Source organism: Rhinopithecus roxellana, chromosome 12 (assembly GCF_007565055.1).
Source record: "Rhinopithecus roxellana isolate Shanxi Qingling chromosome 12, ASM756505v1, whole genome shotgun sequence".
In the NCBI taxonomy this organism is placed as follows: Eukaryota; Metazoa; Chordata; class Mammalia; order Primates; family Cercopithecidae; genus Rhinopithecus; species Rhinopithecus roxellana.
The window spans coordinates 12426451-12568957 of NC_044560.1; the positions used below are offsets into that span (position 1 = coordinate 12426451).

Consider the following 142507-nt stretch of genomic DNA (forward strand, 5'->3'; position numbering starts at 1 on the left):
GCAACACAGACTGTCTCAAAATAAATTTTTAAAAAACTGCTAAGATGGTTTATGTTCTGTGTAGTTTACTACAATTTTTTAAAAAGAGTAAAATAATAGTAACCTAGTTCATGAGGTCAGAGCGCTCACTGAGGCAATCAATGTAAAGTGCTACCCTGCACTCATAGTAACAACCATAGCTAATATTAGTAACACCTAATCAGTCACTATGTGTCAGGCCTGATTCTGCTGCTCTGTTTGTATTAACTAAATGAATCCTCACAACAATCCTCTGAGCTAGGAGCTATTATTACCACTGTTTTACCAATGAAACCAGAAGTATGCAGAAACTGTATAATGTGCCCAAGACATTCAGCTAGTAAATGCTCAGTGATTAACAGATACTACTCACACTGTCATACAAAAATTTTAAAGGAATCATCATCATCATCATCATGGTTGAATGCAATGTGTGCTATGAGAATTTCTCAATGCTGTGGGAGTTCTGAGGAACCATCTCATGTTGCTAGGGGATTAGAGACCTCATAAGATGTGCATCTGAGGTGAGCCTTGAAGAATGGATAAGATTTGGATCAGCCTGGGGAAAAGGAAGCAATATAGGCAGTCACAAATGAGAAGGCCCATTGGGTATTCAAACACAGGGCAAATATCTCCTTTAGCCTGGAGCATAAGGGACAACAGAGGTGGACGATGAACCACCAAAGCCAAGCAGAGGGCAAGGGCCCATTGGCACAGTCAGACATAAAAGCCTCTAGGCCCCCCCTTCCCCCAAAAAAGGCAGAGGGCAGACAGAGCTTTGAAAATCAAACCAAATAGTTGAATTTTGATAGCTGGTGGAACCTGCTGAGGACAGGGAATGATGCTCAGAGCCAGGCAGATGCAGGGAAGATAGTGCTCTGAGTTGGGGGATCAGTAGAAGACCTTTGCACCGGTCCTAGAAAAAAGAAAACCTCCATCTTGACTAACACGGTGAAACCCCGTCTCTACTAAAAAAAAAAAAAAATTAGCCAAGCGTGATGGCGGGCACCTGTAGTCCCAGCTACTCGGGAGGGTGAGGCAGGAGAATGGCGTGAACCCGGGAGGCGGAGCTTGCAGTGAGCCGAGATCGCGCCACTGCACTCCAGCCTGGGCGAAACTCGATCTCATAAAAAAAAAGAAAAAAAAAGAAAAAAAAGAAAACCTGGGCAGGGCGCGGTGGCTCACGCCTGTAATCCCAGCACTTTAGAAGGCCGAGGCGGGCGGATCACGAGGTCAGGAGATCGAGACCATCCTGGCTGACACGGTGAAACCCCGTCTCTACTAAAAAAATTAGCCAGGCGTGGTGGCGGGCGCCTGTAGTCCCAGCTACTCGGCAGGCTGAGACAGGAGAATGGCGTGAACCCAGGAGGCGGAGCTTGCAGCGAGCCGAGATCACACCACTGCACTCCAGCCTGGGCGAGAGCGAGACTCCATCTCAAAAAAAAAAAAGAAAAGAAAAGAAAACCTGAAAGGCCATGATGACAGTGATGGGAATGGAGATAAGGGCTGGTCAAGGGAGAGACTCTAGAATTGGGAAATAAGTGAAGAGGACAAGGGGAAAGGGTCACAGATGGTTTTAAGGAATGAATTAGCTGACAAATAGAAAAGACAGAAGAGGGGACCAAAGAAAGAAAAGATGCATGGGATGCAGTGGCTCGGTGGCTCAGTGGCTCAGTGGCTCAGTGGCTCAGCGGCTCACACCTGTGATCTCAACACTTTGGGAGGCCCAGGCGGGAGGATCGCTTGAGGTCAGGAGTTGGAGACCAGGCTTGGTAACATAGGGAGACCCCCCCCTCTCCGAGTGCCCATCTCTACAGATTTTTTTTTTTTTTTGAGACAGTATCTCACTCTGTCGCCCAGGCTGGAGTGCAGTGGCACTTCACTGCAACCTCCACCTCCCGGGTTCAAGCGATTCTCGTGCCTCGGCCTTCTGAGTAGCTGGGATTACAGGCATGCGCCACTGTGTCTGGGTAATTTTTGTATTTTTAGTAGATGTTTAGTACACGTTGGCCAGGCTGGTCTCGAACTCCTGACATCAGGTGATCTGCCCGCCTTGGCCTCCCAAAGTGCTGGGATTACAGGCATGAGCCACCGTGCCCGACAAAAGAAAAAAAAAATTAACCAGATGTGGTAGCATGTGCCTGTAGTCCCAGTTACTCAGGAAGCTGAGGTGGAAGGATCACTTAAGCCTAGGAGTTCAAGACTGCAGTGAGCTATGATCACACCACTGCACTCTAGCCCAGGCAACAGAGTGAGACCCTGTCTCTCAAAAAACAAACAAACAAACAAAATGGCGGAGTATGGTGGCTCACACCTGTAATCCCAGCACTTTGGGAGGCTGAGGTGGGAGGATCACTCAAGCACAGGAGTTTGAGACCAGCCTGGAAAACACAGTGAGATCTCATCTCTACAAATAAAAAAAATTAGCTGGGGTGGTGGTGTACACCTGTGGTTCTAGCTACTTGGGAGGCAAAGGTGGTAGGATCACTTGATCCTAAAACATCAAGGCTTCAGTGAGCTGTGATTGCACCACTGCATTCCAGCCTGGGTGACGGGATGACACCCTTCTCAAAAAAATTATTTTTAAATTAAAAAACAGAGATGTGAGTTCAGTTTCAGATTAACTGTATTATAGTATTGAGAGGGTCAGTGGGGTGCTTGCAAAGAGGTATCCAAATAGGCATTTGGCAATGTAAGTCTTGAACTAAAGAAAAACCGGGACTAATGAGAGATTTGGTAGTCTGGATGAAAATACTTAGAAAGACTTCTTATCCTGTATGTATTTTAGGTTCCTGGAACCTTTTGAAGACACCCAAATTGGCCATAGGATCTTGAACGATCTTCCATTCTTCCATTTTCAAGTTCTTTTTTTTTTTTTTTTTTTTTTTTTTTGAGGTGGAGTCTCACTCTTGTCACCCAGGTTGGAGTGCAGTGGCAATCTCGGCTCACTGCAACCTCTGCCTCCTGGGTTCAAGTGATTCTCCTGCCTCAGCCTCCAGAGTAGCTGGGATTATGAGCGTGTGCCACTATGCCCAGCTTTTTTTTTTTTTTTTTTTTTTTTTTTTTTGTATTTTTAATAGGGATGGGGTTTCACCATGTTGCCCAGGCTGGTCTCGAACTCCTGACCTCAAGTGATCTGCCCACCTTGGCCTCCTAAAGTGCTGGGATTACAGGCATGAGCCACTGCACCCAGCCTATTTTCAAGTTCTTTTGGCCATAACATTCTGGTGAGCTCTTTCATTCCAAGCATGTTGCCTGTTTCGCCTCACTTGACCTTGTCTTTTTCCTCCCATATGGTAACCACCTCCCCTCCCCTCGGAAGCCCTCCTGGGTGGCAGAAGTGAATGCTAACTCGCTTGTAGTTCGCACCTTCTTCATCTTTGGTTATGAAGGAGATGGGGTTAAACCACTGTGTTCCAGCCAACAGCGTGTGGAAAGACTCTGTGACAAGGAGGAGCACAGCATGTGGTGAAGAACTGAGAGAAGGCCAGTGTGATTGCAGCACAAAGTGCGGGGGCGAGGCACAGGCCCGCCCTGCAGGGCCTTGTAGACCTTGCCAAGAGCAGTGGTGGGGTGAGGGGGGGAGGAACGTTTTAAATGGGAGTGTAGAGTGGGAGACTCTAAGGATCAGTTCTACAATGTGGAAAAGCCAGTTCCGGTCAGTTGTCATGGAGAGCATGAATTGGAGTGGATCCAGAGTGGACACGGGAAGGCCCGCAGGGAGGGTTTTGCCGCCTGCTGATGACAGTCTGTAGCCTATTCATACTCTTATGTGTCCTTTTGTGAATGTGAATGTATACTGTATAGATGTGTGGACTTGAGCTGACTTGTTCTTTTGCTGTTTAATCTGACTCATCTCCTTTGTAAACAGTAAGGTTATTGAGGGTGAAGATCAGTTTTCTTTTTTTTTTTTTCTATGCTCTAAATCCCTATGCTATGACACAGAAAACACAATGGATATTTAGATTGTGACTACTGAAAATCGCCCCAAGGTGCCGTGTTTAAAAAACTCACCCAAGGTTGGCTGGGCACGGTGGCTCTCACCTGTAATCCCAGCACTTTGGGAGGCCAAGGCGGGCGGATCATGAGGTCAGGAGTTTGAGACCAGCCTGACCAACATGGTGAAACCTCATCTCTACTAGAAATACAAAAAAAAAAAAAAAAAAATTAGCCGGGCGTGGTGGCAGGCACCTGTAATCTCAGCTGCCTGGGAGGCTGAGGCAGGAAAATTGCTTGAACCCGGGAGGTGGAGGTTGCAGTGAGCCGGGATAGCGCCCCTGCACTCCAGCCTGGGCGAGAGTGCAAGACTCTGTCTCAAAAAAAAAAAAAAAACCTCACTCAAGGCCAGGCGTGGTGGTTCATGCCTGTAATCCCAGCACTTTGGGAGGCCGAGGTGGGCGGATCCCCTGAGGTCAGGAGTTTGAGACCAGCCTGGCCAACATGGTGAAACCCCATCTCTATTAAAAGTACAAAAATTAGCCGGGTGTGGTGGTTCCAGTACTGGGGTTCCAGTACTTGGGAGGCTGAGGCAGGAGAATCTCTTGAACCCGGGAGATGGAGGTTGCAGTGAGCCGAGATCGCGCCAGCCTGGGTGACAGAGCACTCCAGCCCAGGCAACAGAGCAAGACTCTGTCTCGAAACAAAACGAAACAAAACTCACCCAAAAGTAACCTTTATTGGACTTATTAAATTGACAGTGGCTGCTTTTTGTTCTGCTTTTGGTTTCTAGACATTTGGATGGAGGATTAGATAATACAGAGAAAAATCTGGGCATCTAAGGCCTTCCTACTCAAAGTGTGGTCTGTGGACCAGCTGCATTGGGTTAGAAACGAAAAATCAGCCAGGTGCGGTGGCTCATGCCTGTAATCCATCCCTTTGAGAGGCTGAGGCAGAAGGATTGCTTGAGCCCAGGAGTTTGAGATCAGCCTCGACTACATAGGGAGACCCCATCTCTATAAAAAATAAAAAATTAGCCAGGTGTGGTGGTGCACGCCTGTAGCCCCAGATACTCCAGAGGCTGAGGTGGAAGGATCGCCTGAGCCTAGGAGGTCAAGTCCTCAGTGAGCCATGATGGTGTTACTGCACTCCAGTCTGGAGTCTGGGCAACAGAGTGAGACCCTGTCTTAAAAAAAAAAAAAAAGAGAAAGGAAAGAAAGAAACGAACAATCTCAAGGCCCACCCCAGACCCATTGAATTGGAATCTGCATTTCAGTACAATCCCCAGTGAATTCTCACCTGTATTAAAGTTTAAGAAACATCTGGGTTTCTAAGCAACATCCCCCTGCATGTCTGTGGATAATATTGGTCCCTCAGATGTATGTGGCATTTATTGCATCCCATCTGGTGTGGAAATCTGTGCCTATGGTTTCTTTCCCTGCCAGGCTGTGACTTCCTGGAAGGTAGGGGCTGAGCGCTGTGTATACCTCTGGATCTCTTTTTTTTTTTTTTTTTTTTGAGACAGAGTCTCGCTGTGTCGCCCAGTGACGCGATCTCGGCTCACTGCAAGCTCCGCCTCCTGGGTTTACGCCATTCTCCTGCCTCAGCCTCCCAAGTAGCTGGGACTACAGGCACCCGCCACCACACCCAGCTAGTTTTTTGCTATATTTTTTTAGTAGAGACGGGGTTTCACCGTGTTAGCCAGGATGGTCTCGATCTCCTGAACTCGTGATCCACCCGTCTCGGCCTCCCAGAGTGCTGGGATTACAGGTTTGAGCCACCGCGCCCGGCCAGCTCTGGATGTCTTATAGCACAATGACAGCAAGCAGAAGACCTGGGTCTCTGTCCTGGCTCTGCCATTTATGAGCTCTTTGTGTTGTATCATCTGTGAGAGGATTTTCGATCTTTCCAAGGAAGGGATTCATCCCAAATCTAACTGTTTAAAACTCAGAGACAGACCAGGTACAGTGGCTCACGCCTGTAATCCCATCACTTTGGGAGGCCAAGGTGGGTGGATCACCTGAGGTCAGGAGTTCGAGACCAGCCTGGCCAACATGGTGAAACCCCGTCTCTACTAAAAATACAAAAAAAAAAAATTAGCCAGGTGTGGTGGCAGGGGCCTGTAATCCCAGCTACTCAGGAGGCTGAGGCAGGAGAATCGCTTGAACCCAGGAGGTGGAGAGTGCAGTGAGCCAAGATCGTGCCATTTCACTCCAACCTGGGCAACAAGAGTGAAACTCCGTCTCAAACAGAAACAAAAATGTCAAAGAAGGCCGGGCGCGGTGGCTCAAGCCTGTAATCCCAGCACTTTGGGAGGCCGAGACGGGCGGATCACGAGGTCAGGAGATCCAGACCATCCTGGCTAACCGGGTGAAACCCCGTCTCTACTAAAAAAAATACAAAACAACTAGCCGGGTGAGGTGGCGGCGCCTGTAGTCCCAGCTACTCGGGAGGCTGAGGCAGGAGAATGGTGGGAACCCGGGAGGCAAAGCTTGCAGTGAGCTGAGATCCGGCCACTGCACTCCAGCGTGGGCAACAGAGCGAGACTCTGTCTCAAAAAAAAAAAAAAAAAAAAAAAAAAGAATGTCAAAGATGAGGCCGGGCACAGTGGCTAAATCCCAGAACTTTGGGAGGCCAAAGTGGGTGGATCATTTGAGGTCAGGAATTCAAGACTAGCCTGGCCAACATGGTGAAACCCTGTCTGTAATAAAAATACAAAAACTAACTGGTGGTAACGGTGGGCGCCTGTAATCCCAACTACTCAGGAGACTGAGGCAGGAGAATCGCTTGAACCTGGGAGGCGGGGGTTGCGGTGAGCCAAGATTGTGCCACTGCACTCCAGTCTGGGTGACAGAGAGAGACCCTATCTCAAAAATAAATAAATAAATAAATAAATAAATAAATAAATAAATAAATAGAAATAAATAAATAAAAGTCAAAGACAGTGGAAGACTCCTGTACCTAGTTTATTTCCTGGCTTCAACTACAGGAGAAGGCACTTATGGATGGAAGGAAGAAGACAGTAACCAATTCCAAAGTAAATGATGTCCAGGGTATATGAGGAACTTGGGTTGTAGTTGCTCCAACAGCTTCCCCAAGGCTTTTCTAGAAGTTTCTAGCTTTGCCAAAAGTTCCCGTCAGCATCAAAAGCAAGCCAAGGCCAGGCATGGTGGCTCACACCTGTAATCCCACCACTTTGGGAGGCCGAGGAGGGTGGATCACTTGAGCCCAGGAATTCAAGACTAGCCTGGCCATCAGGGCAAAAAACCCATCTCTACTAAAAATATAAAAAATTAGCCAGGGTTGATGGTTCATGCCTATAGTCCCAGCTACTCAGGAGGCTGAGACAGGAGAATTCCTTGAACCTAGGAGGTGGAAATTGCAGTGAGCCAAGATCACACCACTGCATTCCAGCCTCTAAAAAAGAAAAACAAAAACAAAGCAAGCCAATAATTATCATGGGGGAAGCATGGCAACGTCTCTGTGCTCTGCAGATGTCTTCTGAAGCTCAGGTCACAGATGGAGCTGTGAGGGACACATTGCTAGGGCCTGGGTGGGTTCTGAGGCTCAGGACTTTCAAGGGGCCATGGAAGTCAGAGTGCTGCTGTAATCTTCACTCAGAAAGCCCAGCTCAAGAGGATTTGTTCCCTGCCTAGAGGGATATGATCTGGAGTCCTCAAAAGCCCCCACAGCCAGCTGTGAACAGGGAATAGCAAAGAGTTTGGGAAGAGATGAGGAAAGAGTAGGGAAGAAATATTTCTACTAGGCTACTGCAAAAGTAATTGCAAAAACCGCAATTACTTTTGCTGCAACCTAGTACATAGTATGGAAGTAATATCTGCTGAAGCCAAACGGTGTATCAGCTGTTCTGCACGTGTGACTCTGAAGTCGGGGGGCGGGTAAGCTTTGTGTTGATCTGGCATTTTTCAATTCAGAAAAGGCTGGGAGATCCAGATGGGAGAGAAGGAACTCAAAGCAAAGGTCTGCCAGCCTACCGTCAAAGACACGACACCTCAGGTCTAACGCGCTGCAGTGTCTTTATTTTTTCTTTTTCTTTTATTCTTGTAGAGATGGGGTCTTGCTATGTTGCCCGGGCTGGACTCAAACTTCTGGGGTCAAGCGATTCTCCCACCTCAGTCTCCAAGAGTTTGCATATTACAGCCGTGAGCCACTGTGCCTGGTCCTCTGCAGTTTCTACAAGAGGTTCATCAATAAGATTCTCAGCGTCATACTTCAATTAGGCTCCCCACTTAACCAATTGTTTCTAATGACCGATTATTAATTTGCAAGAGAATTCTTCCTCCAACTCATACCACCCCAGTCAGAGTTCAGTATTTTCCTTCACTTTAATTTTTATTGCTTCTCCAGTTCAGACAGTTCAGCGCTTCCTCTTTGTTCTTCCTCACCTTGTTCATGGCGGTCCTGGCTGTTCCATCAGCAGAACTACAAAACCAAAAAGGCAACAAAATTTGAAAGGTTTCTCAGCATCCTCCAAGGAGGCTGTGGGGGAATATGAAAAAGAGGTGGTGTCTGGAGCCACACAGACCAGAGTCCAAAGCCCAGCTCTGCCATTATTAGCTGTGTGATCTTGAACATATCACTCACCTGTAAAATGAGCTCATAATGCTGGTGAATGTGAGAATGGTATCAGGTAATAAATGAATGGCGAATCGGTGCCAGGAATCTGCTGAGCTCTCAATTTATGATCAAGAACATCACTGGGATAACTACTAACAGGTTAGACTGTTAGTAGTCTAACAGTCTACTACTAACTTGGTTAGACTTCCAGTCTCCCACGTGGCAACACAGACCATCTGGAAGTGTGTTCAGAAGACTGTAGTTGTTACCTCTAGTGGATCCTGTCCCTCCAACTACAAGGAATCAAGGAGGAGGAGCTGGATTTAGAGCATTCGGAATGTCTTTTCTCTAACAGTAACAAAATCACAAGAGCTACATTTATTGAGCATTACTCTGTGCTAGGCAGTATTAACATGTATTAACTCATTTCCCCCTTACAATCACTCTGTGAGGTAGGCACTAATATCACTCCCAATTTTTTTTTTTTTTTTTTTCTGAGACAGAGTTTCACTTGTCACCCAGGTTGGAGTGCAATGACAAGATCTTGGCTCACCACAACCTCTGCCTCCCGAGGTCAAGCGATTCTCCTGCCTCAGTCTCCTGAGTAGTTGGGATTACAGGCATGTGTCACCACGCTTGGCTAATTTTGTATTTTTAGTAGAGACAGAGTTTCTCCATGTTGGTCAGGCTGGTCTCGAACTCCCGACCTCAGGTGATCCACCGGCCTCCCAAAGTGCTGGGATTACAGGCATGAGCCACTGCGCCCGGCCTATCACTCCCATTTTACAGGTAAGGAAGCAGATCAGAGAGGTTAAGCAACTTGCTCAAACTCCCATAATACTAGTAGATGACATACCCAAGATAGTAAGAATAGTGGTTTTATGTACCAGACATGTCTGTGCTCAGGGCTTTTTTTTTTTTTTTTTTTTTGTATGGTTGTATAATTTGTTGACTGCACAAAAGAGTCTGGCCAAAGGGGCAAGCTGAGGCTGAAACTTAGCCCCTGCTCTATTTGCTCTGTACCCTGGCATGAGGCTGTGTCGTCTGGAGGAAGGGACACCTTTTCCTAATTTGACAAAGATGCCATATGAGCTCTCAAGGCCCTGTTAATGCTTTACGTGTGTTACCTTCTCTAATCCTCAAACAGCTCTGTGGGCTAGATAAGAATACCCTCATTTTATAGATGAGGAAATCCAGGCTTAGTGAGTTCAAGTCACCGAGCTAAGTCACTTTGTAAGGGGTAAAGCTATGATTCGAGCCTGATGCCAAATCCCATGCTCTAAACCAGTAGGCCACTATACTGACCCCATCCCTAAGTGAAAAAAGAAAAAATACATAATCATCTGGTTTTTACCTTTAAAAATATGGCAGTTCTAATGAGGCCCCAGTAAGGACTACTGAGGTCCTTAGTAAGAAAAATAATTGATCAGGAAGTCGGAGCATCGGCTTTCAGTGCTCCAAACTGTGGCTTTATGCTTATTAACTATTTCTGTATTTCAATTTCCTTGTCTGAAAGTAAGAATAACATTATAAAGGAACAATTCTTGTAGTTGTTTGCAAAGTGTTTATGCATACGTAATAATCCTCATGTCAAAATGATCCTCACATCATCAACCCTGGGAGAAAGGCATTATTATTCCTCTTTCACTCAAGGAGGTGAGTAACACGCTCAGGGTGAGTAGCGCAGAATGGCACCTGAAGCCAGGGATCCTGACTTGTCTTGTACTCCTTGCTAAGTACCTTAGAACTTCTGGAGCACCTGTAGCCTGCCTGGTGGCCCAGACATCACATGGTGCACATACAAGTCAGATAGCAGTTGGAAACTGACATTAGTCACGTGACCACACTCTGTTCCTTCAGGAGACTTGGCAGGAAGGAGCACTCTGGGAGGAGTCTTTGCTTGGCTCCCATGCCTGAAAACAAAACTTCTGCCTTTGCAGGAGCTGGGACGGTCTGAGTTACAGACTTGGGTAATGTAAGACTTCCAGAGCTTCCTTAGGAGGGAAGGATGACCTGGTGGCATTTAGGGTCAACTCCTTTCTGACAGGGCTCAGCCTTCCTGTTTCCCATCCCCGGCTGTGGCCACGTTCAAAGGAAATACCATCTGTGGAAGCACTTTCCAAAGAAGCGTGGTCCAAGTGCAGAATGTTTTTCCTCTCCTCTGTGGATCTCAGGAAGCCGATTCCATCTGTGCTCCAATGACAGACTTGCTCATCCTGTGATAAAATGTGGGCTGCTGCCCCCACCCCAGCTTGGTGCCCTTCTAAAATGAAAACATGCATGTGTATTCTCTTCCCACCTCCCCAACAGCAGTCCGCCACTATCTCTGGCTCTGCAGGCCTACTCTGCGCAGGCTGGCAAGTGCTGCCATGCACAAGGCCCCTTCTGGGTTGTGGGTATACTACGCCTTATGCGGGCAAGGTATGTGGATGACAGGGAAGGGGGAAATATATAAACAAACAGACCTTCCAGCGATTGCCACATTCATTGCATAAGACAAAGGTAGTCATGGGCTCATCAGCACTGCGTGTCTGCACCTGAGAGAGAGAAGAACCACTCATGAAGTCACTTCCCTGTTCTAGGACCTGCCATGGCTCCCACTGTCTTTGGGAGTAGGTCCAAATCCCAGAGGTTGGCACTGATATTCCCACCCCATGTTGGCAATTTCCTTATCACTGACAACTCCGTAATATTAGTGTCATGCTTTCCTCTCCTCTGGCAGTCCATCAGCTCACTCCCAGTATCTTACTGGCTTAACCTGGCCTTTTGTACTTTCACTCTTTGTTGTTGTTGTTGTTTGTTTGTTTGTTTGTTTTTTGTTTTGTTTTGTTTTTGACACTGCAGTCTCGCTCTGTTGCCCAGGCTGGAGTGCAGTGGTGCCATCTCGGCTCACTGCAACCTCTGCCTCCTGGGTTCAAGTGATTCTCCTGCCTCAGCCTCCTGAATAGCTGGGATTACAGGTGCCCACCACCATGCCCGGCTAATTTGGACTTTCACTCTTGTTGATCACTCTTGTTGGTCTTTCATAACAGATCTCTCTTCTCTTGCCTCAAGACTTATCTCCTACAGGAAGTATTCCCTGACTCACCTCTGAACACACCCTACTGGACATACTCACTAGAGTGAGCTGCAAGCAGGCTTAGTGGTCTAGTTCATCTTCCTTCTTTTACTGGTGGAAGACCTGAGGCCCAGAGAGGAAAGGGGACCTAAATATCTTTGGAACTATTTAATATTATGTTTTCTCATCCTCTTAGCCTCATCATTCAGGTGCAGGAACCGGGTATCCCACAGCAAAGCCCTGGCATTTCCAGATTTAACAGCTCCTGTTCTGGTTTTTTAAGGCCGACCTTGGCTGGCCATGACATGTAGCAAGTCATTACTTTGCTGACAATCAGCTATGAATGATGTCAGCTGGGAATCTGTGGTGTGGGACGAGTTATGCCCGCCACCCTCCTTGAGTGAGCCCCAGCAGCCCAGCAGTCTGCCAGGCGTACACAGCTTAGCGCAGCCTGGTCTGGATAGCAGTGACAAACAGAAAGAAAACTTTGCTAGTGGGCAGTTTACTTCTAGAAAGAAGTGAGGCACAGGAAGTGCATCACTCCACATGGAAAGGTGCTTGGGAGACAGCAGAAGCTTGCACAAACATCTCTGAATTCCAGACCTGGAATTCTCCAAGGGACTCCTCCAGAATGGCAAGGCTGACTGCATTTCTGCCCTGGCCACAGAATGCTGCAGGCAAGGTGCCCTTGATAAATGGTGTGTGCCAAACAGACGGAGAACTCTGAATAGAGTTCTAGAATAACTAAACACCAGTGAGAATCCAAGGATATTTGTGCTGTATGGGCGTACCATGTGCAACCCAGAAAGAGGAGGCCATTCTCTGGTTTTAAGAGAAGGGGCCTCCACAGCCTTCCCAAGTTCCCCATGCCAGGGCAATTGTCTTCAACTGGAGGAATCAGAGCTAAGCCCTTAGGCTTTATTGACCAAGTTAGCTGGATTGCAGGCAGAAAGGTCTGGATCTGCTTTATTACTATCTCTGACACTGGCCTGCTCTGCCACCTTGGGCAAGGCTAAAAAGCCCATCTGTGGCTTGTGTGGGCCTCAGTTTCCCTGGGTGTGTAATGAGGGAGCTGGGTTTCACATTGCCAAGTTCCCTTTCAACCATCTGGGACTCTTCAGCTGCTGTGAGTCTGATTCTTCTGATTGTCACTTCAGGGCAGACGAGAACAAGCCTCATAGACACATAGTGGGATGATTCTAAACTCAGAACATTGTCCAGAAGCCACAGATGCATCACGTTAGTGTACCAAGGCTCGCCCTTCTCTATGCAGCCTGGAGAGTTTTTAAGGTTTTCTTTGTTTTGTTGAGACAGTCTTGTTCTATCACCCAGGCAGGAGTACAGTGGTGCAGTCATGGCTCACTGCAGCCTCAATTCACTGGAGCCTCAACCTCCCGGGCTCCAGTGATTCTCATGCCTCATCACCACCCATTCCCCCTCGCATCCAGTAGCTGGGACTACAGGCCCGCACCACCAAGCCTGGCTAATTTTTGTATTTTTAGTAGAGATGTCGTTTCACCACGTTGCCCAGGCTGCACTCAAACTCCCAGGTTCAAGCTGTCTGCCTGCCTCAGCCTCTCAAGAGTGCTGAGATTATAGGTGTGAACCACTGAGCCGGCCCAGCCTAGAGAGGTTTTGTTGTTGTTGTTGTTGTTTGTTTTGAGACAGAGTCTCACTCTGTCGCCCAGGCTGGAGTACAGTGGTGCAATCTTGGCTCAATGTAGCCTCTGCCTCCCAGGTTCCAGTGATTCTCCTGCCTCAGCCTCCAGCGTAACTGGGATTACAGGCATGTGCCACTACGCCTGGCTAATTTTTGTATTTTTAGTACAGATGGGGCTTCACCATGTTGGCCAGGCTGGTCTTGAACTCCTGACCTCAGGTGATCCACTCACCTTGGCCTCCCAAAGTGCTGGGATTACAGACATGAGCCACTGCACCCGGCCAAGCTTAGAGAGTTTTAACCCTTTCTCCCCTCTGGCTCTTCCCTAAGCTTCTCTCTGATTTTCCATCTGTCTGCCCCTGCAGCCTCCTGCACCTCCAGCCCATCCCCTCACTGTCCATACCTGGTTATAGGTGCAGTTCTTCTTCTTGCATTTGCTGCACTGGAAGAGGTCAGTGGTGGTGCCGCCGGTCTTGGCCATCTGGTGCTCACGGATGGCCTCCTGGGTCATGGCATTCCTCAACTCCCTCAGTTCATCACTGGCCATTTCCTGGAGAAAAAAAGAGCTTGCCCTTCAGGGCTGAGGGGTCACAGGGGCCCTGCCCCACACCCGGTTTCTAGAGAGCCTGAACAGAAGAGGAGCTAACATGCTTTACTGACTGCAAGGAGCTGGAGGGAGGCCTGGATTCCACGTCCTGCCCCAGCTGGGAGAAAGCTGTCCCCGCAGAGTCCCCTGCCACCCACAACTGGAAGGTCATAAGGCACATTTAGGAGAGCAGCAGGCAAACAGCCCCTGCCCGAGGACGAGCACTCCTGTGTACATTTCTTCAGATCTGGGGCTCATCCTGCCTGCCAGGACCTTGGCCTTGGCCTGAAGCCTCCTGCTTGAGCTGCTTGATCACTGCCACCTGGTCTATGATGTTCCCCTTAGCCTTCCTCTCTGGACTTGACCCAGAGCTCTTTTACACTGTGATCACTGCCCTGCTGTTCTGCTTCGTGGGAACCCTGGCACAACTACCCATGACTTGCTGCTGCTACCCCCACCCTGAAGCTCCTGGGCTCACACAACTAACTGCTCATCTGTGAGCATGCGTCACCCACACCTTTGCCTTCTCTGTCCATCTCCCTGGCCACTTGTCTCCCCTTAAGCCTCTGCCAGAGGAGAGCAGAGAGGGTGACAGTCAAACTGCAGAGAGCTCCAGTTAAGGGTTGGTAGAAGGGGAAGGAGGGTGGCTGACGCAAATGTCAAAATGAGGATTTTAAACCTTCTTTTTTGAGATGGAGTCTCACTCTGTCACCAGGCTGGAGTGCAGTGGTGCGATCTCGGCTCACTGCGACCTCCACCTCCCAGGTTCAAGCGATTGTGCCTCAGCCTCCTGAGTAGCTGGGACTACAGGCACCTGCCACCACCTCCAGCTAATTTTTGTATTTTTAGTAGAGATGGAGTTTCATCATGTTGGTCAGGATGGTCTCAATCTGACCTTGTGATCCACCTGCCTCGGCCTCCCAAAGTGCTGGGATTACAGGTGTGAACCACCACGACTGGCCTAAACGTTTTCATTGTTGCTATCTGTCCTGACTCCTTAAACCATGGAGAAGGGCGCTGGCATAAAGGTCAAAGCATTTTAGTGTGCGCACCTTTCATGATAACCACTTAGGCTTCTTGATAAAATGCAGATTCCTATGAATCTGAATTGCTAAGGGCAGGCCCAGGAATATGCATTTTTTAAAGATATTTATTTATTTATTTATTTATTTATTTTGGGGACAGGGTCTTGCTGTCACCTAGACTGGAGTGCAGTGGTGCGATGACTCACAGCAGCCTCAACCTCCCCCGGCTCAAGTGATTCTCCCACCTCAGTCTCCCAAGTAGCTGGGACTACAGGCATGCACCACCAAACCTGGTTAATTTTTTTTTTTTTTTTTTTGTATTTTTTGGTGGAGATGGGGTTTTACCACGTTGCCCAGGCTCGTCTCCTGAGCTCAAGCTATCTGCCTACTTTGGACTCCTGAAGTGCTGGGATTACAGGCGTGAGCCACTGCGCCTGGCCAGAATATGCATTTTCACTAGCGTCCTCAAGTTATTCTGGTACATATTAATTTTTAAAGTCCTAGTGTGTTAAATTCAAAGGCTAGGCCTTAACCAATGGCAGGAGAATATGGAAAAACAAGTCAATGAAAGTCATTTACCCATATGAGTAAAAAGTAGCTGACTTTAATTTGGGGGGATTTTCCAGAGCACAAAGCATTTGCCCATTCAAAATTTACTGGATGTGGCTGGGTGCAGTGGCTTACGCCTGTAATCCCAGCACTTTGGGAGGCTGAGACGGGTGGATCACCTGAGGTCAGGAGTTCAGGACCAGCCAGGCCAACATGGTGAAACCCCATCTGTACTAAAAATACAAAAAAATTAGCTGGGCATGGTGGCAGGCACCTGTAATCCCAGCTACTCGGGAGGCTGAGACAGGACAATTGATTGAACCTGGGAAGTGTAGGTTGCAGTGAGCTGAGACCGCACCATTGCACTCCAGCCTGGGCAACAAGAGCAAAAGTCCATCTAAAAAAAAAAAAAAAAAAAAGCCAGGCGTGGTGGTGCACGCCTGTAATCTCAGCTATTCAGGAGGCTGAGGCAGGAGAATTGCTTGAACCTGGGAGGTGGAGGGTGCAGTGAGCCCAGATCGCGTCACTGCACTCCAGCCTGGGCGACGGAGTGAGACTCCTCTCAAAAAACAAAAACAAAATCTACTGGATGCCAATTTATTGAATGCCTTTAACTGTATCAGTTAAATCAGTAAATCAGCTTTGGTTGTGGGGATGCCTTGATTTGTAGCGTTTGTCAGCTTCCATGGGACAAAATGCTATGGTCAATGGGACAAAATTCCATGGCCAATTTCGAGCTGCTAATGTGATATAACTGAACGCAGAGTTGGGAAGACCTACAATCACCAGCTCCCTTGAGCCGGTAGGAGCTAGGCTCAAGCATGCTACTGCCTCTGAGTCCAACGGATTCAAAAAGGAACATCTGGTTCCTCCTCCCAAGTAGTGCTAATCTGGTAGGGTAGCCAAGCATTTACATAGGATTGCAAGAGAGGGAAGGAAGTACTAAAGTGAAGGTAGATAAGGTGCAGGGGAAAGCAGCAGGGTATGGTGGTTAACTGTTTGGGGTCTGGTGGGTCATGAAGAAGCTAGTACTTTAACCAGTCTTGAAAGATAGGAGTTCCCGGGGTGGGTGGTGGCACATTCCAGACAAATAAAACAGCAGGGCCAGGCGCAGTGGCTCACACATGTAATCCCGGCACTCTGGGAAGCCGAGGCGGGCGGATCACCTGAGGTCAGGAATTTGAGACCAACCTGACCAACATGGCGAAACTTCGTCTCTACTAAAAATAGAAAAATTAGCCAGGCATGGTTACATGGTTACATGGTTACATGGTTACATGGTTACATGGTTACAGGTGCATGCCTGTAGTCCCAACTACTTGGGAGGCTGAGGCAGGAGAATCCCTTGAACCTGGGAGGTGGAGGTTGCAGTGAGCTGAGATCGTGCCATTGCACTCCAGCCTAGGTGACAGCCAGTCTCCATCTCAAAAGAAAAACAAAACAAAACAAAACAAACAAACAACAAAACCCCAAAAAACAGCAGGCACAAAAGATCAGAGGACAAGAATAGCACGTTTGGGTAAAAGTATTTGGGGTAGGTTCAAGTCGAGGGCGGGAGATGTGACTGGAGGTCAGATTGTGAAAGGAAGGTCTTGTGTGCCAGCTGAGAAATAGAGAACAGAAAAATCTATCCAGCCACACGCCAATCCATTTACTTCTCTGCCCTGCCTCATTAGAATGAGGCAACATCAGAGACACAGATAATAGGTACAATACTGTAGAAAATAAGGTAGAAAACGAGGGAAATGAGAGTCAGAGACCACAATTCGATCCCTATTTGTTGAGCCCCGTGATGTACCAGACACTGTTGTCAGTGCTGGGTGGACTGTGAATGCTGGTTCTCGGGGCACTGACAGGATGGTATGTCCACTCAGCAGTGCTCATGGGTGTCTCAGAGCCTACTCCACTCTTTGCTATGTCTGGGTAGGGAAGAAAAGAGAAGAAGGAAGAATGAGGGAGTCAGAGGAACAAGGAAAGAGGCATAAAAAGGGAGTCAGGGAAGGGAATGCTGAGAGAGACACCGTCCGCATGGGTCCTGATGGGAGCTTCCCAGCACAGCAGGCAGCCCAAGCCCAAGCTAAGATTTTTCCTTCTTTTTTTCTTTCTTTTCTTTTTTTTTGAGACAGAGTCTCACTCTGTCGCCCAGGCTGGGAGTGCAGTGGCAGGATCTCAGCTTACTGCAACCTCTGCCTCCTGGGTTCAAGCGATTCTCCTGCCTCAGCCTCCCGAGTAGCTGAGACTACAGGTGTGTGCCACCACACCTGGTTAATTTTTGTATTTTTAGTAGAGACAGGGTTTTGCCATCTTCATCTCCTGAGCTTAGGAGTTCTGCCCAACTCGGCCTACCAAAGTGCTGGGATTACAAGCATGAGCCACCTCACCCGGCCTGTTGAAATCCTAACCCCCAGGTAAGGGTTATTAGGGGGGTCTTTGGGAGATGATTAGCTCTCAAGGGCAGAGCCCTGGTGCAGGGGATTAGTGCCCCTCTAATAGGAACCTGAGAAGGACCCCTCCACCATGTGAGGTTACAGTGAGAAGATGGCTGTCTATGAGGAAGCAGGCCCTCACTAGACACTGAATCTGCTGGTGCCCTGATCTTGGACTGTCCAATCTCTAGAGATGTGAGAACTAGGCCAGGCACGGTGGCTCACGCCTATAATCCCAGCACTTTGGGAAGCTGAGGCGGGTGGATCACCTGAGGTCAGGAGTTCGAGACCAGCCTGGCCAACATGGTGAAACCCCATTTCTACTAAAAATACAAAAATTAGCCGGGTGTGGTGGCTAATCCCAGCTAACTTTTGTATTTAAAGTAGTAGTAATCCCAGCTACTCGGGAGGCTGAGGCGGGAGAATTGCTTGAACCTGGGTGGCGGAGCCTGCAGTGAGCCCAGATTGTGCCACTACACTCCAGCCTGGGCAAAAGAGTGAGACTCCATCTCAAAAAAAAAAAAAAAAAAAACCACACACACACACACACACAAAAACAAGCAAACAAACAAACAAAAGAAATGTGAGGAATAAATGCCTGTTGTTTATAAACCAACCAGGCGATGGTATTTCGTTATAGAAGTCTGAACTGACGAAAGCACACTGTAAAGCCAAGTTGCAATTTATAACTCCAGGCATATGCTGCTATTTACCCAAGAAGATCAGATCTTTAAATTAGGCAGAAAGATAACCCTGGTCTACCTGTGCCAAGTTCCCCATCTTATCCTAATGCCAAGGCTCTTTGCCGTTTGTCTTGGGTATTTGAGGAAAGCAGTGAACCCTCTCCTCAGAAGAATGTACATACACACACTACATAACACAGACACACACTTCCACATGCCACACATACACACACCACACATGCCACACATGCTAATCACACACCACACACATACTTCACATGACACATCATACATACACTCCACACATCATACACAATACACACGCCACACGTCATGTACACACACTCCACACATCATACACAAAACACACACACTTCACACATCATACACAATACACACATACTCCACATATCATACACACCACACACACTCCACACATCATACACACACACTCCACACATCATACACAAAACACACACACTCCACACATACACAGCCCCCACACTCCACATGTCATATACACCAGTGGGCCCCAACCTTTTTGGCACCAGGGACTGGTTTCTTGGAAGACAGTTTTTCCATAGACGGGGTGGGGGATGGTTTCAGGATGATTCAAGTGCATTACATTTATTGTGCACTTTATTTCTATTATTATTACATTGTGATATAGATAATGAAATAACTATCCAACTCACCATAATGCAGAATCAGTGGGAGCCCTGAGGTCCCTTGTTTTCCTGCAACTAGATGATCCCCACTTGGGGTGCTGGGAGACAGTGACAGATCATCAGGCATTAGATTCTCATGAGGAGCGTGCAACCTAGATCCCTCGCATGCACAGTTCACAATAGGGTTCATGCTCCTATGAGAATCTAATGCCGCCTGATCTGACAGGAGGCGGAGCTCAGGTGAAAATGCGAGTGATGCGGAGAGGCTGTAAATACAGATGAAGCTTCGCTCACTTGTCCACTGCTCACCTCCTGTTGTGTGGCCTGGTTCCCAACAGGTACCAGCTGGTGGCCCGAGGGTTGGGGATCCCTAATATATACCATACGCAGATGCTCCATACATACATACACATACATACCACACACACTCCACATATACACACCACACATGCACTCCACATATACACACCACACACGTACCCCACATATACACACCACACACACACCCCACATATACACACCACACACGTGCCCCACATATACCCCTACACACCTCACACATCATATGTACCACACGGACATGCACTCCACACGTACAGCCCCGACACACTCCACACAATCTAGCTCTGGGGCCAGACAGCTTGCCTCCTGGCCTCAGTTGTTTCTAGCTGTGTGCATGGGCAAATCCGTTCACTCCTCTGAGCCTCAGGATCCTCATCTGTAGAATGGGGATAATACACCTTGCTATCTCAGTTGGTGTGAACATAAACTTGGCCAATTCGCTGAACATGCTTAGCACAGCACTTAGAACCTATTAGCTGTGTTCAGGATTCTGCTAGTCCAGAGCCCGGTGGGGAGGCTGAGATGAGGCTGGTTAGAAAAGCTCCCTGGCTCATTGCTGCTGAGTCATGAGCCACTGACCCTCTGCACTAGGCAGGGCTGGGGGGACCTGGCTTCCTGCCCCACCATGCAGACGCTCTGCTCTCACCTCTGCTGTCATCTTGGCTATGAGCCCTGCAGAGATGGCCCCACTGAGCACATTCCGCCGCAGGCCGGGGTTCCTGGGGTCCTTGAGGTTGCTAATACGACTGCGCACGCGGTTCCGGTACTTCATGTCTGTGCTCTTGAGCTCTTGGTAGATATGTGACACAGTCAAGGGCCGGCCAGCCACTCGTGGAGGGGCACGGAAGGGTGCAGGCCTGGCCCTGATGCCTGAGGAGCTCCAGGACCCTCTCTTCCTCTCCCTGGATTTCTACAGGGGTTGGGCCCCTCTTTTGTGACCTCTGACTCCCCAAGTGGGGATCTGTCTTGGGCATTTGTGGTCAGCCAAGTATCAGAGACAGAAAACAGTCTCTGGGGTAAGATCAGATCATAGCAAGCACTATAGTGTCAGGGACACCAGGACCCTGGGTTTGTCTGAGCCTCTTGTGTGACCTCAGGTGAGTCACACAACCTCTACATGCCTGAGTTTCCTTATTTATAAAATACAAGGATTCTGTGAACTAAGTCACACAATGCAGTAGTGTGGTGTCTGGGATATATCAAATGCTCAACATATATGGGCTGCTAAGATGATGACAAGGATGCAGAGAACTTCTAGTTTAGAAGGGCCCCTGGAGGTTGTGAGTCCTGCTGTCAGAGGAAAAGATTAAGAGCCACATGTTTAAGGTTCTAAGAAGCCTTATTGCAAAAAAGAAACCACTGAGCTTTGTTTAATCTGGTGTTCCCAATACATTTGATTATAGAGTCCCCTTCCCCTCCATCCTTTCCGCTACAAGACCTGTTACCATCCCATGGAACCCACGCTGGGAATTGCTGGTCAGAGTTACTTCTCCCATTAATAGATGAGGCAGCTGAGGCTTAGAAAGGGTGCAGGCCCTTGCTCAAGGCCATGGGGCAAATTCCTGGCAGAGACAGGGCTGGAAGCCAGACCCCTCCTGACGGTAACACTCTCTCCACTCACCCGGCAGGAAGTCACCCCTGGCCACCAACCACAGTGAGTTTCTGTCCAAACACTGCATCCTAGGCAGGCTTCCGAGCCTCCCACTCCCTCCACCCTCTGGAGGAGCTCGGGGAACACAGCCTCATTTTCTTGGTCTCCTGAGCCAAGGAAGATCAGGAAGACAAAGCTGTTGCTGGGAATAACCGTATACAAGAAAGCGACTGCAGGGAATGTGGAAAAATGAAAACAGATGACTTGCTAGAAGTGGTGGGAGGGGAGGTGGTATTCTTTCTTTATTCTGTTATTGTTTTAATGTTGTTTGTACAATAAAAGTGTGAAAAGCAAAGAATATGCCACAATGCATGTGAAAGCCAAAAAATGTGTTTTAAAATGTGCCACTTGGGATTCCTCGGGTGTACTGCTATGTGGAGCCCCTGCTGGCGATATTTCACCAGTCTCTGACTCCATCTCCATGCCCCAAGGTCAAGGTCACAGGAGGGGATGAGGTGGAGAGCAGACCAGGGGGTACCGGCCCCTCAGAGGAACTTTTGGCTGCATTGTTAGCACAGGGCCACTCCAAAGAGCACAGATCTATTTTAGGACACAGAGCCGTCAAGCCCCCAAATGTACCCTCCCCCTGACCTCCAGCTAGCTAAGAACAAAGAGCTAAAGGGTTTGATGCAGCTTTGATTTCCTCTCCTTTAGAACAGGGACATTCAGGCCGGGCGCGGTGGCTCACATCTATAATCCCAGCACTTTGTGAGGCTGAGGAGGGCGGATCACCTGAGGTCAGAAGTTCGAGACCAGCCTGGGCAACATGGTGAAACCCCATCTCTACTAAAAATGCAACAAAATTAGCCAAGTGTGGTGGTGGGCACCTGTAATCCCAGCTACTTGGGAGGCTGAGGCAGAAGAACCACTTGAACCCAGAAGGCAGAGGTTGCAGTGAGCAGAGATCATGCCACTACACTCCAGTCTGGGCAACAGAGCTTGACTCCACCTCAAAAAAAAAAAAAAAAAAAAAAAAAAAAAAGGAACAAAAAAAGTGGATGGAAGAAAGGCTGGGAGTGGAACTTTGTACTGGACCATCTGCTGTTGTTTCAATCTGGGCTTAAAGGTGGAAAGGACTGGGCTTAAAGGTGGAAAGGACCTGCTTGGAGGGATGACTGACTGTTCAGGAGAAAATAAAGATGAAACTTGTGATAGTTCTGATACCTTGTGTTCTGCCTTCCTGAATTAATGGGAAATGATGAAAATGTACTTTTTGAGGTGCTGAATGGCTCCAGACTTGTTGAGGTATTGCTGATTAATCATTAAATGAGGGTAGAGAGAAACCACCAGAAAATGAGTTAGAGGGAATTAGGGTAGGAGATGGAAATGCAAATTTGTCGTCTGCAGATCGGCCCGACCCTCCCCAACAGACCCTGCTGAACTCCGCAGGTAGAACCCAGGAGCCCCCAAAAGGGTCGCTCACACCTTGGTGTGACACTTAGACTTCCTGTCCCCTGATTGCCTCCCCGCTCCAACACCACGCAAACCTTTGTCTCTAGTAAAAGAAGCTCCATGTTTTCATTCAATGGGGGCCAAGTGAGGAGGGATTTCTTTTTTTCTCCCAAGCCAAACATCTTTTGGTGCAAGAGATCTATTAATATATTCCAGTGGTGGTCACCTCTCCTGTCTACACAAGGCCCCTTTCAGGTGATAAGTTGGGGAGCAGGGGGCACATCGAAAGGGTTCAGTAGATGGAATCCAAAGACAAAGTCTCCAGTCCCGCTTTGACACTGAGCAGTTCTGAGCCTCAGACTCCTCTTCCGTAAAATGGGAACCGTCCCTACCTCACAGAGAATGCTGTGAGAGCTAACAGAGGTAGGAACTGTCAATTGGCCATGGCAGTGCTTGATATATATTTGGGAGTAAAAAAATGGGGCAGGGGGTGCTGGGCGTGGTGGCTCACGCCAGTAATCCCAGCACTTTGGGAGGCAAAGCACGGGTGCATCACCTGAGGTCAGGAGTCCGAGACCAGCCTGACCAACATCGTGAAACCCCATCTCTACTAAAAATACAAAATTAGCCAGGCATGATGGTGCATGCCTGTAATTCCAGCTACTTGAGAGGCTGAGGCAGGAGAATTGCTTGAACCCAGAAGTTGTAGGTTGCAGTGAGGCGAGATTGCGCCATTGCACTCCAGCCTGGGCAACAAGAGCGAAACACCATCTCAACAACAATAAAAAAAGGGGAGCTGTTAACATCAGAGGATGGGAGAAGGGAAAAGGCTGAGCATGAGAAATGCTGACCTCTTGGGCTAGTCTGTTCCTGGAGGTAACGACTTGACCAACTGAGGCACGCGATTACATAGCCTAGCTGGCACAGCCGCTGAGCCTCCAGGTTCCAGGGTCACACTTTCTGGGTTCAGATCCCATCTCTGCTACTACTGTTAGCTGGGAAATGATTTGACCTCTCTGAGTCTCAGTGACTTCACCCATGAAACTGGATAAATCAGGGAACCTACCCTGTGGGGTTGTTATCGACACTAAATGAAGTACTGCTCATTTTCAAGTTTTGCTGGCAGGTATAAAATAATAATGAATGTTAGATAGAATTAAGAGCTCTGGTTCAGGGGCAGAGCAGGGGCTGTTCCCGGAGCCCTTCCTCTCCTTCCTCACTCTCCCAGTTCACTTGCACCTCAGAGGGGTGCTGCTAGACGGTCCAGACACCCACAGCCATGGCACAGTTCAAGGATATGATCTTCGATTTCTGATGCCATCTTGTCACAGTTGACTCCATAGTCCTTGTAATCATCTAAAAGAGATTCGAGAAATACAGGTATCAGCCAGACACAACATAGGCAGTGAAGCCTGCTTGTACGAGGAACTACAGTGTTCCTGTACCATCCCCAGGGGTGCTGAGAAAGACTGAATCTCATCTGCCCATGGCGAGATTGGGAAAAGGAACCCCTTCCCTCCCTCATCCCTAGCCCAGGCTCTCTCACCGTCCGCCTTCAGGGCTGCTGACAGCATCTCCACACACTTGTCCCGGACAGAGTCCCCTGTGAGATAGCAGGGGGCCAGGAGACAGATGGAGGAGGCAAACGTGGGGGTCAAGGGGCTGCTAGGTGTTCTGGGGCTCTCCGCTTTTGATTTGCTGCTGTTTGATCTGAGGATGACAATCAGTAACAGACATTTGACATTAAGAGAGTAAAGCATTTATTGAGCAGCATTCTAGATGTCTTGATGGATGATCTCCTATAATCCTCATAACCCGATGAGGTAGGTACTATTTTAGGCATTTGACATGGATCATCTCATTTAATCCTCGTGACAACCCCATGAGGTTGATACTATTCTTATCCCCATTTGAGAGACGCATTTTAAAGTGCATGGTAGAGAAAGATGTATCTAAAGGTGCACTTGGCTCAGGTCACACATTGACGAACCAGTAGAAACAGAATTCAAACCCAGGCAGTTGGCTCTTAACCAGCCACTGTGCTTTCCTCATTGTAGAACAGTGTAACGCCACCAATAATTATATGCAATTGATTATGCACTCTGCTAGCTGCTATCTATGCTCTCCTAAATGTATGAACTGTTTATTCACTCATTCACTAAATATTTATTAGACATTTATTCTCCAGCCACTTGCCAAGAACAAGGGATAATGCAGATAAGTCAGCAAAGCTCCTTCCCTCAAGGGGCTTGCAGTCTAGTGAATAGCGACTATCTACCACCATTTAAAAGGGCTGGCTTTACTGGATGCCAGAACTGTGCCAGGCACTTTACAAGAATTTTCCAATTTAATCTTCATACCCGTCCCAGGAGGTAGATACTCTCATCATCCCCATTTAAAGATGAGGAAATAAACCCAGAGAGCTACACCACTGAGATTTGCCTAAGGCTATACACCACCATGATTTGAACCCACATCTGTCTAATTCCAACACCTATGCTCTTTTTATTAATTTATTTTATTTTTTGAGATAGGATCTCTCTCTGTCACCTAGGCTGGAGTGCAGGGGTGCAATCATGGCTCACTATAACCTTGACCTCCTGGACTCAGACAATCCTCCCACCTCAACCTCCAAGGAGCTGGGACCACAGAAGCACACCATCATACCTGGCTAATTTTTACATTTTTTTGCGGAGATGGGATCTCATCATGTTACTCAGGCTGATCTAAAACTCCTGGGCTCAAGCAATCCACCTGCCTTGGCCTTCCAAAGTGCTGGGATTACAGATGTGAGCCACCACACCCAGTCAACACCTATGCTATAATCTATGATGTACTATCCAAGAATGATCTCATTCTGGTTTTGTTTAAAGTGTATATATATATGTGTGTGCCTGTGTGTGTGTGTGTATATATGCATATATGCACAGACATTTAGAAGGCTAACTATGTGGCTCAAGCTGTCATAACAAAATATCAGACTGGGTGGCTTCGCTAACAGAATTTATTTCTCATGGTTCTGAAGGCTGGGAAGCCCAAGATCAAGTTGCTGGCCAATTTGCTTTCTGGTGAGGGCTGTCTCTTTGCTTGCGAATGGCAATCTTCTCATTGTATTCACATGGTGGCTCTTCTCATAGGGACAGTAATCCTATTGGATCAGGGCTCCACCCTCGCAACCTCATTTAACCTTAATGAAGGCCCTATCCCCAAATACAGTCACAATGGGGTTTGGGATTTCAACATATGAATTTTAGGGGGTCACAAACATTCAGCCCGTAACACCATGTTAATAGCAATTATCTCTCTGAGGTGGAATGATAGATTTTCTTCGTTTGCTTATACCTATTTGCTAAATCTTCTATAAAGAACATATCTACTTTTGTGATGTGAGAAACACTTTTTTTTTTTTTTTTTTTGAGAGGGAGTCTCACTCTGTCATCCAGGCTGGAGTAGAGTGACACAATCTTGGCTCACTGTAACCTCCACTTCCTGGATTTGAGCGAATCTCCTGCCTCAGCCTCCCTAGTAGCTGGGATTACAGGCATGCTCCACCACGCCCAGCTAATTTTTGTATTTTTAGTAGAGATGGGGTTTCGCCATGTTGGCCAGGCTGGTCTTGAACCCCTGACCTCAGGTGATCTACCCTCCTTGGCCTCCCAAAGTGCTGGGGTTACAGGCATGAGCTACGGTGCCCAGCCAAAAAATGCATTTGTGCCAGAAATGCATGGAAGTGTGGAAGACCAAGGTTTGCATGGGCAATGTCAAAGGGCTCATTGTAGCTGGAGTGTGAGGGCGAGGGAGCTTATAAGAAGAAGAGGGAGTTGGAGAGAAAAGATCTAACCAGACTCTTGGGTTTGTTAAGGATGGTAAAACAAAAGCCACCATTTACCACAGGTCTGCTCTTTATTCTTCTTGATAACCCTAAAAGTCACAAACTACTGGGCCCATTTTACAGATGATGGAACGGAGCCTTGAAGAAGTGAGGTGTGTCAATCATAGCTCACTGCAATCTCGAACTCCTGGGCTCAAATGATCCTCTCGCCTCAGCCTCCCAAGTAACTAGGACTGACTCCGGGCAGATGCTGCCACACCAGGCCAATTTTTTTTTTTTTTCTGTAGAAATGGGGTTCTCAATATGTTGCTCAGGCTGGACTCAAACTCCTGGCCTCAAATTATCCACTCGCCTTGGCCTCCCAATGTGCTGGGATTACAGGCATGAGCCACTGTGCCTGGCATGACTTTGTGATAGTTGCACAACTCCCTCCCTCCAGAGATGTTTTTGTACTATTCTTAGGGTAGGAGCCAGGAAGTCAGGAAGTCTTTGTCTTCATTCCTCTGCTCTTCTCACCTCCTTTTTCAATAACCCATCAGAATCTGCCAGCCAGCCCCTATATTTCTGCTCAGAAAAAAGTGGATTCATCAGAGTTGAAAAAATTAAGGTCCCCTCCTGGAGTGAAATTAAGACCCACTCGAGGGTCTTACCAAACTGAGCCCTTGTGGAAGTGCCCAGAGAGCTGCTGCATTTCCTCACTCCAGGAGGCACCATTCACATTATTAGCTTGATACCTCCTGTAATTGCACAATGCACAGCCTGGGCAGCTGCACCAGGCAGCCTTGGGACCTGGATCCACAGCTGCTTCTCATGTTCACTTTCAGGCTGTAGACATGCTACTTCCTTTCAGGAAGAAGAGGATTCTGGACTTCTGACAAAGTCTTTCAGGCCCAGGGAGTTGTGTCTGAGAGTGAGGCTGACTGAGTAGCCCAGGCTTCTCAGGATCAACAACCTGGAGTTACCAGAGAATCCCATCTAACATCTAGCTGGGCACAGCTCAGTGTGGACTCTGCTGATGACCTCCCTGTCCCCCACCTCTTGCTGTTTGGCCTGACCTTGGATCCCCTCTTTCACTCCAGACCCCTGGACCTTTGGGATTTTTGCTTTCTCTAGAGACTTGAGGTTCCTCAAAGGTGTCTCCGTGCATACCGGTGAGGTGGGCCGGGGATGCAAAGCTCTGTTCTTATAAGGTTTACATTCTGAATTTCTAAAAATTTTGTCCAAAGGGATTCATTTCCTAGCTTTTATTTATTTATTTATTTTTAATGCAGTTTTGAAACTTACTGTCCTAGATTAATCTAGCCTTGAATCTACCCGACCCTGCCTGACAACTGGGTTGCCTGGCAGCACGGTGGAGGGACGAGGAAGCTGAGATCCAAGCAGATTTTTCCTGGAGTCAGACTGCAGCAGGAGGTTTGGGTGAGGAAAGGCTGGACAGGGTGTGAACTAGTGGGGCTGTCGGCAACCAAAAATGGATGTTCCTGCCCCCAAGCCTGGTCCTGGTCACTGGGTTCCCGCCTGAACAGTCACAACAGCCCCCAAACTGGTTTCCCTGTGTCCTCTTCCCCCACTACAATCCATTTGCCAAAGGGCAGCCAGAGGGACTTTTCAAAAATCCACAACTGATCAAGTCACTCCCCTGCTTCTAACCCTCCAACACAGGGTTCTCACCCCCTGGGGCCACGGACCAGTACCGGTCTGTGGCCTGTTAGGAATCGGGCCACACAGCAGGAAGTGGGCCTGTTGTGAACTGTGCACATGAGGGATTTAGGTTACATACTCCTTATGAGAATCTAATGCCTGATGATCAGAGGTGGAACAGTTTCATCTTGAAACCATCCCCCACAAGCCCTGGTCCCTGGAAAAACTGTCTTCTATGAAACCAGTCCCTGGTGCCAAAAAGGTTGGGGACTGGTGGTGTAACAGCTTCCAATTATTTTTAGCATAAAGTAAAACTCCTGGCCGGGTGCAGTGGCTCATGCTTAAAGTCCCAGCACTTTGGGACATCGAGGTGGGAGAATCATTTGTGGTCAGGAGTTCGAGACCAGCCTGGCCAACAAGGCCAAACCCTGTCTGTACTAAACATAGAAAAAATAGCTGGGTATGGTGGCACACGCCTGTAATCCCAGTTACTCAAAAGGCTGAGGCACAAGAATCGCTTGAAGCCGGGAGGCTGAGGCTGTAGTGAGCTGAGATCACGCCATTGCGCATCAGTCTGAGCGACACAGCGAGACTGTGTCTCCAAAAAAACAAACAAAAGGCCGGGCGCGGTGGCTCAAGCCTGTAATCCCAGCACTTTGGGAGGCCGAGACGGGCGGATCACAAGGTCAGGAGATCGAGACCATCCTGGCTAACAGGGTGAAACCCCGTCTCTATAAAAAATACAAAAAAAAAAAAAAAAAAAACTAGCCAGGTGAGACCGTGGGCGCCTGTAGTCCCAGCTACTTGGGAGGCTGAGGCAGGAGAATGGCGTAAACCCGGGAGGCAGAGCTTGCAGTGAACTGAGATCTGGCCACTGCACTCCAGCCTGGGCAACAGAGCGAGACTCCGTCTCAAAAAAAAAAACAAACAAAAAGAAAACACAAAAACTCACCACAGCCTCCCAGCCACTGCACTTCCTGCCCCTACCCGCTTTTTGATGTAATCTCATGCCATACTCTTCTCACGGTTTACGGAAGGCCCCCACAGCACTGCTTCTTTCTGTTCCTTAAACATACCCATCCTCCCACTGCCGGGCCTTTGCACAGGCTGGTCTTCCTTCCTGGAATGCTCTTCCTTCTCCAGGTCTCAGCTGGCATGAGGGAGGCCTTCCCTCACCACCTCAGCCAAGGCTGACAGTCCCCATCCTGTAACTCCCTAGCACATCACCTGATTTCTATCTTTTACAGCACTTATCCAAGTGTATGATTGACTTGTTCATATGTTTATAAACATCGTCTGCCTCCATCTCCAGATTACAGGCTCCAGAGTATTGGGACCCCGTCACAGGTTCACCGCTGCATTCCAGCTCCTGTAACAGTGCTCTAGGTGGACACTTGATCCATCGTTGCTAAACGAATGGATGAATGAATAAATGGATGAATACATGATGAATTGAGGAACTGACCACAGAGAGACAAAAGGCACATCCAGAGGGTCCCCCAGGGCTGAAATGTGGAAAGAAGAAGGTCCTCTTTGGAAGGACAGTGGCTCCACTCTCTGGGCCTAAGAGAGGGATTGGGAGTACGAGAGGGATCTCTCTCGGAGCCAGCCTCCGTCAACTCCCAGCACCCAGATAACGCCATCTCCTGCAGCTGGGATGGTGCCCCACCGACCTGTGTGCGCCCTTGCACACTGTCAACAGCTATGACTCACCACAGGAAAACTGTCAGGGGAGCCTGTAGCATGCTGCTTTGAGGGAGCCCCGACGAGTGACAGTAATAATGGTGGTCATTTTTGAAATGACTGCACTGAGTTAGTTTACTTATTAAGAACCTAGGCTCTGGAGTCAAACTCCCAGGTTCACAGCCTGATACCAACACTTTGTAGCTATGTGACCTTGGTTGGGTTCCTTAACCCCTAGATGCCTCAGTTTTTTCACACGTAAAAATAGGTTAAACAATAGTACCCATCTTAAGGGGCAGATGAAAGTAACTAAGTGACAAAGTGTTACGCAGTTTACATAGATAACCAGGTTTCATGTGAGTATTATTACAAAGTACTATGTGTTCATTGAGCACTTACATGGTTTGGGAACAGTGCTGGGTATTTCATTACCTCATTTAATCCTCACAATGACCTTGAGAGGGGTTCATAATTGTCTCCATTTTACAGATCAATAGATTGAAGCTCAGAGAGCTGAACTGAATTATCCATCCAAGTCACTGTCCCAAGTTACCCATCCAATTAGCAAAGGGTATAGTCAGACCACGAACCTGTCTGTCGCCCTTCCAAATTATTTTCAACACATCAACTATGTCTCTAAAAGAAAGGTTTCCAGAGTCCTCTGACCTGAGCAAGACTAGGCTGTTTGGAGCACTTCTTCCCACCTTCCTGGCAGGGCACACCCAGCCCTGGTCCCGCCTCCCCGGTTAGGAGCAAGCTGGCTGGCTGGCTGGAATTCGTGTCTGGGCAGCATTTCAGGCAGCCACACTCATTTTACTTTCAGTGCACACGCCTGGGAACTGAGCCAAACTGCAGAGAGGGCATCACCGGCCGGGGTGGGATTGGGGGTTGGATTTATCAACAGCTTCCTTCTGCTCCCTGGATGTGCCTGCACCGCACTAGCCCTTAAAATACCCTCCTACCACAGGTCTGAGTCGAGGCATCTGGAGGCCGGGCTCGCTGCTTCTGTGCGCCACCTCGAGGACATTTCTGTTACTGCATCAGCGAGCATGCTCTACAAGTGGCAAACCATTCTGACAGCCAGGTAAAAGGACAACTGAGAATAGTCAACTTTCTCCCCTGTCACCATGGTATCCTTCGTGATCTTCTTCCTGGTACTCCAGCTACAGTTCCCAGAGCATCGTGCTCACTCCCGCTTCCACACCTTTGCGTGTGCCATTTCTTTCTGCTTGCAATGACTCTCCTGACTTGCCTCCAAAACTCCTCCTATTAGACTTTCCATTCCCAGCTCAAATACTTTCTCTTCCACGAAGCCTCCTTTGACTTTTATAGTCATATTGAGACACGCTTCCTATGCTCCCACGGTGTTTTATACCTACCCCTTTCTAAAAACATGCATTTTGGTGTCTGCCTCTGCACTCATGGTTAGCCCTAAGAAGGGAGAAGTGATGAGTTTTAACCTTTGCCTGGCCTTAGAGGTCGAAAACAGGTGGGCTACAAATATGTCTTGTCTCGCTACCGTGTCACAGAAAAATGTGAATATGTTGCTGATATTGATAATTGGGAGTTTTGGTCGGGCATGGTGGCTCACACCTGTAATCCCAGCACTTTGGGTAGTTGAGGCAGGAGGACTGCTTGAGCCCAGGAGTTCGAGACAAGCCTGGGCAACAAAGTGAGACTCTGTCTCTACAAAAAAATATTTTTTAAGTTAGCAGGGTGTGGTGGCGTGCACCTGTGGTCCTAGCTACACGGGAGGCTGGGGCAGGAGGATCACTTGAACCCAGGGGGCTGAGGCTGCAGTAAGCCCTGTTTATACCACTGAACTCCAGCCTGGGTGAGATCCTGTCTCATAAAAGGTGGTTGGGGGGAGTCTCATATGAAAATCTAGGTGTCTGGTTTTTCTTTAAGTAATTGGAAGACATGGCACACTGGACCTGCATTTCCCCAAAGCAACAATCAGCTGGGGTGGGGTAGTGGCTGCCCCCTTCAGACAAGCGCGTACTTTCTAGTTTGCCATGATCTCCACTAGTCACCCAGTATATGCATGTGCCCTTGATCCCTGGAGAATGTTGAATTTGCAAGGAAGTGTTCAATAGATGTGCTTGCCAAATCAATGAATGGATGAATGAATGAAAGAGAAAAATGAAATAGAGAAATAAATCATGCAGGAAACAGTCTGGGTAGGAGATAAATTAATGAGATTTGCAGCCGGGCATTGTGGCTCATGCCTGTAATCCCAGCACTTTGCGGGGGCCGAAGAAGGTGGATCACGAGGTCGAGAGATTGAGACCATACTGGCCAATATGGTGAAACCCCGTCTCTACTAAAAATACAAAAAATTAGCTGGGCATGGTGGGCCGCACCTGTAGTCGCAGCTACTTGGGTGGCTGAGGCAGGAGAATCACTTGAACCCAGGAGGTGGAGGTTGCATTGCACTCCTTCCAAAGAGGACCTTCTTCTTTCCACATTTCAGCCCTGGGGGACCCTCTGGATGTGCCTTTCATCTCTCTGTGGTCAGTTCCTCAATTCATCATGTATTCATTCATTTATTCATTCATCCACTCCACTGCACTCCAACCTGGCGACAGAGTGAGACTCCATCTCAAAAAAATAATGATAATGAGACTTGCTTGTGTCCCTTTTGGTTTCCTACCCTCAATACTGAACCAGCAGGAAATGGCACAGCTTCTGGAAGGACAAACAGATTCTGTCTGACTGATCTTCAGAAAAAGAATGCATTATGGGAGGGAGCTAGGAGATTTCAAGACCATGAAGGCAAAGTCAGGAGGAGTCTGGAGGCTCAAATCCTTACACGAATGTCGAGTGTTTTTATTTTTATTTTTTTATTTTTTGAGATGGAGTCTTGCTCTGTCGCCCAGGCTGGAGTGCCGTGGCGCGATCTCAGCTCACTGTAAGCTCTGCCTCCCAGGTTCACGCCACTCTCCTGCCTCAGCCTTCCGAGTAGCTGGGACTACAGGAGCTTGCCACTATGCCCGGCTAATTTTTTATATTTTTAGTAGAGACGGGGTTTCACCGTGTTAGCCAGGAATGGTCTCAATCTCCTGACCTCGTGATCCACCCGCCTTGGCCTCCCAAAGTGCTGGGATTACAGGCATGAGCCACCGCGCCCCGCCTGAGTGTTTTTATTACAGTATCAAATCCAGAATGTCACAAGTGGCCAGTGTTTCATCTGGAGATAAGATGACCCTTCATTATCCAGGAAAGCCTTCACACTTGGCATCTCTGGTTCCTGCCACGAAATGTCAGGAGTATCCCCATCCTTCTCGCCCCACCCCTACTTTGGCCCAAGTCATAGTGACAACCAAAAATGCCTCCACACATTTCTAAATGACCCCTGCTGAGATCCACTGGTCTAGAACCTGGATGACACTGGAGCCACCATTTCTAGGCCTGACCCACATCAGACATTGCTAATTGACTGCAGAACTTTTTCTACAGCCTCAGATTTCCTCTCCAATCAGCACTCCAGATAGCTTCCACTCATCAGCTGGAGCGGCTGCCATGCTGGATGGAGGTATGCAATACAGCCTAGGCCTGTTTAATCTTCATAAAACCTTAAACAACCTAATTTTTGTGTCTCTACTTTTCTTTCCAATGGCAATCTTACTGATACATTAGGCTTAAAATAATTCTGCAACTTCCCACCAGGGTGCCCCAAAACCCAATATGGCCCCATGGACCCTAATCGTTCTCCTTGATCTGCCGTTTGGCCACTTCCTGGCCTGGCCTGTTCTCCTTGGTCCTGTTTCTCCTGCTCTGACCTCTGAAGACTCTCTTGGACCACACTTCACACCCATTCCTTTATCCACAATCTCTCCTTGGTGCTCTCATCCAGGTTCTTCAAATGTCAGTTACACACTAATGACTACAATTTTTGTTTTGTTTTGTTTTGTTTTGAGATGGAGTCTCATTCTGTCCCCCAGGCTGAGTGCAGTGGCGCGATCTCAGCTCACTGCAACCTCCGCCTCCCAGGTTCAAGTGATTTTCTGGTCTCAGCCTCCTGAGTAGCTGGGATTACAGGCACCTGCCACCATGCCCACTGACTGTTGTATTTTTAGTAGAGATGGGGTTTCTCCATGTTGTCCAGGCTGGTCTTGAACTCCCGGCTTTAAGCGATCTGCCCACCTCGGCTTCCTAAAGTGCTGGGATTACAGGCATGAGTCACCGCACCTGGCCTTGACTCTGCAATTTATATTTCCAGCTGAGACTTTCTTCCTGAATTGTAGCCTCATATAATCCAACTGCATATTCGACTTCTCCAACTGAATGACTCACACACGCCTCGAATCCAACACATCGAGACCTGAACTCTGAATTTTCCACCCCAAGCCTGATTTGCATAAGCACAGTCTTCCCCATGCCAATTCATGGCAACTCCATCCTTGCAGATGCTCAAGTGAAAAATCTTGGACTCATCCCCGACTCCTCTGTTTCTCTCATTCCCCACATTCAATCTGTCAGGAAGTTCTGTCAGCTTTCCTGTCAAGATATATCCTGAAACCACCCCTTCACCCCACTTCCACCATTACCTCCCTGATCCAATCCACTGTGATCTCTTGCCTGAATTACCACAACAGCCTCCTGGCTGGTGTTGCTGCTCCTTCATTCCTGGCACAGCAGCCAGAGCCATCCTGATAAGTTTGGTGATATCGTTCCCACCCTCGGTATCCTCCAATAGCTCCAGCTTTACTCATTCCCCCAACTCTCCCCCTTGCTTAAACTGCTCCAGCCCTTGGCCACCTCACTGCTCCTTGACTCTGCCAGGGACACCCCACAACCTCAGGGTGCTTGGCTTGGAATGACCACAATATCTGCTTGGCTAAATTCCTCTTTCAAGCTGTTGCCTAACGGTCACTTCCTCGAGGCCTTTTCTGACAGCTCCATGAATATCCTTCCCCAATCCTCTTCCCTCTCCGCTTCTGTTTTCCATAGGACTTGTCACCTTCTAAACTTTACCTGTCGCCCTCTATTTAGACTAAAGGCCCCCCATCACTGCAGGGATTTTTGTCTCTTTTGTGAATTTCTGTATCCCTGGCACCTAGAATAGTTCTCACCACATAGTAAGCCCTCAATAAATATTTGATGACTAAATGACTGGATGATTTTTTGGGTAGACATCCTAACCAGTTCAGCCCAAATCCAGAGAGAGTCCACTCCAGATATAGGCTTTTTTTTTTTTTTTTTTTTTTTTTTTTTTTTTTTTTTTTGACAGAGTCTCGCTCTGCAGCCCAGGCTGGAGAGCAGTGGCGCGATCTCAGCTCACTGCAAGCTCCACCTCCCGGGTTCACGCCATTCTCCTGCCTCAGCCTCCCAAGTAGCTGGGATTACAGGTGCCCACCACCACGCCCAGCTAATTTTTTTGTATTTTTTTAGTAGAGGCAGGGTTTCACCATGTTAGCCAGGATGGTCTCAATCTCCTGACCTCGTGATCCGCCCACCTCAGCCTCCCAAAGTGCTGGGATTACAGGTGTGAGCCACTACGCCTGGCCATTGTTTTGTTTTTGTTTTTGAGATGGAGTCTCACTCTGTTGCCCAGGCTGGAGTGCAGTGGCGTGACCTCGACTCACTGCAACATCTGCCTCCTGGGTTCAAGCGATTCTCCTGCCTCAGCCTCCCGAGTAGCTGGGATTACAGGTGCCCACCACCATACCTGGCTAATTTTTGTATTTTTAGTAGAGGCGGGGTTTTGCCATGTTGGCCAGGCTGGTCTCGAATCCTGACCTCAAGTGATCTGCCTGCCTCGGCCTCCCAAAGTGCTGGGATTACAGGCATGAGCCACTGTGCCCAGCCTAGGTATCGGCTTTCAAGACCTCTGTCCTCACGGGGTTCAATCAGACCTTGAGACTGGTCCCCTGACAGTGATGGGGCAACAGCAACCAGTCAGCCGCCCCAGGGAAGGAGCCACACGCCTGATTCGGGGGCCCACTTGCTAAATGGATGGATGAGTAAATACATGAATGAATACATGATGAATTGAGCAACGGACCACAGAGAAATGAAAGGCACATCCAGAGGGTCCCCCAGGGCTGAAATGTGGGAAGACTTTGTGGGTCTTAGAATATGGGGGCAGCATAACGTAGGAGGTTTCTTCCTTCCCTCCTTTCCTCTGCCTTAGGCTTCCTCCATAAAAACAGAGAAGGGGACACAGGCTGAATAGGACATTGGGATGGAGAAGGCTGTGGCTTCCTTTACCTTTCCACTGATGGCCTTTTTGGAGAGGAGGTGGCAGAAGACTTGGAGTCCACAGAGTCTCTCCTGAAAGAAGAGAAATTGGCGATGAGACTGCTTTGTAGGCTAGCATCAGTGCTGACAGGAAGGTGGGGAGAAAGCATCCTGGGAAAAGGCCAGCTGGATTGAGGCTAAGGAAGCCCACCCGGACCACAGCTACCTGGGAGAGGGAGCTCCAGGCGGTGCTGGCTGGTCATGACCTTCACCTACCCTCCATCAAATGAACCAATACAAGGGAAGGAAGTCGATATCTGCCAAGGGCCTAACACATGTCACGCGTATGTGACATGTGTTGTGTTGCTCATTATTAACAACTATTCTCAGCAGGCCCCTGTCCTCCTGGCTGTCAGGCAGGCCTTAGCTAACTGGAGTCCACAGAGACTGGATTTCTGGAGTTGTCTGTACTCATCTGGAACCAGAGAAACAGAGAGATCAGCTTCAGCCTCCCTGGCAGGCACTTTAGGAGGAGGAGAGGAGAAACACATGGGCCTTGGGGATAGAAGAGCTGGGTTAAAATAGCAATAAAAAAAGCAAGAGACAAAATTAGATGTGGACTGTGACTAAAGTCACGCAAGAAAACCAATGCACAGGAGGAAAAGCAGATCTAAAGAAAATATACTCAAATGCTGTTTACAGCTAGGGTGATGGGTTTAAAGGTGAATTTTTCAACTGGGCGCGGTGGCTCAAGCCTGTACTCCCAGCACTTTGGGAGGCCGAGGCGGGCGGATCACGAGGTCAGGAGATCGAGACCATCCTGCCTAACACGGTGAAACCCCATCTCTACTAAAAATACAAAAAACTAGCCGGGTGAGGTGGCGGGTGCCTGTAGTCCCAGCTACTCGGGAGGCTGAGGCAGGAGAATGGCGTAAACCCAGGAGGCGGAGCTTGCAGCGAGCTGAGATCGCGCCACTGCACTCCAGCCTGGGTGACAGAGCAAGACTCCGCCTCAAAAACTAAAAAATAAAAAAAAAAAGTGAATTTTTCCCCCAATTTTTCCAAAACGCATGCAGCTACATTCTTTTTATGATACATAATGTAGTTCTTCCTTTTACTGGTTTTAAAAAATTAATCTGTTTGTTAATTGCAAACCCCACTCCCCATCTCACTTACCCTGCCCTCCTTTTAATTCCATAGCACATGTCACCTTCTAGCATATTTGACTAGCATAATTGACTTTTTTTTCTTTAAGATAGAGTCTCACTCTGTTGCCCAGACTGGAGTGCAGTGGTGCTATCTCAGCGGCTCACTGAGACCTCTGCCTCCTGGGTTCAAGTGATTCTCCTGCCTCAGCCTCCCGGGTAGCTGGGATGACAGGCACGTGACACCACGCCTAGCTAATTTTTATATTCTTAGTAGACAGGGGGTTTCACCATGTTGGCCAGGCTGGTCTCAAACTCCTGACATCAGGTGATCTGCCCACCTCGGCCTCCCAAAGTGCTGGGATTACAGGCGTGAGCCACCACGCCCGGCCAATTTACTTACTTATATTTAATTATATTTATTGTCCGACACCCCATGTAAATTCCACAAGAGCAGCATTTGGCAGGTTTTGGTCACTGTGGTGAACACTATCTGTGCTCAGCCCACTTCCCCTTGGGTGGTCACTCTCTCCGTGGCCTCTGGACCCAAGAGCTGCCTCCTGCAAGCTCCCTAGAGCCTCTGTTTGAGGGAGTTCTCTCCCTCAGCTAGGCTGGCTGGAAGTGCTGGTCACTAACTAATGACCCCAGGAGCAGCCCTCCACCAGACACACGGGAGAGGGGAAGAGAGGTCCTCATTCACATGCCCCTGCACTCCCACAACAGGCCCTGGGAGTTCTTCTGTGGGGTTTCTCCTTAGTGCCCCTTGTGGATAGACAATGCAAGCAGGAACCATAAGCTGGAATTCCTACAGTGGGAGAGGGGAGAGAAGACACGAGACTCCACCCTGGAGAACCACTTTCTGACTCTTCCTCATTGCTTTTCTTTTTAGGACAAATCAGAAATGCTCTGTAGTTATTGCAAATGACTGTTATGAAAACTATTCAGGAACATGAAAAAATGCTTAGAATACGATAGCAAGATAAATAAAAAGGTGACATATTAGTTGATACAGGTCTGGGCTAGAGCATCAGGAAAAGTCTAAAGATTAGACTGTAAGAAAATAGAAACCAGCTGGGCGCGGTGGCTCACACCTGTAATCCCAGCACTTTGGGAGGCCAAAGCAGACAGGTCACTTGAGTCAGGAGTTCGAAACCAGCCTGGTCAATATGCTGAAACCCCCGTCTCTACTAAAAATTCAAAAATTAGCCGGGCATGGTGGCGTGCTCTGTAATCCCAGCTACTCAGAGGCTGAGGCAGAAGAATCACTTGAACCTGGGAGATGGTGGTTCCAGTGAGCTGAGACCATGCCAGCCTAGGCAACAGAGAGAGACTCCATTTCAAAAATAAAAAATAAAAAAGGAAAGAAAATAGAAACCATGTTTCGAAGACCTGTATTATAGGTACTTCATCAGTTTGTAAGGCATGAGTCCAAAACAGCTAGCAGTTTGCTTCTCGAAATGTCCCTGAATTGTGTGCAGTTACTCGGGCCAGTGAGTTAGGACCCTATCATGAGACAGATGGAAGGAAATACTCCAGCACAATATTTTCTCTAGCAGCAAATGAGATGTGGTGATCAGGGGACAGGGAAGTGTGCCAAATGGGTGATGTCTGTCAAGATGACACGGCACAGAATATCAGCATTCTAGCCAGGCCTTGGAGATGTGGCACATCAGTGAAAAAGGAGTCTGGAATTTATTTTTATTTTTATTTATTTATTTTGAGATGGAGTCTCAATCTGTCACCCAGGCTGGAATTGAATGGTACCATCTCAGCTCACTGCAACCACCATGCCCTGGGTTCAAGGGATTCCCATGCCTCAGCCTCCCAAGTAGCTGGGATTACAGGTGCGTGCCACCATTTCCAGCTAATTTTTGTATTTTTAGTAGAGATGGGGTTTTGCCATGTTGGCCAGGCTGGTCTCAAACTTCTGACCCCAAGTGATCCGCCCATCTTGGCCTCCCAAAGTGCTGGGATTATAGGCATGAGCCACTGCACCCAGCCAGGGGTCTCGAATTTATGCAGAAGAAAAAGTAGACTATGGTGAATACATGGATAAAAATAATGGGAGGTGACAAGCAACAACAATCATAGTGAGGCAGAAATTTAAAAATAAATATGCATTCATTCACTCCAAGAAAAGTAACAGGCAAGGCAAGGGTTAAAAGAAAAGAACAAATTTTCCTCTGCCTAGCAAGCTCACTTCAAGGACAGTTATAAGATAACGCTGTTTGAGAAGCCAAGGCCAAAGGAATGGGCTCCAGATCCCCCTCCTCTCCAGAGCAAGGTTGAAGGAAAAAAAGAAAGAAAGACAAATTCCTTTACTATTACTCCTTTCCCTGGCTTCTTAAGCATGACTATGTTTTACAAACGTCTGCATTTAGCCAGTTCTTTTTTTTTCTTTCAATACAGCTACAAGGCCACCAGCTATGCAAGGCCACAAGTTATGCTATGCTGTAGATTATGTGACTTATCATATAATTAACTGCTTTTGCTTTGCTTCTGTAAGACTGCTTATAAAAACCCTGCTCTGTCTTTGTTAAAATGCTCAGTTTTTTAGATATGAATCCACTGGGCCGGTGCATACCTTAAATAAACAATCCTCCTGTTCTCCTATTGGTCTCTCTGGTCCTTAGTTTCCCACAACAATAGCTGATAGTAGGATATTTCTGAGTGACCAGACAAAGGAGAAGGCATAGAATGGGTGACTCTTCTTTGGCCATTGTTTGCTACAGTCTCATTTCCAAATCATGTATAATCTTTATAGTTCCTAAGGACAAAAATTCAAATACTGTTTTATATTTAAAAAAGTAATTTGCACCCACACTCCCAGCTACTCAGGAGGCTGAGGTTAGAGGATCACTTGAACCTAGGTGTTGCAGGCTGCAGTGAACTGTGACCATGCCACTGCACTCCAGCCTGGGCAACACAGTGAGACACTGTCTCAAAAAAAAAAAAGTCGGGCACAGTGGCTCACGCCTATAATCCCAGAACTTTGGGAGGCCGAGGCGGGTGGATCACGAGGTCAGGAGATCGAGACCATCCTGGCCAACATGGTGAAACCCCGCCTCTACTAAAAATACAAAAAATTAGCCAGGCGTGGTGGCGAGTGCCTGTAGTCCCAGCTACTCGGGAGGCTGAGACAGGAGAATGGCGTGAATCCGGGAGGCAGAGCTTGCAGTGAGCCAAGATCGCGCCACTGCACTCCAGCCTGGGTGACAGAGCAAGACTCTGTCTGAAAAAAATAAATTGGCCGGGCATGGTAGCTCACGTCTGTAATCTCAGCACTTTGGGAGCACTTTGGGAGGCTGAGGTGGTTGGATTACCTGGGGTCAGGAGTTCAAGACCAGCCTGGTCAAACATGGTGAAACCCTGTCTCTACTAAATATACAAAAAGGCTGGGTGCGGTGGCTCACACCTATAATTCCAGCATTTTGGGAAGCTGAGGCGGGCAGATCACCTGATGTCGGAAGTTCGAGACCAGCGCGAGCAACATGGAGAAACTCTGTCTCTACTAAAAAAAATACAAAAATTAGCCAGGCGTGGTGGCACATGCCTGTAATCCCAGTTAGGAGGCAGTAAAGAGGCTGGGCGCAGTGGTTCATGCCTGTAGAAGAATCACTTGAACCTGGGAGGCGGAGGTTGCAGTGAGCTGAGATCGCGCCATTGCACTCCAGCCTGGGCAACAAGAGCGAAACTCCACCTCAAAAAAAAAAAAAAAAAAAAAAAAAAATTAGCTGGGCATGGTGGCAGGTATCTGTAATCCCAGGTACTTGGGAGGCTGAGGCAGGAGAATCGCTTGAACCCAGGAGGCAGAGGTTGCAGTGAGCCAAGGTTGCACCAGTGCACTCCAGCCTGAGCAAAAAGAGTGAAATTCCAGCCTCAAAAAAAAAAAAAAAAAAAAACACTCTGCCTAAAGGAATAGAAAAATTACGTATGCAGTTAGACTAGGCCTGGGAGAGGAGAGGAAGAAAAATAAAAGCTGCTTAATTTGTCTGATGTGCACAAATATTTCCCATGCTTACTCTAAGTTTCACTAATGTGGTTACAGTGTTTGTATAATGAATTATCATTAAGAAAACTAAAAAGAAAGGAAATTAATTAACTGAGCTGAAATAGGACCCCTGACAACTGGCTTCTCCCAGCAGAACGAGGAGAAACCTCTCCATTTTCTGCTCAGCCACAGCGACAACTTAATTTCAGAGCTCCATGGCTGTGAAAAGTGATTGGGCATAACAATTTAGTGTCCCTGAAAATGTATAGTGCACTTCAAATTTTATTAACAAAATATAAATATCAATGTACATATGAATTTTTTTTTTTTTTTCAGACGGAGTCTCACTTCTCACCCAGGCCAGAGTATAGTGGTGTGATCTCTGCTCACTGTAACATCCGCCTCCCAGGCTCAAATGATCCTCCCACCTTAGCCTCCCAAGTAGCTGGGAACACAGGTGCATGCCACCACGTCCAGCTAATTTTTCTTACTTTTAATAGAGATGGGGTTTCACCGTTGGTCTCTAACTCCTGAGCTCAAGTGATCTACCTGCCTCCACCTCCCTAAGTGCCGGGATTACAAGCGTGAGCCACCTTGCTCGGCCCATATGTATGTTTTTTTTTTTTTTTTTTTTTTTTTTTTTTTTTTTTTTAAAGACAGAATCTCGCTCTGTTGTCCAGGCTAGAGTGCGGTGGGGTGATCTTGGCTCACTGCAACCTCAGCCTCCCAAATTCAAGCGATCCTCCTGCCTCAGCCTCCCAGGTAGCTGGGATTACAGGCACCCGCTACCATGCCCAGCTAATATTTGTATTTTCAGTAGAGACAGGGTTTCACCATATTGGCCAGGCTGGTCTCGAACTCCTGACATCAAGTGATCTGCCCGCCTTGGCCTCCCAAAGTGTTGGGATCAAGGGTGTGACCACTGAGTCTGGCCTGGCCTGTATGTTCTTAAAAAACTATAAAGATATACATCAAAATGTTAACAATGGTCATTTCTGTTATTTTCTTCTTGTGTTTGATTTTCTAAACTTTTTACACTAAACACACCTTGCTACTGAAATGAATACATTTATGTACGTGAAAAGTTTACAAAATAGTATACGAGTGTAATTCAATTTTATTAAAACAAATAGGTATTTTATACCTATTTATAGGTAGTAATGCATAGAAATAGTCTAGCAGGATGTATATACACACAATTACATGTGAGTGCTTGTTTCTAGATAATAAATGATACTTTAGTTTATTTTATTTTACTTTATTTTATTTTATATCTTGAGACAGAGTCTCATTCTGTAACCCAGGCTGGAGTGCAGTGGCGCAATCTCAGCTCACTGAAACCTCTGCCTCCCGGGTCCCGGTTCAAGCAATTATCCTGCCTCAGCCTCCCAAGTAGCTGGAATTACAGGCACGCACCACCATGCCCAGCTAATTTTTGTAGTTTTGGTAGAGACGGGGTTTCACCATGTTGGCTAGGCTGGTCTTGAACTCCTGACCTCGTGATCCACCTGCCTTAGCCTCCCAAAATGCTAGGATTACAGGGGTGAGCCACCATGCCTGGCCCTTATCTCTTTTTTTGTTTCGTTTTTCAGACGGAGTGTAGTCTTGTCACCCAGGCTGGAGTGCAGTGGCGCGATCTCGGCTCACGGCCACCTCTGCCTCCCAGGTTCAAGTAATTTCCTGCCTCAGCCTCCTGAGTAGCTGGGATTACGGGCACCCGCCACCAGGCCCAGCTAATTTTTGTATTTTTAGTAGAGACAGGGTTTCACTGTATTGGCCAGGCTGGTCTTGAACTCCTGATCTCATGATCCACCTGCCTCAGCCTCTCAAAGTGCTGGGATTACAAGCATGAGCCACTGCGCCTGGCCTATTTTCTTATTTATTTGTATTTTTAAAACTTTCTACAATGAGCAAGTAATTATCTGTATTATAAAAAACACAAAATAGCTAAACAAAAACAACTAAAATGTAATTAAAGACTATTACAAACAAAACATTTTATTTTTAAGAAGAAAGAACTGAGAAAATGATGTCTGTGTTTCAGGCCATAATACTGAGTCTCAGAGATGAAGGCCATAAGTGACCAAGTTCAGCCCAGAACTTGGCTTTCTGCTTTTCCATTGTTACCTCTCCTACACCTGTTGTCCTCATACAGGCCTTTAAAAGAAATTCCTTTATTGTTTTGTTTTGTTTTTTTTCTTTTTTTTTTAATGGAGTCTCGCTCTGTTGCCCAGGCTTAAGTGCGGTGGTGGGAGCTCAGCTCACTGCAACCCCTGCTCCCGGGTTCAAGCGATTCTCCTGCCTCAGCCTCCCGAGTGGCTGGGACTATAGGCGTGCACCACCACCCCTGGTTAATTTTTGTATTTTTAGTAGGGATGGGGTTTCGCCATCTTGGTCAGGCTGGCCTCAAACTCCTCATCTCAGGTGATCCATCCACCTCGGCCTCCCAAAGTGCCGGGATTACAGGCATGAGCCACTGCGCCCAGCCTCTTTACCGTTCATTTAGTGGGGCTTGGGGATGGAGCAAACAAAAACAAAAACTGCATATGCTCAGGCTGCCACCTTTACCTCAATGCCTACACTCCCCACGTGACAGATTAGTCCCAAATCCCATTTGGTCCCTCCCCAGTAGTTCAGCCTCTAGTCCTTCAACTTCATCTCACAAGAGCTCTCCTGCTCCTGGTCCTTTATTTGCCAAGGTTCTCATAACCACACAGGTGCTCCAGACATGGCCAGACCAGCCAGGGCATGAACGGGAGGTAATCCACAGGGTGGGCGACCATGCTGCTACAAATGGGCTGGCAATATTCAGTAAATGTTCACTCTGTGCTAGGCACTGTGGAGATGGTCAGGGGCTCCCCCCAGCCACACTTCTAACCCCTTTGGGAAAAGAAAACACATTCGTGTGAAAAGTTAGATGCCAGTTAGGGTTTTTCCAAGTAGGATACACTTGCAAAATAAGCAAAGGAAAGGAACGGAACATAGAAAATGTGACAAAACCATCTCACAGGCATTACCTTTTAAAAAGCAGGCTATTAAAATTGGGGATGACTATAGAAAACAAGTCAAAGAGAGAACAGAAAGAAAAGCCATACACCAACACATCAAGAGTGGTGATTGTCTTTGGGTGGTGGGAATGTGGGTGATTTTTTTTTTCTACTTTTCTAAATTTTCCTTTTTTTTTTTTTTTTTGATGGAGTTTCACTCTTGTTGCCCAGGCTGGAGTGCAATGGCGCAATCTCGGCTCACTGCAACCTCCAACTTCCGGATTCAAGTGATTCTCCTGCCTCAGCCTCCTGAGTAGCTGCGATTACAGGCATGTGTCACCACGCCCAGTTAATTTTGTATTTTTAGTAGAGATGGGGTTTCTTCATGTTTGTCAGGCTGGTCTCGAACTCCTGACCTCAGGTGATCCACCCACCTTGGCCTCCCAAAGTGCTGGGATTACAGGGGTGAGATACCGTGCCCGGCCTTCCATTATTTTCTACAACAGATTTTTATCACTCTTATTTGTTTAGTTTTTAAAAGCATTATTATTATTTTTTTTTGTTTCAAAAGCAGTACAGGATCATTGCGAAAAACCTCAACAATTCAAATTTAAAATTTTTATTGTATAATACAGAAAGTAGAGATCCTTTTAATTTATAATATATGTCTTGGTTTTTGTTTGTTTTTGAGATAGGGTCTTGCTCTGTTGCTCAGGCTGGAGTGCAGTGGCGCAATCTCAACTCACTGCAATCTCCATCTCCCGGGCACAAGTGATTCTCCCACCTCAGCCTCCAGAGTAGCTAGGATTACAGGTGCGCACCACCACACCTGGCTAATTTTTGTATTTTTTTGTAGAGGCGGAGTTTTGCCATGTTGCCCAGGCTTGTCTCAAACTCGTGGGCTCAAGTGATCCTCCTGCCTCAGCCTCCCAAAGTGCTGGGATTACAGGTATGAGCCACCACACCAGGTGCAGTGAATCTTATAAGTGGCTATTGCCTTTGCTAGCATCTTGGAAACTTTGTCTTTGGGACTGTTACAAGATTTGGATGTGAGGTATATACCCACTGTGGTCTTGTTTCCCTGCACCCAGTCTGTTGCCTGGGTGGGCCAGAGAAGAGCTCTAGACTGCTGTGTGGTCTCCTATGGGAACTCTCTGTAGAGGAATGCTGGAGGCCCTCCTGCAGACGCATTCCTTCCTGTCCCTGCATCCTTCTAGGCAAAGCCAGTACTACTTATGGCCTATTTGGGTCTTGTGCGTCTAACGTCTGGTTGAGCCAAAGAAGACCCCCAGAGGGGGCACTGCATGAGATAATACCAATATTTTCCTCCCCAGGATGTGAGGTTTAAATGAGATAATATACACAGAGCTGCTGGCAGAGGATGTGACAAGTGTCAGCTCCCTTGTCTCCATCCCAGAAAAGAATACCTGGTTTTGGGGTCTTCTCGTTTCTTCCTTGGTGGAGAGAGGCCTGCTTCTGGCTTCCAGTCTGAACAGTCAAGCCCTTTTTCCTTCTTCTTTGTTTTTTTTCTTTCCTCTCCTTTTTCTCCTTTTGGGGGTCCAGGGGAGTCTGAAAACAAAAGGGTGGCATTGTCCCTCAGCTAAGCTCTGTCTCAGCAGAATCCAGCCTGACTTTAGTGGGCAGGGAGCAAAGGGCAGGGACGAGGACAGCTGCACACACACTCCCAACACACACACAAACACATTTACACACAAATGCACATACAACAGAACCGTGTGTACAAATATGCATTCTCACATGGGGACATAAATACATTGGCAAACACACCTCTGCACATATTCAGATAAATGTATGTATGTCAATGTGTATTATATATACAAATGCGTGAGAGCACAAACACATAAGCGTCCCATGTACACAAAACTCACAAGTCTACAAATCTTGCACTTATGTACACAAACATTGGCAGTCCCCCACTAGCTACCTCCCAGATCCAGAGGCCATCTGTCACTGATTAAGTCACTCAACAGACATACACTGAGTGCCGGCTATGAGTCAGGCCCAGTCCTGTCCCAAGTGCTAGGAGAAAAACAGGACTCAAGTCAACCTTGTCCTGTCTCACCTAGCAGCCGCTTCCAGTTTTTGATGAGGACTTTGGCCAAGGACACCACCTCCTTGTCTGAGCAGTGCTTGCGGACCCCATTAACAGCAACTCCAATCCTGGTTGTCTGCAAAGTGACAGGGTTAAGGCATGATCGGGGAATGGATACACAAGAATGGCTGCCCTCATTGGCAGGTCCTGTCCCCAGCTCTACCACCACCTCCCCTTCCAACCTGTATCCCCAGAGTCCTAGCCCTGACTCCTGGCTGAGGTCAGAACCCCACTACTATAACTGAGGCCCTGCTCTGCACGAGGTCGAGGGTCCAGGGCTAAGCCTGACATGGAGGATACCTGTGGCTTTGGTGAAAGGCTGCACCTAGGGTTGGGGGTGGCACTTGGCTGACTGTCAGGACCCCTCCTATTCCCAACCCTCTATTGTCTATTTTTTTGAGATGGAGTCTCGCTGTGTTGCCCAGGCTGGAGTGCAGTGGTGCAATCTCAGTTCACTGCAACCTCCACCTGCCAGGTTCAAGTGCTTCTCGTGTCTCAGCCTCCCGAGTAGCTGGGATTACAGGTGTCCGTCACCATGCCCAGCTAATTTTTGTATCTTTAGTAGAAACGGGGTTTCACCATGCTGGCCAGGCTGGTCTTGAACTCCTGACCTCAGGTGATCTGCCCGCCTTGGCCTCCCAAAGTGCTGGGATTACAGGCGAGAGCCACCGTGGCCAGCTCCCTCTAGTGTCTTTGAGCTCCAGTTTCAACTGAGACAGCAGCTCCAGCTATGAGACCTTGCATCTGTCTGTGCTCATTTTTCATGGCCAGGAGCTTTTGGTAAATTGGGGGACTTTAAGGGCCACATAGGGATTTTTAAATGGGGGACTTTTCCCTCTCCCTGGATCATTGGCCTCTTGGATCCCATAGGCCCAGGGCCTTGGGAATTGGAGTATTCAAGAAAAGCAAACCAGTCTTGCTCCAAGGCCCAGAGGTTCCTGACACCTAGAAGGTACCCTCTCTGCCCCCAAGATGCCCCTGTGTCCCCCTCAGTCCCTCCCTGGGAGGTCTGCACCTCAAGATTCCCACCCCCGCGGCCTCCCCTCAGAAATTCCTCCCAGACTCCACCTTCCCCCATTGGGCGTCTTTCCCTCACCCACCAGCTCTCCTCCCAGGCACTGCCCCAAGGCTTCCCGCCCCCACCCCACCTGTAGTAGCTGGATGGACATCTGGCAGCTGTGCAGCTTCTTCAGAAGGTCCAGGGCCCCTTCCTGTGGGAGACCACAAGGTGAGGACTGGGGCCCAGGTCCTGCCCGGGCTTCTCTAACTATTGTGTGGTCTTGGTACATGGAGGAGGAGAATACAGACACGTGGCCAAAGGACAGGCAAGGGGCAGAAGGAAGGAGAGAGACGAGAAACATTCTGTCCTAGATGATGCTCTAACTTCATCCCCCGCCACCTGCTGGGTTCAAACCCTCTGAGCCAGGCTCCTGACCTCCAGCCTTTGGTTCTGCTGTGCCTCTTCCCAGGAATGCCCTCCCCTTTCCCCATCTTTCCTCCAAAATGAATTCCTTCCTGGCTTATTGTTTCTCGTGTGCCTGTAGCGTCCTTCCCTTACCTCTCCACTGTGAACTTCGCAGGGTGAGGACTGGGGGCTTTTTAAAAAACAAAACAAAACAGCTTGGCCTGCACGGTGGCTCACACCTATAATTCCAGAACTTTGGCAGGCTGAGGTTGGTGGGTCACTTGAGGCCGGGAGTTCAAGACCAGCCTGGCCAACATGGTGAAGCCCCATCTCTACTAAAATACAAAAATTAGCCAGGCGTGGTGGCGCATGCCCGTGACCCCAGTTACTCAGGAGGCTGAGACAGGAAAATCGCTTGAGCCCGGGAGATGGAGGTTACAGTGAGCCAAGACGGCACCACTGCACTCCAGCCTGGGTGACACAGCGAGACTCCAACTTGAACAAAACAAAACAAAACAAAAAAACAGCTTTATTGAGGTATAATTGACATACAATAACTGCATATTTTACAGCGTAAAATTTGATGAGTTTCAACATACCTGTACACCCATGGAATCCTCACCATAATCAAGATAAAAGCACAGCCACCAGCCCCAAAAGCTTCTTCCTGTCCTCTTTCTAATCCATCCCTCCCCGTCCCCAATCCTAAACAACCACAATTCTGCCTTCTGTTACTATGGGTGACCTTGTATCTTTAAGGATTTTATATAAAGAGTATGTAGGGCAAAACCCCTTTTTTATCTGGCTTATTTCGGCATAATTATTTTTGAGACTCATCCATGTTGTCTCGTGGATCAGTAGTTCATTTTTATTGCTGAGTGGTTTTCCACTGTATGGATTGTACCACAATTTTTTTTTTTTTTTTTTTTTTTTTTTTTTTTTTTTGAGACAAGATCTCACCTTGTTGCCCAGGCTGGAGCGCAGTGGCACAATCACTGCAGCTTTGACTTTCCAGGCTCGGGTGATCCTCCCACCTCAGCCTCCTGAATAACTGGGACCACAGGTGTGAACCACCCCATCTGGCTAATTTTTTGTATTGTTTTGTAGAGATGGGGTTTTGCCATGTCGCCCAAGCTGGTCTCAAACTTCTGGTTTCAAGTGATCCTCCTGCCTTGGCCTCCCCAAGTGCTGGGATTACAGGCTTGAGCCACCATGCTCAGTCTACCACAATGTTTTAAATTCATTCACTGGTTGATGGGACTGATGGATAGGTTCCAGTTTGGGGCTGCTAAAAATAAAGTTGCTAGGTACATTCATTTCAAGTCTTTGTGTGGACAGATACTTTGACTTCTATCAAGTAAAGAGAACCGTTCTAATCTCTGAGACCTTAGGGCTCAACAGAGAGCCCAGTGCTTCCTGAGTGGATGAACTTGTGCAGGATTAAAGCAGAAAGAAGGCGGGAGGGAGAAAAAGAAGGTTTAGGTTTGAAAATCTGTGAGCTGCCAGGCCCTGGACACCCTCTGACCCATTTCAGCCTTCTCCTTTCCCCCAACCCCTTCCTAGAAGCCATACCTGCCTGCTGTCCTGAGATCAGTTCCCTGGGGAGCACCAGCTGACTGTGTCCTGTATGTTCCTATCCTTGGCCCACACTTCATGGTTCCAGCTGCCAATCCCCACCCTGCCAGGACCTGGACCATGTCCCAAGAGCTGCCCTCTGTCAGTCCTTAGCCTCCCTGAGAACTTGGGTTCGCGTCATGTTTTCAGAGGCGTGACCTGCAGATGTATGGGCATGTGAACTTGGGGGCGCACAACTCCAAGTGTAACATTAATTAAAGGCTTGCTATGTACTGAGTACTCTTCTAAGTATTTTACCTGCATTATTATCTCATTTAAGTTTCACAATGACCCTATCGGGTGGGTCCTGCGTATTAGTCCCATTTTTACAGAATTATTATCCCATGTTCACCAAGGAGCAATCCAAGAAACAGAGAGGTTAAGTAATTTTCTCAAGGTCACATGCTTTATAAGGAGCCAAGCAGGATTCAGACTCAGGCCTTTTGGGCTCTAACCACTATACAAATTGTGTTAGCGTAGGCATAGATCTGTCTACACATACACAATCATGGAATATCAACATGGGTAAGTGCAGTGGTGTGCTGGTCAACGTTTAACAACCAGTTCTCAAGGGGGAAAAAAAAAAAAACTGACCTATAGTGTTTGCCAATTTCTGTGGTGTAAACACTCATCCCATGGCCAATTTCAAGCTACTGACATGCTGTCACTGAACTGAAGCTTTGGGAGGAGATGTACAGTACCATGCCATTCTATAGCATTTCCACCGTACAGATAACAATAGAAGTAAATTACCTCTGACCATATATGACAGTACAATGTAGTAAAATAATCAGGAAGTGATTATTTTGGAGGATTCATTACCTTTGTTTTTAATATAATTTATTTAATTGTAAGCAGATAATGTAATTTTTTTAAACAATTGCTGTGTTTAACCACCAGGTTGCAAAATTCCTGAAAATGCAACAATCAGTGTTACGCCAGTTCCAGCTCCCCACTGGGTATATACCTCGTGTGTCACGGTTGTATAACTGGGTCATATTGGAGGAGAACAGCCATGAGCCTGGATTGTAGCTGGGTTCACAAAGCCTTGTGCAAATGTTGCTGGGTGTATCTCTAAGTGTGGAGCTGTGAATATGCAGCTCCAGGCACAGCTGTGTCTATTTGTCTTTGTGGGATGATGCCTGTGTTATAACATCTGAATGTATAAATGTGGCTGTTTGCTAAGTCTGTAGCATTGCATGTCTGGGTGTAGCTGTGCTGCGTGCGCACGTGTGTGGCTGTCTTTGCGTATCATTCTGTTACTCTAATGGTCAATGTGGGTCATATGGATCAGGATGCTTGTCATGTTGGTGTCAGTAGCCGTGTCTCATATGCAGTTAGGTTCAGTTGCTTGTTTAACTGCTGTGTTGTAGCCGCACATTATAGCTATGTGTGTGTGTGTAGCTGTGACCGTAGGCACTTTGTTGTATGTTTGAAGTTGCTTCTGTCAGTGCATGCTCAGAGGATGTGACAAAGCCCTAAGTGGCTGAGACTTCAGCAATTGGCAGTAAACCCCAGGCCTGAGCTGCAACGTGGAGGATCCGTCTTATTACAGGAAGTATGGCCTCCTCTGCCTAACCACCGCTGGGCGGGTCCACTTTCACTCCCAGAGCAGGCCCCACCTTTCTCGGCCAGACGCCCAGAGCTCCGTGCCCACCCAGATGCTGCCAAGAGCCCAGGCGCAGACGTGGCTGTAAACTGGCTCCACGCTGCAGGGACCCTGCGGCCAGACTTGCATCTTTTCTGGGGACAGCTCTAGGCACTTCCACAGGAATCCATCTCCAAAAGACACCATTTCCTCTTCTCACTTCACAGAAGAGGAAACTCGAGGCCCAGAGAGGGAAGGTTGAATGGCTTTTGCCTAGGGTCATAAAAGGAGTGAGGGGGAGGCCATGGCAGGTTCCTTCATCTTCAGCCAGAGCTCTACTCCAAGCAGGCTGCCTGTCCCCGGGTCTCTAGGCATCCCCACTCTACCCCTCTTACCCAGAGGCCCAGAATTTCTTTCCCGGCCCAAGCTTGGGGGTCAGTAAGGAGCTGGGCTGGGATAACCTGTCTATTTGAACTGTAATTTGGCTCAGAATCCCTGGCTGGGCTCCGCCAACCCTAGCTGAGAAAATGCCCCTCATGACTTGAGGTTCAGTTGTACTGAGTATTGTGGAGGAGTCTGCAATGGGGAAAGCATAGAGGTTGGGATTGTCGGGTGAGAAGCTCCCAGCACTCTGCAGGTTTGTGTTGTAACTTTCTGTGTTGGACCTGGCTGCGTAGAAGCAGGTCTTGTTCGCCAGCTCTTACCAAGCACTGGTCTGAGTCCTACTAAGGGGTTTACATCTCTGTCTCATCTCTCCAATCCTCATCACTGCCAGCAGAGACAAGAATCCAGTGACATCCCTTCTCCAGAGGCAGATCTCTTTCTTACAGATGGAGAAACTGAGGCTCTGGCCTTTATATAGACACCAACTCATGACTGCCCAGTGTCCACTCTAGGGCTCCCTGCCACTCCATGGTCCCAGCGACCCTTCCCTGGGCCTTGGCTACTCTTCCTGGCTCTAAAACTTCTATTAGGGTCTCTTCCTTTCCCAGGCTCCTAGGTCCTGGAAGTGCAGGTGGCTGCAGCACATGGCTACCGATGGTGGGAGGGAGGAAGAGAACCCTGGGACAGGGCGGGGAGGTGGGATGGTCATGCTCACCAGGCTCCCTTTCTTCCCTCCCAGGGCGAGCCCAGGCCCTCCAGGACCCAAGGCCAAATTTGCTCTGGCCAGGCGACCAGTCGGCCGCCAACCCCAGGCAAAGATCACGGGGAAGATCAAACATTAACTTCCAGTTGGATCTGCGCTCTGGCCAGGACCCTCCGGTAGGGCTGTCAGCCCTGCTCCCAACCTCCCGCGGAGCCCGCTCCTCCCTCCGCCCTCGCCCTCGCTGCACAGGCCTCCAGCCCGGCCCCCTTCCCCCGCCCCGCGGGCCCCCGCACCTGTTCGGCCCCCGCCCGTCCGGGCCGCACCCCAAGGCCAAGGAAAGGGAAAGCTGCCAAAAGAACTGCTCCTGACGCCCCAAGCTGTGGAGTCACAGGATCCACGGCCTTTTACTTTTCTCCCGCAGACCCGCTCCACGGTGCAGGGATGCAGCTCAGTACCCCCGTCAGTCCAAGTTTCTCTGCCACTTCTCTGGCCACCAGGATTTGCCCCCAGCCCCGCCCCCGCCATCGCCGCCGCTCCCCGGGCTTTGCACACGCCAAGTCCTGGGACTCCCAAAGTCCTTTCCCACGTCCAGCTCTCTTCGGCCGCTTTCCTGGGCCCCGCACTAGCTGCCCAGGGTGAACCCTACACGTCCAAAGGGACGTGCACAAGTCGTGCCTCTGGGACCCGCAAGATCCCCCTGGCGTCCTGGGCCACGCACACACCCACCTCGAGGTACTCAGCAAGGGTCCCTAAGGGGCCTTGGGCCCTGCACCAGCCGCTCCTCCCTCGGGTCCTGGAGTCCCGTACGCGCCCCGCCAGTACGTCCCCACCCCGGAATCCGGGGCTCGCCTGCGCCTCCCGGGAGCGGGGGCCGTGGCCCAAACTCTGCAGCCTCACCGTGTTCTTCCTGGCCACCATCTTCTCCAGCTTTTTGGCGATCCTCAGCAGCTCCTCTTCCTGGCCCATGTTGGCCCGCGACGCCCGGCGGGGCGAGGGGCGCAGGGACAGCAGTCGGGCCTCGGGGGCAGGAGGCGCGAAGGCGGAGGGCGCGCAACCCGCGCGGGCCCCAAACACACACGACACACACGCCCGGCGGGGGCGGGGCTCTCCCCACCCCCACCCCCCACCGCCCGCCTTCCAACTGTGCGGGGGAGGGGTGGCGGGCACTAAATATAGACTTCAAGGACTTGCCAGGGCACTGATTGCCCGCGCCGGCCGGTCGGGCCTCAGGGGAGGGACGAGGCTGAGAGAGGGGACCCTCCACCTCCGGCGCTTCCAGGGGCGCCGGGGGACCGAAGGGAGATTTGGGAAGGAGGGTTCTCTGGCAAGTTGGGAGGCTGTGACCTGGCCACATGCGGCGGTCGCGGGGGCGCCCGAGGGTGTCCCAGGGGCCGCGGGAAGCGTTCCGGGCTCCCGGGTCTCTGCACCGTTGCATCTCAAAACGGGAGGACTCAGTTCCGCGCCTATGCCCAAGTGGAGACAACTAGGTGCGCTCGAATCCCGTGTGTGTGTGTGTGTGTGTGTGTGTGTGTGTGTGTGTGTGTGTAGATCACTAAATCCAGCTCTGCTTTAACCTGCACTCACTCCATCCTGCACACGGCCTGTGCATGCCACGTGTATCCAGGCTCCTGTTTGCCTGTCTACCTAAAACTTAGTTTGCTGGCTATTTTGTTAGTACGGCTTTGCATTTTTAACAAGCTCCTAGGTGCTGGGGTTGCTGCTGGTCCCAGAACTACACTCTTGAGTGGTGAGAGCTTGTCGGGGAGATTATTTTTATTTTTTTGAGACAGGGTCTCCCTCTGTTGCTGAGGCCAGAGTGCAGTGGAGCAATCACGCTCACTGCCTCGACTTCCCCAGCTCAAGTGATCCTTTCTGCCTCAGCCTCCTGAGTAGCAAGGACTACAGGCGGGAGTCATATATCATGCCCAGCTAATTTTTTAAATTTTTTTGTAAAGACTGAGTCTTGCTATGTTGCCCAGGCTGGTCTGGAACTCCTGGTCTCAAGGGATCCTCCTGCCTCGGCCTCCCAAAGTGCTGTGACTACAGACAAGATTCATTCTTAGGTGCACCAAATTTTGAGAAATACTGATCCAGGTGCAACGCTGCCAGGTCAGGCCAGTGCCCCCTCAGTGGGGTTGGGTTTAGAAGGGTCATCTTGGTGGAGTGGTGGAAACACAACTGTGTCTACCTTCCCCAGCCATGCCCAGATCTGCCTTCCCATGGAATGATCTCCAGTGATCTCCAAGTATCTCCTACAGACCCAGTTCTCTTGCTAAATGAGTTTAATGGACAGAAAATGATCTTCCTGTGACGGGAGTGGGGCTCAGGAACCTGGAAGGCAGGCATGAAAAGTGGTCCACAGGGTGTGCAGGTTGGGACAGTGGGAGCTGGGGTTGGGGTGTCGAGTGAAATCTCCCAATTTTCCTGACCGAACTCCATTTCAGCTTGGGTCGCAGAGGCAGCTTGGTGTGGACACCTATCTTCTAATTGCTTTGTGACTGGGATCAAGGTAGGACAGAGTGGGTTTTTTCATCCATTCAACAAATACATATTGAATGTCCAAGCAATGAACAAGACAGACCCGGTCCCAGAAAGCTTGCAACTCAGTCTATGGGCAAGAGAAACCTTAAACAAAAACAGACATGGTCAATTAATGTATTTATCATAGCTGGGGTGAAGGGCAGGAAGCAGTGAAGGACCTTAAGGACACATCTGAGGGGACCTGCACTATTTAGGGTGTCATCTTCTCTGAAGAAACGAAGTTTAAACTTTGGGCTGAAGCACACAGCGGCCATGGAGGGGAGGAGGAAGAGTGTTCACGGAAGAAAGGAAGAGGCATTCAACATATATTTATGGAGCACCTAATATGTGCCAGGCATTTCTTGTTCTGAATATCCGGAGAGGAACAAAACAGTCCACTTCTCTTGGAGTGAGTTCCAAATGTGCAAAGCTTAGGGATGGGAGGGTGCCTGGCCTGCGTGACAGTGTTGGAGGAACTGAAAATTTGGCATGGCTGCAGCACAGAGGTGAGGAGTGTTGGGGAGAGGCAGTGGGTGGGACCTGAGCATGCAGCGCTGCCAGTCACATTTGGGAAGTTAGACTCTAATGGTTTGGGATTTTGGGAGGACTTTTGGCCAATCCCAGCCAAGCCCTTCTGGGTTGAAGAGACTCAACCTCAGCAGCCTGAGGCTACTTAGGATTGCCTTAAAAAAAAAAAAAAAAAAAAAAAAAAAAAAAAAAACGGCCAGGACTGGTGACTCATGCCTGTAATCCTAGAACTTTGGGAGGCCAAGGCAGCAGGACTGCTTGAAGGCAGGAGGACTGCTTGAGCCAGGAGTTCAAGACTAGTCTGGGCAACAGAGAGAGACCTCGTCTCTACGAAATATTTTAAAAAGCCAGGCATGGTGGCATGGGCCTATAGTCCCAGCTACTCAGAAGGCTGAGGGAGGAGGACTGCTTGAGCCCAGGAGTTCAAGGTTACAGTGAGCTCTGATTGTGCCACTATACTCCAGCGTGGGAGACAGAGCCATAAAAATAAAAAATAAAAATAAAAAAAAAAGAAAGAAAAGAAAAAGAAAAAAAAAAAGAATTTTTCTCAAACTTCTACCCAGTCCCCACCCTAAGCTGTGTGACCTGACCATGGTGCTGCTGCTGGTCACCTAGAACATCCGGGTATGAAGGACCCTAAGAAAACATGGAGTCCAAACTCTTTATTGTATGGATGGGAAGACTGAGGCCTAAAGAGGGTGATGATCCTCTCAGGGTTGGACCCTGTTGATACCATCATATCCCCTCTGCCTACCTATCCACCCTGCAGGTCACTGGAAGATAATTCCTGGACACACCTTGGACAGCTCCCCACACTTCTCTGATTAGGAGCTTTGGGGTGATAGGAAATTGATGCCCTCAGAAAGGACACCCCCAACCAGCAGGAAACCAGAGCTGGTGGAAAACATCCAGTTTCTTTACTCTCAGTGGGACAACGTGAAGGCATGTTGCAGTCAATACTGTTTCTCACAGGTCCTCAACAAGAGTTAGAGACAGAGACTCGCTCTGTTGCTCAGGCTGGAGTGCAGTAGCGCGATCATGGCTCACTGCAGCCTTGAACTCCTGGGCTCAAGCAATTCTCCCACCCGAATAGCTGGACTATAGGGTCTCACCACCACACCCAGCTCTTTATTGCTCTTTGACTTTCTGTTTCACTTCTCTATTCCCTCATTATGCTTCCTGGGATCATTTCACAGATAAGCTACTTGCTCCCAAATCCTTCTCTCAGGGGCAGTCAACAGAGACAGTGGCAGAGGACCACGGGAGAGCTAGAATTTCAGGTCTCCAGAATCCTAGTCCAGTGTTCTTTCCAGGGTTTCTCAACCTTGGCATTATTAACATTTTGGACTGAATACTGCATTGCTATGGAGGGTTGACCTGTGCACCACAGTATGTTTAGGAGCATCCCTGACCTTTGTCCACTAAATGCCACTAGCACCCTCCAGTTGGGAATAGTCAAAACTGTTTTCTGCTTTATCAGAAGTTCCCTAGGGCAAAACACTGTGGTTACAAACCACTATTCCACATCAGGCCATCTCCCTTGCCAGGTCCAGAGAAAGAATTTCAAGCCCCAAGATTCCGTTCCCCTCCCTGTTGCTCTTTAGATCACATAAATGAAACCACTAGAAACTGACCCCCCAATCCTTTATTAGAGATGAGTGAAATAACAAATCTGAGATGAATGAAACCAGACACTGGGGGCTCAAAAGACAACCCTGTTCCTGTGGGAACCACAGACTGGTCAGGTCTCCAGGGGAAACAGCACAGCCTCCACAGCCAGGCAGCAGTGTTGGCCACTGGTGCTCTCCAGTCTCCCCTGCTTGGCTTGGCCCATTCCTGCCAGGGCGCAGCACCCAGCAACTGGCAAGTTGAGATGTTAGCAGTTGATGATGGCTGAGGTGTATCTGCTTTCTCACTGGGGCTGAGCAATGATGGAATTTCTAGTGCTGGGAAGCAGAACCCTTAAGTCTCTGCCCTCCCATTTCTATTACTCTCCCTTATTTCTTTGCCTCTCCATTCCCTCAGACTAAAAGGCTCCTGAGTTGACCAAGAGAAAGAGAAAAGAAGTGGGCATCCATCAACCCAGACCATTTCTTTCCTTCCTGCTAAATCAAGGACACAGGCAAATGTGGGTGCATTCGACTCTACTGCTTGGCAGGGGAACATAGGAGAGTGCCTAGGGGAGGCAGCGCTGTCCCTCAAAAGGGGTGACATTCAGAATATTTTTATTTAACAGCCAGTATAGCATGCATGTTGACCAGCCAGAATGGATGTGGTCTGTAGACAACTGCAATGGTCACACAGGTATAAACCCGCTGAGTCCAGAGTCATGCCCTGGAATCTGACCCTGCCTATTCCCAAGCCCAACCTTTAAGACCAGCTTTTCACCAAAGGACCACCCCTGCAGGGCCCCTGTCTTACTCGTGTGGCATCTGAAGTGACTAACACAGGTCCAGACATAGAGCTGGAATGTAGTAAAGGAATACTAGACTAATAAACGGCTGGCTGAGAAGACAGTCCCTACTTGGCAGGGTCCCTGATCTGGAAGTCAGTGATGGAGGGCTCTCCTGCCCTTGTGAAGCCCCCAGACAGATGGGGGAAATAGAGTCTCGATCTGATGAGGGACTGAGAGTTCTGCAACTGAAGCCAGCTCAGGAGCACTCAGATCCAGCCACAGGGCTCCCAGGCCCGTAGCAGGTAATGAGATAGAAAAGAACTGCCATCAGCCCTAACAGGGAAAGGACATGTGTCCTTGGTAGGGGCATGGCCTATGGCAGGAAGAAGGCCAGTCACAGAAGCACAAGTAAGAGAGAGCGAGATCCAAGAGAACAAACATCTCAGCTCCCCAGTTTTGTGAGCGCTGAACATTGGGGCCCAGAATGTGGCATGTGGGGGCCAGCAAGGAGCTAGTCTTGCAAAAGTTGCACAGAACTTGCTGGGAGACTCCCAGTCCTTGAGCCATCTCCTTCAGTGACACCAACCTGCAGAAAGAAGGATGAAACCGACACTTTCAAAGCACCTGTAACACACCAGGTGTTCATCTCACTCAGTTTCACATCTGTCCTATTGTGGATAGATTATTCTCACTTTACAGACAAAGAAACTGAGGCTTGACGAAGTGAAGCCACTTGTCCAAAGTCTCCTTACTCTAAAGCCCAAGCTCTTGCTATCATACACACCACAATCACAGGCATCAATTAAATGCCATCTGATGGATACCTGGTTTTCAGGACAATAGTGGAACCAGGATGTGGACATAGATTTGTGTCTGGTGCCTAACTCTGGTGGATTAAAGATGATGATTCCCCGGACAGAACCAGCTTCTGCCCCTGCCATCCTGACTCTCAACATAACCAATGCCATTCTGAGGAATTCCCAGAGGAACAAGGGACAGAAGAGGCTTCCTTCCCAACACAACTGGCTCTCATCTGTGCCCACTCCTAGGTTCAATTAATATATGCCATTATTGGAGACTTGGTGATTCAGCAGGGAGAAGCTGCATTAAGGATGACAGCTCTTGCCCTGTCCCTGTCACATCCCTCTATGCCTGGGATCTGAAAGTCCCTGTGGATTCCAGGAGATTCATGAACAAGGGGAGAGTTAGGCAAACAAGGGCTGGTACACGGCCACCTAATCCTGCCTCTTCTGCAGGGAAGTGATGCCTTCTCTGAGCAACTGGCCTGGCTAACACAACTTCCCTCATCCTCCCCTGGGGAGAGGCCAGAGCTTGGGCCTCATCACCACTGCCATCCGTCAAGGCCTGGGCTCTCCTCAGCTGCACCCAGCCCTGGGCTAGAGCAGGGAAAGAGGAGCACCAGGACAGGGACTGGCCAAACCGCGGCCACCTAGGCACCAGGACAGGGACTGGTCAAACTGTGGCCACCTGGGCACCAGGAGAGGGACTGGCCAAACTGTGGCCACCTGGGCACCAGGACAGGGACTGTCCAAACTGTGGCTGCCTGGGTCCATTTGTACCCCAATCATGGGAGGTCTCCCACCCCAATACACTTACTCTTGACTAACTCTGCCTCTCAGGCACCCTGCCACCGCCCCTCAAACCATGGTCCCAGAGTTCCTACCGGCATGTTCCTTCTGGGCAGAGGCTGCCTGGCTGAGGGACCATCTTCCGGGCTCCGCGCCCCCCGCCGATAGGAGCGAGTGCTCTCAGAGCTGGAAGGCAGGGAAAGGCCAATGTGACCCTTGTGTCCAGAGAGCCCCTCAGAGTGGGGAGAAAGGGCTCAGGAACAGAGTCAGTCTGGGGGCTTAGGATGGGTGGGTAGAGTCCACAAGGCCCTCAGACCAGGTCCATCACAGGCCCAAGAAGGCCGGAACTGACCTCCAGAAGACTCTATGGATATCCCCGGTCTACTTCTCCCCAAACTCCAGACTGAATAGGTTTGCAAGGAAGGGAGAAGACTGGATCCTGGGTTGGAGGTGGGGACAGAGTGAAGACCCCACTGAGAGCCTCTAGAATAAGCCACACAGAGGGCTAAGCCTCCTTTACTCCAACGTCAGCAGGCAGGATCCCTGGCTCCTCCTCAGCTCTCCATGCAGGATTTGGGAGTAAGTGTGTGAAGGGGGAAGGGGTCCCAGGGTCCAGCATTTCTGCATAAGTGATGCACCCAGAGATGGAGTGTGACCCAGGCAGGTACTATTTAGAGGTGTGGAAATCAATGGATACTTGGAGAAGTCAGGGGATTTGCCCTGGTTGCACAGCTGAGCCCTCACCAACCTGAACCTGACGGGGAGATACACCTCCAAAGGGGTGGTCCCGGATGTCAGGCTCGGTCTGGAGGTGCCTGGGGGTTCTCGGAGGCCCTCTTCAGAGTTGGGTGGGGCTTGGCTGGGACCCCCAGGTTCCACGGGGCTCATGAGGCTGGAGGAGGAGGCTGGACTGCCCAGGTTCTCAGGGGTCTCAAGGACCTCTGAACTCAGGCTGGAGACTTCAGAATGATCTGGAATCAGAAATGATAAAGCTTTTCTTTATCACTTGCTCTATGACCAACCTCAAAGCAGTCTCTGGCCTCTAGGATCTTTTTTCTTTTTCTTTTTCTTTTTTTTTTTTTTGAGACAGAGTCTTACTCTGTCACCCAGGCTGGAGTGCAGTGGCACGATCTCGGCTCACTGCAACCTCTGCCTCCTAGGTTCAAGAGATTCTCCTGCCTCAGCCTCCAGAGTAGTTCGGATTACAGGTGCATGCCACCACGCCTGGCTAATTTTTGCATTTTTAGTAGAGATGGGGTTTCACCATGTTGGCCAGACTGGTCTCAAAATCCTTACCTGAACTGATCCGCCTGCCTCAGCCTCCCAAAGTGCTGGGATTACAGGTGTGAGCCACTGCGTCCGGCCTACGATCTCTTCTGGTTCTCTGCCAATAGTCCATTCCCCATCTACCTGTCCAGTATTCTCCTTCAACTGATGAAGCCTTTGTTCACTGTGGCCAGGACCATGCTGACTCACTTTTTTGCTTGTGCTCACACCCCATCCCAGTTTGGATTCTCCTGCCCATCCCTCAGGTTCACTCAGATGATATCCCCACCAGGGCCTTCCTAAACCAACCCCCAGTCCCAGTAGGACATGCTCCCTCCCCAACCGCCCTGACCTCCCAGAACAAGTCTGTTCCTTCATTCGACTAATAGTTATTGAGAACAGCCAGGCTCTGCACTAGGCGCTGGACAAACAGTATTCAACAAAACACTCAAAGTCCTTGTCCTTTTGGGATTCACATTCTACATCACACTGTGCCTTGTATTATAATGAATTGCATTCCAGTTTTTATCTCCCCTACTAGACTGTGTCTTGGTAGCCCTCAAAGGACTCAGGATGAAGGAGATGCTCAGTAAACTCTTTTCTCTCTTGTTAAGTGGAGCATTGAGGAATTTGGTATAAGATGAGCTGATATTTGAATCCTACATCAGAGACTTATTACCTGTGGGATCTTAAGCATGTGACTTAACACCTCTGTTCTTTTATCTGTAAGGGGAAGATCAGAACCCTTATCTGGGAGGTCATCATAAGGATGCTATGGACTAACATATGCACTCAGCTCAGTGCCCCGGCATATACAGGCCCTCTGTGAATGGCATGGTGAGCATTTATCTGGGCATCCAACTGTACCTCCACTGGCACGTCTTGCACACCCTTGGACCACGGTCCGAGAAGAGTTTTTGACTGGCAAGGGTGGGGGACAGTCCTCACTCTCGCCCTGAGGGGTGGCTGCTCCCAGGCTGGTGACAGTCTCATAGGTCTTGTTGCTGATGTCCAGCCTCCCACTGGCCCAGTGGGCCTGGACCGGGAGCTTCAGCAAGCAGCGCTGCCAGGGCAAAAGAGTGAGGATGAGGACAGCCTGGTTCCTCTGGTGTAGCCCTGTCCCCCCACCTCACAGCCCCCGCCAACACACATCCGGCCCAATCTGGCTCTTTCCTTCTGCCATCCAGAGGTCTGAGGGACAGGGCTGGGACCCACCTTCTCTTCCTCATCCTCCTCACTGTCAAAGCCAGGCTCTGTGGAAATTACCCAGGAGTAGTCCACATGTAGAGGGAAGGCAAGGGTCCCCGCCTGAGCCTGCTCCAGCTGCCAAAAACAAAGGCTTGGCGGTTCAGAGGGTTGGGGGCTCAGCAGGGAGAGAGAAAGGGTCAGGGGCCCCTTGCCTCCCGGAGACCTCACCAGCTCCTCACACTCCTTGTGGTGCTTCTTCCTGGCTATGTCCAGAGCTGTCTCGCCTGCTTCGTTTACTGTGAGGGGGGAAAGTCAGGGGTCATGGTCATGGTCATGGTCATGGTCAAAGAAACATTACAGCTTAGAGATGAGGACCGGCCTCTGGAATCAGAATGTCTGGGTTTGAATCCTGGCTCTGCCATGTTCTGGCTACGTGACCACAGGCCAAGTTATATAACCTTTTGGGACAAAATTGTTTATGATGAGTACTTGGAACCACCTGATGAAGTGGTTATGAGGATTCGTTTAATTAACACATGTAAAGCACTTGCCCCATTGCCAGGCATATGTTACACAATAAATATTAGCTATTACAATCATTATCATTCAGATCCAGCTAATATTTATTTGCCTAAGTACTTCCAGAAATATTTTCTTTTCTCTTTAGCAGTCCCGCTAGGTCAGTGGTATTATTCCCATTTTACAGATGAGGAAGCTGAAATTCAAGAGATGAATGACAAACCCCTAAGATCACAGACGTGGTCAGAAGTAAGCCCAAGACCATCGGAAGTCCACACAAGGGGCAGTCAGGAATAGGAGTCTGACGGAGGAGGTATTTAAGCCCCACCTGTGCCAACCAAAGCTCTCCCCTTCAGCAGCAGCTTGAGGCAGTCGGGCTGGTTGCAGAGTGCTGCGTAGTGCAGAGCCGTGTTCCCGTCAGCAGCCTTGGCATCCAGGTGACCACTGGGGAGAGGAGGGTTCAGGGAGAAAGGAAGGGGAACAGATCAATGAGGGGATCAAAGTCAGGGGAAAAAGTGGGAGGGGAAAGGAGGGAAGACAGTGGGAGAACAGGAAGGAAAGGAGCGGGAGTGTGAGGAGCCAGAGAGACAGGCAGGGAGGCTCTCACCCATTCTGGATGATGAAATCCACCAGAGGCAGGGAGGCCTGGCTGGCAACTTTGATAGCCAAATGCAGGGCGAGCTCTTCAGGTGCCTGAAAACACATCCACACCTCTGAGTTACCCCCAGTGCACCTGCCTCCAACCCAGTATTTCCCTCTTGCACTCTTGCTACCCTCTTATCCTCCCATAGGAAGCTGCCAGAACCCCGGAGAGATGAGACTGCAAGGGCAGAGCCTCATGTTTGGCAGGAAGGTGAAGGGCCATTCTCTCATTGTTCCCTTTCATGGCTCTTCCTCCTCTGCCCCCAACAGGTGTTACCCAAACTTCTTTCTTGGCTCTGGGCTCCTCTCCCTGATTGTACTTCCCCACTAAGACCTCAGCAACCTCATGTTTTCAACTATCACACGTGTAGGCTGTTCCAAATTTTTACCTCACCTAAGTGCTGCACTGCTCATTAGATAGCCCACCAAGATATCAGACAGACAGCTCAAAGATACCCGTTTTTAGTTTTTCTGAGATAGGGTCTCGCTTTGTCACCCAAGCTGGAGGGCAGTGGCGCAGTCACAGCTCTCTGTAGCCTCAACCTCCTGGGCTCAAGTCATCCTCCCACCTCAGCCTTCTGAGTAGCTGGGAACACAGATGTGTGCCACCATACCCAGCTAATTTTAGTTGTTGTTGTTGTAGAGATGGGGGTTTCCTTATTTTGCCCAAGCTGATTCTGAACTCCTGGGCTCAAGTGATCCTTTCACTTTGGCCTCCCAAAGTGTTGGGATTACAGGCGTGAGCCATCACACCCAGCCAACATCCAATTTTCGATGTCCAATCAGTCAGCAACTCCTGTTGATTTACTTTTTCAAATGTCTCTGATATCCTTTCCCCATGCTCATGTGTTTGTTCTTGGAATAGCCAAAGCAAAGTGGTCTTCCTGGCTCTAAACTGACCTGCCCTTACATTTCAGGGCTACTTAGGTGAAAGAAAAAGGTATGAACATTTATTGCATACCCATTGTACACTAAGCCCTTTATATACATGACTTAATTCTCACTTCATCACCATGGGTGCTATTATTAACCCCTTTTATAGATGAGGAAATGAGACTCAGAGAAGTAACCTGCGCTAGATCACACAGCTAGGAAAAAACAGCGAGGATTCCCACCCAGGTCTGCTTGACTGAAGCTGTGCTCTTTCCCACTTACCACTCTGATGGGTGAGATTTGAGCAGATGTCAGAGGTGGGGCAGAGGGGAGTAACAGCTGGTCCTGCAGAAGAACTGGGGAATATGTGAGGCAGGTGGGTTATAAGTGGCCCTTGGAGGGGGTTCTCACCTGTGCATCAGGCCCTGGCAGCGGCTGTCCAAAGTCTTGCCCATTGGCAAAGGCCTCCAGTACCGACAGGAGGTCCCTGTTGCAAATGGCTGTCCAGAGTCTCCGAGGCTCAGGTGTGCACCGGCGTGCAAACCTGTGCTCCACATACTTGGCCACGATGTAGTCCCTGCGGGTGCCCCTACCAAAGACAACCACAGGATCTCAGAGCATGGACTGTGTCTGTCCAGCTGATCCCTGGGACCCTCCCACAGGAGATACAGCTCTCCTTTTCTCCAGAACCATGTCCTGAAGATGTCCAGATCTGAGGCTCCCCTTCCCCAGCTCCCCAGGCTTTTTTTTTTTTTTTTTTGAGACAGAGTCTCACTCTATCACCCAGGCTGGAATGCAGTGGTGCAATCTCGGCTCACTGCCACCTCTGCCTCCAGGGTTCAAGCAATTCTCGTGCCTCAGCCTCCTGAGTAGGTGGAACTACAGGCATGCGCCACTACGCCCAGCTAATTTTTGTATTTTGAGTACAGTTGGGGTTTTGCCATGTTAGCTGGGCTGGTCTTGAAGGCCTGACCTCAAGTGATCCGCCCGCCTTGGCCTCCCAAAGTGTTGAGATTACAGGTGTGAGTCACTGCGCCCAGCCTCCCCAGACTTCTGATCTAAGACCTTTCTGCGACCCTGGGAGCTGCGGAGGCAGAATCCCCTAGGCAGGACGCCCCTCTCTCTGAGAATCCCCTTACATGTCACTTTCAGCTGAGGGTTTAGGGCCACCATGTGAGGGTAGCTGGGCCTCCATGACCTCATTGAAGCTCGTGTTTCCCATGTTCAAGGCCAGCTGGAATCGTGGGAAAATAGGGGTGGGGCAGAGTAAGACCTCGTAGTTAGGCCTGCACAGGGTGGAGCTCCGAGCCCCCCGAGTCCCGCCCCTCGGGCGCCCTCCCGGTTCAGGCCCCGCCCCTGACCACCAGCTACCTGGCTTGTCCCAGCCCACCTTGGCCAGGACCCACCCACAACCTGCAAGTCTCGCCTGCCCCCGATGAAACTACACCCCTATCTCCGCGTCTGGCCCCTTCTGGGCCCCGCCCCGCCCTCACCAACAACTCGGAGGGGCCCAGCAGGTCCAAGGTGAGTGACTGCATGCGCGAGAAGCGCACGCCCAGTTCCCGGTGGACGCCCGAGCACTGGATGCAAGTGAGCACGCCCAGGTTGGTGCTGAGCCACGTGGGGTCTGCAGAGGAAAGCAGCTGGAGCCTGGAGGTGCAGCCCCTCCCCTCTACGTCCCCCTCCCTCCTGCCCGGCCCCGAGGCCTGACCTGCAGCCCCGCAGTCGCAGCACTGGCTATTCCCAGGCCTGCTCTTCACCTCCGCGATGAGCAGCTTTGTGAGGTCATGGGGCTCCCCGTCATGCCCGGCGGCCCCCCAGGACCCCGGGCCACCGCTGGGCTCCCCAAGGAAGGCGCTGCTCAGGGCTTCATCCTTGCTGTTCTGCAGCACTGACACCCACCTGCGGAGATTGAGCGGGGTGGGACAGGGATGTCAGGCGGGAAGAGATAGGGCCGCCAGCCCCACCCACAAGGCTGGCCGGGCACTCACGCTTCACACTCGTGCTCGTCCTCCGCCTGGAAGTGGTAGGTCCGGTTGTCTGTCGGGAGAGAAGGGGGCTTCTGGCCCACAGAAATGCTGCTGGCCTTCCCGAAGCCCAGGGAGCCCCCGCCAAAAGCCGCTGGGGCCACATGGAGATGTGTCCCTGCCAAGTTGGACTCTCAAGCTAGGAGTGGGGAGGGAGCGGAATGACAGTGGCCAACAGCAGGGGCAGTTTCTCAGAAGTGGCCTCCGAAGTAGGATCCCAACAAAGCTCTCTCTGCGTGAAGCCCTGGTTCCAGGCTCAGATGAGGTCTCCCAGGGCATAGAACCCCAGAGAACCCAGCTCAGAGGCAGCGCATCCTCTGAACCAACTGTCACCATCCCACTGGGCCCCTCCTGGTCTCCTCCGGGGCGACCAGGCTACCTGTCTGGTCTCCCTGCTTCCCATTTCCTCTTTTCTCCAGCCTGTACCAGCTCCCAACTGTTGTGCCCAAGTCTCTGCTCTAACTACACCACTGCCCTACTGCCCTGCTCCAAGATCTCCCATGGCTCCCTATTGCCAGGAAATAAGGTCCAAACTTTTAAGAGGGATTTCCAGGCCTCATCTCTCACTCTGCTACATGAACCCTCCACTCTGGCCAAACTGGCCAGACCTACTCTCCTGCTTCCATGCCTTTCATCATGCTAATCCTGTCTCCTCAAAAGCCCCCACCCCACAAACTCTTCATTCTACATGTCCTTCAAGGCTAAATTCAAATACTCTCTCCTCCAAGAGCCTTTCTTGATTCCCCACAGCAGCGTAGGCCTTCCTGCTCCCTAATCTTCTATGAGGCTATATCTGCACCCATCTTCTGGACAGCCCCCTCATCTTACAGTCCTGGGTACCCACCCCACACCCCTGCCAGAGAGCTTCCTGAGGACAAGATCTAGGTCTTTTTCAGCCTGTGTCTGCTCTCACACAAAGCCTGCACCAAAGGCTCCGAAGAACGAAAAGTGGAAAATGTAAAGAAACAATAATTTCATCTCTTTCAGCTCTGGGTATTTGGGGAAAAAAGGTACAATTTTTTTAAAAAAAGAAATGATTTAAAAACCCAGATGACCCAAATCCACTCAAATATGCTCTACATAAATAGTCCCACTTATTATGAAAAGTGGGTGCATTTTGACATTTAATGTGATGTGGGTGTCCTGGACCTAAGGATTCTTATGCCTGCAGTAGCAGCTCTTCAATACCATGTGTGGAACTGGACACAGACCCCTCACTGAAGACCCCTGGGAGCTGATAGGTGTTTTAGAGAAGCCCTGGGCAGCTGTAGGGGAGAGGCACAGAGACCACTCACGGGTCACCAGGTCGAAGCACTTTTTCTCTTCGGGGTTTGGCCTCACTTGGCACGTCAGCAGGGTCAGCTTCACTGGGGGCCGGTTTATCTGTGGGAATTTGGGGGTGGAGGATGGATGCATTACCTCTGGCCCTCCACACTCTTTAGGCCTCCATTTTCCACTCTGTTAAATGGGCATAATCATCCTGTTCCATTAGTGTTTCTCTTCACCCAGCAGCACCTCAAGGATGTGGTGTGTAGACTAAGACTAGATTGGGGCCTTCGGGTCCCATCTGTCCTCCCACAAGGGTCTCCAGCTCCCTGGACCTAGGTTTGCGGGTCAGTCTTGGAGGGAGGGCTTGACATTGTTTGCTCAGAACACCAGAAGAGGGTCCATCGTGCCCTGAGACACCCACCACCTCTAGGCCTCACCGTGCTGTGTGAGATGGTCAGGCAGCCATACTTGACTCCACACTTCCTTTTCTGCCAGACTCTTCGAATTCTAAGGCCCAGAGGGATAGAAGGACAGTGACCCAAGACTCACACCTAATTCCCTGGTGTCAGAGAACAGAGATTTGCCCCCACCTGTATGATCTCTAGCCACATCCTTTTACCTCTTTCTTCTCCTAACCCTACACCTCCCCACAACCCCCGACTCTCTGGGGCTCCCTTCTGATGGGAGACACAGTTCTGCTCTTAGGAAGATCCCAGTTTGATGGAGAAACACAGCCTCACTCTCCGGGAATCCTTATTCTAAGGAGATGATGTGACTTTGGCTTTCTGAGAGCTTCTAGTCTGATGGGGGAGACACAGCTTGTATCATTAGGGAGCTCCTAGTCTGAGAAGCACAGGCTCTTGACAACAACAAACAAATTATGGTTCAACTAAGCAAGATCAATATTAATACCCCCAAAATAAAATTAGCAAGTCCATGATCCAAAACTAAACACTTCTCCTGTAACAGGTAAATATTCATTGGTTTCTTCTTCAAGGTTATTTTTCTCTGATTAAACTGATTGGTAGGTAGAAACATGAATATATCCCACAGGAACCTTTGCATTTCACAGCAGTTTGTTTTTGTTTTGTTTGTTTTTTTTTTTGTTTGTTTGTTTTTGCGACAGAGTCTTGCTCTGTTGCCCAGGCTGGAGTGCAGTGGCATGATCTCAGCTCATTGCAACCTCCATCTCCTGGGTTCAAGCAATTCTCCTGCCTCAGCCTCCCAAGCAGCTGGGACTACAGGCTCATGCCACCACACCCGGCTAATTTTTTGTATTTTTAGTAGAGATGGGGTTTCACTATGTTGGCCAGGCTGGTCTTGAACTCCTGACCTCAGGTGATACACCTGCCTTGGCCTCCCAAAGTGCTGGGATTACAGGTGTGAGCCACTGTGCCTGGCCCACGGACTGATTTTTTTTTTTTTTTTTTTTTTTTTTTTTTACACTAGGGAGCAAGGCACAGCCAATAGTTTCATTTCTAGGCATATTCAATATATTGTAGAGGTTAAGAATGAGGTCATAGGCTGGGCGCAATGGCTCATGCCAGTAATCCCCACACTTTGGGAGGCTGAGGCGGGCAGATCAAGAGGTCAGCAGATCGAGACGATCCTGGCTAACATGGTGAAACCCCGTCTCTACTAAAAATATAAAAAATTAGCTGGGCGTGGTGGTGTGCCCCTGTAGTCCCAGCTATTCGGGAGGCTGAGGCAGGAGAATCGTTTGAACCCAGGAGGCAGAGGTTGCAGTGAGCCGAGATCGTGCCACTGCACTCCAGCCTGGGTGACAGAGGGAGACTCTGTCTCAAAAAAAAAGAATGAGGGCATAGTAAGTGTTCAATAAGTGTTAGCTACTGCTATTCTTCTTTAACTTAAAACAACCAATCACCTTTAGCAGAAGTTCACATGCCCAGGTGTACTGGACAACCCAGGATTTGAGGAGTTTGCATTGCAACCCTCAGTGTCTACATAAATGATCAGAACAGTTCCTCTGGGCAGCTTCCCCAACCCTGTCATTTACTTGCAGCGTGACGTTGGGCAAATTATGTAAGCTCTGAATCACTTACCCATCGCTTTTCTTGTATAGAAAGCCCACTTTCTCCGTCCCAAACTGTTTGTTGCCTTGGTGCTGGTGGATGCTGTAGCCACATCCTGAATTCTTCCGGCTCAGGTGTTCCTGTCCCTCGGACATGCAAAGGAGACGTCAGGGCATCTCAGTGGAAAGAGCCCCATTCTGCAGGGGCTCACTCAGGGAGACTCTTCCAGGGGACCCTGTGGGTCTTCCTTCTCTCCCTCCCTCCATGGTGGGCCTTGGGGGAAGGCATTCCTTTTGGGATGGTTCAGGGGCTGACCTCTCTGCTCTCAAGCTGCAGTGTCCCTCGGAGGGAGTCCCGGAGCTGGGTCAGCTTCTGTAGCTCCTCCTCCTGGGCTTGATGGAGCTGTGGGACAGAGGAAGGGACCCCCATCACCAGCCAACAAATGTGTCAGGTACACAGCCCAGACCCAGAAGAGCAGAGCAGCAGCCTCACTCTGTGGGCAGGAGCCAGCTCTTCCACACCCACAGACTTTCCTGGAAGGACAGGGGGCTTGATCACGTGCCCAAGGGTGAGACCCAACTTACTGCATGTACTGAGACCGCCAGCTTCTCGATGAAGGGGAACAGGCTCTGGGCAGCCTTCCAGCCATCTTGGAAAAAGCTAAGAGGTGTCAGAGGCCAAACAAGGGTCCAGATAAAGATGGAAATGAGAGATGAAGCCAGAAGTGTGGGAGAAGCTGCTGTAAGGATCACAGGGCACCTCAGGGCATTGTAGTCTGACGGTCAAGAACAGACACTCCATAGACAAGTCTCTCTTGACTAGATTCAAATCCCACTTACTAGCAGTGTTATCTTGGAAAATGAGCCTCAGTTTTCTCATCTATAAAATGGGGATAATATAGTACCTGCTCCCAGAAGTGTTGGGGGATTGAGTGAATTGAGATTTGTAAAGTACTCGTGCCTGGCATTCAGTGAGCACTCAATGAGGAGGAGCTGTGAAAGTTCCACCAACAAGATGCAGGCCTCCAAAGAGACTCGCCGGTCTTCCACACCCTGAGAGGGGCCTTGTTCTGTGACACTGGAAGGGTTAGTGGCAGGGACGTGGGGAGATACCTACTTGTGCTGGGCGTGGAAGAACTTGATGAGGCTCTGAAGGAAGTCGGGACCTTGCTTCATCTGGCTCTCCCCAGCTTTGAGCAGATACTAGGAGGAGGGCAGGGCAAGATGTGTCATGTGAGCTGAAGCAGAATCCTGGGAACGAGAGGCTGCAGTCCCCATCCCAGGCTAATCCACCTGGCTGCGACTGGGCCTTGGTGACATCCCACAGGGCCATGTGGCCAGGACCTGAGCTGAGCCTGTGACTGGTCCCCTGGAGAGGCAGACAGGAAGACACATCCCACGCCCCCCTCCCTCATCCAGAGCACCCCTTACCTCACACATGTGCAGCTGGAAGATGCGCCGCTCTCTCTGCGTGTCCTGGGCCACCTCCCCAGGGATCCCTCCTGTCACCCTAGCCCGATCGCGTTCCTTCTCCAGCTTGGCCCTAGACCCCAAGGAAAGAGAAGCCTGAACAACTCTCACCAGCCCCTACATCCTCTTCTGCCAGGGATGCATGAGCAAAGGGGCCACATGGTACAGGAGGCCCTCCTGTGCCAGCTGTGTGGTGGGGCTGGGTACAATGAACAAGACAGTTTAGGGAATCCACAGAGTGGTGGGGGAGAAAGACATGAATCAAATCACAGCCATGCAGAGAACTATGGGAGAGAAAATGGGGATCCAACTTCGTTGGGGCTGCTTCATTGATGTCTGAGGTGGGATCTGAAGCCTAAGAAGCTTGGAGGAAGCTACTGCTGGGCAAGAGAGCTGGACCATATGACGGTCCCAAGGCAGGAGCAACAGTGCCAAGATGGAGAGGGTTGGTGCCCACTGAGGTGAAGAGGTGCCAGACCATGCAGGGTCTAATTCACACCATGTTCTTGGTCTTTATCCCAAGAGTAATGGGAAGGATTTGAAGGTTTTTATGCAGGGGGATGAAGGGCTCAAAGAAGGGCCAAGTGAGATTTGGGGCAAACAGTTCTGATTTTCCTGGAAGGGATTTAACAGCATAGGTGCCTTCAATCTTTTTTATTTGTATTAAATTTAGGGGGTACAAGTGCAGTTTTGTTTCGTGGATATATTGTGCAGTGGTGAAGCCTGGGCTTTTAGAGTACCCATCACCCAAATAGTGTACATGGTACCCAATAGGTAATTTTTCATCCCTCACCTACCCTGCCACCTTTTGAAGCCTCCAATGTCTACTGTTCTGCTCTGTCTGTCCACATGTACCCGTTGCTTACCCCCTACTTATAAAGGAGAACATGCAGTGTTTGACTTTCTGTTTCTGAGTTATTTCAAAGTGCTTTCATTCTTCTGAGCCCAGGCTGGACAGCAGTGGCGCAATCTCAGCTTACTGCAACCTCCACCTCCCAGGTTCAAGCAATTCTCGTGCCTCAGCCTCCTGAATAGCTGGGATTACAGGTGCCCACCACCATGCCCACCAATCTTTTTTTTTTTTTTAGACAGAGTCTCACTCTGTTGCCCACGCTGGAGTGCAGTGGTGCGATCTTAGGTCACTGCAACCTCCGCCTCCCGGGTTCAAGCAATTCTCCTGTCTCAGCCTCCCGAGTAGCTGGGACTATACGTGGGTGTCACCATGCCTGGCTAGTTGTTTGCATTTTTAGTAGAGATGGGGTTTCACCGTGTTAGCCAGGATGATCTCGATCTCCTGACCTCAGGTGATCCACCCACCTCAGTCTCCCAAAGTGCTGGGATTACAGGCATGAGCCACCGTGCCCGGCCGATGCCCAGCTAACTTTTGTATTTTTAGTAGAGACAGGGTTTCACCATGTTGGCCAGGCTAGTCTTTGAACTTGGGCCTCAAGTGATCCATCCACCTCAGCCTCCCAAAGTGCTGAAATTACAGGAAGGAGCCACCACGCCCCACCGTGCTCTTTTTTTAAGTGGAGACAGAAAGCGCTTCCCATCCTTGTAGCTAAGAGTAACGGGGGCCTTCCCTCTCAGAGGTTGGCTGTTTTCCGTCTTTGGAGATGTGTGGATCTGTGTGTAAATGGTTTCCTGGAAATCCCATGCCCAGCAGACTAACCACTCGCAGCCAGGAGAGTATTTCCACATCTCAGGCTGGGTGCATTTGACTCTGAACCCCATGTAAAGAAGAGGGCTTGCTTAATAGTTCTGCTGTCAAGCGGGGGCCAGCCCTGAGCAGAGAAGACAAAGACAGAGTGGGATTAATACAAGTTCTGCTGCTACTAGCTGTCTTCCCCCTTCTGAGCCTCAGACTCCTTATCTGGAAAGTGGAGATTCTTATCCGTAACCACTGCACCCCAGCCTGGGCAACAGAGTAGACCCTGTCTCAAGAGAGTACATGCAGTCAGCCCTCCGTATCTGTGGGTGTAAAGCCTGAGGATATAGGCGGCTGACTAAGGGGCTTTAGCATCCTCAGATTTTGGTATCTGCGGGGGTCCTGGAACCCCCCATGGATACTGAGGGATGACTATACTGACATGGAAAGATATCTGCTCCAGAGTAAATGGACAAAAAGCAAACCACAATATAGTACAGTGGTTAGAAATGTAGATTCTGGATTTGAATGGCAGCTCCTTCACTTACTTAACCTTTATAAAACTTTCTGAAATTGTTTTCCCATTTGGAAAATGAGAATAATACTGTAGTGCCCCCTTCTCTGTAGTTTTGCTTTCTATGGTTTCAGTTATCCATGGTCAATCCCTGTCCAAAAATATTAAATGGAAAATTCCAGAAATAAACAATTCGTACTTTTTTTGTCTTTTGGTTTTTTTTGAGATGGAGTTTTGCTCGTCACCCAGGCTGGAGTGCCATGGCACGATCTCAGCTCACTGCAACCTCCATCTCCCAGGTTCAAGCGATTCTCCTGCCTCAGCCTCCCAAGTAGCTGGGATTACAGGCACCCACCACCACACCCAGCTAATTTTTGTATTTTCAGTAGAGCCAGGGTTTTGCCATGTGTTTCAGGCTGGTCTCGAACTCCTGACCTCAGGTGATCTGCCCACCTTGGCCTCCCAAAGTGCTGGAATTACAGGCATGAGCCACCACGCCCGGCCCAGTTCGTAAGTTTTACATTATGCATCGTTATGAGTAGCATGTGAAATCCTGTATCCTTCTGCTCCATCCTGCCTGGAACATGAATCATCTTTTTGTCCAGTGTATTTACACTGTCTGTCCAGCAGTCTCCAACATTTTGGCACCAGGAACTGGTTTCGTGGAAGACAATATTTCCATGGATGGCAGGGTGGGGGAGGATGGTTTTGGGATAAAACTGTTCCAGCTCAGATCATCAGGCTTAGATTCTCATAAGCAGCATGCAACCTAGATCCCTAGCATGTGAAGCTCACAATAGGGTTCGTGCTCCTATGAAAATCTAATGCCATGCTGATCTGACAAGAGGTGGAGCTCAGGCGGTAATGCTCGCTCACCTGCTAATGCTCACCTCCTGCTATTCAGTCCAGGTTCCTAACAGGCCTTGGACCAGTACCAGTCCATGGCCCAGGGGCTGAGGAACCCTGGTCTATACACTGCCAGAATTACTTTTGCACCAACCTAATATAAGGTTCAGTATCATCTTCAGTTTCAAGCATCCACTGGGGGTCTCGGAACATATCCCCCAAGGATAAGGGGGAACCACTGTAATGACACCTAGTCCTTGGATAATATAATGCATAGGAAACAGTACAGTTCCTGGCCTATGGCAAGCCCTCAATGAACGTAGGATTATGATGTTTCTAATGATGGCGATGATAGAGTGGTAAATACTGGTGATCCCTTTTATACAATTTTTTTCAGTATATGGCACTTTCTTCTTTCTTTTATTTTTTGAATGCTAGTAGAGATGAAAAGACGGTGCTACTTAACTTGGTGTAGATAAGCTGTGAAGTACACAACTTTGTCAATGTACTTCAGCTCTGACAAAATGTACACAGCTTTGACAAAATGGCTTTGTCAATTATCAAAGTTCTGTCCCTCAGCCTCAGCTAAGATAATTCATAGAGATTTTCCGTACAAAGTCTGACATAGTCATTCTGAGATGACCTAATAACTGGGGAGTGCTTTTCTTCCTCTATAAAGTAACAAGTCCCATTCCTTCCCTATCCTCAAAGGATCACCAACATTTTTTAAACATTCCAAATGTTAGAAACATTTTTCCTTCTTATGAGTGGAGTTGCAACAGAAGGAATGAAATAGTGGGTGAAAGTACTTAAATGCTAGTTACTAAGACTGAGATCACTGCAGAAGGAAACTACAGCAACAGTCCAGTGTTATTCATGGGATGGGTACAGGTACTCCTGGTACAGGCAGGAAAGTATTTAAAACAAATCACACACCGACCAACCTTGAAACCTCGAGCCATGCTTAGGTGCCATGTCACCCGTGATGCCTTTTCTGACTACCCTTCCCTCCATTCAAAAAAAATACTTTTTTTTTGCCATCTCTGTGCTAATACTATCATTGTGGCATTACCACTTTGTATTTTAATTATTTATTGAGCTGCCTCTCTTCTTGCCTTTCAAACCAGGGGGCATCCACTAAGGCAGGGATTGTGGGCTGGGATTCCTCACTACTTACCTATAAATTGGGAATAACAATAGCAGCTTTCCCTGCCAGGGAGAATAAATCTGGTAATAGATGCAAAGACCTTACTCCAGTGCCTGGCAAAAAGTAAACTCTAAATAAGTAGAAGCTGCTATTATTACTAATTATTATTATTCTTTTTTAGAGACAAGGTCTAGCTCTGTCTCCCAAGCTGGTCTCAAATTTCCTGGCCTCAAGCAATCCTCCTGCCTCAGCCTCCCAAGTAGCTTAGATTACAGGCATTAGCCACCATATGTGGCTTCTAATTATATATATATATATGTATTATTTACATTTGTTATATAGGTATTATTATTACTAATTTTTTAAATAGAGGCAAGGTCTCACTATGTTGCCCAGGCTGGTTTTGAACTCCTGGGCCCAAGTGATCCTCCTGTCTTGGCCTCCCAAAGTGCTAGGATTACAGGCTTCTAATTATAATTTTCAGGCCCAGGCACTCTGCTAGGCCCTTCACATGTTAAAATGATGGCCCCATAAGGCAGAATCATTATCCTATTTTATAGAAGAGGAACCTGTGGTGAGATAAGTCACTTGTCCAAGTCAAACAGCTGTTAAGTGGTGGGGCCAGGAGCTGAACCCAGGACTGGCTGGTGCCTGAGCCTTAGGGGCAGCCCTGGCAACCAACACTGTGACTCAGGTTTGTTCCATTCCTCCTTCCCTGCCTCATTCCTGAGAGCTGCTGACAGTCACACTGTTTCTTTTCTGAGAGATAACAGTCTCTCTCAGAACAGGGACCATTTTACAGATGATGAAACTGAAATCCAGAGAAGGAAAATGGCTTGCACAAGATTAAAAGCTGGTCAGGGGAAATGCTACCAGCAGATGTGTGGGTTTCTGCCTCTCAGTCTCTTCCTGTGTTATTCTGGTCCTAGTTCTGGCTCAGACGTGGTCAATAAATACTTGCTGAACTGAAGTGCTGAGTGCTTTATATGCGCTATGCTTATTCATCGCCACATTCATCACCCTGCAAGGTATTACTGTCCCTATTTTATAGATGAGGAAACAGACCTGTACATGGAACTGCCTAGATAAACTTGGCCTCTGCACAGGGCCCGGGATGCCTTTCTCAGCAGCCCCATGTGGAGATGGAATCCTCTTCCTATATGAACAGCCAGGGGTGAAGCTCTCAGTGGTATTTGACAGATGCTATCAGGGCCCTGGGCCCTTCCAGCTGCTGCTCAGACTTGTTTGGCAAGAATGTGATGGAATTACATAGCAACTTATGGCTCACGCATATCTGGCTACACCTGGAGCCCGTATGGAAAAGGAATGTACAGTCACCTGTGCCAAGACATTAGCTCAAACTATGTGGCTCCATGGTGGGAGCCAGGAGATCACATGGCAGAAATAGCACTAGACCCAGAAGGCCTGGGTTCTAGTCCAGGTCCTGTCTATAACTCACCGAATAACCTCAGCCAAGCCCCCTTTCCCATCAACTAAATGGAGCCTGGCCTGTAAATGAAAACCTATAGGAAGGTTCAATATAGAAACCTAGGAAAAGCAGACCTGCTTTGGGAAGGTCAGCAGAGTAGAGCTTATTATTTCCATCTGGTAGACGATCCCCGGAAGTCTAAGGGCTTAGTAAAGGTAACTCAGGAAGAAGAGGGCCATGTGGCCCCACAGCAAATCATAAAGACAAGGTCAGCCTGTGCCCTCACTACCCATCCCTGGACCTCCAGTGACAGCAAATGGCCGTGCCCCGTCACAGGCAGGGATGGGGCCCCACAGAGATGGCCACACAGTGCCTACACCCTTCATCACAGGATCTATGCCCACAGCTGGGGTTGGAGATGCTTGTGTAGGGACAAGATGTGGCCTTCCTTCAGACCTGGAGCAGTGCCATGGCTCTGGGAGCTGAGGGAACAATAAAAAGCTCCAGGATCTACTTCTTGAAATTGATGCTGCAGAAATAATTATGAGTAGGGGCAAATATTTAAATCCAAGGATGCTTCTCCAATGACAGGAACAGATTAAATACATGATGGCTTATGCATGTTTTGGCACACCTGTTTGATGTTGTGGAATAATATGTAATGGTGTACGAAGATGGTTACAATGTATTTTTGAATGAAAAAAGCAGATTACAAAATAGTACATTGTTATCTCATTTTTATAAAAACATTTCTTTGTACATAGAAAAATAAATGGTAAAATGTTGGCCAGGTGCAGTGGCTCAAGCCTGTAATCCCCGCACTTTGGGAGGCCGAGACGGGCGGATCACGAGGTCAGCAGATCGAGACCATCCTGGCTAACATGATGAAACGAAACCCCGTCTCTACTAAAAAATACAAAAAACTAGCCAGGCGAGGTGGCGGGTGCCTGTAGTCCCAGCTACTCAGGAGACTGAGGCAGAAGAACGGAGGCGGAGCTTGCGGTAAGCTGAGATCTGGCCACTGCACTCCAGCCTGGGCGACAGAGTGAGACTCTGTCTCAAAAAAAAAAAGAAAAATAAAAATAAATGTTAAAATGTTAATACTTTAGGCTTGAAAATTAAGAATTTTTCTCCTGTTTTTGGGTAGTTTCTCCCCCTCCAACTTTTTTATTTTTTTAATCATGAAAATTGCAATGTTACCCTGACCTTGTAAAAAAAAAAAATTCAAACAACAGAGAGTATTATCCCCCTGCCATGACCCTAATCCTCTGCTAAGGATAATTAATTTTTTTTCTTCTTTTACTTCTCCATATCTTCTGAATTATTCATAATAAGCATAAATTGCTTTGGCAAAATGCAAGAGAAAACAAAATTTTACAAAAAAGCACAAACAATGCTCCACAGTATGGGCCTGGCTGGGCAGAGAGTGAGGGCTGGGATCTGGACAGACTCCTCAGAAGACAGAGCCCAAGGAGTCTCTGCCCAGGAGGAATTGGCCACTGGTTGCCTGAGGCTCCTTCTTTCCCTATGATGTCCCAGTAGCTGGTGAGAGATCTGGAGTATCGTGTGGTGTGCACAGGACACAGGAAGCCTGAGTGTGACATCAACTCCATTTGCTCCTCTAGATATACCGCCTGGCATTGAGGAACGAGGATCAAGGGGTATAAACCCCAGTTCTGCCTCTACCAAGCTGTGGGGCCTTGGGCAAGTGACTTAACCTCTCTGAGTCCTCCTGTGGTAACTGTGATACTAATACCTCTCTCTCACATGACTGGGTGACTGTGAGGACTAAATGGCCAGCACGCAGAGGTGTTCGGTCAGTGCTAGCTCCTCTCCATCCCTGCCCATGTCTGGCACCACTGAGCAGATGGGACTCTGAGAGCAGCATCCTGAGGTCCCTTCACAATAGCTCCTTTGGTGGTCTCATGGCCCAGTCCCCACAATCCAGTCAGGTCTGGGTATAAACAATCCCCTGTAAATGCCTCTACAGAGCTAGATGCCACCCACTTCCGGATGACATGTCTCAGCAGCATTTAGGTTCTTCCCTGTCCAGCCCCCTGCTGCAGTGTAAGCGCTACTCTCCTGGACAAACCACCCTGGCTGTGGCCACTTACATTTTGGTTTCATAGTCCTTCCATGCCTTCTCCAGCTGCTTTTTGGAATCCTGTGGGTTAAAAAGGGACAATTTGCCCAAAGGGAAGCTGGAGCACTGGAATAAACAGTATGCTCTACTGCCTGTAGGGGCACATGCTAGTGTGCTCCCCTGAGCAGCTCAGAGCCATCTCTAACCAGCCCCTGCCCCTACAGTCCTGCTGCAAACCTGCCCCCACCAAACAGGCTCAGTCGACCCCATTTCTCAGGGCTGAGGCTCTCCTCCCAGCAGACCTTCTCCTCCCCGGAGATGCCAAGAATCAGTCAGGTTTGGTGGGCCCTGGCTTGAGGTATGGAGAGATCTTTGGGCTCTACCCTGAGTCCTCTTGCTCAGAAGAGAGATCAGTCATGACCATGAGGATAGGAGGATTAAGGCCAAACTCCCCCCACCTAACTTTATCCCAGCATTTTCTCCTGCCTGGTGCTAGATCATCCTCTTAGAGCAAGGGTACAGGTCAAGGAACATGCGCAGAAAGGTTGAGAAGTCTACCCAAGGCCATACAGCAAGCCAGGGAGACCTGGCTACTCCCCACCTAGCTTGCCTAAGCCTCATCCAGCCAGGCTGCTCACACCCTTCTGAATAAACCTGAGACTCCCAAGGTGAAAAAGCTGCCTGTCTGGTTTGTGTGGTTAGCAGACTGGTGCCAGGCTGGCAGCCTAGGGCAGGGAGGAAACCCTCTTGGGGGAGCATGGCTCCTCCCCTGGGCCATCTGGGGCAGATTGCCCAGGGAGATTATTCTGTCACCTTCTTTGAGCTCCACTCTGCATCCAGCCAAGGGCTGCCAGGCACAGAGAGAACAGAGTATGGGATTCAGGATCCCTAGATTCCCACATGGGCTCTCTACTTCCTAGCTATGTAAACCATCAGCAGGTTACCTAACTCCCTAGGCCTCGAATTTCAACTGCAAAATGGGGATGAGCATACCCACAAAGCCTACCTCATAGTATGGTTGTAAGATTTACACGACATGTTTCACACAAGGGGCCTGGCAGACAGCAGGTCAGCCACCCTAGGCTGACCCGAGCCAGGTCCTCCAGATCTCCCCAGGCTCAGCACTCCCGCTAAGACAGCCCCTTCACTTGGCCTCCACCCTCAGTCCAGCCCTGGCCCCCGACAGTCTCCTGCCCACCCCTCTTTCACTCTGTCCCAACACCACTCCCAGCATGGAGACTCACCTGTCGACCGTCCCTCAGCTGTCCCTTCATCAGACTGTCCAGGGGGAAAGAGACAATGTTGTTCAGGTTCTGAATCTGGAAAAAACAGATGCCCATTCCTACCTCAGGTGACTGGCATCCAGCCCCTAGGGATGCGGGCTATGGTGAAGCATCACTTGGCAAAGAGAGAAGCAGGGAAGGGAAGCAGGGGAGAGGAAGAGATGTCATCAAAGAGATGATAGCCAAGTGAGGAGGGACGTCATGGCAGGAATGCTGAGCCTGGGGAGGACTAGAGGACCCAGCTCTGGGGTCAGCTTAGGATAGCTGACCTGCTGCCCACCAGGCTTCCTGTGTGAAAGGGGGCAGGAGGGGAGGCTGAGGCATGTCGGAGTGAGCCCCTCCCCTGATGGCTCCAGCCTCATTGCTGCACTGCTCCAGCAGCATTCCATGGTCAGTCTCTCCCGTGTTCCTCTCCAGGAGCAGCCTCCCTTCTCCTCTCTGACTCTCTTGAGTTGACCAGTAGAGCACATCTGTTGTTCTGGGCTGGCTAACGCTTCAGAGCCTCCCTTACTAATGGTCATAGAACCCCCTTTCCTGTTGGGAACTCCTCCTCTGTGGTCAGATGGGGTAAACGCAGAAGTCAGATCTGAGCAGGGCACCCCAGCCCCAGGATAGTGGGACTGGATAGGGAATAGGCACACAACCCAAGCCAGCCAATCACAATCCTCTCTGGGATTTTTCTGCCTAAGTCATGGGAGAAAGGCCGTCTTTATTCTGGTAAGATGGGCATCTGGGCCTGCTGGGCTATCCTGCCCACTGAGCAGAGACAGAGAAACTATCTTACAAGGAAAGCCAGCTGCACCCCTGGACTTCCCATTACAGGGGCTAATGAATTCCCTTTTTAAAATGTAACCTAGTTTGAGTTGGGTTTCTGTAATTTCACAACCTAAAGAGGCCTAATATTTCAACCAGCTTCCAAGATACAGCTTGGGTCTTGACTTCTCCTCCAGGAAGCCTCTCCTGGCTACTCCTCCTGCCTGATCTCCCCTTTTCTGAACCATGGCAACACTAGGCCTCTGACACCAGCTGCTGGGTCCTTGAGTTTGTACCATGCTGCTGGTATTTCTTGATACCAGTCCACACCCTAGTTCTTCTCTCCCCCACTAGACTGTGGCTCTCTGAGGCAGTCTGACACTTTCCTGCATCACCAACCCCTGGTACAATGCCCACCAGACAGCAGACCCCCAGGAAACACTAGTTTGACTGAAACAGGGAGAGAAGAGGTAAAGACAAAGAAGGACACTAATTTAATTGAACTCATATACTATTTTTTTTTTTTTTTTTTTTTTTTGAGACAGGGTCTCACTCTGTCACCCAGGCTAGAGCACAGTGATGTGATCACGCTCACTACAGCCTCAACTCCCCCAGGCTCAACTGATCTTCCTACTTCAGCCTCCCAAGTAGCTGGGACCATAGGCATACGCCACCACACCTGGCTTTTTTTTTTTTTTTGAGATGGAGTCTCACTCTGTCACCCAGGCTGGAGTGCAGTGGTGTGATCTCAACTCACTGCCACCTCCACCTCCCGGGTTCAAGTGATTCTCCTGCCTCAGCCTCCTGAGTAGCTGGGATTACAGACACCTGCTACCATACCCAGCTAATTTTTGTATTTTTTAGTAGAGACAGTGTTTCACCATGTTGGCCCGGCTGGTCTCGAATGTCTGACCTCAAGTGATCTGCCCACCTCAGCCTCCCAAAGTGCTGGGATTACAGGTGTGAGCCACCTCACCCAGCAATTTTCATACTTTTTTGTAGAGACAGGGTCTCACTACATTGCCTAGGCTGGTCTAGAGCTCAAGCGATCCGCACATCTCAGGCTCCCAAAGTGCTGGGATTAAGGTGTGAACTGTTGCACCCGGCCTCAAACATTGTTAAAGGCTTTTACACACAGTACAGTGTACAAGGCACAGCTATGCCAAGAGGTATAACAATGACAGATTTTATTAGGTTGATGCAAAAGTAATTGCTGTCTTGCCATTAATATAATAATATTAGCCAACATTTACTGAGCGCTTACCATAAAGTAGGCACTAACTTGCTTAATCCTCATTACCGCTCTGTGAGGTTGGTAGCATTATTATCCCAGTTTCACAGATGAGAGATCTGAGGCTTGGGCAGACTGAGTGACTTAACTTAGTAAGCAGCAGAGTGGGGATTCCAAGATGGAGTCTAAGTCCAAGGTTGGGTGCTTAACCACTGAGCACACTGCCTCTCAAGGGTGATGTGGCCCCTGCCAACCAGGGAGGATGCTGGGTAGGACTGGAGCCACAAGAGCTGGTCCAGTGCTATAGCCTGGAGGGAGACAAGAGGCTTTCCTGGGAGGCAGTGCAGCCAGGCTTATGCTTGGACTCTGGAGTCAGACAACCTGGGTTCAGACCAAACCGTGTGACCTCGGGCAAGCTGCTTAAACTGGAGGTCCTAGTCTCCTAGCCTGTAAGGTGGAGACAACAGTCACACAAGCCCCACAGAGCTGTGCACCCTGGATTGAATGAGTGAACATGTGAAGTAGTGAGAACTGTGCCTGCACATGGGAAGAGCTGCTATCACAGGGTGGCCTTGAGGGGAGGACTTGAAGGACCAGAGAGGAGGCAGTCACCAAGAAGGCCATCAGGAAGCAACCTGAGGCCACTGGGCCATGTGCAGGGGCTGAGAGGCTTGTGGGGCAGGGACAGGTCCTGGGATTTGAGTACAAAGCAGATGTGATTGGGAAAGCAGAGGATAAAGAGGGACTGAGGAGAGGAGGAGGCGGTGGCGGCGGCAGCAGTAGCGGTATAAAGGTAGGACCCCCCCGAGCCTTTCTCTCCTTTATCCCAAAGCTCCTCCAGGGAACTCTCCCTTGCATGGGGCTCTTCCCTGCTGTAAGACCCTCCTCTGCTCCTGGGTGAAGAGAAGGAGGAGAACAGAGAGAGAAGAGTTAGTTGGGTAAGAAGCCAAAGAGAAAGGAGGATTATCCAAAAGAAGGGTCAGGGCTGAAAAGGGACCTCAGATCATGGATCAGAGGTCAAGGGCAAATCGGGAGAAGGAAGGAAACGGACTCTTTCCCAGTCAGGTTCTTAAGACCATGAGATTTACCCTGAGTCCGGCTGAGGGCTGGGCAAGGAAGAGACAGGGGCCTCACCAGGTTCTTAAAGAGTGCAGGCAACCTCGCGGGTGAACACGGCCAAGTTCAGGAAGCCTGTGGACAGCTCATGGCTGTTCTGGGACAGGTGGCTGTTGCCTAAGGATTCCACAGCCTCTCGGTACTGCTCTTCATTCTCCACATGACCTGTGGAGGTACGGACGGGAGCTTCGAGTTAGCTCCAGGCTAGGGCTGGGAGAGGAGTTTCCTGACCAGGCAGAGCACCCAGCAGGCTCACTTACCAAGGCCGGAGCTGTGGATTGCCCGCACAGCCTTCTTTATTCTCTGCAGGATGGCTTGGTCTCCTTCCAAGATCTAGAAGCAAATGTGGACAGAGGTTCAGGGATGCTGAGCTGGAAGAAGGTGCTTCCTTCAGGAACCCTGTCTCTGTGATTCCCAACCCCCACACCCCCAAACAAATACATTGAGTTTTGCTGTCCTCTGGAACTTCTCTCTAGGGTCTTCCTATTTACCCCACCAAATATAAAAAAACACACAGAAACCAGAGACCAGTCACACCACTCCAAGAAGACCACGGACTTTTCTCCCTGAATCCAATGCAACATAAATGTAGTGAGTCAAAGTCATGTGGCAAGACAGGGTGTGCCAGGCCGGGGTTTGAATCTTGCCTCTGGCGCTAGCTGGTGTGTCCGTTAGACAAATCTGTTAACTTCTCTTAGCCTTAAAGTGCCTTGTCTACAAAATGGGGATGATACTAGGGGACTTGTGGAGTTGCTGAGCAGATGAATAATTTGTAAATACGTACAAAATGTTGAGCAAAAGGCCAGAGGGGAGAACACAGACATCTCTATCTTCCCTTAAGATAAAAGCAGGGGACACTTGTTCACCAAACCCCAGGCTCAATAAACAGTTATGTCAGGACAAGGAGGAAGAGGCCAGGATGCTATGGGTGAGCAGAGAGGGGTTGGAGGCATTCAGTTACCTGGATCTGGGGAGATGGCAGAGGGTGGAGGGAGCATACTTCAGCCCCACTGAGGAGAACTGGAGAGACAACACCAGATAACCCCAAAGCCCAGAGACTGCAGAACAAACATCAGAATGTGGGAAAGGCCAGAGATGTGATGACAAGAAGCAAGTCTCACATGTCCCAGGCAGGCTCAGCCTAGATGAGCAACTTCCTAGACACACTCCCTCTTTCAGTGGGGGGTGGAAGTTGACAACCTCATGAAATCCTTGTGAAATGCACAGTTAACTTGGAAAGCACAGAATGTCAGAGCTGGAAAGGGCCCATAGATGAGACAACTGAAGCCAAGAGAGGGGAGGCCCTTACCCAGAGTCACATGGTAGGGAAGCCGCAGAGCTGGGCTTCCCAGGTGCAACAGAACAGTGTTCCATCCATGTACCACAGCCCCACCCTGACCCCAGCCCAGCTGTTCTTTCCAATGACAAAAATAAAATGGGATCAGAGTCTGATTTCCAGAGTTACATGACAAGAGTTAGTAAACACATTCGAAATGGTACCGCCAAAGATGCAAAATGATACCCACAGGAGGACATCCATGGGGCAGACCTCAGAGGCAATGTGGAGTGTTCTCAGAGGCCTGTGGCACGTGGGAAGCCTCTGGAGTAAGGGGGGTCTAGTTTTGAAGCTCAGCTCCAGTACTTGGGGGCTATGTGACCTTGAACAAGTTGCCTATTCTTTTTTTTTTTTTTTTGAGACAAAGTTTTGCTCTTGTTGCTCAGGCTGGAGTACAGTGGCACAATCTTGGCTCACTGCAACCTCTGCCTCCCAGATTCAAGCAATTCTCCTGCCTCAGCCTCCTGAGTAGCTGGGATTACAGGCGCCTGCCACCTGGCTAATTTTTTGTATTTTTAGTAGAGACGGGTTTTCATTGTGTTGGCCAGGCTGGTCTCAAACTCCTGACCTCAAGTGATCCACCTGCCTCGGCCTCCCAAAGTGCTGGAATTACAGACATGGGCCACCGTGCCCAGGTACAAGTTGCCTATTCTTTCTGAGCTTCCTGATTAGCCACGTGTAAAATGGGGAAATCGATGCCTACCTCTCAGGGTTGGTATGAGGGCTATATGTATGAGAGGATGCACATACAGGATTTAGCTTGGTGCTGGACATGGAGTATGTCCTCAATGAACAGCACCAGTGATCATTATCATCAGCTGCTGCTGATGCTAGAAAGGTCTGCCAAGTTCTGGGTTCTTTTCCTACAGGGGCCAGAAACCTAACATTCTCCTCCTCAGGTGTGAACTTGAGACACTTTCATATTTGAGACCCGTGGAGGCCCATCCCAGGGCTGAAGAAAGAAAACAAAAGAATCAGGTAGATTAAGGAGAGGGCAACATATTTGAGTTGGTTAAAACATGAGGCTGGGCATGGTGGCTCATGCCTATAATCCCAGCACTTTGGGAGGCCGAGGCAAGAGGATCACTTGAGACCAGGAGTTCAAGACCAGCCTAGGCAAAATAGTGAGACCTTGTCTCTACTGAAAAGAAAAAATAAATAAATTAGCTGGGTGTGGTGGTGTGCACCTGTAATTTCAGCACTTGGGGAGGCCAAAGCAGGAGGATCACTTGAGTCAAGGACTTCAAGACCAGCCTGGACAACTTGGCAAAACCCCATCTCCATGTGGTGGCATGTGCCTATAGTCCCAGCTACTTGGGAGGCTGAGGTGGGAGGATCACCTAAGCCTGGGGAGGTCAAAGCTGCAGTGAGCCCTGATTGTGCCACTGCACTCCAGCATGGGTGACAGAGGGAGACCCTATCTCAAAAAACAAAGCAAACAACAAAAAACAACCAAAATGTTTCTTACTAAAGGGACAAAGACAAGGAGGGGAGAACATTTCTTTCTAAACTGGTCAACAGAAAAAGAAAAAAAAAAAAAAAAAAAGAGGAGAGAACATGGCCATCTCTATGGTTCCCCAAAATCCAGATGGGGAAACAGAAGCATGTGTTTACCAAATCCCTTGGTCCCCATCTTGAAACCTGGAAAGCTAAAAGATGAGTAATTTAAAGAGCTATGATTTTGCTCTAAAAGACAATTCAGGTCAAACATATGAAGAACTGGGCCAGCACAGTGTGGCTCACGCCTGTAATCCTAGCACTTTGGGAGGCTAAGGTGGTGGATCACCTGAGGTCAGGAGTTCAAGACCAGCCTGGCCAACATGGTGAAACACTGTCTCTACTAAAAATACAAAAATTAGCCGGGCATAGTGGCGCACACCTGTAATCCCAGCTACTCGGGAGGCTGAGGAAGGAGAATCTCTTGAACCCTAAGAGGTGGAGGTTGCAGTGAGCTGAGATTGCACCACTGCACTCCAGCCTGCACAACGGGAGTGAGACTTCATCTCAAAAAAAAAAAAAGGATATGAACAATTTCCAAAGAGATTTCCAAAATCCCTAGAGGGCAGATCCATGTGCCTAGCACACAGAAGGTGTGTGCTCAATAAATGTTACCTAAATGAATGACGGTTTGCAAAGTCCTGGGACATGGACCTGAGAGGAATATGTTCTGCTCTAGATACATTTTAAGGAGTCTTCCCATCCCATGACACCCATTTTCTGAAAACTGCCCTCCTTTCCTCTGGAGGTGGACCCCTGCAGCCTTGTTTGTTCTAGCCAGACTCAACAGACACCTGATTCAAGCTAAACCAATCAGATTCTCTCTCCCACCTGATCCAAGCTGGACCAATCAGAGTCTCTCTCCAAGGACTTTGGAAGTGGGCTCTGGAAAGCTAGTTAACTGACTGAAATGCTAAAGCTGGGATGTCCTTCCTGCCACATGCAGAGAGAAAAGAATGGAGCAGATGTGTAGAAAGAAGTGAACAAGCCGCATACTGCCACAGCAAGGCAGAAGAGGAAGAACGGTGCTGGTTTCTGGCAACTTTCCAGATGCTGCCTCTTCAGAGGCAACCTCCACACATCATGTCTTTGGTGAAATTCCATAAAATACCCCTGAACCCACCCAACGAAGTTCCTTTAAGCAAGTTTGAGATTTCCCTTCCCTGTAATGTGGCAGAGATCACTGGGTGGCTCCCAGCGTCCATTCTCTCTTCTTCCTCCACAAGAAACCTGACTTTTCAGATGGTCACTTGGCCACCCAGAATAAAGACTACATTTCCTACCTGGCAGCTAACTGTGGTCATGGGACTAAGTCCTGGCCATGGAATATAATATTTTATTTGTTAACTTCCAAAAGGTATCTTACAAAGAAGGGAGATAACCCCCAAACTCATCAAGTTGTATACACTGACTATGTACAACTTTTTACATGCCAATCCTACCTCAATAAAGTGGCTTTAAAAAAATAAAAAAAATAAAAGGAAGGGAGGAACTACACACCTGTTAGAATGGCCAAAATCCAAAACACTGACAACACCAAATACTGCCAAGGGAGGCCGGGCGCAGTGGCTCACACCTGTTAATCCCAGCACTTTGGGAGGCTGAGGCGGATGGATCACTTGAGGTCAGGAGTTAGAGACTACTAGCCTGGCCAAGATGGTGAAACCCCGTCTCTACTAAAAATACAAAAATTAGCCAGGCATGGTGGTATATCCCTGTGGTCCCAGCTACCCGGGAGGCTAAGGCAGGAGAATCACGTGAACCTGCGAGGCAGCGGTTGCAGTGAGCCGAGACAGTGCCATTGCACTCCAGCCCAGCCATCTAAAGAAATACACACACACATGCAAAAAAAACAAAACAAAAAAATAACAAAACACAAATACTGGGAAAGATGTGGAGCAACAGAAACTCTCACTGTTGGTGAGAATGCAAAATGGTACAGCCACTTTGGAAGACAGTTTGACAGTTTTTTAACTAAACGTACTCTTGCCAAATGATTCAGCAATCATACTCCATCATATTTTCTCAATGAGGTAAAAATGTATGAACACCTGCACACGGATGTTTATGTCAGCTTTATTCATAATTACCAAAATCTGGAAACAACCAAGATGTCCTTCAGTAGGTGAATGGATAAAGAAACTGTCATACATCCAGAGAGTGAAATATTATTCAGCACTGAAAAGAAATGAGCTATCAAACCATGAAAAGATGCAGAGGAAAGTTACATGCATATCACTAAGTGAAAGAAGCCAATCTGAAAAGGCTGCTACGGCTGGGCGCGGTGGCTCACGCCTGTAATCCCAGCACTTTGGGAGGCTGAGGTGGGTGGATCCACGAGGTCAGGAGTTCAAGACCAGCCTGGCCAAGATGCTGAAACCCCCATCTCTACTAAAAATTAGCCATGCGTGGTGGTGGGTGCCTGTAATCTCAGCTACTCGGGAGGCTGATGCAGGAGAATTGCTTGAACCCAGGAGGCGAAGGTTGCAGTGAGTCGAGATCGCACCCCTGCACTCCAGCCTGGGTGACAGAGTGAGACTCTGTCTCAAGTAAAAAAAGAAAAGGCTACTACATGATTTCAACTATATGATATTCTGGAAAAAGCAAAACTACGGAGACAGTAAAAAGATCAGTGGTAGCCAGGGATTGGGGGAGGGATGAGGAACAGGTGAAGCACAGAAGCTTTTTAGAGCAGGGAAATATTTCTGTATGATGCTATAATGGTGGATACATGGAATTATACACTTGTCCAATCCCACAGAATGTACAATACTAAGAGTGAACTCTAATGTAAACTATGAACTTTTGGTGATGATGTGTCAATGTATGGTCATTGACTGAAACAAATGTACCACTCTGGTAAGAGCTGCTGACAGACAGGGAGGCTGTGTGTATATGGGAACTCTATGTACTTCCTGCCCAATTTTGCTGTGAACCTAAAACTGCTCTAAAAAATAAAGTCAATTTTTTTTTAATTAAGAAAAAAAGGGGCTGGGGTGTGGTGGCTCACGGCTGTAATCCCAGCACTTTGGGAGGTTGGGGCTGGAGGATTGTTTGAGCCTAGGAGTTCGAGGCCAGCCTGGGCAACATAGTGAGACTCTGTTTCTGCAAAAAATAAAAAACCAGGCATGGGGGCATGTGCCTGTAGTTCCAGCTACTCAGGAGGCTGAGGTGGGAGGACTGTTTGACCCCAGGAAGTTGACACTACAGTGAGCCGTGATCGTGCCACTGCACTCCAGCCTGGGCAACAGAGCGAGACCCTGTCTCAAAACACTGCCCCCCAAAAAAAGAAACAAAAGAAAAAAGGTGAATGCAAGGGTACCCCTCTGTCACCCCTTTCTTCTGGCTACAATGTGCTTGCGATGTCTAGAGCTCAGGCAGCAATCCCGGACCATGAAGTAGAAACCATTTGTAATGGATGGTGGAGCAACAGGGTATCAGCCTTGTCCTGAGTGATTAGAAACTACGCTAGCAGCCTCGGTCTACTTATCTGTGGACTTCTTTAATGTGAAAGAGAAATCTCTTATTTGAGCCACTGTTATACTGGGTATTCTGCCACTTGTAGCTGAAATTAGTTTTAACCAGTACAGGGAGACAAGTCACCCGAATCATTCACAGACTGTTTTTATTTTTATTTTTATTTTTTTGAGAAGGAGTCTTACTGTGTCACCCAGGCTGGAAGTGCAGTGGCGCCATCTCCGCTCACTGCAAGCTCCGCCTTCCGGGTTCCGCCATTCTCCTGCCTCAGCCTCCTGAGGTAGCTGGGACTACAGGTGCCCGCCACCATGCCTGGCTACTTTTTTGTATTTTTTAGTAGAGACGGGGTTTCACCATGTTAGCCAGGATGGTCTGGATCTCCTGACCTCGTGATCCGCCCACCTCGGCCTCCCAAAGTGCTGGGATTACAGGTATGAGCCACTGCGCCCGGCCACAGACTGTTTTTTGATGCCCTTGTCAGACAGACATCTATCAGGAAACGGCTTCCCAGCCAGATACCCTTCCCGTCCCTATTCCTCTTGGCTGCCAAGTTCATGTGGCTGTTTAGTCATTCAACCAGTTATTGAGTGCCCACTACACCCTGTGTAAAAAAGACACAATCTCAGCTGGGCACAGTGGCTCACACCTGTAATCCCAGCACTTTGGGAGGCCAAGGCTGGCGGATCATAAAGTCAAGAGATCGAGACCATCCTGGCTAACACGGTGAAACCCTGTCTCTACTAAAATTACAAAAAATTAGCCAGCGTGGTGGCATGTGCCTGTAGTCCCAGCTACTCGGGAGGCAGAGGCAGGAGAATAGCTTGAACCCGGGAGGCGGAGGCTGCAGTGAGCCGAGATTGCGCCATTGCACCCCAGCCAGGCGGACAGTGCCAGACTCCGTCTCAAAAAAAAAAAAAAAAGACACAATCTCACACAATCTCAGCTCTCAAGAACATCATCATTGAAGGGAAGAAAAAGCCATTATAGGCCAGGCGAGTGGCTCACGCCTGTAATCCCAGCATTTTGGGAGGCCGAGGCGGGTGGATCACGAGGTCAGGAGATCGAGACCATCCTGACTAACACAGTGAAACCCCGTCTCTACTAAAAATACAAAAAATTAGCCAGGTGTGGTGGCGAGCACCTGTAGTCCCAGCTACTCAGGAGGCTGAGGCAGGAGAATGGCATGAACCCGGGAGGCGGAGCTTGCAGTGAGCTGAGATCACACCACTGCACTCCAGCCTGGGCGACAGAGCGAGACTCTGTCTCAAAAAAAAAAAAAAAAGAAAAGAAAAAAAGAAAAAGCCATTATAAGCAGGGAAAACAGAGCCATGTCTGCTTTGAAGGAATGAGGAAGGCTTCCCTTGAACTGTGAGGCTTAACTCTGGCCCCTGGACAGGCAGAAAAGAGACTAAAGAGACTGCACTGTGAGGTAGAGGGGAGGGAATGCTTGGTATAAATGGTAGGACTGCCAGGAAGGCTTGCTCTGGGAAGAATGGGCAAGGAGAGGAACATAGTTCCTCCATTCATTCATTCATCTCAACAAGCATTTCTTGGTGACTATTTCAGCCAGGCATGGTGCCAGATGGTAGGGACACATAAGACACAGCCCCTTCCTTCAAGAGCCCCACAGACTTCAGAACATGCAAGTGCCCAAAGGGAGCATGAAAAGGGAAAAGTTCTAATGATTCCTTTCTCAAGAAAATATCTGAAAACCATTCACACTGGGGTATAAATGACTGATAACATCTATCCCGTGGTGTAATAGGGCTCAAAGATTTAAGCTAAAGAAATGCAGGGTTTTTTTTTTTTTAATCTACTCATCTGCACACCGATAAAAAAATTTAGTTTTAAGGAGACAATTCTGATAGTAGCCTGGGGAAAGGAAGATATTGTGGGGAAAGGCAGAGAGGTTTCCAGAGTGCTGTGATGAGTCAGTAGCTAAGATTCTAGCCCCAGCCTCTCCGAAAGTATCTCCTTGGGTGATATTAGCCCAGTTAGTTTTCTAAACTTCCTCTCTTTAAAACATTTTTTTTTTTTTGAGATGGAATCTCTCCCTGTCACCCAGGCTGGAGTGCAATGGCGCAATCTCGGCTCACTGCAACCTCCACCTCCTGCCACCACTCCCGGCTAATTTTTTTGTATCTTTAATAGAGATGGGGTTTCACCATGTTGGCCAGGCTGGTCTCAAACTCGTAAACTCGTGATCCACCTGCCTCGGCCTCCCAAAGTGCTGGCATTACAGGTGGAAAAAATTCATTCTCTGCTTAACTCACAGAATTACTGTGAGGCTTAATGAGATCACAAACATGGCAGCATGTGGCAAGGCTTGAGGCATTTGGAAAGCATGAGCATGGTTCTTACTGTGGTTTGTTTTCTGCCTCTGTGTGAGATCAGCCCTCATTCCCCATGAAACTGGAGAGATTAAGGAAAAGCCGGGTGTGGTGGCTCCCTCCTATCATCCCAGCACTTTGGGAGGCCAAGGTGAGAGGATCGCTTGAGCCCAGGAGTTCAAGACTAGCCTTGGTAACAAAGTGAGACCCCATCTATACCCAAAAAAAAAAAAATTTTTTTTTCGAGACAGAGTCTCTCTCTCTTGCCCAGGTTGGAGTACAGTGGTGTGATCTCGGCTCACTGCAACCTCCGCTTCCCAGGTTCAAGCAATTCTCCTGCCTCAGCCTCCTAAGTAGTTGGGACTACAGGCGCCCACCACCATGCCTGGCTAATTTTTGTATTTTTAGTAGAGACAGGGTTTCGCCATGTTGGCCAGGCTAGTCTCGAACTCCTGACCTCAAGTGATCCTCCTGCCTTGGCCTCCCAAAGTGCTGCGATTACAGGCATGAGCCACTGCACCCGACCATCTACAAAAAATTAAAAAAGAAAAAAATTAGCCAAGTGCTGTGACACACACCTGTAGTCCCAGCTATTTGGGAGGCTGAGGTGGGAGGATCCCTTGAGCCCAGGAGTTCGAGGTTGCAGAAAGCTATAATCATGCCACTGCACTCCAGCCTGAGTGACAGAATGAGACCCTGTCTTTAAAAAAAAAAAAAAAAAAAAAAAAAAAAGCCTCTAGGTTCAGGTGGGCCCATTTAATCCCTATAGTTAGCGATTCTCAAGGTGGGGGCCCTCAACCAGCAGCAGCATCACCCAGGAACTTGTTAGAAAAGCAAATTCTCCAGCTGAATCAGAAAATCTGTGGGTGAGGTCCAGCAATCTGTGGTTTAACAAACCCTCCAGGTGATTCTAATGCATGCTAAAGTTTGGGAATTTACTGTTCTAATTCTCTTCAGAGATGCAGTACATCATCATTGCTAAAAGTATGGGGCTGTCCCCAAACTACCTGGATTTGAATTCCAGCTCCACCAGGTACCTGAGGTGACCTCTCAGTCCCTCAATTTCCCCATTCATAAAATGAAGATGATAATATTGCCTACCACATAAGGTTGTTGGGGAGATTAAGTAAATTCTATAGGTAAAGTCCTTAGAATACTGTCTACTATTTGATAACTAAAAATGTCATCTACTTCAAAATTAAATTAAATTTGGTTTAGGAATTTCTCAAGTTTCATTGAATTAATTAAACATATCTCCCCACACTCCCAACTCCATGTTGATCCTCATCAGCAAGCTGTGAGGAACCACAGGTGGAGAGGGACCATAGCAGACCTCTGCCACCAGGCAGGGAGAGTGCAAGCAGTATGTCCCGAGTGCCTGCTCTGTGCAGCCTCATTACTTGTCACTATCCTGGCCACTCTTTGAGGAAGGCATTGCCATTCCCATTTTAAAGATGAAGCTGTCAGGAGGAGGAACATGTCCAAGTCACACGGTGATGAACAGTGGCAGAGCTGTAACTTTTTCTTTTTTTTTTTTTTTTTCTTTTGAGACGGAGTCTCGCTCTGTCACCCAGGCTGGAGTGCAGTGGCCAGATCTCAGCTCACTGCAAGCTCCACCTCCCGGGTTTACGCCATTCTCCTGCCTCAGCCTCCCAAGTAGCTGGGACTACAAGCGCCCGCCACCTCGCCTGGCTAGTTTTTTTGTTTTTTTGTTTTTTTTAGTAGAGACGGGGTTTCATCGTGTTAGCCAGGATGGTCTTGATCTCCTGACCTCGTGATCCGCCCGTCTCGGCCTCCCAAAGTGCTGGGATTACAGGCTTGAGCCACCGCGCCCGGCTTCTTTTTTCTTTTTCTTTTCTTTTTTTTTTTTTGAGACAGAGTCTTACTCTGTCACCCAGGCTAGAGTGTAGACACATGATCTCAGCTCACTGCCACCTCTGCCTCCTGGGTTCAAGCGAGCCTGCTGCCTCAGCCTTCTGAGTAGCTGGGATTACAGGCATGTGCCACCATGCCCAGCTAATTTTTGTATTTTTAGTAGAGACAGGGTTTCACCATCTTGGCCAGGCTGATCTCGAACTCCTGACCTCAGGTGTTCCACCTGCCTTGGCCTCCCAAAATGCTGGGATTATAGGCGTGAGCCACCACACCTGGCCCAGAGTTATAATTTAAACCCAGGACTAGCCAAATCCAGGGCCAATGTTCTTTCCCCATCTCCAAGCTGCCCCACAAAGGTTAGGGGGCACAGCTTCTTTGATCCTGGGACTGGATCTGCCTTCAAACCTAAATCCCAATTCTACTACTATACCATATTCCCTCACCATTCCCTCAGTCTTAGGAGAGGGAGAAGGCGGGGCACAGAGGGAGATCTGTCCAAGGAAAACAAGGTTGACAGCAATGGTGAGGCCCCGAATACAAACACTCTAAAGGATATCCTACTGAGAAGAAAACGAATTTGTTCAGGCTGGCCTCGGAGAGGATTCCCAGGACTGAGAGGTGGAAGTTAGGGAGACAGAAACAGATTTCAGCTCAAACAGGGGACATTCCTAAGGAAGAAGAGGCCACCCCGAAGGGAGTGAGCTCCCTGTCACTTGAAGTATTCAAATACTTTAGGTGCTAGAGAGTGATTCAGACACTGGATTTTGGATTAGAATGGACAGCCATTTAGATTTCATTCAAAGCTAAGAGTCAATGGATCCATGCAAGAGCCTGGTACACACCGGGCAAAGGTGGCTGAAACACGTCTGAGTGTAAGAGACATGTCTGAGCTTGGAAAGTCCACTGGAGTCCTTTGGGCAGCCTACCCTGGCTGGCCCTAGACAAGGCCTAAATTCCAGCTGCTGGCACTGCCCTTTGTGTCCCATACCCTGATCCCAACACACACACACACAGACACACACAGACACACACACACACACACACACACCATGCTCTGGCTCCCTGGTTTGTGTTCTCTGCAGGCAAAAGACCACAGATGGCAGCACTAGGCCATGCCCAGCTGCCCTGCCTAGAAGGGCCTTCTGCATGCCCCCCTCCTGGGTCAGGATTCATCAATAGGACCCATTCTTCATTCCCATGGTTTATCAGAGCCAGCTGTGGTTACCAAGGCAACTCAGCCAAGGGGGCAGAGCTGCTAGAGCTAAGGCCTTGGGAGATACAGATTACATTTCACCATTAGACATTCATTCCTTTGGACCATTATAATACAGTGCATAGGCATCACTTCTGTGTCATCCCATGACCATTACAGCCATTATGATTATGATTATGATTATTATTATTACTATTATTTTGAGATGAAATCTCACTCTGCAGCCCAGGCTGGAGTGTATTGGCATGATCTCAGTTCACTGCAACCTCCACCTCCCAAGTTCAAGCGATTATCCTGCCTCAGCCTCCAGAGTAGCTGTGATTACAGGCATGCGTGCACCACTGCACCTGGCTAAGTTTTTGTAGTAGAAATGGGGGTTTCACCATGTTGGCCAGGCTGGTCTTGAACTCCCAACCTCAGGTAATCTGTCCGCCTCAGCCTCCCAAAGTGGTAGGTCTACAGGTGTGAGCCACCTCACCCGGCCATTACAGTCATTATTATTATTATTATTATTAATTATTATTATTATTATTATTTTGAGATGGAGTCTCGCTCTGTCTCTGTCACCCAGGCTGGAGTGCAGTAGCACGATCTCAGCTCACTGCAAGCTCCGCCTCCCATGTTCACACCATTCTTCTCTCCTCCAACGTAGCTGGGACTACAGGTGCCCGCCACCACGCCTGGCTAATTTTTTTGTATTTTTAGTAGAGATGGGTGTTTCACCATGTTAGCCAGGATGGTCTCGATCTCCTGACCTTGTGATCTGCCCGGCTCGGCCTCCCAAAGTGCTGGGATTACAGGTGTGAGCCACCACACCCGGCCCATTACAGCCATTATTAATCGATCACAGTATTTTCCCCACTGACTGTGGGTTTGGTTCATCATTCTGTTAAGATATGACAGTAGCTTCTACCAATTAAACTAGAGTTGGTACAGGAAATGAAAAACATTTTCTATCTTTGCTTTAGACTACGGTGTTGTTTCTTAAGAGGCGAAGTCACAGAATATTAGAGATTATCTAACATTACCTCCTCATTTTACAGACTGCAAAATAAAGGCTCAGGTGAGTTTCTTGCCCCAGGTTTCACTAGAAATGCAAACAAAGTCACAGAATATTAGAGATTATCTAACATTACCTCCTCATTTTACAGACTGCAAAATAAAGGCTCAGGTGAGTTTCTTGCCCCAGGTTTCACTAGAAATGCAAACAAACTAAGGAACAAATACAAACTAGGCCAGCGTGGGGGCTCACGCCTGTAATCCCAGCACTTTGGGAGGCAGAGGCAGGTGGATCACAAGGTCAGGAGTTCAAGACCACCCTGGCCAAGATGGTGAAACTCCGTCTCTACTAAAAATACAAACAAATTAGCCGGGTGTGGTGGCAGGCGCCTGTAGTCCCCGCTACTCAGGAGGCTGAGGCAGAGAATTGCTTGAACCCAGGAGGCGGAGGTTGCAGTGAGCCGAGATCACACCACTGCACTCCAGCCTGGGTGACAGAGCAAGACTCTGTTTCAAAAAAAAAAAAAAAAGGAAAAAAAATGCAAACTAAAACTTGTATCAGGCTTTGCAGTTTGTAAGGGAGTTTGACACCCACCATTTAACACACATAGCATCTTAACAGGGCAGTCATCGTTTTTGCTCCCATCTGGCTGATGAGTCAGTGAGGCACAGAACAGTGAAAATCATTGCCTGAACTCACACAGCCAAAACGTGGACCTGGGAACTAAACTGTTCAGACTCGAACTCCCTTGTTCATTTCCAGGCAATGGACCCAGACCCTGGAGGTCCATGGTGTTACTAGCAGGACCCTTTGAAGCTACACTTATCATGAGCACTACCAACGAGTATAAAAATATTTCACGGCCAGGCGCGGTGGCTCAAGCCTGTAATCCCAGCACTTTGGGAGGCCGGGACGGGCAGATCACGAGGTCAGGAGATCGAGACCATCCTGGCTAACACGGTGAAACCCCGTCTCTACTAAAAAATACAAAAAACTAGCCTGGTGAGGTGGCGGGCGCCTGTAGTCCCAGCTACTCGGGAGGCTGAGGCAGGAGAATGGCGTAAACCCGGAAGGCGGAGCTTGCAGTGAGCTGAGATCTGGCCACTGCACTCCAGCCTGGGCGAGAGAGCGAGACTCCATCTCAAAAAAAAAAAAAAGCGCAGAGAACTCTGCCTCCAGAGCCCTTTCTTGCTACCACACTAAAGCAAACTACGAGCTAAATCCTCTCTCTCTGAGCCCCAGTTATCTCTGTAAGGATTGCTGTGAAAACAAATTGAAATAATGTTTTCTCTAATGGTGGACGCCAGGCATCTTCAGAGGAGCCGCAGAAACACTCTGCGAGAACAGCCTTCTACTGCGTATAGAACAAGGCCATGAGACCAAGAGCCCTGAACTGTGAAGTGCTGAATTTTAGGGTTGTCTCTGCCATTAAGCCCACTGTGTGCCTCTGAGCAAGTTCCTTCCTCCTTCTATGCCTCAGTTTCCTCATCTGTCCAATTTTGAGCTAACAGACATGAGCTCTAAATCCCCTTCCAGGCCAAAGCGCTGGGACGCAGTTGAGGTCAGTCACACCCCACAAGGCTGCTCCAACCTCAGCCGCCAGCAGGAGCGAGCCAAAGACTCCAAATGGTTTTCCTCTGGATCAGCCCCCACTCCCAGCACCTGAGAGTCCAGGCTGGGGCAGAAGGAGGTGCCAGAGGAGGGCAGTGCTCTTCCCAGCTATCCCTCTGCCTCATCCATGCAAAGGTGGCCCTTGGCCCTGCTTGTCACCCCACAGCCGCTGCAGTGGCTACACTGCAAGGCCTGGGAGCCAGGACCCAGAGCCAGCCCCAGCCCTACCCCTGTCCCGCAGTGTGACCTGGCCAGTCTCCTTCCCACCCTGAGCCTCTGACTCCTCTTCTGGAATGAAGGGTTAGGGTGGTGACAAGGAAGGCTCCTGTCTGCTCTGACATTTATTATTTCAGGATCCTTTGGCCTCTTGCTGTTTTCCTTCCTGCACTGCTGGAGCCCGTGACTGGCCGTGTGCCCCTTGGTCAGGCCTCTGCAGACGTCTTCCTAGCCTGGGCACTTGTCCAGCCTCACCAGCTCAGCCTTACAGGCTGCCCCTTGTGGGGTGGTGGGAAGCAGGGAGGAAGAGGGGTTGCAGGAAGGGAGCCACACCCTCGATGTATGCTGAGGCCTCTGCAAACCCCAAGTTTCCTGGCTGGGATTGTCCTCAGGAGATTGCTTGGCGGTGATGAGCTAAGAGAACAAGAACTTTGCTGGACTAACCGCCAAAGGTTTCTACCCAACCCCTGGCCCCAAGCCCTGAATTCCACCCAACCCTGGGGAAGAACCTGGTCTGCCCTCTTGGACAGAGCAACAAACGGTACTTCCCACCTTCTGGGTTCCCTTTTTGGCCAGGATTAATCCCTCCTTGCCCCCCACTTGGACTTGCTATACATCACTGATCCCTTAAAACCAGCTCTATCGAACTCTTGGCAATTTCCTAAATATGCCAAACTGTTTCCAGTCATCAGACCTTTGCTCATGCTGCTCCCTCTGCCCCATTCTGTCTAGTAAACACTTCATCTTTCCCGACTCAACTTACAGGTCACCCCCTCCCCACCACAACAGAACTGATCCTGCCTGCCTTTATTCCATCCTGTGCCCACTACAGGCTTTCATTAGAGCATCCAGGCCCTTATTTGCCATACTTGTCTGATCTTTACGGGGCTGAAAACTCCAGAAAGGCAGGGAATGGCTCATTTACCTTTGTATCTGCAGCACTCAACACAAGGCTCAGGATATGGGTGTTAATAAGCACGTATGGAATGAATGAATGAATAATTAAATATATGAATACACATTAGCAAGGCCCAATGGCAATACAGAAAAGAGAGCAAGGGTTAAGGACTCCAGCTTTCAAGTCGTACTGTCCTAAAATCCAAATTCTGGTTCCAGTCCTCTTAGCTGTGTGACATGAGGCAAGTGACACAGCTTCTCTGACAGATGTTCCCCATCTGTCAAACGGCATAATAACAGCATCTATCTAATCAGACTGAACTCAGTCAGGCATTGAAGCACATGGCCCAGCATATGACACACAGAAAGGACTTCACGGTAGCTATTCCTGCCCAGCAGACACCTTCTATGTATCCAAATAACTGGACAGGCCCTGTGTTATGATGTGTTAATATCTGAAAAATGCTTACAACACTGCCTGATGTGTTTATTGTTCCTATTTTTACTGCTTTTTAACACAACCCAGACAACATGGATGAACCTTGAAAACATGCAATTGAAAGAGATCAGACACAAAAGGTCACATATAGTAGGATTTCATTCACATGAACTGTCCAGAATAGGTAAAGCCATAGAGATGGAAAGTTGCTGGGGGCCGGGTGAAAGAGAGTGGAGAGTAACTACTAATCAATACAGGGTTTCTTTTTGGGGTGATGGAAATGTTCTGGAATTACATAGTGGTGATGACTGCACAACACTGTGACTATACTTAAGGCCAATGAATTGTACATTTTAAAATGGTGAGTTTTCTGTTATGTGAATTTTACCTGAATGAGAAGAAATCTCCCTAGAAGCAACCTAAGGGATTGTAGGGTGCAGCCAGGACTGAGAACTGCTAGGTAGCCTCTCAGCAAACGTTTTGTTTTGTTTTTGTAGAGACAGGGTCTTTCTTTGTTGCCCAGGGTGGTCTCAAACTCCTGGCTTCAAGTGATCCTCCCACCTTGGCCTCCCACAGTGCTAAGATTACAGGTATGAGCCACCGCACTGGCCTCAGCAAATGTTTGACAAAGAAATGAACAGAAGGCAGAGAGCAAAGGGCAGAGCTGAGGGAAGACCCTGCCTTGTCTAAAATCAGGCTCAGCTGTTCATTCCCCAACACCTCCAAGGTATACAAGGTTTCCCTTTTTGCTCTGGTGCCAGGACCACACAGATAATCTCAACACTCACTCATGGTAATTACCTCATCCCTATTGCAATTACTTTCCTCTTTTCTCTGTATGTTTCCTGATCTCTTTAACTATCCTGTGCACAGGTGTACTTGTGTTTACAGTAAGAGGGAATTTTTAAAAATTACTAAGTACCTGTTACGTGCTAGGCATATGCTTGCTAGATTTTTTATGTGTTATTCCCTCAAACAAATCCATAAGACAGTTATCATCATCCCTAATTCACAGATCAGAAAACCAAGATTCAGAAAGGTTAAGTCATTTGCCCAAAGTCACATAGCCAATAGGAATTCAAACCCAAGTCTGTCTGACTTTAGTTACTGGACTCTCGCCACAGACCTCAGCCACAACCCTGTATGCTACAGGCTGTCAATCAACTTTTCACTGGCAGAGTCCTCCCACCAAGAAGGGGACCTTGTCTGGTTCTCTCCATGCCCTCAGAGCCTGCCTTTGTACACCACAGGCGTTGAGTAAATATGGCTTAATGGATTACCAACCTTCAGTGGGCATGCAATAGCTTACCACAATAGTTTTCACCCCGACTGCCCATCAGTTACCTGGGAACTTCTAAACTGCACACTTGCCCAGGCCTCGCCCTTGGGAGATTCTGATTCAGTGGGTTTGGGTGTAGCCCGCGGCAGCTGAGATTCTTAAAAGCTCTTTCAAGGTCTAAAACCAGTCAAGTGAGAGAACCTTCAGCAGCTGTTCCCAGCTCAGCCTCCCATGCCCTCCAAAGCACCTCCTGTGACGTTGGTGAGGTGGAATCACAGTTTTCTCAGGGCCCTGCCCTAGAGTCACAGAAGCCACTCACTGTGCCCCTGTGGGTCTCACTCCCTCATCTGCCCTGGGCCCAAGTTCTAGGTCCATCAAAGGGACTCTCTAGCAGCATCTTGTCTGCGAATGATATGATCAAGTCGCCTTCAGGGAAAGCATGTTCCTTCTGCTCTGACCTAAAGTTACAGTTTCTGCCTCCAAATCTGCCTGAGTCATCTGTCTCCTTGCACCTCAGTGACCAGAAACAGCTGAACACTAGGCAAGGAAGTGAGTACAAAAAAAGACAAATTTGGGGAGAGGAGACTTTGAGAGACAGGCTCAAGGCTGACAACTCTGGAAAGACCCTTGGCCCCCTGTGCAGAGACTGTTGGTAGGGAGGAGGCTGGCTCAGTGGAGTTGGGTCCCCAGTCCATCCTAGAAAACCCTGTTGATCCCAGGGTCCTAGCCACACCCTATGTCTCTGCTTCCCTTCTCAGGAGAACTTCTCATCTGCCCCCTCCTCAAATCAGTCCAGGCTGGTGTAGAGGCGAAAATGGCATTAAATCTGCTCTCTTTTTTTTCTCTTTTTCTTTTTTCTTTTTTTTTTTTTTTTTTTTTGAGATGGAGTCTTGCTGTATCTGCAGTGGCACGATCTCGGCTCACTGCAACATCCATCTCCCGGGTTCAAGCAATTTTCCTGCCTCAGCCTCCTGAGTAGCTGGGATCACAGGTGCCTGCCACCATGCCTGGCTAATTTTTGTATTTTTAATAGAGATGGGGTTTTGCCATGTTGGCCAGGTTGGTCTCGAACTCCTGACCTCAGGTGATCCACCCACCTCAGCCCCCCAAAGTGTTGGGATTACAGGCGTGAGCCATAAATCTGCTCTTAAGGTTCCTAATGACCTCCATGTTGCCAAAGCCAGAGGCTGTGTCTCTGTCATTGTCTTATTTTACCTCTGGGCATCTGGACAGCATCTAACACAGTCGAGCACCCCTTCTCCTCAGAACACTTCTCTTCTGGCTTCTGAGGCACAGCACTGTCTTATTTCCTTCCTTCCCCACTGGCAGCTCATTCTTGGTCTCCTTTATTAATTCCTCTTCCTATCCCAATCTCTTGATACTGAGGGTCCCCAGAGCTTGGGCCTGGGCCTTCTTCCCTCCTCTCTCTAGGTGACCTTGTCCATTCCAGAGCTTTATTTATTTTTTATTTTTTTTATTTTTTTGAGACACAGTCTTGCCTTTTCACCCAGGCTGGAGTGCAGTGGTGCAATCTTGGCTCACTGCAACCTCCACCTCCCAGGTTCAAGCGATTCTCCTACCTCAGCCTCTGAGTAGCTGGGATTACAGGTGCCTGCCACCACACCCGGCTAATTTTTTGCATTTTTAGTGAGACAGGGTTTCACCATGTTGGCCAGGCTGGTCTCAAACTCCTGACCTCAAGTGATCCCCCTGCCTCAGCCTCCCAAAGTGCTGGGATTACGGGTGTGGGCCACCACGCCCAGCCCCCACAGCTTTAAGTACTAGTTCAAGCAATGGATGCAAATGTGATTCAGGCAGCACCTGCATGGGAATTTCCAGGGTGCTGGTTTAAATGCAGATACCCAGACAGTCCCACAAGCTGGCAAACCTGCTGTCAAGTACATCCGTCATTGTGTGCCAGTCTGGCAGCTGACCTCCTTCTTATGTCTGGGGACTTCCTAGCTGCACAAGTCTTGGCAGAGTTCACCTCCTATGAATGCTGAAAACAAAAAAATTCTTGCTTTTCCAGACTCCCTTACACCTAAGCTCAACCAATTAGAAGCCCTCATTAGAGAGTTTGAATCAGGAGCACAGTGGAAGATCCATTCCAATGCTGGTGACAACAGCAGCAATGGTGCCTAGTGTCCAGGGGACGGTGACACAGCAATGGCATTTAGTGTGTGGCAGCAGTGTCCTGCCAAACTGGCTCGGTGGCATGATTTTGGCTGAGATCCTGCCTGCTGCTCAGCCCCAGTTTTCCAACTTCTCAGAAATTCTGTGAGCTACTGAACATTCCCTTTCAGTGCAGCCCTTTTCTGCTTAAATCAGCTCAGGATGGTTTCTCTTGCTTGCCATAAAAAGCCTAAGATACCTCTACTGAATCATACTTTCTGGGAATGATGCCAGGTGATTCTGACACAGATGCAGGTTTGAAACCCACTGTCTCAATGCTGACAGCTCTCAAATGTGTATCTCCAGCCTGCTCCTTTGAATTTCAAACTCACATACTGCCTTCTTGACATCTCCACTTGGATGTCTCAAGACCTATAAAGATATACAGATAGAATTATTAGCCAGGCGCAAGTGGCTCGTGCTTGTAACCCTAACACTTTGGGAGGCCAAGGCAGGAGGATCACTTAAGCCCAAGAGTTTGAGACCAGCCTAAGTAACACAATGAGACCTCATCTTTACCAAAAGAAAAAACAAATTAGCATGGATGTGGTGGCATGTGCCTATGGAAGCGGGAGGATTGCTTAAGCCCAGGAATTCAAGGCTGTGGTGAGCTATGATTGCAACACTGCATTCCAGCCTGGGCAAAAGAAGGGGACCCTGTCTCTAAAACACCAAAAATTAAAAAAAAAATAGAATTCTTATTTTCTCCCCAAACCTGTTCCCCTGCCAGATTTCCCCTTCTCGGTATATGGCACCCTTCCATCAGAAATTTAAGGCTGTGCACGGTGGCTCACACTTGTAATCCCAGCACTTTGAGAGGCTGAGGCGGGCGGATCATTTGAGGTCAGGAGTTTGAGATCAGCCTGGCCAACATGGTGAAACCCTGTCTCTATTAAAAATACAAAAATGAGCTGGGTTTGGTGGCGGGCACCTGTAGTCCCAGCTACTTGGGAGGCTGAGGCAGGAGAATCACTTGAACCCCGGAGGTGGAGGTTGCAGTAAGCCGAGATGGTGCCACTGTACTCCAGCCTGAGCAACAGAGTGAGACTGCATCCCAATCAAACAAAAAAAAAAAAGAAAAAGAAAAAAAGAAATGTGGGACCCAGTCTTGAGCACTGCCCACATGTAGTACATCAACAAATCTTGACTGCTTATAAAACACTTCTACAATCTGTGCTCTTCTCTCCTCCTCCACCAACCACAACCCTATCCACACCACCATCATCTCTTCCCTAAATAACTGCATGGCCTCCTTGGGTCCTCTCCTGGCCCTTCCAATCTGGTCTCCAGACAACAACTGATACGATCTTTCTAAAATATAAACTGGATTATGTTGCTTGCCTGTATACGAAATAAAACTTAAACTCACTACCAGGGCCATCAAACTTGAATATGACCTCGCCACCGCCACCCGAACTCAGCCAGTGCCACCCTTCCCTTTGCCCACCTCAGTTTTTTTGCCCCTTGGGCCCCTTTTCAGGGTCACATATATTTCAGCTTCTTTACTGCCTCAGGGCCTTTGCCAGATGTCCCCTCCATCTGGAGCACCCCCATACCATTATTCTCTACAAATGTTCCTTTTTAGTTTTTTTTCCTTTCATTTGTTATTCAACCAATATTTTCTGAAAACACACTATGGTTCTATGGTAAATACTAGGGACACAAGAGTGAGATTAGTTTCTATCCTCATACAAGTCAAAATCTATTGACAAATTAGATCTTAATAAAATAATTTTTTGCCGGGGGGGACAGAGTCTTGCTCTGCTACCCAGGCTGGAGTGCAATGGTGCGATCTGGACTCATTGCAACCTCTACCTCCCGAGTTCAAGCAATTCTTGTGCCTCAGCCACCTGAGTAGCTGGGATTACAGGCATGTGCCACCACACCCGGCTAAGTTTTGTACTTTTAGTACAGACGGGGTTTCACCATGTTGGCCAGATTGGTCTCGAACTCCTGACCTCAGGTGATCCACCTGGCTTGGGGAGGCTGAGGCAGCAGAATCACTTGAACCCGGGAGATGGAGGTTGCAGTGAGCTGAGATCACGCCACCACACTCCAGCCTGGGTGACAGAGGGAGACTCCATCTCAAAAAAAAAAAAAAAGAAGGTAAAACTGATGATCCTTGGTGATGAGGGGCACAAGTGGAGGTGAGAGGTCACACCACTCATTGTGAAAAGAATGCTGGAAGGGAGCCTGGAGGAAAGTCAGAAGTGTGGTCAAGTGTGCAGTGGGACATGAGGATCTGGGCTACAGGTACAAATGTGTGAGTCACCTGGAGATGAGAGGTAACTAAGGCCACACGTGTGGACAAGATTCCCTGAAGAGATGAGGACCCGGAACAAACCTCAAGGAAGGCCTTGACAAGGAGGATGAGTCTTCGTACCACTTAGTACAATGAGCAATTTCTGACTTATTTGTTCTTTTTGTTTGTTTTGTTTTGTTTTGGAGACAGGGTCTTGCTCTATTACCCAGGCTAGAGTGCAGTGGCACCATCAGAGTTCACTGCAGCCTCAACCTCCTGGGCTCCAGTGATCCTCCCACCTTGGCCTCCCAAAGTGCTGGCATTACAGGCATAAGCCACAGCACCCGGTTGTGACTTGTTTACCTGCTTACTGCCGGGCTTTGCCAGAAGACTGTAAGGTCCACAGGGCAGGGACTGTATCTCTTTAACTGAGCGATGCATCTGCCCAGTGCCTCACACAGGGCCTGGCATGGAGCTGGCAGGGCCAACCTCATCCATTCCTTGAGCAACATGATTGGGTCTACTCGTCCCCACTGCCCAACAAAAAGTCAGAATGCTCAATTGGCATTCAAGACCCTCCAAGTCTTGCTGCACCCCTTTAGCATTCTAATCTCATCTTTTAAATCTTTTAAACTCCTATACCTGGCTGGGCGCAGTGGCTCACGCCTATAATCCCAGCACTTTGGGAAGCAGAGGCAGGCGGATCACCTGAGGTCAGGAGTTCGAGACCAGCCTGGCCAACATGGCAAAACCCCTCTCTACTGAAAGTACAAAAATTAGCCGGGCATGGTGGCGGGTACCTGTAATCCCAGCTACTCGGGAGGCTGAGGCAGGAGAATCCTTGAATCCCAGCTTGAACCCAGGAGGTGGAGGTTGCAGTGAGCCCAGATTGCGCCATTGCACTCCAGCCTGGATGACAAGAGTGAAACTCTGTCTTAAAAAAAAAAAAAAACTCCAGCCGGGTACAGTGGCTCACGCCTGTAATCCCAGCACTTTGGGCGGCCGAGGTGAGCAGATCACAAGGTCAGGAGAACAAGACCATCCTGGCTAACACGGTGAACCTGTCTCTACTAAAAATACAAAAAATTATCCGAGCGTGGTGGTGGACACCTGTAGTCCCAGCTACTCGGGAAGCTGAGGCAGAAGAATGGTGTGAACCCGGGAGACGGAGTTTGCAGTGAGCTGAGATCGCACCACCGCACTCCAGCCTGTGCAACAGAGCGAGACTCCGTCTCGAAAAAATAAAAATAAAAATAAAAAATAAAAATCTCCTGTACCTGAGTTTTCTAAACGGGTTCTTCTATACCTGAGAGTATGCATAAATGATCTAAACCAGGGAGGTACAGAACAGGATGGGCAAGGCACCTCTCCCTGGAACCTGGACTGTGTGAAATAAAGAGGAATCGCCATAGATACTTCTGAGGTGACTTTCCAGGCTGCGCCCCTCTTCTCTGAGAAGTGCCCCCTCCCACACCGTAGATCTCAATGGCCATGTTTACCCTGCCTGTCACTTTCCCTCAATGACCTCTGGTGATGAAACCAGGGGTGGAGACCCAACTACTGGAACCTATCCAGAAGCTGGGCTGGGCTGTCAACCTTTGCCAGGAACTTGGAAGTGGGACATAAGACTGGCTCAATCTTGTGTCCGGTTACCTTTAGACACTGGCCCAGTGAGGTCACGTGAGCATGGGGGCTGTGCTTTGGGGCCTGTGTGATGATGAATGAGCAAAAGCACTGATCAGATGTGCAGAGAGAAGCAGAGGCAGGAAAGAACAAGAATGATGAAGCAGCTGCCTTAGTTCCTGACAACTTCCCCGCCTCCAGTTCCAGGCCCTGGAGAGCTGTACTTTTACCTCTTGTTCTTCAGTCCCATGAGGCACATCTAATTCTTTAAAGCCAATTTCCCTCAATCTTCTTGCCTGATGATCAAAAAACAAACAAACAAATTTCCCTCCAACAGAAACAAGCTTGACAGAGTTTATGTTTTTTGCAAACCATCTCTAAGATTACACAATTTTAACACTAAAATACATATTACAAAGCAAACTGTAAAATTCTCAAGAATATTAAAAATTAAGAAGGAAATCCTTTCCAAAACAAGATTCAAAAAAGCAAAAGTCACAAAGGAAAAGAAAAATGTGACTCCAAAACAATTTAAACTGTGCATTATAAGACCTGATACCAATTTAGGTAAACATTCCCCCAGCCACTCCCATTCCCCCACTGATAATACATTTTCCATGAGAACATACATTGGGAAGCATGTACATTTCCATAGCAATTACCTCTGGGGAGAATATAGGGATTGAGATAGTTGTTCATAGGCCTTGTCTGTTACGTTTTAAATTTCTTATTAAAAATTATGCCCTGGCCGAGCATGGTGGCTCACGCCTGTAATCCTAACATTTTCAGAGGCCAAGGTGGGCAGATCGCTTGAGCCCAGGAGTTCAAGACCAGCCAGGCAACATGCTGAAACCCCATCCCTACAAAAAATACAAAAATTAACCAGGCATGCCAGGTGTGGTGGCTCACGCCTGTAATCCTAGCACTTTGGGAGGCCGAGGCGGGTAGATCATGAGGTCGGGAGATTGAAACCATCCTGGCTAACACAATGAAACCCCGTCTCTACCAAAAAAAAAAAAAAAAAAAAATACACACAAAAAATTAACCAGGCGTGGTGACATGTGCCTGTAGTCCCAGCTACTCGGGAGACTGAGGCAAGAGAATCACTTGAACCCGGGAGGCGGAGCTTGCAGTGAGCCGAGACGGCGCCATTGCACTCCAGCCTGGGCGACACAGTGAAACTCCGTCTCAAAAAAAAAAAAAAAAAAATTAACCAGGCGCCTGTAATCCTAGCTACTCAGGAGGCTGAGGTGGGAAAATCACCTGAGCCCGGGAGGCTGAGGCTGTGATGAGCCATGATTGTGCCACTGCACTCCAGCCTGGGTGACAGAGTAAGACCCTGTCTCAAAAAATAAAATAATAATAAATTGTGCTGCTTGTCAAATTAAAATTTTATTTTAAAATTTCAAAAAATATATACAAAACAAGCCTTTGAAGACCTCCTATTTGTGGCAGACTGCTTCATCTGACACCTACTCAGGGGGTGGGTGTGTGTCCACTAGCAGTTTGAGGCACACAATATAGTATGAATTCTTAGCTCTGGTCAAAATGGCTTACTTGGTTCCCAATATGCGCTCTTCCCACCAGTCTCTGAATTCACCCCCTTGTCCTCTCTGCTAAATGGGGTTCATCTATCCTTCCACCTGGAAGTATCACCTCCCCCAGGAACTTCTCCCACATTGCACGAGTTCTTACTGCTCTCTCCCTCTCCTGCTCCACTTGCCTCTTATGGCATTCACTGTACCTTTCTCTGGGGACTCAGGACAAACTCCTGGGGTTCTTACTGATCTCCCTGTAACAGGCTGCTTCTCCCTAGTCAGTCAGCAAATCAAAGCAGCATCTTTATGTCCTTAGCGTCCTTTATGTCCGTCGAGATGGCACAGAGAGCTGGCCAGAGCCCAGGCAGAGCACAGCAGAGTCAGAGAGACCCACTATGTGACACAGGGCAGCTGCCTTCACTGCCCTAGGCCGGGTTTCACCTGTTGTTGTGAATATCAATGACATCATGGGCATAAAGGGGCCCAAGACAGGAAGAGGCCAGTTGACGTAATGACTATCTTAATACACTCCCTCACATTTGCATGCTGTTTCATAATTTAACACAAAAAACTTTAACAACCCAGTAAGGTGAGCAGGGAGTGATTAAGAGATCCATTTTAAGGATAAAATAATGAGGTTCAGAGAAGTTACATAGGGAAGACAGACAGATGGACTTTAAAAGGCAAGAGAACAGGACCGGGGTAAAACATGTGGGTAGAAATGCTAACTTTCCCACTACCCAGCTGCAGGAGCTTGCACAAGTCTCTTGGCCTCTCTGGACTTCAGTTTCTCCATCTTATCTGAGAGACTTTCTAGCTGGTCTCTATCTTGAAAGGGTCCCTCAACCCTGACATTCTAGTTTCCTGTGATCTGCCCAGGGTCCTTCCCAGGAGGACTGTACAAAAGGGCTGCAAGTCCCAGGACAGGGTCCCTAGTTACTCCCAGGAAACCAGCTAGAACTGGAAGACTTGACTTAAGAATCAGTTGCATTTTGATTCGGTCAAGTAGAGCTTCAAGCCTGGGGGTGAGTTAGTCATGCCCAGAACTGGGGGAAAAAATTGCAGCATCAAACTACATGTAAACACAATGTAATCGCAAAATATAAATGCAAATACAAAACCAAACAGGAAACCTCAGGGAAGTCTAATCCAAAGGTCAGACTCTAACTTTTGGGGCCCTGAAATGCTGAAGAGAAAAGCTGTGTTTGGGGGCCACAAGCCTTTTTGTTGGAACCTCTGCGTGCACCAAACCAAAAATCTGAAGGCAAAGGAGGATGGGTTTTGTCTTGCCTGAACTGGGGCAAAGCTGAGCCCTGAACAGAGCCTGCTGCGGCCTCTAGACCCATTCTAAGGGCCCCTCCCCAACACACACAGTGCTTACACTTTACACTTACATAAATGGGCATTTCTGTCCATGGATAAGGTTCATATTGGAGCCCCTTCTCCTGCTCTAAGATTCTAATGAACAACCTGGGCAGAAGGATGAACCATGAAATCCCTAAGAATGCAGATGGCACTGAGCTCTTCTGAGTCGTGAAATGTAAGGCTATGAAGACAAACCTCAGAAAGCTCTCCAAAGGATGGGCTGGACAGCAGTGTTTCCCTGTAAGCCCCACAGTAAAATATAACCCACATCCACAGGCAGTGGACTCCAAGCTACTGGCTCTGCCCAAAGAAGGAAGCCAAACCTGACCGGCTGCTTATTTTAACAAAACATGTACTCCTACTATGTGCAAAGTGGTAGGCTAGGCTCCGTGAGACAAATGAGACAAGGCTAGGCTCTGTGAGACAAATGAAGACAAAAGAGACCCAATCACTGTCTAAAGAGATCTGCCAATTAAACTGATAATAATCATTGCATTTATCAAGAAGCACGGGCCAGCGCAGTGGCTCACGCCTATAATCCTAGCACTTTGAGAGGCCAAGGCAGATAGATTGCCTGAGCTCAGGAGTTCAAGAACAGCCTGACCAACATGATGAAACCCTGTCTCTACTAAAAATACAAATATTAGCCGGGTGTGGTGGCGCACGCCTGTAATTCCAGCCGCTTGGGAGGCTAAGGAATGAGAACTGCTTGAACCAGGGAGGCAGAGATTGCAGTCAGCCGAGATTGCACCACTGCACTCCAGCCTGGGGGATAGAGCGAGACTCTGTCCCTAAAAAAAAGATGCATGCTTTATATGCATTGTCTCATGTGAGGTACACATTGTTACCCCCATTCCACAGATGACAGAACAGGTCACATGCCCACGTTCACCCAAATGGCAAACTGCAGAGCCAGCGTCTGAAAAAAGGTCTGCCTTCCCCAAAGTCGATGCTCCTTCCACAATCCTCTATCACCCTTACAAAGTGATACAATAAGACTCCGAGATGGAGGGTCAGCCTGCCAAGAGAGAAGAAGAGAAGGAGAGATTTCCCGACACTGGTGCAGGGTGTTATGAACTACTGAGCTTTGTATCTGCCCTACAGTGGGTGCCTAGTACACTTAGGGTGAAGGGTGGAAGGATACAGCCGTTGCTGAGGTCCAAAATGCCACCCAAATTCAGGGCATCCTTCGGATGGGGAGCTGTAAAAACACATTATTCTCCGTTGGACCAAGGCCACGGGGTGTCTGTCCTAGAATATTCCTTGCAGAGGAGCTGGGGAAAGCTGCGGCAGGTTCGGAGAAGAGGAATGGAAGGAACTCCGAAGAGCATGGGAATGGGGTGGGGCAGCCTGCAAGGCCGAAAGAAAAGGCCTGGGACGCTTTGCTGGGAAAGACAAAGAGGAGAGGGGAGGGGAGAGGAGACGATAAACTTGCCAACAGCCGGGCCAAGGTGAACCCCGGCTCCTGGCGCCTTCCCATCCGCATTCATTCCACAAACGCGGGCCAAATCTCCGAACCAGCCGCAAGGGGGAGAGGGCTTCCTTGCAGCCCGGGGGAAGAAAGTTCAGGACTGAGGCGGGAAGCCTGCTTCTCAGAAGAGGAGTGACTCGGGGGTCACACTTGTGGGGCTCCGAAGATGAAAACGCAAACTGAGGCTGGAAGGCGCTAGGCAAACACATATGTGATGAGGCGGTCACGCGGGGGACTTGGGGTACGTCCCCCGACGTACTGTGGAGTTTGTCATCGAAGTGACCTCGAGGCCCCCCAAAACGGTCCCTTGGGCCTCTCCCCGCCTCGACGGTAAGGACGCAGCTGTTGGAGATGCGGTCGGTCCTCCCAGACCTAGGGAGGGGGCAGGTTTCGGGGCGCGGTGAAGGGCCGTCGCAGTTCGGGTCACGCCTGTGGAGGTCAAGGCCAGGCCGGGCGCCGACCCCCGACCCCTCCCGCCTCGGCCCCCTTACCTCCTCCCGCGCCAGCGCCGCCCCCCGGCACCGGGGCATCTTGGCGGCGAAGGCGGCGGCCCCAGCCGGGGAGCTGAGGTCTTCGGCGGTGACGGCCAGGAACTCGGCGACGCTGAACTGCTCAGGCATGGCGGGCGCGGGCGTAGGGCTGCCGGAGCGGGGCGCGGGGGGCACTGTGCTGCTCCACGCTCAGCCGGCCTCACTGCCTGCCGGGGGCGCCGTCCCGGCCTCCGCACGCCCCGCCCCTTCGCAGGCCCCGCCCCCGCCCCTCCAGCCGTTCTCCGATCCTCAGCTGGGACGGCCCCGCCCCCGGCCCTTCGCCGGCCTCCATGGCCACAGTCCGGGCCCCAGCCCCAGTCCCCGCCCCGCGCCACCTCAGGCCGCACCCCCGGGCCCTCGCCTGCCCCCTCGGCCCCGCCCCCAGCCCCTCACAGCCTCAGACCCCACCCCCTGGCTCGATGCCCCGCCCCTGGCCTCAGTGGAAACTCCTCCGCCTTTCCCCATCCCTGCCCCTCCACGGTACTGTCTCCTTTCATCCGCTCTGGGTCTTCCAAATCCTCCTCCCTCGCACCGCCCAGGCTGCCCCATCTCCGCGCCCAGTCTTAGAGTCCCCTGCCTCTTCCTCCCTCCTCTGCTGATTCGTTCCGAGTTCCCCATGACCTCGCCCCTTCTGCCCTATCCAAACCCACCCTTCCCTCTTCTCTCCCCAGCCCCGCCCAATCTCCTTGCCTCGCTCCGCCCCGAATCGCCCCACCCCTCCCTTGCTGCGTACGTCCAGCTCTCAGCCTAAGCTCTGCAAGCATCCAGGGATTCCCTCCTGATAACCCCCGCCGCCCCGGGGATGTGTGGCTCGGGGAGTGTGACTTGGGGAAAATTACTTCTCTTCTCGGAACCTCAGTTTCCGTATCTGTACAATGGGAAGCTTGATGCCCGCTTGCTTGTGATGTTGCGAAGAACCGAACACGTGCGTGTACCAGTTCCCTCTTACCAGACCATCGATCGCACCCTCGCCTTTACTCTTCCTGCTCCTGCCTTTCGACCCTTAACCTGGCCCACCATCCTTTGGGGCGGATGACGGATGGGGTTCAGATTAGAAATCCACTTAGGTTTAGTTTTGAAGCCTGAGGTCCTCTGGGGGAAAGTTATCCAAGTAAAAAACTAGGAAAGCACCGCGGCAAGGAACATTGGTTTTGAAGTCAGAGGAACCTAGATTCCAATCTTGGTTACTTTGGATAAATTGCTTGCTTCTCTAAGCCTGAATTTCCCCCTCTTAAAATGGCCTCGTGGTATTTTACCCCACAGGGCGGCAATTTAGAGAATCTTTTCTTTTCTCGCACAGAAAAGAAAAGAAAAAAAAGAGAAAAAACCCGGAGAGATATGCACTAAAATGTTACTAGCTGAAGACATTATGAGTAATTTGTTTTCTTTTGGTGAATCTGTATATCCTAACTTTTATACAATGACCATATACTACTGTGTAATAGAATTAAAAGTTGACGAGCACGGTGGCTCACGCCTATAATCTTAGCACTTTGGGAAGCCAAGGTGAGCAGATCGTTCAGGAGGAGTTCAAGGTCAGCCTGAGCAACATGGTGAAACCTTGTCTCTACAAAATATACAAAAATTAGCCCTGCTGCGTGCATAGTGGCTCTTGCCTGTAGTCCCAGCTACTTGGTGGGCTGAGGCAGGAAAAATGACTTTAACCTGGGAGGTCAAGGAGGCAGTGAGCTGAGATTGTGCCATTGCACTCCAGCCTGGGTGACAAAGTGAGACCCTGTCTCGAAAGAGAGAGAGAGGAAGAAAGAAAGAAAGAAGAATTAAAAGTTGAAAAAAATGTGTACCATCTCATAGAGAAGACAACTATTCCAACAGTTCCTTTCAAGGTCAACTTCTCTTGAAACCAAACAGGCACTTTTCTTGTTATTTATTTTTAGAGACAAGGTCTCAATCTGTCGCCCAGGCTGAAGTACAATGCAATGATCATAGCTCACAGCAGCCTCAAACTCCTGGACTCAGGCACTTTTCTTGCTGGACTTCTAGGAGCACCTGACAATGTTAACCACTCCCTTCTCCTTGAAACACCCTTGCCCCTGAATCCTAGGAGAACTATTTTACTTGGTGGCTGTCCTTCCTCTGGCTGCTCCAAGAGCCCTTTCTGAGATGCGCTTCCTCCACAGGAATCCTAAATGCTGGAGACGTTGGGAGCTCTCTGCTAAATTCTCTGCATGTCTCACCCTGTCAGCCTTCCTGGATTTCCTCATCCAAGCCCAACGGTAATGTTGATGTCTTCTGTACTAGTTTCCTGTTGCTGCTATAACAAATCACCACTAACTTCCTTCAGCCTCCCGAGTAACTGGGATTACAGGCATGTGCCACCACACCCAGCTAATTTTTGTATTTTTTAGTAGAGACAGGGTTTCGCCATGTTGGCCAGGCTGGTCTCAAACTCCTGACCTTGGGTGATCCCCCCACCTCGGCCTCCCAAAGTGCTGGGATTACAGACATGAGCCACCGCGCCTGGCCACATCTATTCTTTTACATTTCTGGAGGTCACAAGTCTGAAATGACTTTCACTGGGCTAAAACCAAGGTATCAGCGGGGCTCTACTTCCTCTGGATGCTATAAGGGAGCATCTGTTTTCTTGCTTTTCCGGCTTTGAGAGCTGTATTTTTTGCATTCTTTGGCTTACGGCACCTTCCACCTTCAAGGGCAGCAGTATCTTCAAGCATCTTACTTGCCTTCTTCCCTGTGGTCAAATTTCTCCCAGCCTCCCCACCTCTCTTCTTTTTCTTTTTTGAGATGGAGTTTCACTCTTGTTGTTGCCCAGGCTAAAGTGCAATGGTGCGATCTCAACTCACCACAACCTCCGCCTCCCGGGTTCAAGCGATTCTCCTGCCTCAGCCTCCAGAGTAGCTGGGATTACAGGCATGCGCCACTACGCCCGGCTAATTTTGTATGTTTAGTAGAGATGGGATTTCTCAGTGTTGGTCAGGCTGGTCTCGAACTCCTGACCTCAGGAGATCTGCCCGCCTCGGCCTCCCAAAGTTTTGGGATTACAGGCGTGAGCCACAGCGCCCGGCCCCCTCTTTTTTTTTTTTTTCTTTTGAGACAGGGTCTTGTTCTGTCACTCCAAGCAGTGGAGTAATCACAGTTCACTGAAGTCTCAACCTCCTGGGCTTTTGCGATCCTCCCACCTCAGCCTCCCAAGTAGCTGGGACTGCAGGTGCATGACACCACGCCCAGCTAATTCAACCTCTCTCTCTCTCTTTTTTTTTAGAGACATGATCTTGCTCTGTCGCCCAGGCTGGAGTGCTGTGGTATGATCTCAGCTCACTGCAACCTCTGCTTCCCAGGTTCAATGGATTTCTGTGCCTCAGCCTCCCGAGTAGCTGGAATTACAGGCACATGCCACCACACCTGGCTAATTTTTTTATTTTTTATTTTTATTTTTTTGTATTTTTAGTAGAGACAGAGTTTCACCATGTTGGCCAGGCGGGTCTCGAACTCCTGACCTCAAGTGGTCCGCCCACCTGGACCTCCCAAAGTGTTCAGCCTCCCTCTTATAAGGACATTTGTGATTATATCTAGGGCCTATCCAAATAATCCAGGACAATCTCCTCATCTCAAAATCCTTAATTTAATCACATCTGCGAAGTTTCTTTTGCTATATAAGTGCCATTTACAGGTTCCATGGATTAGGACCTGGATATCTTTGGGAGCCGTTACTGAGCCAACCACATCTTCCAAGGCTGTATTTTCAGCCTGGACTCTTTAGTTCAAGATCTATGTATCCAGCCGCCTATGAGACAGTTTCATTTTACCGTCTCACAGACAGACATCTCAAACTCTACGGGTCCAAAAGTGAACTCACCATCTCGTATGCCCACCCCTTGCACCAGATTGTTTTCTGTCCCTCCGAGGGGATGCACCACCATGCACCCCCTCGGAGTCATCCTCTCCTCCCTTCTATCAAGCTCCCCTCAAACAAGTCTTGTCACTAGTCTCACCAGTGAGACCACCTTCTCCATCTGCAGGCCAACCCCAGTCCAGACCACCGCTACCTCTCACTTCCTCGCTGGTCTCCCTGCCCCTAATCTTGCATATCTGTTCTGTTGCTCCTCTGCTTAGAACTCTTCAGTGCTCCGCCATTGCTCTCTGAGTAAAAACCAAACTTCCTTTCGTGGATGTCTAGCCCTGTACGGTCTTGTTGCTCCTCCCATTCACAGGCTGATCTCTTGCCTCTCTGTCCCCACTATGATTGAGCCCCTGCATTTCTCCCATCTGTCTGTAATGCTCTCCCACCTCCTTTCAGCTGGCCAACTTAGATGTCAATTCCTCCAAGAACCCTTCCTTGACGTCCTTACTCTGGACTCCTACAGGACCCAGTATCCCCCACCACAGCAATTACCACTGTGGACTGTAATCATCTGTTTCCTTATCTGGGCCTCCGGCACACTTATTTATTTATTGAGCATTTACTATGTACTAGTCACAGGGCCAAGGGCTATACAAGCAATAGCTCACTCAACACCCACTCACTGCTCACAGTAGCCCTATGAGGTAGGTGACGTTACGCTTCCCATCTCAGTGAAATGAAAGCTCAGAGAGATTAATTTGTATAAACTCAGAATGAACAAGTAATATCACCAGGATTCCATCCCAGGTTTGCATGACTTCAAAGCCTTTTTTGTTTTGTTTTATTGTTATTATTTTGAGACAGGGTCTCACTTTGTCACCCGGGCTGGAGTGCAGTGGCATGATCATGGCTCACAATAGTCTAAACCTCCTAGGCTCAAGGGATCCTCCCATCTCAGCCGCCCAAATACCTGGGACCACAGATGCGTGCCACCACACTGGGCTAACTTTTAATTTTTATATGGAGGTCAGGGAACAGGGGTCTCACTTTGCCCAGGCTGGTCTCGAACTCTTGGGCTCAAGTGATCCTCCCTCCTCAGCCTCCCTAAGTGCTGGAATTATAGGTCTAAGCCACTGAGCCTGACCATTCTCTCTCGCTCTCTCTTTTAAAGTAAAATAACTTTTTGTTTTTACTTAAATATTATGTGAACAATTCAATTACAGTGAAATTTTTTCTGAACTTCCAGGTTTGGGGTAATCTTTAAGTAATCTATGGGTGTTTGATATTATGTCATGCCCAAGACTATGTTTATATTGGATCAAAATAGAGAAGGAGAGAAAACTATAAGGATTCCAAATTTTTGATGTACCGAATGCATTTAATACTGTACTCTCCGCCGGGCGCCGTGGCTCAAGCCTGTAATCCCAGCACTTTGGGAGGCCGAGATGGGCGGACCACGAGGTCAGGAGATCGAGACCATCCTGGCTAACACGGTGAAACCCCGTCTCTACTAAAAATACAAAAAAAAAAAAAACTAGCCGGGCAAGGTGGCGGACGCTTGTAGTCCCAGCTACTCCGGAGGCTGAGGCAGGAGAATGGTGTAAACCCGGGAGGCGGAGCTTGCAGTGAGCTGAGATCCGGCCACTGCACTCCAGCCTGGGAGACAGAGCCAGACTCCGTCTCAAAAAAAAAAAAAAAACTGTACTCTTAGTGCCATAATTTTTAAAATAGAACCTCTCAAGATAACTTCTCCTCATTTCTGCATACAATCAATAAATATAGAGTCAGGAGCAACTACTCGAACAGTCCTCTGCTGGTATTGTTACCGGAAAGGGGTCCAAACCCCAAGAGCGGGTTCTTGGATCTCGCACAAAAAAGAATTTGGGGTGAGTCCACAGAGTAAAGTGAAAACAAGTTTATTAGGAAAGTAAAGGAATATAGAATGGCCAACCCGTAGGCAAAGCGGCCCCCAGGGGCTACCGGTTGCCCATTTTTATGGTCATTTCTTGATTATATGCTAAACAAGGGTGGATTATTCATGAGTTTTCCCGGAAAGGGGTGGGCAGTTCTCAGAACCAGGGGTTCCTTCCCTTTTTAGACCCTATAGGGTAACTTCCTGACGTTGCCATGGCGTTTGTAAACTGTCATGGCACTGGTGGGAGTGTCTCTTAGCATGCTACTGGATTATAATTAGCATATAATCAACAGTGAGGATGACCAGAGGTCACTTTTGGAGCAATCTTGGTTTTGGTGGATTTTGGCTGGCTTCTTTACCACAGCCTGTTTTATCAGCAACTTCTTTGTGACCTGTATCTCATCCGATGACTTAGAATGCCCAACTTTCTGGGAATGCAGGCCAGTGGGTCTCAGCCTTAGCCCCTATTCAAGATGGAGTCGCTCTGATTTAAACACCTCTGATGGTATTATTAGATTCTCGTGCTTGATTTTGGTTCACTGGCAAACTGCCACGTGCCAAGGGGAGGGTCCAGGATGCTGCTGGGGTGAAGCAGTGGGGAGGGTAAGAAATGAGCTCAGAGAGGTCCTGGGATGCTTGCTCTCTGGAGCAAGATTTTTTTCCAGATAAAATCAAACCATCAAGGGGTCGGGCACAATGGCTCATGCCTTTGGGAGGCGGAGGCGTACAGATCACTTGAGCCCAGGAGTTTCAGACCAACCTGGGCAACACAGTGAGACTTCACTTCTACAAAAAATTTAAAAATTAGTCAGGTGTGATCTCACGTGTCTGTAGTCCTGCTATGTTCTGCTACTCAGGAGGCTGAGGTGGGAGGATTGCTTGAACCCAGGAGTATGAGGCTATAGACAGCTTTGATCATGCCACTGGTTAGAGACAGGGTCTCGCTCTGTCACCCAGGCTGGAGCACAGTGGCATGATCATGGCTCTGTAACCTTGACCGATCCTCCCGCCTCAACCTCCAGAGTCATTGCGACTACAGGTGCGTGCCACCATGCCTGGCCTTGCGATATTCTCTTAAACTCCGCCTGATCAGGATTTTGCTCCCACCAGCCACTGAACTGCTCTCATCAAGGCCACCAGTGACCCTCTGCTCGCTGAAGCCAGTGGTCACTGCTCAAAGCCTTTTTTGTTTTGTTTTACTGCAGCCCCTCCAGCTGCTGCCTAACGTCTCAACCATTTCTTCACTTGGCCCCCAAGACACCACACTTCTTTGATTTTCTTCCTCAGTCACTAGTGGCCCCTTCTTGAACTCCTTGGTTGGTTCCTCCTCTTCTTTCTGATTTCTCAGCACTGAGGACTCCTCTCCATGCTCCACGATCCCTCCCTTGGGGATTCCACCCAGTCCCATGGCTTTAAATATCATCTAGATCCTGATGATTCCCAGCTTGTAACTCCAGCCTGGACCCTCTCCCTTGACCTGCAGATTACTATATCCAACTGCTTCCTGACACGTCTGCCTGGAAGTCTGGTAGGCCATCTTGAACTTAACCTATGCAAAGCTGAATTCCTGGCTTCCTTACCCAAAGCACCTACGCACACACACACATGCACACATGCACGCACATGCACACACCTTTTCCTCATCTAAACTGGTGGCAGCTTCCTTTTTTTTTTTTTTTTTTTTTTTTGAGACAGAGCCTCGCTCTGTTGCCCAGGCTGGAGTGCAGTGGTGCAGTCTTGGCTCACTGCAACCTCCACCTCCGGGTTCAAGCGATTCTCCTGCCTCAGCCTCCCAAGTAGCTGGGATTACAGGGGTGTGCCACCATGTCCAGCTAATTTTTGTATTTTTTAGTAGAGACAGGGTTTCACCATGTTGGTCATGCTGGTCTTGAATTTCTGACCTCATGATCCGCCCACCTCAGCCTCCCAAAGTGCCGGGATTACAGGCATGAGCCACCACGCCCAGCCCACAACTTCCATTTTCTAGTGTTCAGGATGAACATTCTTGATGGTATTATTAGATTCTTGACTCTCTTTCTCTCACACCCCACATCATGAAATCCATTGGCTCTAGCCCTAAAATACATCCAGAACCCCACTCCTCATCATTCCACTGCTAGTGACCTGGTCCAAGCACAGTGACCTCTTGCCTGGATCACTGCAGGAGGCGTCACTGTGCTCTCTGCTTCCACCCTTGCTCCTCTACAGCCTATTCTTCTTCTTCTTTTTTTTTTTTTTTTGAGACAGGGTCTCGCTCTGTTGCCCAAGTTGGAATGCAGTGGCACAATCTTGGCTCACTGCAACCTCCCAGCTTCAAGCAATTTTCATGCCTCATCCTCCCGAGTAGCTGGAATTACAGGCACGTACCACCATGCCCAGCTAATTTTTGTATTTTTAGTAGAGATGGGGCTTCACCATGTTAGCCAGGCTGGTCTTGAACTCCTGACCTCAAGTGATCTGCCCATCTTGGCCTCTCAGAGTGCTGGAATTACAGGTGTGAGCCACTGTGCCTGGCTTATAGTGTATTACCAACTGAGCAGCAAGTGACTCTGATACCAGATTATGTCATTGCACTCTGCAAAACCCTCTAATGCCTCTCACTCAGGCCAAAAGCCAAGCCCTTTCATGGCCTGAAGGCCTTACCTAATTTGCCTTCCTCTGACCTCATGCCTTCTCACTCTCCCTCTCCTCCACTGCTCCAGTCACATTGACTTCCTTAGTGTTCCTTAGTGTTCACTTGGCACACTTGTGCCCCAGGACCTTTGCACTGGCTACTCCTCCTGCCTGACATGCTCTTCCCGCAGATATCCACATGGCCAATGTTCTCGCTTCTTTCTGCCAAGTCTTAGCCCAAATGCCACCATCTCAGGGAGGCTTATCCTGACCACCCAATTTAAACTGCAATTGGCCGGGTGTGGTAGCCCACTCCTGTAATCCCAGAACTTTGGGATGCTGAGACAGGCAAATCACCTGAGCCCAGGAGTTCAAGATCAGCCTGGGCAACGTGGCAAAACTCTATCTCTACAAAAAATTTGGTGGGCGTGGTGGCACACGCCTGTAGTCCCAACTACTTGAGAGGCTGAGGTGGGAGGATCACCTGGGCCCAGGGAGGTTGAGGCTGCAATGAACTGTGACCGCACCATTGCACTCCAGCCTGGGCAACAGAATGAGACCCTGTCTCAAAAAACAAAAAGACTATGATCATGATTATTATTATTATTATTTGAGGCAGAGTCTCAAATTGTCACCCAGGCTGGAGTGCAGTGGTGTGATCTTGGTTCACTGCAACCTCCACCTCCCAGGCTGAAGCAATTCTCATGCCTCGGCCTCCTGAGTCGCTGGGATTACAGGCGCACACCACCATGCTTGGCTAATTTTTTTTTGTATTTTTAGTAGAGACCAGGTTTCGCTATGTTGGTCAGGCTGGTCTCACACTCCTAGCTTCAGATGATCCGCCTGCCTTGGCCTCCCAAAATGCTAGGATTACAGGCATGAGCCACTGTGACCAGTCAGGACTGTGATTATGTTAGGTCTACCTAGATAATCCAATATAATCTCCCCATCTCAGGGTCAGCTGATTCGCAGTCTTATCGCCTGTAATCTTAATTGTCCCTTGCCATGTAATATCACAGATTCACAGGTTCGGGGGATTAGGACATTGGATATCTTTTGGGAGTACAGCATTATTCTGCCTACCATGATGGGTAAGTAAGAAAACACTGTTGGCCGGGCGCAGTGGCTCACACCTGTAATCCCAGCACTTTGGGAGGCTGAGGTGGGTGGATCATGAGGTCAGGAGTTCAAGACCAGCCTGGCCAAGATGGTGAAGACCCACCTTTATTAAAAATACAAAAAAATTAGCCGGGCATGATGGCGGATGCCTGTAATTCCAGCTACTCAGGAGGCTGAGACAGAGAATTGCTTGAATCCAGGAGGCGGAGGTTGCAGTGAGCCAAGATTGTGCCACTGCACTCCAGCCTGGGCAACAGAGTGAGACTCCGTCTCAAAAAAAAAGAAAACACTGTTGTTGGGCAATGACATATAGGGACTTTGAGCTATGAGTACACCTGTGCTCAAAAAGCTGCCAGGGATCCCCACTGCCTCCAGGATAAGGGCAAGACCTCTCAGCCTAGCAGGCAAAGCATGTCATGAATTGACCTATATTCCCATTTTATGAACAGGTATTTTCTGGCTTCCTTGCTTCCATTCTACCTGAAAGCCCTTTTCTTCCATTTATGATCTTGAAAGTCCTTCAATTCATTATGGTCAAATTCAAATGTTACCTCTTCCATGAAACCTTTCCAGAACCCCCAGAATGATTCTCCCTCCACTGTTGCTATTATGGAATTTGTCTTGACGGGAGTTGTTTGTGTATGTACCAGTTGGGAGTCGTTCCCATCTAAGCATGGGCACCTGGACCACGGAGACCACCTCAGCATAGGTCATCAGTTCTCACACTTGAGTGTGCATCTGAATCACCTGGAGGACTTATTAAAATGCAGACTCCTGGGGCCAACATCCAGAATTTCAGATTCAGTTGATGTGGGATGGGACCCAGTCATCTGTATTTTTTTTTTTTTTTTTTTTTGAGACAGAGCCTTGCTCTGTCGCCAAGGCTGGAGTGCAATGGTGCGATCTCGGCTCACTGCATCGTCCGCCTGCTGAGTTCAAGCGATTCTCCTGCCTCAGCCTCCTGAGTAGCTGGGATTACATGCACCCGCCACTGTGCCCAGCTAATTTTTGGTATTTTTAGTAGAGACAGGGTTTCACCATGTTGGCCAGGCTGGCCTTGAATTCTTGACCTCAGGGGATCCGCCTGCCTCGGCCTCCCAAATTGCTTGGATTACAGGCGTGAGCCACCACGCCCGGCCAGTCATCTGCATTTCTAACAACTACCCAGGTAATCCTGATGCTGCTGGTCTGGGGAGTACACTTTGAGGACCACAGGCACAGAAGTGGAGATGGTGTCATCAGGCTAGACCTGTCTTCAGATCTCAGCTCTGCCTCTTACTCTGTGATTCTGGATATGTCTCTGTCCCTCTCCAAGCTGCTTTCTCATCTAAAAAAGGATTCATCTTCCCCTCCCAACTGGGGTGATGTGAGGAGTAACAAGCTTAAGATAATTCCATGTACCTTGCAGGTTCTTAATAAAAGGCATGAAGTTCTACCTCTAAAATTTTCCTCCGCCTGTGTTTTGCCTTCCTAGTAGGCGCTCAATAAAAACTCATGAATTGGTTTTAGGGAAAACTACTGCCTTGGACACTTGGAAAAAAGGTGCTGGCAGCCGGGAGCAGTGGCTCATGCCTGTAATCCTAGCACTTTGGGAGGCTGGAGGAGAGCAGATCACTTGAGGTCAGGAGTTCAAGACCAGCCTTGTGAAACCTCATCTCTACTAAAATAAATAAATAAATAAATAAACAAACAAATAAATAAATAAATAAAATAATAAAAATACAAAAATTAGCTGGGCTTGGTGGCGTGCACCTGTAGTCCTGGCTACTTGAGAGGCTGAGGTATGAGAATCACTTGAACCCAGGAGGTGGAGGTTGCAGTGAGCCAAGATTGTGCCACTGCACTCCAGCCTGGGCAACAGAGCAAGACTCTGTCTCAAAAAAAAGCTGGCAACATGAGAAGAGATGAGTATGTCTGGGTCAAAGGAATGTGAATGACCTTCACACTGGTGAGCATTTTCCTGACAATAACCATCACGTCAGAAGAGATAGCAGATCAACTGTATTGTAAGTTCATGGCCATTTATCCACAAAAGCTTCCCTAGTACCTCCAAGGAACCTGGTGACTGGTGGCCCTGCCAGGGTTACAGAGCTCGAGAAAAGGCGATGATCCTGAAAGGGCTCAGACCATGAGGAAGATTTGTGTAAATAGAGAAATAATGGCCGGGCGCGGTGGCTCAAGCCTGTAATCCCAGCACTTTGGGAGGCCAAGACGGGCGGATCACGAGGTCAGGAGATCGAGACCATCCTGGCTAATAACACGGTGAAACCCCGTCTCTACTAAAAATACAAAAAACTAGCCTGGCGAGGTGGCAGGCGCCTGTAGTCCCAGCTACTCGGGAGGCTGAGGCAAGAGAATGGCGTGAACCCGGGAGGCGGAGCTTGCAGTGAGCTGAGATCCGGCCACTGCACTCCAGCCTGGGTGACAGAGTGAGACTCCGTCTCAAAAAAAAAAAAAAAAAGAGAAATAATGAGGCCAGGCATAGTGGCTCATACCTGTAATCCCAAAACTTTGGAAGGCTGAGGCAGGAGGATGGCTTGAGCCCAGGAGTTTGAGACCAGCCTGGGCAATGTAGTGAGACCCCATCTCTTAAAAAAAAAAAAACACAAAAATTAGGCTGGGTGTGGTGGCTCATGCCTGTAATCCCAGCACTTTGGGAGGCCAAGGCGGGCGGATCCCCTGAGGTCAAGAATTCAAGGCCAGCCTGGCCAACATGGTGAAACCCCATCTCTACTAAAAATACAAAAAAATAGCTGGATGTGGTGGCGGGTGCCTGTAGTCTTAGCTACTCGGGAGGCTGAAGGAGGAGAATCGCTTGAACCTGGGTGGCAGAGGTTGCAGTGAGCCCAGGTCGTGCCATTGCACTCCAGCCTAGGCAACAGAGCAAGGCTCCATCTCAAAAAACAAAAAAAAAAAGGAGAAGGAGAAGGAGAAATAGAAGAAGAAATAGCAGGATCAGGCTTGTCCCAGGGACCTGAAAGTACAGCCTAGTAGTGGTGGTGGGGTAGGGGATTGCTGGCCTCAGGGGACGCATTGTCTGGGAAGAGGATTCCTTGTGGCTGGGACACTGCCTATAGGCTTCCCCAGGGGCCTGTTTCCTTAGAATACCAAATACACACACATGCATATCATGCTTCCTTTGCTGCTCCGGAAGCCAGGTGTCTTCTCACAGTTTATATTTGAGGGACCACTAGTCAGATTGTTTGTGGGCAAAAGACTATGTCTTTGTTTCTCCAGCATCTGGCAGTGTACACACACAGGAAATCTCAAAGGTCAGAATGGAGCCCCCATAATGTCAGTTAGGAGGCTGGACCACATGGAAGTCGTAAGCATGGTCCTTGGAGCTCAGATGACCATGTTGCAGTCTAGTTGTATCACCAGGTAAAGTGCCTCTCCTGCTCACCCTTACTAGCTGTGTGACCTCACAGAATTAAATTCACCTCTTTGAGTCTCACTGGTTATAATAATGCCTATTCTATAAGGTTTTCGAAAAGATGACATAGACTAAAACCTGGTCCCTAAAGAGATCTCAATAAAAGTTAGCTTTTCCCAATTGCTGCATTTGGCAGAGTGGCCACCAGAGGGCAGTGGTCCCCATGCTGGGAAAGTAACCTGTCTGGGCAGAGGCCTAGAAAGTGTTGACCAGGCAAACACTCTTAGAGTGGTCAGGGATCCCTTTAATTGAGGGACTACACACTCCAGAAAGGGGTATGTGGCCATAACTAGGTCAACACAACCACCAGCCAACGGATACACTGGGCATCCTGCTGGTCACCCTTTGCTGTGGTCATTTGAGGACCGGCACAAGCCTTAGAATCAGTGAATTGAGAGAATTGAGATGTACTGGGACGCTCTATTCTATGTTTGTTTTGTTTTTTGTCTTTTTTAGAGTCTCACTCTGTCACTCAGGCTGGAGTGCAGTGGCCTGATCTCGGCTCACTGCAATCTCCACCTCCCAGGTTCAAGCGATTCTCTTGCCTCAGCCTCCCAAGTTAGCTGGGACTACAGGCACATGCTGCCACACCAGGCTAATTTTTTGTATCTTTGTGGAGACAGGGTTTCACCATGTTGCCCAGGCTGGTGAACTCCTAAACTCAGGCAATCCGCCCGCCTCAGCCTCCCAAAGTGCTGGGATTACAGGTGTGAGCTGCCACACCCAGCCCTATTCTACATATTTTAACCATGGAGCCACCTGGCCTTTTCCCAAAGAGCTCCTTCTGCCTGCTGTGCAGCCTTCTCCCCTTCTTTCCTTTGGCAAATGTCTCCTTCAGGCCCATCCCCAACCTTCTCTGAGTCCATCCTTCCATAGATGGAGTCCATCCTTCCACAAATGGAGTCTCTCCGAGCTCCCAGAGCATTCCGTTCTTCCTTGATGGTGGCATTAATAACAATTTAATAAACGACATATTTATAATACATGAGGTTTGGCTAGAGGTTAAGAGTAGGGCTTCCTGGGGATGCACAGCCTGGGCTCCATTACATGCTGTGTGACTTTGTATACATTGCCCTACCTCTCTGAGTCTCAATTTCCTCATTTGTAAACATGGGGCTAATAACAATACCTACCTTATAGGGTTTCGCTGGAAACCACATAGCCATCACTTTTAATGGCGAAAACCGCAATTACTTTTGCACCAACCTAATAAATGATTTTTGTTTGTGGCTTTTTTTTTGGTTGTTTGAGATGGGGCCTCACTCTGTTGCCCAGGCTGGAGTGCAGTGGCATGATTATGACTCACTGCACCCTAGACCTTCTGGGATCAGGTGATCCTTCCAGCGCAGCCTCGCAAAGGGCTGGGACTACAAGCATGCCACCACCACGTCCGGCTAATTTTTGTATTTTTTATAGAGATGGGGTTTCACTATGTTGTCCAGGCTGGTCTCAAACTCATGGGCTTAAGTGATCCACCTGCCTCCCAAAGTGCTGGGATTACAGGCGTGAGCCACCACGCTTGGCTGGAAGCTAAATTATGTTATGCACACAAGGCCCTAATTTGTTGAACAAATGAATGAACAAATGAGTGAATCCACTGGGCTGTGAGCTCCTCAGGAATAGGGATTGTTTTCTTTCTTTTTTACATTTTGCAATGCTGAATCCTGGTGTGGGCATTGCATGTTATCCGGTGCAGTGGTCATCAAACTGGTGTCCTCCTGACCAGCATCCTCAACATCACCTTGGAGCTTGTTAGAAATGCCCTTTTTTTTTTTTTTTTTTTCCTGAGATGGAGTTTCGCTCTTGTTGCCCAGGCTAGAGTGCAATGATGCAATCTCACCTCACTGCAACCACCGCCTCCCAGGTTCAAGCTATTCTCCTGCCTCAGCCTCCCAAGGAGCCGGGATTACAGGCATATGCCACCACACCCGGCTAATTTTGTATTTTTAGTAGAGACAGGGTTTCTCCATGTTGGTCAGGCTGGTCTCGAACTCCTCACCTCAGGTGAGCCACCTGCCTTGGTCTCCCAAAGTGCTGGGATTACAGGCGTGAGCCACCACACTGGCCCAGAAATGTCCATTTTTAGGTCCCACCCCTGACCTACTGAATCAGAAATTCTAGGGATGGAGCCCAGCAAGCTGTACTCTAACAAGCCCTCTGATTCTGATGAGCACTGAAGTTTGGGATCTACCAGCCAGCACATAGAGGCTCAAAGGTGTTTGTTTAAATATGTGTTCAAATCCATAAACTTTATATGGCTGGAATTAGAATTGGCTGTAAGCTCCATAAAGTCAGGGGGCATAGTTTCCCTAGCACCAGGCAGAGGCAGGCACATAGTAGATGCTCAAAAAAGGTTTGTGGGCCGGGCTCGGTGGCTCATGCCTGTAATCCCAACACTTTGGGAGGCAGAGGCAGGTGGATCACTTGAGGTCAGGAGTTCGAGACCAGCCTGTCCAAAATGGCAAAACCCTGTCTCTACTAAAACTACAAAGATTAACCTGGTGTGGTGGTGGGCGCCTGTAGTCCCAGCTACCCAGGAGGCTGAGGCACGAGAATTGCTTGAACCCTGGAGGCGGAAGTTGCAGTAAGGCAAGATTGCGCCACTGCACGCTAGCCTGGACGACACAGTGAGACTCCGTCTCAAATAAAAAAAAAAAAAAAAAAAAGGAAAATTCTGTGAAACAAATGAGTGAAGAGCCCTTTTGGTTCTTTTTACGATTCTCAGTATCTTAGATTTTTCAAAGTTCAGTTTTATTACCTGTTCTCTCTTCCAGGATCTGTGGAAGGATCTACAAGCAAAGTAAGCAGCTTAATATACATAACAAAAAAGTATTGTCACACTGTTGAGCCCTTTGAAACTCTCAGTTAAAACCCCCTGAAAGGTTTGCTTTTCTATCCCTGCTGCAACCCAGAGCTTGAGGCACCTCAAGAGTCCTGCTGCATATGCACACCTGCCAGGCCTTTGGCCATCCAGGGAAAGACAAAGCAATTTCTTAAGGCAGGTAAACATCCTTGACAAGGAGGGAGCAGTAGTTATGACCCAACCTTGGAACAGGGTAGATGCCCAATAAATGTCTGATAAATAAATGACCCTTGTTCAGGACAACATTGTAGTTAATTGCATAAGTGCTAAACAGACTGGCAGCGGCTTTTTTCTTATTCCTTGTTTTATTGTTTTGTCCAGGATCACTAATACGATGTTGATTTGTAGGAATGATACTGGATGTCTTTCTCTTATTTCTAAAGTTTCACCATTAAGTTTGATATTTGCTGTAGAAAGTAATTCCTGTGTATTCTTATTTAGCTGTCAGTTTTCTTTTCTTTTTTTTTTTTTTTTTGAGATGGAGTCTTGCTGTGTCGCCCAGGCTGGAGTGCAGTGGCGCGATGTCGGCTCACTGCAAGCTCCGCCTCCCGGGTTCACGCCATTCTCCCGCCTCAGCCTCCAAGTAGCTGGGACTACAGGCGCCCGCCACCACGCCCGGCTAGTTTTTTGTATTTTTAGTAGAGACGGGGTTTCACCATGTTAGCCAGGATGGTCTTGATCTCCTGACCTCGTGATCCACCCGCCTCGGCCTCCCAAAGTGCTGGGATTACAGGCTTGAGCCACCGCGCCCGGCCTAGCTGTCAGTTTTCTAAAAATCGTGAATGAGCATTGAATGTTTCAAGTGTTTTTCCTGTATCTATGGAGATGGTCACATGGGTTTTTCCTTTAATTTGTTAATGTGAAGGGTTGCACTGATTGCTAAATAATACACAGGAACCATCACTATATCACCTTTAGAATATTTTCATCACACCCCCATAAGACCCTGTGTCCATTAGCAGTCATTCCTCTTCTCTCCTCCCCAACAACCTTAAGTAGCCATGAATCTCTATACATTTGCCTATTCTGGATATTTTATATAAGTGAGATCACATAGGTCAGGCATGGTGGCTCATACTTATAATCTCAGTATTTTGGGAGGCCAAGCCAGCAGGGTCACTTGAACCCAGGAGTTTAAGATCAACCTGGGGAACATAGTGAGACTTTGTCTCTATAAAAAATCAAAAAATTAGCTGTAGGTTGGTTTATTACTTTCTTGATGATGTCCTTTGCAACAAAAAGTTTTTAATTTTAGGTCGGGTGCGGTGGCTCACGCCTGTAATCCCAGCACTTTGGGAGGCTGAGGCAGGTAGATTATGAGGTCAAGAGATCGAGACCATCCTAACCAACATGGTGAAACCCCGTCTCTACTCAAAATACAAAAATCAGCTGGGCGTGGTGGCGTGTGCCTGTAGTCCCAGCTATTTGGGAGGCTGAGGCAGCAGAATCACTTTAACCCTGGAGGTGGAGGTTGCAGTGAGCCAAGATCGCGCCACCGCATTCCATCCTGGCGACAGAGAGAGATTCCATCTAAAAAAAAGAAAAAAAAGCTTTTGATTTTAATAAAGTCCAATTTATCTATTTTCTTCCTTTTGTTGCTTGTGCTTCTGGTGTCATATTTAAGAAATTATTATTTTGAGAGGCAAGGCAGGAGGATCACTTGAGGCCAGGAGTTCAAGACCAGCCTGAGCAACACAGGAAGACCCTGTCTCTATAAAAAATTTAAAAATTAACTGAGCATGATGGCAGGCAAGTAGTGCCTGTAGTCCCAGCTACACAGGAGGCTGAGGCAGGAGGATTGCTTGAGCCCAGGAGGTCGAGGCTGCCGTGAGCTGTGTTCACATCACTGCACTCCAGCCTGGGTGAGAGATGAGATCCTGTCTCAAAAAAAAAAAAAATGTAAGAAATTGTTGCCTAATATAAGGTCACAAAGATTTATGCCTATGCTTTTTTCTAAAAGTTTTATAGTTTTAGCTTATATATTTAGATCTTTGATGCATTTCTGAGTCAAATTTTGTATATGTTGTGAGTTAGGGGGTCCAACTTCATTCCCTTTCCTTTTTTTTTTTTTGAGACAGAGTCTCGCTCCGTCGCCCAGGCTGGAGTGCAGTGGCGCCATCTCTGCTCACTGCAACCTCTGCCTCCCAGGTTCAAGCAATTCTCCTGCCTCAGCCTCCTGAGTAGCTGGGATTACAGGCATGCACCACCATGCCTGGCTAATTTTTGTATTTTTAGTAGAGACGGGGTTTCACCATGTTTGCCAGGCTGGTCTTGAACTCCTGACCGCAAGTGATTCACCTGCCTCGGTCTCCCAAAGTACTGGGATCCAGCTTCATTCTTTCACATGTGGATCCAATTGTCCCAGGGTTATTTGTTGAAAAAAATTCTTCTTTCTCCATTGAATTGTCTTGGAACTCTTCTTAAAAATCAGTTGACTGTAAATGAGGGCTCATTTCTAGACTCTCAATTCTATTCCATTGATCTATTTGTCTATCCTTATGCTTGTGTTGACTACTGTAGCTTTGTGTAAGTTTTGAAATCAGGAAGTTCTCTAGCTTCGTTTTTCTTATCGAGATTATCAGCCAGGCACAGTGGCTCATGCCTGCAATCCCAGCACTTTGGGAGGCCAAGGTGGGCGGATCACAAGATCAGGAGATCGAGACCATCTTGGCTAGCACGGTGAAACCCTGTCTCTAATATACGTCTAAAAATACAAAAAATTAGCTGGGCATGGTTGCGGGCGCCTGTAGTCCCAGCTACTCGGGAGGCTGAGGCAGGAGAATGGCCTGAACCCGGGAGGTGGAGCTTGCAGTGAGCTGGGATCGCACCACTGCACTCCAGCCCGGGCGACAGAGCAAGACTCCATCTCAAAAAAAAAAAAAAAAGAAAAACAGAAAAAACTATCTTGGCTATTCTGAGTCCCTTGAATTTCCATATGAATCTTAGGATCAACTTGTCAATTTCTGCAAAGCCCACAGGAATTTTGATGGTGATTACATTTAATCTGGAAGTCAATTTGGGAAATATTGCCATTTTAACAATATTAAGTCTTCCAATCCATGAGTATAAAATTTAATTTCATTCTATTAAAATACAAAGTATTATTTAGCACTTTGCAGTTTTCAGAGTATAAGTTTTGCATTTCTTTTGTTAAATCTATCCCTAAGTATTTTATTATTTTTGGTGTTATTGTAAAAGACAGTGTTTTCTTAATTTTATTATTTGGGTTGTTCATTGCCAATGTATAGAAATACTATTGATTTTTGTATACTGATCTTGTATCCTACAACCTTATTAAACTCATTTATTAGTTGTTTTTTAATGCATTCCTTAGAATTTTCTACATTATCTGCAAATAGAGATGATTTTGCTTGTTCCTATCAATCTAGTTGCTCCCCACGCTATTTTCTTGCCTAATTGTCTTGGCTAGAACCTCCAGTACAGTGTTGAATAGCAATGGAGGGAGTGGGTATCCTTGTCTTGTTTCTGATCTTGGGGCCAGGGTTGGGGGAGAAGCATTCAGTATCTCATCATTATGTATGACACTAATTGTGGGTTCTTCATAGATGCTCTTTATCAGGTTGAGAAAGTTCTTTTCTATTCCTAGTTTCTTGTTTTTAGTTTCTTGATTTTTTTTTTTAATCATGAAGGGGTGTGAAATTTTTTCAAGTTTTTTCTACATCTATTAAGATGATCATGTGGTTTTCGTTCTTTATTTTACAGATATGCGTATTACACTAATTGATTTTTGGATGTTAAACCAATCTTGCATTCCTGGGATAAGTCCGATGAAGTGTAATTCTTTTTATTTATATGTTGCTGGATTTGGTTTGCTTGTGTTTTGTTGAAAATTTTTGCATCTCTATTTATAAGAGCCCTCATCCCCATTTATAATTAATCCCATTCCTACCCTAACCCCTCAGGCAATCACAGTCACCAATCTTTCTTTTTCTTTTTCTTTTCTTTCTTTCTTTCCCTTTCTTTCTTTCCTTCCTTCCTTCCTTCCTTCCTTCTTTCTTTTTCTTTCTTCCTTCCTTCTTTCTTTTTTTTTTTTTTTTGTGTGGCCCAGGCTGGAGTGCAGTGCCCGGATCTCAGCTCACTGTAAGCTCCGCCTCCCGGGTTCACGCCATTCTCCTGCCTCAGCCTCCCGAGTAGCTGGGACTACAGGCACCCGCCACCTCGCCCGGCTAGTTTTTTTGTATTTTTTAGTAGAGACGGGGTTTCACCGTGTTAGCCAGGATAGTCTCGATCTCCTGACCTCGTGATTCGCCCGTCTCAGCCTCCCAAAGTGCTGGGATTACAGGCTTGAGCCACCGCACCCGGCCCTTTCCTTTCCTTTCCTTTCCTTTCCTTTCCTTTCCTTTCCTTTCCTTTCTCCTTTCCTTTCTCCTTTCCTTTCTCCTTTCCTTTCTCCTTTCCTTTCTCCTTTCCTTTCTCCTTTCCTTTCTCCTTTCCTTTCTCCTTTCCTTTCCTTTCCTTTCCTTTCTTTCTTTTCTTTCTGTCTCTCTCTCTCTTTCTTTCTTTTTCTTTCATTCTTTCTTTCATTCTTTCTCTCTCTCTTTCTGAGGTAGGGTCTTACTCTGTCACCCAGGCTGGAGTACAGCACCATCTCAGCTCATTGCAAACTCTGCTTCCTGGGTTCAAGTGATTCTCCTGCCTCAGCAGCCCAAGTAGCTGGAACCACAGGCATGCACCACCATACCCAGCTAGTTTTGTTTGTTTTTTGTTGAGACTAGGTCTCACTATGTTGCCCAGGCTGGTCTTGAACTGCTGAGCTCTGGTAATCCACCCGCCTTGGTCTCTCAAAGTGCTGGGATTACATGCGTGAGCCACTGCACCCAGCCTACTTATTCTTTGTAGATTTTTCTGGTTTTCATGTCTCATGTACATGGAATTATATGTGATTATTTGTGATTTGCTTCTGTCATTTAGCACCATGTTTTTGAGGATCATATTGTATCATGTATCAGTACTTTGTTCCTCTGTATAGTTGAATAGTATTACACTGTATGAATCTAATACATTTTGTCTATCTGTTCACCAGTTGATGGATATTTAGGTATTTCCAGTTTGGGGCTATTATGAATAATGCTGCTAGAAACATTTGTGTCCAAGTTTGTGTCCAAGTCTTGTCTTTGCATAGACATATGTTTTCATTTCTCTTGAAGTAGAAATGAACCTACTTCAAGTAGGAATAATTCTATACCTAGGAGCAAAATTGGGTCTTATGGTAGTTTTATGTTTATCTTTTTGAGGAGCTGCCAAATTGTTTTCCAAAGTGGCTTCAAATTTTACATCACCAACAATGTATGAGGGTTACTTGGGAACTTCTGAGTGTTTCCATATCTATAAAGTGATTATAAGAGTAACTCTGATTTTCTGAAGTTGTTGTGAGCATTAAATGAGATTATGGTATATGAAGGCCAGGAAGCCTTCCAAAATGACCAACCCCCCTCCCACCAACTCCTGTAATGTATACCAATCACTACAATTGTTACATTATTTATAATTACATTTTTATGTTTGTGTTTTGTGAGCATCCTGAAAATGAGGACTAGGTCTTATTCATATTTATCTTCTCAGTGCCCAACATGTAGTGGATATTCAATAAGCTATAACAATATCCATGTGCAAAGTACTAATGGTTACACGTTATGTCAAGAAAACTACAAAAAAAATTCTTGAACTGGGCCTTGAAGAATAAGTAGGCGCCCGCTCAGCTGAAATGGAGCACAGGGCATCCTAGGTGGAAGGAACAGCATGTAGACAGGCCCAGAAGAGGGAAGACATGTCGATTTCAGGAGATGACAAGGAAGCCCAGTGTGGCAATGGTGGTGGGAAAGTGTGGCCAGGGAGGCCACAGGTAAGGTAGAGGAAGCCAGCTGGAAGTTGTAAATAGCCATTCATACCACACAAAAGGGTTAGAACTTCATCCTGAGGGCAGAGAGGAGTCATGGATGGGCATTAAGCAGGAGAGTAACATGACTAGAACTACATTTTAGAGAGATCTCTCTGGGGATTGCTTCTTAGCCTTTTGGCTAAGATCAAGTGTAGAAAGATCTCTGTGGGGTAGCAGAAGTCAGCTCAAACTTCACCAGCATTAGAATCACCTGGGAGATTCATGGAGCCTCAGAAATTCTGAGTCCCGCCCCGTGAGTTTCTTATTCAGCAGGTCTGAGGCAAGGTCTTTTTTTTTTTTTAGACGGAGTCTTGTTCTGTCGCCCAGGCTGGAGTGCTATGGCGCCATCTCGGCTCACTGCAACCTCTGCCTCCTGGGTTCAAGTCATTCTCATGCCTCAGCCTCCCGAGTAGCTGGGATTACAGGTGCCTGCCACTATGCCCAGCTAATTTTTTTTTTTTTTTTTTTTGTATTTTTAGTAGAGACGGGGTTTCACCGTGTTAGCCAGGATGATCTCGATCTCCTGACCTTGTGATCTGCCCGCCTTGGCCTCCCAAAGTGTTGGGATTACAGGCGTGAGCCACTGCACCCGGCCTTTTTTTTTTTTTTTTTTTTTTGAGACGGAGTCTCGCTCTGTCACCCAAACTGGAGTGCAGTGGCCGGATCTCAGCTCACTGCAAGCTCCGCCTTTCGGGTTCATGCCATTCTCCTGCCTCAGCCTCCCAAGTAGCTGGGACTATAGGCGCCCGCCACCTCGCCCGGCTAGTTTTTTTGTATTTTTTAGTAGAGACGGGGTTTCACCGGGTTAGCCAGGATGGTCTCGATCTCCTGACCTTGTGATCCGCCTGTCTCGGCCTCCCAAAGTGCTGGGATTACAGGCTTGAGCCACCGCGCCCGGCCAGCCTTTTTTTTTGAGACAGTCTCACTATGTAGCCCAGGCTGGAGTGCGGTGGTGTGATTTCACTGCATCCTCTGCCTCCTGGGTTCAAGCAATTCTCCTGCCTCAGCCTCCTCAGTAGCTTGGATTACAGGCGCCCACCACCATGCCCGGCTAATTTTTTAATATTTTTAGTAGAGATGGGGTTTCAGCATGCTGGCCAGGCTGGTCTTGAACTCCTGATCTCAAGTGATCCACCACACCCAGCCTGAGGTATGGTCTTGAATATGCGTGCCTCAACATTTCCAGATGATACTGTTGCTGCTGGTCTGAGGACTACAGTTGGACCCACTGATGTAGAGGGTGGGATGGAGAGTGTGGGCAGCAAGACCATTCAGGAAGCTGCGGAAATAGCCCAGATGGGAGGTGGCAGAGGCAAGGCTGATCACAGTTTAGATCTGGGTGCTGCGAACTTTTCAATGCCTTAATGGTGAGATTGTAAGCATGGTGATAAGAGGCTGTTTCTTGGAGGGAAATCCACTGGGCAATCATGTGCCCCCGGCACTGGCCAGGACAGCCCCCAACACCCGGCTTGGGGGACCAGATCCACAAAGACAAGATGCCCAGAGTTGCAGTTTAATGTTTAATGCCCAATTATCTCAATACAAGGAGGCTTACATGGTGCTCATCAAGACAGGACCAGCGAAACCAGGCTGCAGGAAATGACCTGCATGAGTCCCAGCACGGGGACCATGTTCTCTCGGGTCCAGCTCACCCTCGAAAAGTGCCACAGGCAAGGTTCTTCAGCTCACCCAGGAGCCAGCAGGTTGGCCAGGCTTATGGCCATCATGGTCACTGAGGGTCCTCGTGGGAGAGTAGGGTTCTGGGACCTCAGGATACAATGACAAGAACCAGAAAGCTGCTTCCAAACAACCCCAAAAGGTTTTTACTTCATGTGCGCTAAGCCACACAACACCTGGATGCTGGGGCACCCAAACCCTTTCCCTAAAACTCTAAACACTGCAGAATGGAGGCTGAGAACACTTGGGGAGGGAGAACAAAGTCAGAACCATCCTAAAGCCAGTTTTTCAAGCTTGACCACCTCCCTCTTCCTCCCTGCAGGCACACCAGCCGATCCCATTACTGTAGAAAAGGGACACCCTCTGGTCTAACACCTTTAATGGGAAGGGAGTTAGGAGCATGTTCTTGTCTTTAAGAAATCTCTGAATCTCCAACTCTACTGGATGATTTCCCGGAGCCCCAAGCTTTAGACATCCCTGAGGACATGGGTGATTTTGGGGGGGGGCTGCTGGTAGGGCTGGGAAGTTTCCTGGCAGAAATTATTTACCTCAGAAAGAAATTGGCTTTTCTCCTACCCTAGTTTTAAAGTCTACCTGGTCCCTAAAGAAAATACCACTCAGGCTGGGCCTGGTGGCTCATGCCTGTCATCCCAACACTTTGGGAGGCCGAGGCGGTGGATCACTTGAGGTTAGGAGTTCAAGACCAGCCTGACTAACATGGCAAAACCCCGTCTCGACCAAAAATACAAAATTAGCCGGGTGTCGTGGTGCATGCCTATAGTCCCAGCTATTTGGGAGGCTGAGGCAGAAGAATCACTTGAACCTGGGAGGCAGAGGCCACAATGAGCCGAGATCAGGTCACTGCACTCCAGCCCGGGCAACAGAATGAGAGTCCACCTCAAAAAAAAAAAAAAAAAAAAAAAGAAAAGAAAAAAGAAAATATTACTCAAAATGCGTCCTGAAAGCGCTCTGTGGAAGTCGGGAGGCTTCAAGTGTCACTGGCAAGAAGCAGGCATGAGATTGCGTTCTGCACTGAATCTGAGGCTTAGCCTGGGAGGTCTAGCCCCATGGCCAGGCAAGGTGTGAAAGGGACAGTACAGAGGGGGACAGAGACAGCTGCTGAGGACACCGGGCACAAGCCTGAGGGCAGCTCCCCTGTCCAGCCATACGGAGAGGTGTTTAGGGCATGAGCTTACATTCCAGACTTCAGTATTAAACTCATTCCCAATGGGTCCTGCAGGCCTCTTCCTCCTTTTCTCTGATGTAATTCTTGGGGAAAGCTCCAGACAGAGCCCAAGGGATGGGAGTCAAACACCTCTGACTCCAGGGATGGCACATGGCTAAATGGCAGCCTAGTGGAGACCCCAGAAGAGCAGCCCACTCACCCCCAAACGAGATCCCACGCCGGGTCCCTGAGCATGCTGGACTTGAAGATGGGCTTCTGATAAGACCCTTGTATTTGGGGAGGGGAGACCAAAAGCATTTCTGTAAAGGGTACAAAATTAGCCTTGCTTATAGAGTGGGGGCAGCTGTGACCTCCTGACCACTCCCGGGAGGGGGCTAACTTGGGGGCCCAAGAATTTGAGCAAATGAGGAGGCACAATTGTCCCCCACTGGGCATTAGATCACATTGGGCCCCACCCTGAAATAATCCCCCATCTCAAATTTCAGACATCAGTTAGTTCAGGAGCCATCCAACAAAACCAGCTTCATATTTTAAACCAACTTAATGCTACAAACATTTTTATTTTTTATTTTTTTAATTTTTTTTGAGGCGGAGTCTCGCTCTGTCGCCCGGACTGGAGTGCAGTGGCCAGATCTCAGCTCACTGCAAGCTCCGCCTCCCGGGTTTACGCCATTCTCCTGCCTCAGCCTCCCGAGTAGCTGGGACTACAGGCGCCCGCCACCTCGCCCGGCTAGTTTTTGTATTTTTAGTAGAGACGGGGTTTCACCATGTTAGCCAGGATGGTCTCGATCTCCTGACCTCGTGATCCGCCCGTCTCGGCCTCCCAAAGTGCTGGGATTACAGGCTTGAGCCACCGCACCCGGCCCAAACTTTTTTAAAAAGTGCTGTCCAGCCGAGCCTCTGAGAAAACCTAGCTCCCTGAGGGGTGGGTGGCAGGCCTCTCAGACCAACCCCTGCGCCTCTCTCCAGAAGGCATGGCCTTGGTTCAGCCCAGAGCACCCACATCCCAGGGTGGGTGGAGGACAAGAGCAGCTGGGCTGCAGGGACAATGTGGGATAATCAAGCCTCTGGGGGAACAGGCTGAAGCCAAAAGACCCCCTTAGGACCCCAGGCCTGAAGAGGTAACATGAGTTCCTCTCCCCATTAGCTGCGAAGGCCTGGTCTGCCATGAAGACCTCTCTCTGTCACCCCTTCAGTATACCTGGGAAAAAAGGGGTGAACAAGTCACCAAGCCCCAGTCACCTCTGTCCTTGGGGGTCTGAGTGAGCTCTGAGGGGTGGAGCGGTCCTTAAGGAACCATCCCCTTCAATAACATGGTGAAAAACTTCCTCCCAGGGAAGCAGAGAATGATGCCAGCGCCACACTGGGGGGCGGAAGGGATGCTTTTGGCAGTTTTTTGTTTTAATCTGACCCTTCTTTACAGTGGGGCTGCCTCTGCCTACCAAGTCCTTGGTGCAAAATGGCTCCTGGACCAGAGCAAGGCAGAAACTCTGAGGAAAGGTGCCCGCCACAGCCATGACAGCTGCTCGCATGTTCCTGTCTGTTTTCCTTGTGAGCTTGTCTCTGCTGGACCATTTTTACATCTCAAAGGAAGGGAGAGGTAAGGACTTCCTCAGGAAAGGGGTCTCCTGAGCAGGTGGCTCCTGTTTCCACAGGAGCCTCAGTGCTACCTGCCTTAGGATGACTCCCTGGAACCATCTCTGGGACAGAGGCGACCAGGAAGCCAAGACCAGTGGCTCAGCTGGAGATGTGAGGCCAAGAACAGGTGGAGAGGCGAAAGGGCCCACAGCTGCCGTTCACTAGAATTGTGAGGCCTAAGTGCAATTAGCGTTCCGGCCGACTGGACAGCCCCTCAGAGACCCAGCCCCACCACCACTGTGGGGAAACCAGGGATGTGGCCTGGGTCCCTCCCTTGGAAACCCAGACCTGCCCTGGAACATGGACAGCGATGGGCCCTGATGGGCCTGTCTGCGGAGGTCTCACTAAAAACTAGAACAACCTCCCTGCTAAAACTCAGGGAGCACAAACAAACCACTCAACCTGAAATAAATACAAAGGCATTAAGTGCTTCTTGGTACGTCGAGGGTCCTAATTACCCCTCAAAAGGAGGTAGCAGGGCCTTTCCCTGGACTTGGCCACCTCACCTGCAGCCTTCTCGTGAGAGGTCAGAGGTCAGAAGACTGGATGGGCCTCCCCAGGCCCAGCTTCCATTAGGAAGGTGAGGACCCACACCCTTATCCCCTCCTCACCCGTACCATTCATATCTCCCCACACAGCTTCTGCCGGCTGGGGTGGGAAAGGCAAGGAGACCCCATTCCCTGAGGGCAGCACCTAGTGTCCAATGTCCCTGTGCAGGCAGAGGGCCTGTCAGCCTGTTTGTGAGGAGGTAGAGTCGGGGGCAGGCTGCTGGGGGCAGGTGGGGCCACTCAATTAATCAACAGGTCCCCGAGGTCGTAGGAGTCGAAGAGGTCGCTGATGCCCTCACCCGCCTCCAAGCCCCACAGGTAGTCATCCTGATCCAAGGACGGGGAGAAGCTGATCAGAGGGGAGCTGCATGCCAGGGTCGGGGACAGGAACTGGTCCTCAGTCTGCTGCAGGAGTGGGTGCGGCAGCTCCAGCATGCTGTCAGTAGCCTCCAAGGGGACCAGGGATGGAGGCAGTGGGGCCTGCTGGGGGGTTGGCGCTGGCGCTGGCACTGGAGACAAACAGACAAAGGTTACGCCTGGCCCTGGCATCCAAGCCCTCAGCACACGAGGACAGACTTCCAGTTCTCTGGACGACTGCACCCTTCTCCTCTCTCCTCACCCTGGGTGCAATGCCCTGCTCTCAAAATCCACCTTCCAGAGTCTACACCCAACTCTACCCCTTTTCTTTTTTTTTTTTTTTTTTGAGACGGAGTCTCGCTCTGTCGCCCAGGCTGGAGTGCAGTGGCGCGATCTCAGCTCACTGCAAGCTCCGCCTCCTGGGTTTACGCCCTTCTCCTGCCTCAGCCTTCTAGAGTAGCTGGGACTACAGGCGCCCGTTACCTCGTCCGGCTAGTTTTTTGTATTTTTTAGTAGAGACGGGGTTTCGCCGTGTTAGCCAGGATGGTCTCAATCTCCTGACCTCGTGATCTGCCCGTCTCAGCCTCCCAAAGTGCTGAGATTACAGGCTTCAGCCACCGCGCCCGGCCCCTACCCCTTTTCATGTATTTTTTATTTTTCTGAGACCGGGTGTCACTCTATCACCCAGGCTAGAGTGCAGTGTTGTGATCTCGGCTCACTGCAACCTCCACCTCCCGGGTTCAAGCGATTCTCCCACCTCAGCCTCCCGAGTAGCTGGACTATAGGCACGCACCACCACAGCCAGCTAATCTGTGTATTTTTAGTAGAGATGGGGTTTCACCATGTTGGCCAGGCTGGTCTCAAACTCCTGACCTCAAGTGATCCGGCTCCCTCGGCCTCCCAAAGTGTTGGGATTATAGGCCTGAGCCACCGTGCCCGGCCAAAAAGGAAAGAAATTCTGACATATGCTACAACATAGATGAACCCTGAGGACATTAAGCTACGTGAAATAAGCCAATCACAAAAAAACAAATACTGTGTGATTCCACTTATATGAAATACTTAGTCAAAATCGCAGGGACAGAGAGTAGAAGGGTGGTTGTCAGGGGCTGGGGATAGAGGAGAATGCGGAATAGGTACAGAGTTTAGTTTTACAAGGTGGAAGGAGTTATGGACATGAATGGTGGTGATAGGTACACAACATTATGAATGTATTAATTACCACTGAACTGTACATTTAAAAATAGTTACGATGGTAAATTTTTGTTATGTTGACTCTACTCCCCACGACACACAACTATACCTTACCTCGTCACCCTCTCCAATTACTGGCCCATTTTTCTGCTCCTTTGCGCAGTAAATTTTCTCCAGAATAGCCTCAGCTTGTCTCTACTTCCTTATTACTATTCTCTCGTCAACTCACTCCAGTCTGAGGTCTCTCCCTACCATGTCCCTGAACCAATGACCTCCATGCTGCTAAATTCAATGGTCATTTATCTGGCCTCATCTTATTTGACCTTTCAGTAGCCATTCTCCAGCACTCTAAGCTCATTTCTTTCTCTTCTTTTTTCTTTTCTTTATTTTTTTTTGGAAACAGGGTCTTGCCAGGCTAGAGTGCAGAGTGCAGTAGGGTGAACATGGCTCACTGCAGCCTCAACCTCCTAGGCTCAAGCAATCCTCTCGCCTCAGTCTCCTGAGTGGCTGGGACCACTGGTGCATACCACCATGCCCATCTAATTTTTAAACTTTTTTGTAGAGACGGGGTCTCACTCTGTTGCCCAGGCTGGTCTTGAACTTCTGGGCTCAAGCAATCCTCCTGCCTCAGCCTCCCAAAGTGCTGGGATTACAGGCATGAGCCACCACACCCAGCCTGCTCATTTCCACTAAGAGGTAAGATGGTGATTTCCCATACAGGGACATGCAATGAGGCACTGGAAATTGCCTGTCACATACATCCTGATGCTCAGAACTCCCCTCATTGGAGTCACTTCTTAAGCCCCAGCCAAGTATTATTTTGAAGATACAACTGCGCTGGGAGGCTAGGCTGCCTGTTGAAACAGGAGGTGCACCCGTGGACATGTGATTTCACTTTATTTATTTATTTATTTTGAGACGGAGTCTTGTTCTGGGCTTCACGTTTTAGGGCATCCACTTCCTCCCCTCTGCAAGGGGCATGGTAGCTCTACCTACCTCAAAGGGTTGCTCAGAGGACTGCATGGTAAGTGCATATGAAGCACTGGTTTGGCCTGGCGCAGTGGCTCATGCCTATAATACCAGCACTTTCGGAGGCTGAGGTGGGCAGATCACCTGAGGTCAGGAGTTCGAGACCAGCCTGGCCAACATGGTGAAACCCCATCTCTACTAAAACTACAAAAATTTGCCAGATGTGTTGGCGGGTGCCTGTTGTCCCAGCTACTCAGGAGGCTAAGGCTGGAGAATGGCGTGAACCCAAGAGGTGGAGCTTGCAGTGAGCCTAGATCAAGTCACTGCACTCCAGCCTGGGAAGCAGAGCAAGACTCAACCTCAAAAAAAAAAAAATTTTTTCCCATTTACCAAGACTAATGGGGGAGGTGGTGACACTGCCCTTGAGGCGAGGCGTGGTTCAGCCTCTTTGGACACTCAAACGGCCCTGAGAGAGTCCATGCTGTTACCCCTATTTACAGATGAGAAAACTAGGGCCCAAATAAGTCAATTAAATGTATTTGAATTAAAAAAAAAAAATCTAAAGTTTGTTTGGCACGCTGCTGATGTTACAGTCAGAGGCCTGGCTTGGGAGCGGGGAGCATGTGGGCTCAGACTCTGGCGCCTCCTCTCACCAGCCATGGAACCCCAGAACTGTTTCCTCATGTGGAAAAACAGGGATGAGTATTAGAAGCAGTAACTGATAAAACCCATGTGAAAATGTCTATTATAGATCAGACCTTGCTGTCTCCTGCTGTTGATCACGTCCAGAAATAGAATCGCCTTTTGTAATATGAATGGCTCTTTCTGTCTCTAAAACAGCACTAGGGCCAGGTGCGGTGGCTCAAGCCTGTAATCCCAGCACTTTGGGAGGCCGAGACGGGCGGATCACAAGGTCAGGAGATCGAGACCATCCTGGCGAACACAGTGAAACCCCATCTCTACTAAAAATACAAAAAAAAAAAACTAGCCGGGCGAGGTGGTGGGCACCTGTAGTCCCAGCTACTTGGGAGGCTGAGGCAGGAGAATGGCGGGAACCCGGGAGGCGGAGCTTGCAGTGAGCTGAGATCCGGCCACTGCACTCCAGCCTGGGTGACAGAGCAAGACTCCGCCTCAAAAAAAAAAAAAAAAAACCAGCACTAGGCCCAGCTCAGTAGATGCTCTTCACACAAGCTTTTTTTTTTTTTTTCTTTTGAGACAGAGTCTCACTCTGTCCGCCAGGCTAGAGTGCAATGGTGTAATCTCAGCTCACTGCAACCTCTGCTTCCCTGGTTCAAGTGATTCTTGTGCCTCAGCCTCCTGAGTACCTGGGATTACAGGCATGCACCACCACCTCTGGCTAATTTTTGTGTTTGTAGTAGAGATGGGGTTTCATTGTGTTGGCCAGGTTGGTCTGGAACTTCTGGCCTCAAATGATCCACCTCCCTCGGCCTCTCCAAGTGCTGGATTACAGGCGTGCGCCACCGCGACCAGCCACATAAGCTTTTTTTTTTTTTTAAAAAAGCACATTTATGCCATATCATCTCCTATAACCCACTCAATATTCATGAGGAAATTTCAAGTGTCCCCATTTGAGAGATGTGGGAACTGAGGCTTCAAGGGGTTAAAGTGATTCACTGGGCCGGGCGCGGTGGCTCAAGCCTGTAATCCCAGCACTTTGGGAGGCCGAGACGGGCGGATCACGAGGTCAGGAGATTGAGACCATCCTGGCTAACGGTGAAACCCCGTCTCTATTAAAAACTACAAAAAACTAGCCGGGCGAGGTGGCGGCGCCTATAGTCCCAGCTACCTGGGAGGCTGAGACAGGAGAATGGCGTGAACCCGGGAGGCGGAGCTTGCAGTGAGCTGAGATCCGGCCACAGCACTCCAGCCTGGGTGACAGAGCGAGACTCCGTCTCAAAAAAAAAAAAAAAAAAAAAAAAAAAAGTGATTCACTGACAGTCACCAAGAGATACAGGTTTGAATCCAGGTCTCCCAATTTCAAATCCTGTGCCATCAGCTACATTTAGGTTTATCTCAGAATGTCAGAGCCTGGAGAAATGTCAGAGACGATGTTGTTGAAACCCCTTCTATTACAGATGAGGGAAACTGAGGCTGAAGAGAACACTTCCCCTGGTAATGCATAACCAGGGCCAGGACCCAGGTCCCAAGACTGTAGTAGCTTCCTCTCTTACATGGCCTCTGGCACTCAGACCTCAAAACGACACTACTTCAGAACACAGCATGGAACACGCATGTGGGGGTATGTGTGTGTGTCTGTGCAGGAGAATCGCTTGAACCTGGGAGGCGGAGGTTACAGTGAGCCGAGACCAGGAAAACTTCCTCTTCCTCTCTTCAGCAGGGTAACACTGAGGCCATGTGACAAGAGTCGGGGGGACAGCCATGACATGAGAGCTGGCCCCACCACTGATTGTTCTGTAAGCCTCTACTCCTCTCTAGGCCTCAGGATCTTGATTTGTAAAACTCAGGTAAAAACTTCACACCCGGCCGGGCTCGGTGACTCACGCCTATAATCCCAGCACTTTGGGAGGCTGAGGTGGGTGGATCACCTGAGGTCAGGAGTTCGAGACCAGCCTGGCCAACATGGTGAAACTCTGTCTCTACTAAAAATACAAAAATTAGCCAGGCGTGGTGGCACATGCCTGTACTCCTAGCTACTCGCAAGTCTGAGGCAGGAGAATCGCTTGAACCTGGGAAGCAGAGGTTGCAGTGAGCTGAGATCGTGCCACTGCACTCCAGCCTGGGTGATAGAGTGAGACTCTGTCTCAAAAAAAAAACAACTTCACACCCTTGTTTATGTTTTGGGATCTGCCACCTCCACCCAACGTCTCAGAGGACAACTGAAGCGAAGGTGATTCCAGCTTTGGAGGGCTATGCGCATGCTGACACTTGAGGAGGCACAGCAGGAGGAAGATGGACCAGAGGGTGGGGCACAGGTCTG

The 142507-nt window shown here is 48.9% G+C and overlaps 3 protein-coding genes and 1 pseudogene across 6 annotated transcripts in view; 1 reads left to right on the forward strand and 3 right to left on the reverse strand.

The window, feature by feature from the left end:
- Nucleotides 1-7967: 7967 nt before the first annotated feature.
- On the reverse strand, nt 7968-52947 carry TCEA3 (transcription elongation factor A3). Of its 4 annotated transcripts, XM_010355771.2 has the most exons (12): nt 52739-52947; nt 47296-47358; nt 46118-46223; nt 45462-45603; nt 35942-36004; nt 24119-24282; nt 23872-23928; nt 20176-20330; nt 13654-13800; nt 10998-11069; nt 8361-8397; nt 7968-8148 (listed from the first exon to the last, which is right to left on the reverse strand). In XM_010355771.2, the coding sequence occupies exons 1-11, from the start codon at nt 52805-52807 to the stop codon at nt 8389-8391; spliced, it is 1047 nt and encodes a 348-aa protein (XP_010354073.1). In that variant the 5' UTR covers nt 52808-52947; the 3' UTR covers nt 7968-8148; nt 8361-8388. The 4 variants fall into 4 exon arrangements, with proteins under 4 accessions (XP_010354073.1, XP_010354072.1, XP_030769155.1 ...); XM_010355770.1 differs by having other exon boundaries at nt 7973-8397; XM_030913295.1 differs by lacking the exon at nt 52739-52947 and adding an exon at nt 52568-52665 and having other exon boundaries at nt 7973-8397.
- LOC104656131 lies at nt 38433-39752 on the forward strand (annotated as a pseudogene).
- A 3569-nt stretch (nt 52948-56516) lies between the features above and the next one.
- ASAP3 (ArfGAP with SH3 domain, ankyrin repeat and PH domain 3) lies at nt 56517-110539 on the reverse strand. The gene is given in 26 exon segments (XM_030913473.1): nt 56517-57870; nt 58969-59059; nt 59622-59844; nt 61007-61202; nt 61355-61462; nt 61556-61623; nt 62175-62290; nt 62454-62539; nt 63773-63950; nt 64501-64595; nt 64855-64988; nt 65073-65263; nt 65353-65401; nt 66684-66771; nt 67095-67164; nt 68721-68830; nt 69006-69092; nt 69275-69350; nt 69807-69892; nt 70121-70232; nt 77858-77907; nt 79071-79145; nt 82228-82245; nt 82247-82374; nt 82470-82542; nt 110282-110539. Coding segments are annotated over 26 exon segments (2712 nt in total). The 5' UTR covers nt 110411-110539; the 3' UTR covers nt 56517-57795.
- A 25084-nt stretch (nt 110540-135623) lies between these two features.
- Nucleotides 135624-142507, reverse strand: part of E2F2 (E2F transcription factor 2) — a 24665-nt gene continuing 17781 nt past the window's right edge. Inside the window, 1 exon segment of the mRNA XM_010355768.2 lies at nt 135624-137537. Coding sequence (XP_010354070.2) covers nt 137269-137537 — 269 coding nt within the window. The 3' untranslated portion in view covers nt 135624-137268.

Bases quoted from the DNA above. Each gene is read 5' to 3' on its own strand.
- TCEA3 (XM_010355771.2), bottom strand. From the start codon at position 52,807: ATGGGCCAGGAAGAGGAGCTGCTGAGGATCGCCAAAAAGCTGGAGAAG. The intron at 24,283-35,941 runs GTAAAGGAAGCC...TGTCATCCTCAG, and splicing joins AAAAGGCCATCAGTGGAAAG to ATCAAACAGCAGCAAATCAA. The intron at 11,070-13,653 runs GTATGGACAGTG...TCTCTCTCTCAG, and splicing joins AGAACTGCACCTATAACCAG to GTGCAGACACGCAGTGCTGA.